Below are 141509 nucleotides of genomic sequence, written 5' to 3'. Positions count from 1 at the left end.
TTCCTATAGGGGATGTGCTGCTCCTGCGGAATTTCGGGAATTTTGGGAATTCCAGGGGGATCCCAAACCCCGGATCCACCCCCAAATCCCAAAGTTTGGCTTTCCCATTCCCACCCCACTTTTCCATCTCCTGCCCCATTTTCCCACCCCAATTCCCATTTTCATCCCATTTTTTATCCCATTTTTTCCCCATCCCAATCCTCATTTTTCCATTCTTGATCCCTTTTCCCCACCCCAATTCCTATTTTCCATCCTTTTTCTCCCACCCCCATTTTCCCTTTTTTCACCCCGATTTCCCACCTCCCATCCCATTTCCCCCACCCCAATTCCCGTTTCTCCATCCCCAAATCCCTTTTTTTCACCCCAAACCCCACAAATAATCCCCCAAATCCCACAAAAACCCAATAAACCCCCAAATTTGTCGCCACCAAACCTCGCTGCAGAGCGTGCAGAGGCCGGAGCGGACGGAATCTCCCATTTCCCCATTCCCAAATCCCAGAAATCCCCCAACTCCCATCAACAAACCCCACAGTGACCCCATAAATGTCCCCAATAATCCCAAATAATCCCAAATTTCCCTTTTTTCACCCCAAACCTCGTTGCAGAGGGCGCCGGTGCCCAGCCCCAGGGCTGGAGCTGACGGATTCCCATTTCCCGTTTTCCCGATCGCAATCCTCACAAATCCCACAACGACCCCATAAATGTCCCCAAAAATCCCAAATTTCCCTTTTTTCACCCCACACGTGATTCCGGGAGCCCCAAATTTCCCTTTTTTCACCCCAAACCTTGTTGCAGAGGGCGCTGATGACCAGCCCCGGGGCTGGAGCTGACGGATTCCCATTTCCCGTTTTCCCGATCGCAATCCCCACAAATCCCACACAAACCCCACCGTGACCCCATAAATGTCCCAAATAATCCCAAATAATCCCAAATTTCCCTTTTTTCACCCCAAACCTCGTTGCAGAGGGCGCCGGTGCCCAGCCCCAGGGCTGGAGCTGACGGATTCCGATTTCCCGTTTTCCCGATCGCAATCCTCACAAATCCCACAACGACCCATAAATGTCCCCAAAAATCCCAAATTTCCCTTTTTTCACCCCACACGTGATTCCAGGAGCCCCAAATTTCCCTTTTTTCACCCCAAATCTGGATGCAGAGGGCGCTGATGACCAACCCCAGGACTGGAGCTGACGGATTCCGATTTCCCGTTTTCCCGATCGCAATCCCCACGAATCCCACACAAACCCCACCGTGACCCCATAAATGTCCCAAATTTCCCAAATTTCCCTTTTTTCACCCCAAACCTTGTTGCAGAGGGCGCTGATGACCAGCCCCAGGGCTGGAGCTGACGGATTCCCATTTCCCGTTTTCCCGATCGCAATCCCCACGAATCCCACACAAACCCCACAGTGACCCCACAAATGTCCCCAATAATCCCAAATTTCCCTTTTTTCCCTTTTTTCAGCCCAAACCTTGTTGCAGAGGGCGCTGATGACCAGCCCCAGGGCTGGAGCTGACGGATTCCGAATTTCCCATTTCCCGATCGCAATCCCACACAAACCCCACCGTGACCCCATAAATGTCCCCAATAATCCCAAATTTCCCTTTTTTCCCTTTTTTCAGCCCAAACCTTGTTGCAGAGGGCGCTGATGACCAGCCCCAGGGCGCTCAGGCTGGAGTTAATGCTTTGGGTCTCCCGAAGCCGAGTCCCCACGGATCCCGACTTCTCCAGGCGCTCCGAACCCGCCAGGTCCACCAGGGTCAGGGAGGCTGCGGGGAAATAATGGGGAAAAACGGGGAAAAAAGGGGGGAAAAATGGGGGGAAATGGGGGAATAACAGGGGAATAATGGGGGGAAAATGGGGAGATAGAGTGAGAAATAATGGGGGAATAATGGGGGAATAATGGGGGGAAAATGGGGAGATAGAATGAGAAATAATGGGGAATAATGGGGGGAAAATGGGGGGATAATGGGGGGAAAATGGGGGGATAATGGGGAAATAGAATGAGAAATAATGGGGGGAAATGGGGGAATAACGGGGGAATAATGGGGGGAAAATGGGGAGATAGAATGAGAAATAATGGGGGAATAATGGGGGAAAATGGGGGAAAATGGGGGGAAAATGGGGAAATATAATGAGAAATAATGGGGAGAAATGAGGGAATAACAGGGGAATAATAGGGAAAAAATGGGGAAATAGAATGAGAAATAATGGGGGAATAATGGGGGAAAATGGGGAAATAAAAGGGGAATAATAGGGAAAAAATGGGGAGATAATGGGGGAAAATGGGGAGATAGAATGAGAAATAATGGGGGAATAATGGGGGAATAATGGGGGGAAATGGGGAGATAATGGGGGGAAAATGGGGAAATAGAATGGGAAATAATGGGGGAATAATGGGGGGAAATGGGGAGATAGAATGAGAAATAATGGGGAGAAATGAGGGAATAACAGGGGAATAATAGGGAAAAAATGGGGAAATAGAATGAGAAATAATGGGGGATAATGGGGGAATAATGGGGGAATAATGGGGGGAAAATGGGGGGAAAAAATGGGGGGAAATGAGGGAATAACAGGGGAATAATGGGGGGAAAATGGGGAAATAGAATGGGAAATAATGGGGGAATAATGGGGGGAAATGGGGGAAAAAGTGGGGAAATAATGGGGGGAAATGAGGGAATAACAGGGGAATAATGGGGGGAAAATGGGGAAATAGAATGAGAAATAATGGGGGAATAATGGGGAATAATGGGGGAAATGGGGGAAAATGGGGGGAAAAAATGGGGGAAATGAGGGAATAACAGGGGAATAATGGGGGGAAAATGGGAAATAGAATGAGAAATAATGGGGAAATAATGGGGGAAATGGGGGGATAATGGGGGGAAAATGGGGAAATATAACGAGAAATAATGGGGAGAAATGAGGGAATAACAGGGGAATAATAGGGAAAAAATGGGGAAATAGAATGAGAAATAATGGGGAATAATGGGGGATAATGGGGGAAATGGGGGGAAAATGGGGGGAAAAATGGGGGGAAATGAGGAAATAACAGGGGAATAATGGGGGGAAAATGGGGAGATAGAATGAGAAATAATGGGGGAATAATGGGGGGAAATGGGGGAAAATGGGGGAAAATGGGGAAATATAACGAGAAATAATGGGGAGAAATGAGGGAATAACAGGGGAATAATAGGGAAAAAATGGGGAGATATGGGGGAAAATGGGGAAATAGAATGAGAAATAATGGGGAATAATGGGGGAAATGGGGAAACAATAGGAGGAAAGGGGGAAATAATGGGGAAAATGGGTAAATATATGAAATTGGGGAAAATGGGGAAACAGAATGAGAAATAATGGGGAAATAATGGGGGAAAATGGGGGGAAAATGGGGATATAACGAGAAAAAATGGGGAAATAATGGGGGAATAATGAGGGGAAAATGGGAATAATGGGGAAATAATAGGGGGAAATGGGGGAAAATCAGAAAATGGAATTGGAAAAAATATGGGAAAATGAGGAGAAAATGGGGAGATAATACAGGGAAAATAGGGGAATAATGGGAAATAATGGGGAGATAATGGAGGGAAAAGAATGGGAAATAATGGAGGAAATGGGGAAATACAATGAGAAAAAATGGGGAAAATAATGGAAAAATGGGGAATAATCGGGGAAATGGGGAAAATGGGAATATAATGAGAAATAAGAGGGAAATAATGGGGAAAATGGGGGAAAATGGGGAAATATAATGAGAAATAACGAGGGAAAATTGGGAAATAATGGGGGAATTATGGGGGAAACAGGACATTGGGAATAATGGGGAAACTGGGTGAAACCCAGGAAAAAATGGGAAATGTAACGGAATGAGGGTGGCAGAATGGGGGAATTATGGGGAAAATGGGAAATAATGGGGGAAAACCAGGAGGAAAATGGGAAAAATGGAGATGGAATAACCGGGAAGAGTGGGGAAATAATGAGGGGAAAGAGGAAAAGATAGGAAGTGTAACTGGGAATAATGGGGGAAAGCTGGGGAAAAGCAGGGTGGAACGTGGGAATTTTGGGAAATTTGGGAAATTTGGGAATTGTGGGAATGTCTCACGGGCACCGTGCAGGTGCCAGGCTGGGAAAAAGGATGGGAAATGGAAAAAATGGGGAAATATGGGAATGCTGGGGGGAAAATTGGGAAATTTGGGAATTGTGGAATGAGCTCTCACAGGGACTGTGCCAGGCTGGGAAAAATGGGGGGGAAAGGGATGGGAAATGGAAAAAATGGGGAAATATGGGAAATATGGGGGGAAATTTGGGAATTGTGGGAATGTCTCACAGGCACCGTGCAGGTGCCAGGCTGGCAAAGGGGAAAAATGGGGGAAAAGGGATGGGAGATGGAAAAATCAGGGAATTATGGGAAATATGGGAATGCTGGGGGGAAATTTGGGAATTGTGGGAACGTCTCACAGGCACCGTGCAGGTGCCAGGTTGGCAAAGGGGAAAAATGGGGGAAAAGAGATGGGAGATGGAAAAATCGGGGAAATATGGGAAATATGGGAATGCTGGGGGGAAATTTGGGAAATTTGGGAATTGTGGGAACATCTCACAGGCACCGTGCCAGGCTGGGAAAAATGGGGGGAAAAGGGATGGGAAATGGAAAAAATGGGGAAATATGGGAATGCTGGGGGGAAATTTGGGAAATTTGGGAATTGTGGGAACATCTCACAGGCACAGTGCCAGGCTGGGAAAAATGGGGGGGAAAAAGGGATGGGAGATGGAAAAAATGGGGAAATATGGGAAATATGGGGGGAAATTTGGGAAATTTGGGAATTGTGGGAATGTCTCACCGGCACAGTGCCAGGCTGGGAAAAATGGGGGGAAAAGGGATGGGAAATGGAAAAAATGGGGAAATATGGGAAATATGGGAATGCTGGGGGGAAAATTGGGAAATTTGGGAATTGTGGGAATGTCTCACAGGCACCGTGCAGGTGCTAGGCTGGGAAAAAGGATGGGAAATGGAGAAAATGGGGAAATATGGGAAATATGGGGGGAAATTTGGGAAATTTGGGAATTGTGGGAACGTCTCACAGGCACAGTGCAGGTGCCAGGCTGGAAAAAATGGGGGGAAAGGGATGGGAGATGGAAAAATCGGGGAAATATGGGAAATATGGGAATGCTGGGGGGAAATTTGGGAATTGTGGAATGAGCTCTCACAGGCACCGTGCAGGTGCCAGGCTGGAAAAAATGGGGGGAAATGGAAAAAATGGGGAAATATGGGAAATATGGGAATGCTGGGGGGAAAATTGGGAAATTTGGGAATTGTGGGAATGTCTCACAGGGACTGTGCAGGTGCTAGGCTGGGAAAAAGGATGGGAAATGGAGAAAATGGGGAAATATGGGAAATATGGGAATGCTGGGGGGAAATTTGGGAATTGTGGGAACGTCTCACAGGCACCGTGCAGGTGCCAGGTTGGCAAAGGGGAAAAATGGGGGAAAAGAGATGGGAGATGGAAAAATCGGGGAAATATGGGAAATATGGGAATGCTGGGGGGAAATTTGGGAAATTTGGGAATTGTGGAATGAGCTCTCACAGGGACTGTGCCAGGCTGGGAAAAATGGGGGGAAAGGGATGGGAGATGGAAAAATCGGGGAAATATGGGAAATATGGGAATGCTGGGAGGAAATTTGGGAATTGTGGAATGAGCTCTCACAGGCACTGTGCAGGTGCCAGGTTGGCAAAGGGGAAAAATGGGGGGAAAATGAGATCAGAGGTGGAAAAAAAGCTGGAAAAGCGGGGGGAAGGGGGGCGCGGTGGGAATTTCGGGAATTCCGGGAATTGCGGGAATTTCCGGGGCGCCTCACAGGAGCAGCGCAGGTCGCGGGCGGCGTGCAGCCCCTGGATGCGCAGCTGGAAGACGGAGTGGGAGCGCGAGGAGCGCTCGTTGAGCGCCGTGCGCGCCACCGAGCGCTGCGAGCCCGCCCGCTGCAGCAGCTGCAGCACCTGCGGCGGGAATGGCGCGGGATAACGGCGGGAATGACGCGGGATAACGGCGGGAATGACGCGGGATAATGGCGGGAATGACGCGGGATAACGGCGGGAATGATGAGGGAATAACGGGAATGACGCGGGATAACGGCGGGAATGACGCGGGATAACAGCGGGAATGACGCGGGATAACAGCGGGAATGACGGGAATGACGGCGGGAATGACGCGGGATAACGGCGGGAATGACGCGGGATAACGGCGGGAATGACGCGGGATAACGGCGGGAATGACACGGGAATGATGAGGGAATGATGCGGGAATGACGGCGGGAATGACGGCGGGAATGACGCGGGATAACGGCGGGAATGACGCGGGATAACGGCGGGAATGACGCGGGATAACGGCGGGAATGACGCGGGATAACGGCGGGAATGACGCGGGATAACGGCGGGAATGACGCGGGATAACGGCGGGAATGACGCGGGATAATGGCGGGAATGACGCGGGATAACGGCGGGAATGGCGCGGGATAACGGCGGGAATGACGCGGGATAACGGCGGGAATGACGCGGGATAACGGCGGGAATGACGCGGGATAACGGCGGGAATGACGCGGGATAACGGCGGGAATGACGCGGGATAACGGCGGGAATGACGCGGGATAACGGCGGGAATGACGCGGGATAACGGCGGGAATGACACGGGAATGATGAGGGAATGATGCGGGAATGACGGCGGGAATGACGGCGGGAATGACGCGGGATAACGGCGGGAATGACGCGGGATAACGGCGGGAATGACACGGGATAACGGCGGGAATGACGCGGGATAACGGCGGGAATGACGCGGGAATGATGAGGGAATGGCGGCGGGATAACGGCGGGAATGACAGCGGGATAACGGCGGGAATGACAGCGGGATAACGGCGGGAATGATGAGGGAATAACGGGAATGACGCGGGATAACGGCGGGAATGACGCGGGATAACGGCGGGAATGATGAGGGAATAACGGCGGGAATGACAGCGGGATAACGGCGGGAATGGCGCGGGATAACGGCGGGAATGACGCGGGATAACGGCGGGAATGACGCGGGATAACGGCGGGAATGACACGGGATAACGGCGGGAATGACGCGGGATAACGGCGGGAATGACGCGGGATAACGGCGGGAATGACGCGGGATAACGGCGGGAATGACGCGGGATAACGGCGGGAATGACGCGGGATAACAGCGGGAATGGCAGCGGGAATGATGAGGGAATGATGAGGGAATGACGGGAATGATGAGGGAATGATGAGGGAATGATGGGAATGATGAGGGAATGATGAGGGAATGATGGGAATGATGAGGGAATGATGGGAATGATGAGGGAATGATGCGGGAATGACGGGAATGATGGCGGGAATGACAGCGGGAGTGACAGCGGGAATAACGGGAATGACAGTGGGAATGACGGGAATGGCGGCGGGAATGACGGCGGGAATGATGAGGGAATAACGGGAATGACGGCGGGAATGATGCGGGATAACGGCGGGAATGATGGGAATGATGAGGGAATAATGAGGGAATGACGGCGGGAATTATGCGGGAAGGACAGCGGGAATGACAGGAATGATGAGGGAATGACAGCGGGAACGACGGCGGGAATGACGGGAATGACGGCGGGAATAACAGGAATGATGAGGGAATGACGGGAATGGCGGCGGGAACGACGGGAATGACAGGAATGATGAGGGAATGACGGGAATGACAGCGGGAATGACGGCGGGAGTGACAGCAGGAATGATGAGGGAATGACGGGAATGATGGGAATGACAGCGGGAGTGACAGCGGGAATGACAGCGGGAATGATGTGGGAATAACGGGAATGACAGCGGGAACGATGGCGGGAATGACGGGAATGATGCGGGAATGACAGTGGGAATGATGCGGGATAACAGCGGGAATGACAGGAATGACAGCGGGAGTGACAGCGGGAATGATGCGGGAAGGACAGCGGGAATGACAGCGGGAATGACAGTGGGAACGACGGCGGGAATGATGGGAATGACGGCGGGAATGATGAGGGATAACAGCGGGAATGATGCGGGATTGACAGCGGGAACGACAGCGGGAATAATAGCAGGAATAACAGCGGGAATGACAGCGGGAGTGACAGCGGGAATGACGGGAATGATGCGGGAAGGACAGCGGGAATGATACAGGAATGACAGCGGGAATGACGGCGGGAATGATGCGGGAACGACAGCGGGAATAACGGGAATAATGCAGGAATGACAGTGGGAGTGATGCGGGAATGACGGGAATAATGCAGGAATAATGCAGGAATGACAGTGGGAGTGATGCGGGAATAACGGGAATAATGCGGGAATAACAGCGGGAATGATGCGGGAACGACGGCGGGAATGACAGCGGGATTAACGGGAATAATGCAGGAATGACAGCGGGAGTAACAACGGGAATAACAGTGGGAATGATGCGGGAATAACGGGAATAACAGCGGGAACGACAGCAGGAGTGACAGCGGGAATGACAGTGGGAATAACGGGAATAATGTGGGAATAACAGCGGGAACAACAGCGGGAACAACAGCAGGAATAACAGGAATAATGTGGGAATAACAGCGGGAACAACAGCGGGAACAACAGCGGGAACAACAGCGGAAATAACAGTGGGAATAATGGGAATAGCGACAGGGAATAACGGGAATAATGTGGGAATAGCAATGGGGAATAACGGGAATGACACAGGCATAACAATGCAGTATAACAATGGGAATAACAACAGGGAATGTCAGTGGGGAATAACGGTGAACAACAGGGAAAAACAACGGGAACAACAGGGAAAAACAACGGGAACAACAGGGAAAAACAACGGGAACAACAGGGAAAAACAACAGGAACAACAGGGAAAAACAACGGGAACAACAGGGAAAAACAACGGGAACAACCGGGAAAAACAACAGGAACAACAGGGAAAAACAACAGGAACAACAGGGAAAAACAACGGGAACAACAGGGAAAAACAACGGGAACAACAGGGAAAAACAACGGGAACAACAGGGAAAAACAACGGGAACAACAGGGAAAAACAACGGGAACAACAGGGAAAAACAACGGGAACAACAGGGAAAAACGGAGAAATAACGGGAGAACGAGGGGGAACAACGGGAAAATGGGAAAAACAATGGGGGAAAATGGGAAAAACAGGGTAAAATAGGACAAAACCAGGAAAAACGGGGGGAAATGGGGAAAAAACAGGAATGGGGACACAACGAGGGGGAAATGGAGAAATATGGAGGAAAAAGGGGAAAAAATGGTGGAAAAATGGGGGGAAAGGGGGAAAATTTGGGGTAAAATGGGGGGAATGGAAAAATTGGGGGGGAAAGGGAAAAATAGGTGGGAAAGGGGAAAAATCAGAGGGAAAATGGGAAAAACAGGAGTGGGGGACATGGGGAGGGGAAAAGGGAACAGTCATGGGGAAACCAGGGGAAAAAGGGAAAAATTGGGGAGAAAAACATGAGGAAAAATAGAAAAATTGGGGGAAAATCGGGGAGAAACAGGAAAAATCAGGGGGGAATGGGAAAAATTGGGGGGAAAAGGGAAAAATTGGAATGGGGACATGGGGAGGGGAAAGGGGAACAATTGTGGGGCAAACAGAGAGAAATGAAGGAAAAAATGGATTAAAAACTGAAATTATCCCCCTGGAATTGTAAATAAAGCAACAAAAGTGTAAAAATTCTGGGAAAGTGAATTCAGAACTGACCCAGTCTGCTCCCAAATTCTTGCGTTTCCCCCGAAATCCCCAAATTTTCCCATAAAACCCCCAAATATCCCCCAAAGTCCTCAAAATTCCAAATAAATCCTCAAATTTCCCTCTAGATCCTCAAATTTTCACCTAAAATCCCCAAATTTCCACCTAAAACCCCAAAATTTCAACAAAAAACTCCCAGATTTCCAACTAAAATGACCAAATTTCCACAAAATTCCCCAAATTTCCCCAAATCCCAGGTGCCCACCTGCTCCTCGCTCTCCACGGGCACCCAGGTGAGGTTGGGCACCTGCAGCTCCACGTTCCCCACTCAGAACCCCAAATTCTCCCCAGATTTCCCCAAATCCCAGGTGCCCACCTGCTCCACGGGCACCCAGGTGAGCTTGGGGACCTGCAGCTCCACATTCCCCACTCAGAACCCCCAAATTTCCACCTAAAACCTTCCTGAAATCCCCAAATTTCCCCCAAATCCCAGGTGCCCACCTGCTCCTCGCTCTCCACGGGCACCCAGGTGAGCTTGGGGACGTGCAGCTCCACATTCCCCACTCAGAACCCCCAAATTCTCCCCAAATTCCCCCCAAATCCCAGGTGCCCACCTGCTCCTCGCTCTCCACGGGCACCCAGGTGAGGTTGGGCACGTGCAGCTCGTCGCTGCCGGGCGCCAGGCGCCGGATCTCCAGCTCGGAGCCGCGCTGCCCGGGCGCCAGCAGCAGGTCGCGCAGGTTCTCGTTGTAGATCTCCAGGAAGCTGGCGGAGAAGCCGTACTGAGGCCGCGGCGGCCGTGCCCGCCGTGCCCCGCCCGGCGCCGTGCCCGCGCCGTGCCCGCGGGGCCGGGCTCACCTGCCAGCCCTTGGCCGCCAGGTCGCGGGCGCCGCGGAAGAGGTGGCGCACGGCGCGCGGGATCATCCCGCGCGAGGCCGGCGCGCCCGCCGGCGCCGGGCCCTCCATGGTGAAGGTCTTGCCGCTGCCCGTCTGCCCGTAGGCGAAGATGCACACCGGGTACCCGTCCAGAGCCGACTGGCAGAGGGATTTTGGGAATGCTCAGGGGGGTTGGGATGGGCACAGGGGGTTGGGATGGGCACAGGGAACAGTGACCCGTCCAGAGCCGACTGGCAAAGGGATTTTGGGAATGCTCAGGGGGTTTGGGAATGGGCACAGGGGTTTGGGAATGGGCACAGGGGGTTGGGAATGGGCACAGGGGTTGGGAATGGGCACAGGAGGTTGGGAATGGGCACAGGGATTTGGGATGGGCACAGGGATTTGGGATGGGCACAGGGGGCACAGGGGTTGGGAATGGGCACAGGGAGCACTGACTCGTCCAGGGCTGACTGGCAAAGGGATTTTGGGAATGCTCAGGGGGGTTGGGATGGGCACAGGGGGTTTGGGATGGGCACAGGAGGTTGGGATGGGCACAGGGATTTGGGATGGGCACAGGGATTTGGGAATGGGCACAGGGATTTGGGATGGGCACAGGGATTTGGGATGGGCACAGGGATTTGGGATGGGCACAGGGGGCACAGGGGTTTGGGATGGGCACAGGGAGCACTGACCCGTCCAGAGCCGACTGGCAAAGGGATTTTGGGAATGCTCAGGGGGGTTGGGATGGGCACAGGGGGTTGGGAATGGGCACAGGGGGTTGGGAATGGGCACAGGGGGTTGGAATGGGCACAGGGGTTGGGAATGGGCACAGGGGGTTGGGATGGGCACAGGGGTTGGGAATGGGCACAGGGAGCACTGACCCGTCCAGAGCCGACTGGCAAAGGAATTTTGGGAATGCTCAGGGGGGTTTGGGATGGGCACAGGGGGCACAGGGATTTGGGATGGGCACAGGGGGGTTAGGATGGGCACAGGGATTTGGTATGGGCACAGGGGTTTGGGATGGGCACAGGGGTTTGGGAATGGGCACAGGGGGTTGGGAATGGGCACACGGGGTTGGGAATGGGCACAGGGGTTTGGGAATGGGCACAGGGGTTTGGGATGGGCACAGGGGGCACTGACCCGTCCAGAGCCGACTGGCAATGGGATTTTGGGAATGCTCAGGGGGGTTGGGATGGGCACAGGGGTTGGGAATGGGCACAGGAGGTTGGGAATGGGCACAGGGGGTTGGGAATGGGCACAGGGGGGTTAGGATGGGCACAGGAGGTTGGGATGGGCACAGGGAGCACTGACCCGTCCAGAGCCAACTGGCAAAGGGATTTGGGATGGGCACAGGGGGTTGGGAATGGGCACAGGGGTTTGGGATGGGCACAGGGGGTTGGGAATGGGCACAGGGGTTGGGAATGGGCACAGGGGTTGGGAATGGGCACAGGGGTTTGGGAATGGGCACAGGGGTTTGGGATGGGCACAGGGGTTTGGGATGGGCACAGGGTTTGGGAATGGGCACAGGGGTTGGGATGGGCACAGGGAACACTGACCCGTCCAGTGCCAACTGGCAATTCCAGGAGTTGGGAATGGTCAGAGGGGTTTGGGAATGGTCAAAGGGAATGTTCAGAGGGATTCAGGAATGTTCCAAGTGATTTGGGAATGGTCAGGGGCATTTGGGAATTCCAGGGAATATGGGGGATTTGGGAATGGTCAGGGGGATTTGGGAATGGTCAGAGGGGATTTGGGAATGGTCAGGGGCATTTGGGAATTCCAGGGAATATGGGGGATTTGGGAATGGTCAGGGGGATTTGGGATTCTCAGATTTGGGATTCCCAGGGGGATTTGGGAATGGTCAGGGGGATTTGGGAATGTTCAGGCAGATTTGGGAATGCTCAGGGGGATTTGGGATTCCCAGAGAGATTTGGGAATGGTCAGAGGGGATTTGGGATTCTCAGATTTGGGATTCCCAGGGGGATTTGGGAATGGTCAGAGGGGATTTGGGATTTCCAGATTTGGGATTCCCAGGGGGATTTGGGAATGGTCAGGGGGATTTGGGAATGCTCAGGGGGATTTGGGATTCCCAGAGAGATTTGGGAATGCTCAGGGGGATTTGGGAATGTTCAGGCAGATTTGGGAATGCTCAGGGGGATTTGGGATTCTCAGATTTGGGATTCCCAGGGGGATTTGGGAACGCTCAGGGGGATTTGGGATTCCCAGGGGGATTTGGGAACGCTCAGGGGGATTTGGGATTCCGGGAGGGGACCTGGGATGAGGACTGGGGGGGATTTGGGGGATTCCAAGGGAATTTAGAGAGGGATGGTGGAATTCTGGGAGAGATTTGGGAGGAATTTGGGAATTCTGAGAGAATTTGGGAAGAATTTCAAAATTCTGAGGAGATTTGGGGGAAATTTCTGGTGTTTTGGGAGGGATTTGGGAGATTCATGAAGGGGTATCCGGGAATTCCAAGGGAATTTAGAGAGGGATTATGGAATTCTGAGAGGGGTTGGGAAGGAATTTGGGAATTCTGAGGGGATTCGGAAGTTCTGAGGGGGGACTTGAGGGTTCAGAGGGGATTTAGGAGCTCTGGGGGCAAAATTTGGGAGGGATTTGGGAATTCTGAAGGGATTTGGGAGGAATTTGGGAATTGTGAGGGAATTTGGGGGGAATTTCGGAACTCTGAGGGGGAATTTGGGAATTCTGAGGGGGAATTTAAGTGAGATTTGAGGGTCTGAGGGGGAAATTGGGAGGAATTTGGGAATTCCAAGGGAATTTAGGGGGGAATTTTGATGTTTTGGGAGGAATTTGGGACCAGGAGCTGGATCTCCTGGAAGATCTCCTGCTGGGATTTGGGGTTGGATTTTGGGAAAATGGAGCTGGATTTTGGGGAATTCCAGGAGGATATTTGGGGTTTTTGGGATCCAGGTGGGATATCTGGGATCTGGGGGGGTTTTTGGGATCCAGGGCAGGAATTTTGGGATGCACACCTGGACCAGGAGCTGGATCTCCTGGAAGATCTCCTGCTGGGATTTGGGGTTGGATTTTGGGAAAATGGAGCTGGATTTTGGGGAATTCCAGGAGGATATTTGGGGTTTTTGGGATCCAGGTGGGATATCTGGGATCTGGGGGGTTTTTTGGGATCCAGGGGTGGAATTTTGGGATGCACACCTGGACCAGGAGCTGGATCTCCTGGAAGATCTCCTCCTGGGAAGCCGCCGGCGGGAAGACGCGGTCGAAGGTGAAGTCGTAGCGCAGCTCCGCGCGCCGCTCCCGGCCCAGCTGGGACTGAGGGGCAGAAAAACAGGATTTTGGGAAAAAAACGGGAATTCAGAGAGGGAAAAAGGAGATTGGGGGCAAAAAAATGGAGTTTGGGAGGAGAAAAGGGAGTTTTGGGGAAGAAAAAGCCTGTTTTTTTGGGGTTTTTTTTAGGAGAAAGATTGTTTTTATGAGGGTTAAAAGCCCGTTTTGGGGGGAAATCATTAATTTTTCAGCCAAAAAAACACGTCAAATTTTTGGGGGAGAAAAGGTCAGGTTTGGGAGAAAAATAGTAATTTTTGGAGGAAGCAGTTTGGGGGGAAAAAAGCATTTTAATAGCAAAAATATTGTGAGGAAGGGCAAAAAAAGGGGGGTTTTGGTTTGGAAAGGGGTTTGTTTGAGAAAAAGGGAGATTTGGGGGAAAAAAATAGGATTTGGAGGGGGGGGAAAGAGATTTGGGGGAAAAAAAGACTTTTTTTGAAGGAAAAAAACCGCCCCCGGCAAATCCGGCTGCCAGCAGAATCACACGGGGATCTGTGGGAACGAGTATTCCTGAGGGAGAAAAAAGGACATTTTGGGGCAGAAATAAAGATATTTTGGAAAAAAGCGGTTTTTCAGGGGATTTCGAGGAAAAAATGGTGTTTTGGGGGGGAGAAGGGATTTTTTTTTGGTGGGAAAAGGGTATTTTTGAGGGAAAACAAGATGTTTTTGAGAGGAAAATGACAGTTCTGAGGGGAAATGGAGAGTTTTGGGAGAAACAGACACTTGTGAGGAGAAAAAGGCTATTTTTGGGAAATAAAGGCTTTTTGAGGATGTCTTTGAGGCACAAAAAAGACATTTTTGAGAAAAAAGAATATTTTCAGGGGGAAAAATACTTAATAGAAAAGAAGAGATGTTTGAAGAAAAAAGTGCATTTCTGAGGGGAAGTAAAGGACGCTTTGGAGGAAATAAAGACTTTTTGGGTAATAAGAGATTTTTGAGAAAAAAAGGACATTTGAGGGGTAAAAAAAAATATTTTTTCAGTAAAAAAAGACATTTTTGTGAGAAAACTGACATTTTTTGGGGAAAAAAGGACATTTTTGGGGGTGAAAAGGACATTTTTGAGGAGTAAAAAGCCTATCTTGGGGAGAAAAAGAAGAACTTGATTCAGAGGAAGAAAAGGTCAATTTTTGAGGTGAAAAGACATTTCTGATGGAGAATAAACCATTTTTGAGGGAAAAAATAGACATTTTGGAAAAAAACCCATTGTTTTCTAAGAAGAAAAAAGGACATTTTTTGGAAATAGGTATTTTTGAGGGGAAAATGCCATTTTTGAGGGAATTAAGGCAGTTTTTAGGGGGGAAAAAGGACTTCTAGGGAAAAAGGCCTTTTTTGAGAGGGGGAAAAAAGGCATTTTTGGAAAATCAAGGATTTTCGAGGGAAAAACGCCAATTTTGAGAGGAAAAAGCCAATTCCTGAGAGGGAAAAAAAGCGTTTTTGTAAATAGGAATTTTTGAGGGGAAAAGGCCGTTTTGGAGGGAGGCGAAAGGAATTCTTGGGAAATTAGGGATTTTAAAGGGAAAAAGGCCATTTCTAAAGGCAGAAAAAAGGAATTTATGGGAAATCTGGACTTTTTGAAGGAAAAAGCCCATTTTTGAGAGGAGGAAAAGAGGCATTTTTGGGAAATAAGGGATTTTTGAGGGAAAAAGGCCATTTCTGAGAGGGGAAAAAAAAGCATTTTTGGGAAATGAGGGAATTTTGAGGGAAAAATGCCATTTCTGAGAGGGGGAAAAAAAGCATTTTTGGGAAACGAGGGAATTTTGAGGGAAAAATGCCATTTCTGAGAGGGAAAAAAAAAGCATTTTTGGGAAGCGAGGGATTTTTGAGGGAAAAATGCCATTTCTGAGAGGGGGAAAAAAAAGCATTTTTGGGAAATGAGGGAATTTTGAGGGAAAAATGCCATTTCTGAGGGGGGAAAAAAAGCATTTTTGGGAAATGAGGGATTTTTGAGGGAAAAAGGCCATTTCTGAGAGGGGGGAAAAAAAGCATTTTTGGGAAATGAGGGATTTTTGAGGGAAAAATGCCATTTCTGAGAGGGGAAAAAAAAGCATTTTTGGGAAATGAGGGATTTTTGAGGGAAAAATGCCATTTCTGAGAGGGGAAAAAAAAGTATTTTTGGGAAATGAGGGAATTTTGAGGGAAAAAGGCCATTTCTGAGAGGGGAAAAAAAAGCATTTTTGGGAAATGAGGGAATTTTGAGGGAAAAATGCCATTTCTGAGAGGGGAAAAAAAAGCATTTTTGGGAAATGAGGGATTTTTGAGGGAAAAAGGCCATTTCTGAGAGGGGGAAAAAAAAGCATTTTTGGGAAATGAGGGATTTTTGAGGGAAAAATGCCATTTCTGAGAGGGGAAAAAAAGGCATTTTTGGGAAATGAGGGATTTTTGAGGGAAAAATGCCATTTCTGAGAGGGGGAAAAAAAGCATTTTTGGGAAATGAGGGAATTTTGAGGGAAAAATGCCATTTCTGAGAGGGGAAAAAAAAGCATTTTTGGGAAATGAGGGAGTTTTGAGGGAAAAATGCCATTTCTGAGAGGGGAAAAAAAGCATTTTTGGGAAATGAGGGATTTTTGAGGGAAAAAGGCCATTTCTGAGAGGGGAAAAAAAAGCATTTTTGGGAAACGAGGGATTTTTGAGGGAAAAATGCCATTTTTGAACAAAAGAACGGCCATTTTTGAGAGGGAAAAGCAGAAATTTGTGGGAAATCAGGCATTTTTGAGGGGAAAAAGCCATTTTTGACGGGGGAGAAAAGGAATTTTTGGGAACTCGGGGATGTTTGTGTGACAAAGGCCAGTTTTGAGGGTGGATTTGAGGAGAAAAGTGAGGATTTGGAGCACTCACGTCGTCGGGCCGGGTGAGCACGAGGCTGCGGGTGTCCTGAGGGGGAAAGTGCAGGTGGGGCAAACCCCGCTGGCGCTCCCGCTCCTCGGGCAGCAGCGGCCGCACGCGGCAGAACACACGGATGTTCCCCTGGAAAAGCAAAAAAAATGGGATTGAGGCGTGGAATTCATGGGTGATCCCCTGGAAAAGCAAAAAAAATGGGATTGAGGCGTGGAATTCATGGGTGTTCCACTGGGAAAGCAAAAAAAAATGGGATTGAGGCGTGGAATTCATGGGTGATACCCTGGGAAAGCAAAAAAAATGGGATTGAGGCGTGGAATTCATGGGTGATCCCACAGGAAAACCAAAAAATGGGATTGAGGCATGGAACTCATGGGTGTTCCCCTGGAAAAGCAAAAAAAATGGGATTGAGGCGTGGAACTCATGGGGGCTCCCCTGGGAAAACCAAAAAAAAATGGGATTCAGGCGTGGAACTCATGGGTGGTCCCCTGGGAAAACAAAAAAATTTTAAGATTTAGGCAATAAATTCATGGATGTTCCCCTGGGAAAGCAAAAAAATGGGATTGAGGCATGGAACTCATGGGTGATCCCACAGGAAAACCAAAAAAAAATGAGATTGAGGCATGGAACTCATGGGTGTTCCCCTGGGAAAACAAAAAAATGGGATTGAGGCGTGGAACTCATGGGTGTTCCCCTGGGAAAACTAAAAAATTTTGGGATTTAGGCAATAAATTCTTGGATGTTCCCCTGGGAAAACAAAGAAATGGGATTGAGGCATGTAACTCATGGGTGTTCCCCTGGGAAAACAAAAAAATTTTGGGATTGAGGCATGGAACTCATGGGTGATCCCACAGGAAAACCAAAAAAAATGGGATTGAGGCATGGAACTCATGGGTGTTCCCCTGGGAAAACAAAAAAATTTTGGGATTGAGGCATGGAACTCATGGGGGTTCCCCTGGGAAAACAAAAAAAATGGGATTGAGGCATGGAACTCATGGGTGATCCCACAGGAAAACCAAAAAAAATGGGATTGAGGCATGGAACTCATGGGTGTTCCCCTGGGAAAACAAAAAAATTTTGGGATTGAGGCATGGAACTCATGGGTGTTCCCCTGGGAAAACCAAAAAAAATGGGATTGAGGCGTGGAACTCATGGGTGATCCCACAGGAAAACCAAAAAATGGGATTGAGGCGTGGAATTCATGGGTGATACCCTGGGAAAACAAAAAAAAATGGGATTGAGGCGTGGAACTCATGGGTGTTCCCCTGGGAAAGCAAAAAAAATGGGATTGAGGCGTGGAACTCATGGGTGTTCCCCTGGGAAAGCAAAAAAAATGGGATTGAGGCATGGAACTCATGGGTGTTCCCCTGGGAAAGCAAAAAAAATGGGATAGGTTTAGAGTAAAAAAACAGTTTGTAATATAGGTAGTAAGGTTTTAGGGGAAAACTATAAACATGTAATACATAATATATCATATAAAAGATAACAGCAGCCCTGGGTGGGGGGAGAAGAAGAAGACAGCAGACAGAGAGGATGTCAGGGTGTGTGTGTGCCTCAACCTGAGCTGCTGATCAAACAGCCTCAGTCCAAGAAAATAATCTGTTAGATAATTGCCAATAAACTGCCTCGAGACCGAACAGCAAAAGCCTGAAGAGTTTTTCTTTGGAAGCGCGAGTTAAAATAAAAATTTCACCACACGCACCCGGAGCTCCAGGATGTCGTTGTGCAGGCGGCGCCGCTCCATCTCCAGCAGGTGGATATGCTGCTCCCGCTGGGCCAGCAGGATCCGCTGCGACTCCTCCAGCTCCCGCAGCGCCTGCAGCTCCTGCAGCTGCGCCTGCAGCTCCTGCAGCTGCGCCTGCAGCGGGAAAGCACAGCCCTCAGAACCCCTCGTTCCCCTCGCGCTCGGGAGAGAAACCGGCCAAAACATAAAATAAACCCCATTCCTCCTCATGTCTTGCAGGTTTTCTGGGTGTTCCCCCAGGGATTTGAGGGTAAAATGAGCAAATCCCCATCTTTTGAGGTGTTTTCTAAGGGATTGCGCTGGAATTGATGCAAAGCCCTCGTTCCCCTCGCGCTCGGGAGAGAAACCGGCCAAAACATAAAATAAACCCCCATTCCTCCTCATGCCTCGCAGGTTTTCTGGGTGTTCCCCCAGGGATTTGAGGTTAAAATGAGCAAATCCCCACCTTTTCAGGTGTTTTCTGAGGGATTGCGCTGGAATTGATGCAAAGTCCTCATTCCCCTCGTGCTCGGGAGAGAAACCGGCCAAAAAATAAAACAAAACCCCATTCCTCCTCATGCCTTGCAGGTTTTCTGGGTGTTCCCCAAGGGATTTGAGGTTAAAATGAGCAAATCCCCACCTTTTGAGGTGTTTTCTAAGGGATTGCACCAGAATTGATGCAAAGCCCTCATTCCCCTCATGCTCGGGAGAGAAACCGGCCAAAAAAAGAAAAAACCCCATTCCTCCTCATGTCTTGCAGGTTTTCTGGGTGTCCCCCCAGGGATTTGAGGTTAAAATGAGCAAATCCCCATCTTTTGAGGTGTTTGCTGAGGGATTGCGCCGGAATTGATGCAAAGCCCTCGTTCCCCTCATGCTCAGGAGAGAAACTAGCCAAAAAATAAAAAAAAAAAACCCATTCCTCCTCATACCTTGCAGGTTTTCTGGGTGTTCCCCCAGGGATTTGAGGTTAAAATGAGCAAATCCCCATCTTTTGAGGTGTTTGCTGAGGGATTGCGCCGGAATTGATGCAAAGCCCTCGTTCCCCTCATGCTGGGGAGAGAAACCGGCCAAAATATAAAATAAACACATTCCTCCTCATGCCTCGCAGGTTTTCTGGGTGTTCCCCCAAGGGATTTGAGGTTAAAATGAGCAAATCCCCATCTTTTGAGGTGTTTGCTGAGGGATTGCGTCGGAATTGATGAAAAGCCCTCGTTCCCCTCGCGCTCCGGAGAGAAACCGGCCAAAACATAAAATAAACCCATTCCTCCTCATGCCTTGCAGGTTTTCTGGGTGTTCCCCCAAGGATTTGAGGTTAAAATGAGCAAATCCCCATCTTTTGAGGTGTTTTCTAAGGGATTGCGGCGGAATTGATGCAAAGCCCTCGTTCCCCTCACGCTCGGGAGAGAAACCAGCCAAAAAAAGAAAAAACCCCATTCCTCCTCATGCCTTGCAGGTTTTCTGGGTGTTCCCCCAGGGATTTGAGGTTAAAATGAGCAAATCCCCATCTTTTGAGGTGTTTGCTGAGGGATTGCGCCGGAATTGATGCAAAGCCCTCGTTCCCCTCACGCTCAGGAGAGAAACCGGACAAAAAATAAAAAAAAACCCCATTCCTCCTCATGCCTTGCAGGTTTTCTGGGTGTTCCCCCAGGGATTTGAGGTTAAAATGAGCAAATCCCCATCTTTTGAGATGTTTTCTAAGGGATTGCACCAGAATTGATGCAAAGCCCTCATTCCCGTCGCGCTCGGGAGAGAAACCGGCCAAAACATAAAATAAACCCCATTCCTCCTCATGCCTTGCAGGTTTTCTGAGTGTTCCCCCAAGGATTTGAGGTTAAAATGAGCAAATCTCCACCTTTTGAGGTGTTTGCTGAGGGATTGCGCCGGAATTGATGCAAAGCCCTCATTCCCCTCACGCTCGAGAGAGAAACCGGCCAAAAAATAAAAAAAAAAACCATTCCTCCTCATACCTTGCAGGTTTTCTGGGTGTTCCCCCAGGGATTTGAGGTTAAAATGAGCAAATCCCCACCTTTTGAGGTGTTTGCTGAGGGATTGCGCCGGAATAGATGCAAAGCCCTCGTTCCCCTCACGCTCGGGAGAGAAACCGGCCAAAAAATAAAATAAACCCCATTCCTCCTCATACCTTGCAGGTTTTCTGGGTGTTCCCCCAGGGATTTGAGGTTAAAATGAGCAAATCCCCAACTTTTGAGGTGTTTGCTGAGGGATTGCGCCGGAATTGATGCAAAGCCCTCATTCCCCTTCCCCTCATGCTCGGGAGAGAAACTAGCCAAAAAATAAAATAAACCCATTCCTCCTCATGCCTTGCAGGTTTTCTGGGTGTTCCCCCAAGGGATTTGAGGTTAAAATGAGCAAATCCCCATCTTTTGAGGTGTTTGCTGAGGGATTGCGCCGGAATTGATGCAAAGCCCTCATTCCCCTCGCGCTCGGGAGAGAAACCGGCCAAAAAATAAAAAAAAAAACGATTCTTCCTCATGCCTTGCAGGTTTTCTGGGTGTTCCCCCAGGGATTTGAGGTTAAAATGAGCAAATCCCCAACTTTTGAGGTGTTTGCTGAGGGATTGCACCAGAATTGATGCAAAGCCCTCGTTCCCCTCACGCTCGGGAGAGAAACCGGCCAAAACATAAAATAAACCCCATTCCTCCTCATGCCTTGCAGGTTTTCTGGGTGTTCCCCCAAGGGATTTGAGGTTAAAATGAGCAAATCCCCAACTTTTGTGGTGTTTGCTGAGGGATTGCGCTGGAATTGATGCAAAGCCCTCGTTCCCCTCACGCTCGGGAGAGAAAAGGGCCAAAAAATAAAAAAAACCCCATTCCTCCTCATGCCTTGCAGGTTTTCTGGGTGTTCCCCCAGGGATTTGAGGTTAAAATGAGCAAATCCCCATCTTTTGAGGTGTTTGCTGAGGGATTGCGCCGGAATTGATGCAAAGCCCTCATTCCCCTCGCGCTCGGGAGAGAAACCGGCCAAAAAATAAAAAAAAAAACGATTCTTCCTCATGCCTTGCAGGTTTTCTGGGTGTTCCCCCAAGGATTTGAGGTTAAAATGAGCAAATCCCCACCTTTTGAGGTGTTTGCTGAGGGATTGCGCCGGAATTGATGCAAAGCCCTCGTTCCCCTCGCGCTCGGGAGAGAAACCGGCCAAAAAATAAAATAAACCCCATTCCTCCTCATGCCTCGCAGGTTTTCTGGGTGTTCCCCCAGGGATTTGAGGTTAAAATGAGCAAATCCCCACCTTTTGAGGTGTTTGCTGAGGGATTGCGCCAGAATTGATGCAATGCCTTGTTTTTTTTGCACCCTCCCCCCCAGCAGATTTTCGAGTTGGAACCCAGTAAAAATTATTCAAATTGCCATTTTTTGTTCCACGTTTGGAATAGCCTGAGGGGTTTTGGGTGCAAAATCAGTTGAATTGGTGAAAATTCCCATTTCTCGCTATTTTCCCTGTAATTTGAGGCACTCCCTTGAGGAATTTTGGCACCAAAAACTCCGGAATTGGCACAAACCCCTCAGTTTTCCACCTTTTTCTGGCACCCCTGCTGGGCTTCAGCTTGCAGAGCAACTGAGTACTCTAAAATCCCAATTTGTCATGAATTTTGAAGTACCCTGAGGGTACTTCAAAGCAGCTGAATTGGTGAAAATTCTCATTTTTCCCACATTGTGAAGGATTCTCTGAAGAATTTTTGACACCAAAAAGCCGGAATTGCTGCAAACCCTCAATTTCCTGCTGTTTTCTGGGGCCTGTGGGGAAACAAAACATCTCCAAATTCCTGGTTTTTTGTGGATTTTGAAGAATCCCCTGAGGGATTTTGGCAGTAAAAGCAGCTGATGTATTGAAAATCCCAATCTTTCCCAAGTTTTGAGGTTCCTCCTGAGGGATTTCGACACCAAGAATGCCAGAATTGGCACAAACCCCACATTTCCTGCATTTTTTGGGGCAGATTTTAGGTCAGAGAGCAACAAAACAGCTGATGTATTGAAAATCCCACTCTTTCCCAAGTTTTGAGGTTCCTCCTGAGGGATTTCGACACCAAGAATGCCAGAATTGGCACAAACCCCACATTTCCTGCATTTTTTTTGGGCAGATTTTAGGTCAGAGAGCAACAAAACAGCTGATGTATTGAAAATCCCAATCTTTCCCAAGTTTTGAGGTTCCTCCTGAGGGATTTCGACACCAAGAATGCCAGAATTGGCACAAACCCCACATTTCCTGCATTTTTTTGGGCAGATTTTAGGTCAGAGAGCAACAAAACAGCTGATGTATTGAAAATCCCAATCTTTCCCAAGTTTTGAGGTTCCTCTTGAGGGATTTCGACACCAAGAATGCCAGAATTGGCACAAACCCCACATTTCCTGCATTTTTTTGGGCAGATTTTAGGTCAGAGAGCAACAAAACAGCTGATGTATTGAAAATCCCAATCTTTCCCAAGTTTTGAGGTTCCTCCTGAGGGATTTCGACACCAAGAATGCCAGAATTGGCACAAACCCCACATTTCCTGCATTTTTTTGGGCAGATTTTAGGTCAGAGAGCAACAAAACAGCTGATGTATTGAAAATCCCAATCTTTCCCAAGTTTTGAGGTTCCTCCTGAGGGATTTCGACACCAAGAATGCCAGAATTGGCACAAACCCCACATTTCCTGCATTTTTTTGGGCAGATTTTAGGTCAGAGAGCAACAAAACAGCTGATGTATTGAAAATCCCAATCTTTCCCAAGTTTTGAGGTTCCTCCTGAGGGATTTCGACACCAAGAATGCCAGAATTGGCACAAACCCCACATTTCCTGCATTTTTTGGGGCAGATTTTAGGTCAGAGAGCAACAAAACAGCTGATGTATTGAAAATCCCAATCTTTCCCAAGTTTTGAGGTTCCTCCTGAGGGATTTCGACACCAAGAATGCCAGAATTGGCACAAACCCCACATTTCCTGCATTTTTTGGGGCAGATTTTAGGTCAGAGAGCAACAAAACAGCTGATGTATTGAAAATCCCAATCTTTCCCAAGTTTTGAGGTTCCTCCTGAGGGATTTCGACACCAAGAATGCCAGAATTCACACAAACCCCACATTTCCTGCATTTTTTTGGGCAGATTTTAGGTCAGAGAGCAACAAAACAGCTGATGTATTGAAAATCCCAATCTTTCCCAAGTTTTGAGGTTCCTCCTGAGGGATTTTGACACCAAGAATGTCAGAATTGGCACAAACCCCACATTTCCTGCATTTTTTTGGGCAGATTTTAGGTCAGAGAGCAACAAAACAGCTGCAAAATCCCAGTTTTTTTGCACACTTTCAGGAACCCTTGGGGAATTTTGAAGGAGAGGCAGCTAAATTGGTGAAAATTCTTATTTTCCTCGTATTTCAGAGCGCTTTTGGTGCCAAAAAGTCCGAATTGGCGCCGAGGTGCGTTTTCCCGCCCTTTGCGGCGCTCCGTTTCCCCCTCACGGCTTCCCGCCATTTCCCAACCGCCCCCAAAATGGATCCCAGATCAGAGAGCAACTAAAGGGCTCCAAAGTCCCGTTTTCCAGGGATTCCTCAGGAATTGTGGGTCGCACCTGAGCATTCTCCAGCTGCTGCAGCAGAGCCTGCGCCCTGTCCCTGGCCTCGTCGCGCTCCTGCCGCCGCTGCTCCTCCTGCGCCTTCAGCCGCTCCTCCTCCGCCTCCAGAGATTTCGCCTTCTTCTGGCTCTGCTCCAGCTTCTCCCTCACCTGCGACAGCTCTTCCTCCAGGGAGCTGCCCAAAGGAACGGGAAAATCCCGTGGGAATGGGGGACAGGCGCTGAGGGGAGCGCCGGCGCTCCGGGAATTCCGCGGAACGCTCGGGAGGGTTCTGAGGGAGATCGGGAGAGCGTGAGGGGATTCGGGGTTCACTTCGGGCATCTCTGGAGGGTTCTGAGGGAATTTTGGGGATCTGGAGGGGAAATTTCAGGGATTTTCAAAACGCTTGAGGGAATTTTGGGGATATTCGGGGAAATTTCAGCAAGTTTTTGAAGGATTCTAGGGGAATCCTGAGGGGTTTGTGGGTCTAAGGGGAAATTGCAGGGATTTTCAGAAGCGTTCTGAGGGAATTTTGCGGATCTGGAGGGGTTTTAGGAAAATTTCAGGGATTTTCAAAATGTTGAGGGAATTTTGGGGATATTCGGGGAAATTTCAGCAAGTTTTTGAAGGATTCTAGGGGAATCCTGAGGGGTTTGTGGCTCTAAGGGGAAATTGCAGGGATTTTCAGAAGGATTCTGAGGGAATTTTGGGCATCTGGAGGGGTTTTGGGGAAATTTCAGGCATTTTCAAAACAGTTGAGGGAATTTTGGGGATCTGGAGGGGGTTTTAGGGAAATTTCAGGCATTTTCAAAACGCTTGAGGGAATTTTGGGGCTATTCGGGGAAATTTCAGCAAGTTTTTGAAGGATTCTAGGGGAATCCTGAGGGGTTTGTGGGTCTAAGGGGAAATTGCAGGGATTTTCAGAAGGGTTCTGAGGGAATTTTGGGCATCTGGAGCGGGTTTTGGGGAAATTTCAGGCATTTTCAAAATGTTGAGGGAATTTTGGGGATATTTGGGGAAATTACAGCAAGTTTTAGAAGGATTCTAGGAAAATATTGAGGGGTTTGTGGCTCTAAGGGGAAATTGCAGGGATTTGAAGGGTTCTGAGGGAATTTTAGGGATCTGGAGTGGGTTTTAGGGAAATTTCAGGCGTTTTCAAAACAGTTGAGGGAATTTTGGGGATATTCGGGGAAATTTCAGCAAGTTTTAGAAGGATTCTAGGGGAATCCTGAGGGGTTTGTGGGTCTAAGGGGAAATTGCAGGGATTTTATGAAGGGTTCTGAGGGAATTTTGGGCATCTGGAGCGGGTTTTGGGGAAATTTCAGGCATTTTCAAAATGCTTGAGGGAATTTCGGGGATCTGGAGGGGTTTTAGGGAAATTTCAGGCATTTTCAAAACGCTTGAGGGAATTTTGGGGATATTCGGGGAAATTTCAGCAAGTTTTAGAAGGATTCTAGGGGAATCCTGAGGGGTTTGTGCCTCTAAGGGGAAATTGCAGGGATTTTCAGAAGGGTTCTGAGGGAATTTTGGGCATCTGGAGGGGTTTTAGGGAAATTTCAGGCGTTTTCAAAATGGTTGAGGGAATTTTGGGGCTATTCGGGGAAATTTCAGCAAGTTTTAGAAGGATTCTAGGGGAATCCTGAGGGGTTTGTGGGTCTAAGGGGAAATTGCAGGGATTTTCAGAAGGGTTCTGAGGGAATTTTGAGATCTGGAGGGGTTTTGGGGAAATTTCAGGGATTTTCAAAATGGTTGAGGGAATTTTGGGGATATTCGGGGAAATTTCAGCAAGTTTTTGAAGGATTCTAGGGGAATCTTGAGGGGTTTGTGGGTCTAAGGGGAAATTGCAGGGATTTTCAGAAGGGTTCTGAGGGAATTTTGGGGATCTGGAGGGGTTTTGGGGAAATTTCAGGGATTTTCAAAACGGTTGAGGGAATTTTAGGGATCTGGAGGGGTTTTTAGGGAAATTTCAGGGATTTTCAAAATGCTTGAGGGAATTTTGGGGATCTCAAGGGGTTTTGGGGAAATTTCAGGCATTTTCAAAATGTTGAGGGAATTTTGGGGCTATTCGGGGAAATTTCAGCAAGTTTTAGAAGGATTCTAGGGGAATCTTGAGGGGTTTGTGGCTCTAAGGGGAAATTGCAGGGATTTTCAGAAGGGTTCTGAGGGAATTTTGGGCATCTGGAGGGGTTTTAGGGAAATTTCAGGGATTTTCAAAACGGTTGAGGGAATTTTGGGGATCTGGAGTGGGTTTTTAGGGAAATTTCAGGCATTTTCAAAATGGTTGAGGGAATTTTGGGGCTATTCGGGGAAATTTCAGCAAGTTTTAGAAGGATTCTAGGGGAATCCTGAGGGGTTTGTGCCTCTAAGGGGAAATTGCAGGGATTTTCAGAAGGATTCTGAGGGAATTTTGGGCATCTGGAGGGGTTTTTAGGGAAATTTCAGGCGTTTTCAAAATGGTTGAGGGAATTTTGGGCATCTGGAGGGGTTTTGGGGAAATTTCAGGCATTTTCAAAACGCTTGAGGGAATTTTGGGGCTATTCGGGGAAATTTCAGCAAGTTTTAGAAGGATTCTAGGGGAATCCTGAGGGGTTTGTGCCTCTAAGGGGAAATTGCAGGGATTTTCAGAAGGGTTCTGAGGGAATTTTGGGGATCTGGAGGGGTTTTAGGGAAATTTCAGGGATTTTCAAAATGGTTGAGGGAATTTTGGGGATATTCAGGGAAATTTCAGCAAGTTTTAGAAGGATTCTAGGGGAATCTTGAGGGGTTTGTGGGTCTAAGGGGAAATTGCAGGGATTTTCAGAAGGGTTCTGAGGGAATTTTGGGGATCTGGAGGGGGTTTTGGGGAAATTTCAGAGATTTTCAAAATGGTTGAGGGAATTTTGGGGATATTCGGGGAAATTTCAGCAAGTTTTAGAAGGATTCTGAAGGAATCCTGAGGGGTTTGTGGGTCTAAGGGGAAATTGCAGGGATTTTCAGAAGGGTTCTGAGGGAATTTTGGGGATCTGGAGGGGGTTTTAGGGAAATTTCAGGGATTTTCAAAACGGTTGAGGGAATTTTGGGGCTATTCGGGGAAATTTCAGCAAGTTTTTGAAGGATTCTAGGGGAATCCTGAGGGGTTTGTGGCTCTAAGGGGAAATTGCAGGGATTTTATGAAGGGTTCTGAGGGAATTTTGGGGATCTGGAGGGGTTTTAAGGAAATTTCAGGCATTTTCAAAACAGTTGAGGGAATTTTGGGGATATTTGGGGAAATTACAGCAAGTTTTAGAAGGATTCTAGGAAAATATTGAGGGGTTTGTGGGTCTAAGGGGAAATTGCAGGGATTTTCAGAAGGGTTCTGAGGGAATTTTGGGCATCTGGAGGGGTTTTAGGGGAAATTTCAGGCATTTTCAAAACGCTTGAGGGAATTTTGGGGCTATTCGGGGAAATTTCAGCAAGTTTTTGAAGGATTCTAGGGGAATCTTGAGGGGTTTGTGGGTCTAAGGGGAAATTGCAGGGATTTTCAGAAGAGTTCTGAGGGAATTTTGGGCATCTTGAATTTCAAAGGCAAATCTGGGGGAATTTGGCATAGGCTGGGGGACTTTGAGGGAATCCCAGGAGGCTTTTACAGAAATTTTAATGGGATATTCAGATGGTCTAGGAAAACACATTTTGAGGATTTGGGGCGAATTGGGAATTTTTTAGGAAGGTTTTAAGAAAGGTCAGAGGGGATCTTTAGTGGGATTTTAAACAGATTATGGTTTTTTTTTTCTCAGCATTCCCGCTCCCTCCAGAGAAGGACTTTAAGGGATTTGGGGCAGTTTTTATGGATTTTGGGGACGTTTTAGTGGATTTTGGGGCAGTTTGGATGGATTTTGGTCAGCTTTTGGTGGACTTTGAGGCAGTTTGGAGGGATTTTGGTGCCATTTTTTCACGATTTTGGTGCATTTCTAACCCAACCCTGGTGCAGAGGCTGCTCTCCCTCTCGCCCAGCTCCCTCAGCAGCAGGATGTGAATGGATTTGGGGGAAGTTTAAGTGGATTTTAAGGCAGTTTTTCAGGATTTTGGTACATTGTGGCTCATTCCTCACCCAACCCTGGTGCACAGGCTGCTCTCCCTCTCGCCCAGCTCCCTCAGCAGGGGGATGTGGATGCATTTTGGTGCAGATTTTCAGGATTTTGGTACATTTTGCTCCTTTTCTCACCCAACCCTGGTGCACAGGCTGCTCTCCCTCTCACCCAGTCCCCTCAGCAGGAGGATGTGGATACATTTTGGTGCAGATTTTCAGGATTTTGGTACATTTTGCTCCTTTTCTAACCCAACCCTGGTGCACAGGCTGCTCTCCCTCTCGCCCAGCTCCCTCAGCAGGGGGATGTGGATGCATTTTGGTGCAGATTTTCAGGATTTTGGTACATTTTGCTCCTTTTCTCACCCAACCCTGGTGCACAGGCTGCTCTCCCTCTCGCCCAACCCCCTCAGCAGGGGGATGTGGATACATTTTGGTGCAGATTTTCAGGATTTTGGCACATTTTGGCACACTCCTCACCTGACCCTGGTGCACAGGCTGCTCTCCCTCTCGCCCAGCCTCCTCAGCGGGGGGATGTGGATACATTTTGGTGCAGATTTTCAGGATTTTGGTACATTTTGCTCCTTTTCTCACCCAACCCTGGTGCACAGGCTGCTCTCCCTCTCGCCCAGCCTCCTCAGCAGGAGGATGTGGATACATTTTGGTGCAGATTTTCAGGATTTTGGCACATTTTAGCACGCTCCTCACCTGACCCTGGAGCAGAGGCTGCACTCCCTCTCACCCAGCTCCCTCAGCAGGGGGATGTGGATGCATTTTGGTGCAGATTTTCAGGATTTTGGTACATTTTGCTCCTTTTCTAACCCAACCCTGGTGCACAGGCTGCTCTCCCTCTCGCCCAGCTCCCTCAGCGGGGGGATGTGGATGCATTTTGGTGCAGATTTTCAGGATTTTGGCACATTTTAGCACGCTCCTCACCTGACCCTGGAGCAGAGGCTGCTCTCCTGGCTCTTCCTCTGGCCCAGCTCCCTCTGCAGCTGCTCCAGGTGTTGGCTCTGCTCCTGTTTCTCTCTCTCCAGCAGCTGCAGGCGCTCCCGGCCCTGCTCCAGAGCCTCCTGCAGGTCCCTGATCTGGCCCCGCAGGTCCCACGGAGGCCGCTTGGAGGGACCCTTGGCGCCCGCCGTGCTGGTGGCAGAGCCTGGGGGACACGGCAGGGTGGTTGGGGACATCGGGGAGGGCTTGGGGATATTGTGGGGGGACCTCTGGGGACATCGGGAAGGGAGGAAGGACATCATGGGGAGCCTTGGGGCCGTGGGGTGCTGGCCCTTGGAGACAGCAGGAGGGGCTTGGGGACATGGGGAAAGCTTTGGGGACATTAGGAGGGGTTTGGGGACACCGAGGGGAACTTGGCGGCGTCAAAGGGGAGCCTGGAGCACGGGAGATGGACTTGGGGACACTGGGGGAGGCTTGGGGACACTGGGGAGGGGTCCTGGGGACACCGCGGGGGGCTCGGGTCTCACCGGCTTGAGGAGCAGCTGGTACTGATGCTGCCTTCCGACGGTCATCTGGGGGGACAGGGACATTGGGGGGACACTGGGGGAGGTTTAAACCCCTGGAGATCCCCCAGGTCACGCTGAGCCCCCGAAACCTCCTTTAAAAGCTCCCAAACGTCCCCAAAGCTCCGAGGACCCCAAATCCCCTTTAAACACCCCCAAAGGCCTCAAGCGTCCCTTAAAATCCCCCACCTCCCCTTTCACTCCCCCAAAGGCCACTAGATCCCCTTCAAATTCCCCAAAAGGCCTTTAGCTGCCCCCAGTTCCCTCCAACCCCCTGCAAATCCCTGAAAAGCCCTTTCACTGCCCCCAATCTGCCAAATCCCCCTTAAATCCCCTTTAGCTGCCCCCAATCTGCAAATCCCCCTTAAATCCCCATTAAATCCCCTTTAGCTGCCCCAATCTGCCAAATCCCCCTTAAATCCCCCTCAAATCCCCCTTAAATCCCCTTTAGCTGCCCCCAATCTGCCAAATCCCCCTTAAATCCCCTTTAGCTGCCCCCAATCTGCCAAATCCCCCTTAAATCCCCCTTAAATCCCCCTTAAATCCCCCTTAAATCCCCTTTAGCTGCCCCCCATCTGCCAAACCCCCTCAAATCCCCTTTAGCTGCCCCCAATCTGCCAAATCCCCCTTAAATCCCCATTAAATCCCCTTTAGCTGCCCCCAATCTGCCAAATCCCTCTTAAATCCCCTTTAGCTGCCCCCAATCTGCCAAATCCCCCTCAAATCCCCTTTAGCTGCCCCAAATCCCCACTAAGTGCCCCCGCCGCCGCCCCAATGGCCCGGTACCGTTCTTCCCCGCCGCCGCGGGGCCGCCGGTGCGGAGCGGGGCCTTGGGCGCGGCCCGGGCGCCTCCGGGCCCGAGCCCGGTCCGCGATCGTTTCTGTCAGGGGACAAACGGCGTCAGGCGGCGGCGGCGCCGGGCCGAGGCGGCGAGAACCGCCCGGGGAGGGCTCCGCACCTGCTGGGGAGGCCCCGCGGGCGGGCCCGCGGACAGGGCCCGCTTCTGGCGGGCCTGGGCCGCCGGCAGCCGCGGGAGCCGCGAGCTCGGCCCCGGGAGCTCCGCGGCGTCGGCCTCAGGACGGGACGCCATCTTCCCCCGCGCTCTCGAAACCGCCGCGCGCCCACTCGGCCCCGCGCCGCGGCCAATGGCGGGGCGAGTTGGGAGGGTGGTCCCGCCCCCCGCGAGGTTTGGCCAATGGGAGCGCGGCGCGGGAGCGGGGGGAGCCAATGGGAGCGCGGGGCGGGGTCAGGGTGGGAGGGGGTGCGCCCGCCAAGCGGTAACGGCTGAGGAGGGGCGGGGAGGGAGGCGGGGCTTGTGCTGTGGGAGAGGGCGGGGATTGGCTGAGAAGGGAAAGGGGCGGGGCTTGGTTGATGGGCGTGGCCACGCGGGTGGGGGCGTGGTCTGAAGCCAAGCCACGCCCACAGCGCCAGAACTGCCCCGAGCCCGCCCAAAATATTCCTAAATTCACCCGAACCTCCCTAAATCCACCCCAAACATCCCCGAACCCGCCCAAAACTCCCTGAACCTGCCCAAAATACCCCCAAATCTGCCCCAAACCCTCCTAAATCCACCCAAAACATCCAGTCAAAACAATGCGCCCAAACCTCCCGAAACCCACCCAAAATAGCCCCAAATGTGCCCCAAACCTCCCTAAATCCTCCCAAACCATCCCCAAATCCCACAAACCGCCCACAACCGTCCCAGACAACACCAATCCTCCCCGAACCCACCCCAAATCGCCCCAAAACCCCCAAAATCCCCAAATCTGCCCCAGACTCCCCTGACACCCTCAGCCCCCCAAATCCCCCCAGACCCCACAGGATCCCCCGGGCCCCCCCAAATCCCCGAAATTTCCCCCCAAATCCCCAAAATTCCCCCAAAATCTCCAAAATTTCCCCCCAAATCCCAAAATTTCCCCCCAAATCCCGAAATTTCCCCCAGATCCCCGAAATTTCCCCCCAAATCCCCAAAATTTCCCCCCAAATCCCGAAATTTCCCCCAAATCCCCAAAATTTCCCCGAAATTTCCCCCCAAATCCCCAAAATTTCTCCGAAATTTCCCCCCAGATCCCGAAATTTCCCCCAAATCCCTGAATTTTCCCCCAAAATTCCCGCGGGGCGCGGCGGAGGGGGCGTGGCCTGGCCGAGTGGGCGTGGTCTCAGTCTGGTGGGGCGTGGCCTCTGCGGCCGCGCGCGTGCGCAATCGCGCTGTGGGCGTGGCCTGTCCGCTGTGGGCGTGGCCCCGCCCCTGCGGCAGCCGCTGCGGGCGCGCCGAGGGGGCGTGGCCAACACGGAAATGGGGCGTGGCCAGCCTGGAAATGGGCGTGGTCACCCCGCAGTGGGCGTGGCCAGCCCGCAGTGGGCGTGGCCTGAGGCCGGCGGGGCGCCCCGTTCGCACCGGGGGCGGGGGGGGGGACCCCAGAAATGGGACAGTCCCCCAAAAATGGGACCCCTGAAATGGGACAGCCCCCCAAAAATGGGACCCCTGAAATGGGACAGCCCCCCCAAAAATGGGATCACTGAAATGGGACAGCCCCCCAAAAATGGGATCAGTGAAATGGGACAGTCCCCCCAAAAATGGGATCAGTGAAATGGGACAGCCCCCCAAAAATGGGATCAGTGAAATGGGACAGCCCCCCCAAAAAATGGGACCCCAGAAATGGGACAGCCCCCCAAAAATGGGACCCCAGAAATGGGACAGCCCCCCAAAAATGGGACCCCAGAAATGGGACAGCCCCCCAAAAATGGGATCAGTGAAATGGGACAGCCCCCCAAAAATGGGATCAGTGAAATGGGACAGTCCCCCCAAAAATGGGATCAGTGAAATGGGACAGCCCCCCAAAAATGGGACCCCAGAAATGGGACAGCCCCCCAAAAATGGGATCAGTGAAATGGGACAGCCCCCCAAAAATGGGATCACTGAAATGGGACAGCCCCCCAAAAATGGGATCACTGAGATGGGACAGCCCCCCAAAAATGGGATCAGTGAAATGGGACAGTCCCCCCAAAAAATGGGATCAGTGAAATGGGACAGCCCCCCAAAAATGGGATCAGTGAAATGGGACAGCCCCCCCAAAAATGGGAACCCAGAAATGGGACAGCCCCCCAAAAATGGGAACCCAGGAATGGGACAGCCCCCCCAAAAATGGGAACCCAGAAATGGGACAGCCCCCCAAAAATGGGACCCCAGAAATGGGACAGCCCCCCAAAAATGGGACCCCAGAAATGGGACAGGCCCCCCAAAAATGGGATCAGTGAAATGGGATAGCCCCCCAAAAATGGGATCAGTGAAATGGGACAGTCCCCCAAAAATGGGATCAGTGAAATGGGACAGCCCCCCAAAAATGGGATCACTGAAATGGGACAGTCCCCCCAAAAATGGGATCTCTGAAATGGGACAGCCCCCCCAAAAATGGGATCACTGAAATGGGACAGCCCCCCCAAAAATGGGACCCCAGAAATGGGACAGCCCCCCCAAAAATGGGACCCCAGAAATGGGACAGTCCCCCCAAAAATGGGACCTTCCCCCACATTGGATCCCCTGAAACTGGGAATCTCCAAACTGGGAATGCCCAAACTGGGACCCCCCAAACTGGGAATCCCCAAACTGGGAATGCCCAAACTGGGACCCCTCCCCAAACTGGGACCCCCCCCAAACTGGGAATCCCCAAACTGGGAATCCCCAAACTGGGACCCCCCAAACTGGGACCCCCCAACCCCATTTTTGGGGGGTCAGCGCAGTTTTGGCCCCGCAGCCCCCCGGGTGTGATGGAGGCCGGGGGGGGGGGGGACCCCCAGAGCCCCCCGAAGCCCCCCCAGATCGGGGAGGGGCAGGACGGGCTGCTCGACCTGGGCAGGAAGGTGGGAGCAAAACAGCCCCGAACACCCCAAAAATGGCCCCAAAGCACCCCAAAAATGGCCCCGAAACAGCCCCAAAAATGGCCCTGAAACAGCCCCAAAAATGGCCCCGAAACAGCCCCAAAAATGGCCCCGAAACAGCCCCAAAAATGGCTCTAAACCAGCCCAAAACTGGCCCTGAAACACCCCAAAATCCAGCCTTAAACTCGCCCTGAACCAGCTCTGAAACATCCCCAAACCAGCCAGAAAACAGCTCCCGAAATAGCCAAAAACCAGCCCAAAAACAGCCCAAAAACAGCCCAAAAACCAGCCCAAAAACAGCCCAAAACCGGCCCAAAAACAGCCCAAAACCAGCCCAAAACCAGCCCAAAACCGGCCCAAAAACAGCCCCAAAAACACCCAAAACCGGCCCAAAACCGGCCCCAAAAACACCCAAAACCCGCCCAAAAACACCCAAAACCGGCCCCAAAAACACCCAAAACCAGCCCAAAAACCAGCCCAAAAACAGCCCAAAAACAGCCCAAAACCGGCCCAAAACCGGCCCCAAGAACACTCAAAACCAGCCCAAAACCGGCCCCAAAAACACCCAAAACCAGCCCCAAAAACACCCAAAACCAGCCCAAAACCGGCCCCAAAAACACCCAAAACCAGCCCAAAACCGGCCCCAAAAACACCCAAAACCAGCCCAAAAACCAGCCCAAAAACCAGCCCAAAACCGGCCCCAAAAACACCCAAAACCAGCCCAAAACCAGCCCAAAAACCAGCCCAAAACCGGCCCCAAAAACACCCAAAACCAGCCCAAAAACCAGCCCAAAAAACCAGCCCAAAACCGGCCCCAAAACCGGCCCCAAAACCAGCCCAAAAACCAGCCCAAAACCGGCCCCAAAACCAGCCCAAAACCAGCCCAAAACTGGCCCCAAAAACCAGCCCAAAACCGGCCCCAAAACCGGCCCCAAAAACCAGCCCAAAACCAGCCCAAAAACACCCAAAACCCGCCTCAAAAACACCCAAAACCAGCCCAAAACCCGCCTCAAAAACACCCAAAACCAGCCCAAAACCGGCCCCAAAAACACCCAAAAACAGCCCAAAAACCAGCCCAAAAACCAGCCCAAAACCAGCCCAAAACCGGCCCAAAAACCAGCCCAAAACCAGCCCAAAAACCAGCCCAAAACTGGCCCCAAAACCAGCCCAAAAACCAGCCCAAAAACCAGCCCAAAACCGGCCCCAAAACCGGCCCCAAAACTGGCCCCAAAACCAGCCCAAAAACCAGCCCAAAAACCAGCCCAAAACCGGCCCCAAAACTGGCCCCAAAACCGGCCCAAAAACCAGCCCAAAACCGGCCCCAAAACCAGCCCAAAACCGGCCCCAAAAACACCCAAAACCCGCCCAAAAACCAACCCAAAACCGGCCCCAAAAACACCCAAAACCAGCCCAAAACCGGCCCCAAAAACACCCAAAACCAGCCCAAAAACCAGCCCAAAAAACACCCAAAACCAGCCCAAAAACCAGCCCAAAAAACACCCAAAACCAGCCCAAAACTGGCCCCAAAAACACCCAAAACCGGCCCCAAAAACACCCAAAACCAACCCAAAAACCGGCCCCAAAAACACCCAAAACCAGCCCAAAACCGGCCCCAAAACCGCCAAACTCTGCCCCAAAATCAGAGCAAACCCCGTTCCAAAATGAGATGAAACCCAGTCCAAAAAAAAACCCCGAAACCGGCCTGAAACAGCCTCAAACCCCCCAAACCTGCCCCAAAAATCGACTTTAGAGCCCCAAAATAGCCCAAAACCAGAAGCAGCCCCAAAATGGGTCTCAAAGAGCCCCAAAATAACCCAAAACCAGCCCCAAAAATCAGCCTAAAAAAATAACCCAAAACCAGCCCCAAAATAGCCCAAAACCAGCCCCAAAATGGGCCTCAAAGAGTCCCAAAATAACCCAAAACCAGCCCCAAAATGGGTCTCAAAGAGCCCCAAAATAGCCCAAAACCAGCCCCAAAAATCAGCCTAAAACCAGCCCCAAAATAGCCCAAAACCAGCCCCAAAAATCAGCCTAAAAAAAAAGCTGAAAGTGAGACCAAATCCAGCCCCAAAAACGCCAAGAAAAATCAGCCCGAAACCATCCCAAAAATCCGAGCCGAGCCAAGCCCAAAACTGCCGAAAATCAGCCCAAAATGGGTGCAAAGGCAGTCCCAAAACACCCCAAAACACCCCAAAACACCCCAAAACACCCCAAAACACCCCAAAACACCCCAAAACACCCCAAAACACCCTAAAACACCCCAAAACACCCCAAAACTCCCCAAAACACCCCAAAACACCCCAAATCCCCAAAATTCCCCCCAAATCCCCAAATCCCCAAATCCCCCAAATCCCCAAATCCCCAAATCCCCAAATCCCAAAATCCCAAAATTCCCCCAAATCCCCAAATCCCCAAATCCCCAAATCCTCAAAATTCCCAAATCCCCAAATCCCCAAATCCCAAAATTCCCCCAAATCCCCCAAATCCTCAAATCCCCAAATCCCCAAATCCCCCAAATCCCCCCAAAATTCCCCAAATCCCCAAATCCCCAAAATTCCCAAAATCCCCAAATCCCAAATCCCAAATCCCAAAATCCCAAAATTCCCCCAAATCCCCAAATCCCAAAATTCCCCCAAATCCCAAAATTCTCCCAAATCCCCAAATCCCCAAATCCCCAAATCCCAAAATTCCCCCAAATCCCCAAATCCCCAAATCCCCAAATCCCCAAATCCCCAAATCCCCAAATCCCCAAATCCCCCAATCCTTGTTTTTTGGACTGCAAATTTTGGGATCCAAATCCCAGATTTTGGGGCTTTCAATCCCAATTTCTCCCAATTTTCGGGACGGGATTCCAAATTGTTGCGGCCTCCATCCCTTTCCTTGCTGTCCTGATCCCATTTTTGGGATCCAAACTCCCAAATTTTGGGGTGGAAATCCCAATTTTTGGGATACCAATCCTGATTTGTTCATTCCCATCGGAATTCCCGGTTTTCCCCGTTCATTCCCACCGGAATTCCCGGTTTTCCCCGTTCATTCCCGTTGGAATTCCCGGTTTTCCCCGTTCATTCCCACCGGAATTCCCGGTTTTCCCCGTTCATTCCCACCGGAATTCCCGGTTTTCCCGGTGTTTCCCAGCGGGGCAGGGCGATGCTGCAGGTGGAATTCCCAGGGTTAATTCCCGCTGGAATTCCCGGTTTTTCCTGCTGGAATTCCCACTGGAATTCCCGGGTTTTTCACTGTGTTTTCCCCAGTCATTCCCGGTTTTTGCCATTCATTCCCAGTGGAATTCCCGGTGTTTTCCCACTGGAATTCCCCATCCATTCCGTGTTTTCCCGGTGTGAATTCCCATGTTTTTCCTGGTGTAATTCCCAGATTATTTTGGTTTGTTCTCAGCGGGGCGGGCTCTGACAATTCCCGACCATTCCCGTTTTTTCCCCGGGGTTTTCTCCATCCATTCCCAGGGATTATTCCCGGTTGTTCCCGGTGTTTGTTCCCAGTTCTTCCCAGTGTAATTCCCGGTTGTTCCTGGTGTTTATTCCAGGTGTAATTCCCGTTCATTCCTGGTGTAATTCCCGGTTATTCCCGGTGTTTATTCCCATTTATTCCCATTGTAATTCAAGTTATTCCCGTTGTAATTCCCAGTTATTCCTGGTGTAATTCCTGGTTATTCCCAGTGTAATTCCCGGTGTTTATTCCCGTTTTAATTCCCGTTTATTCCCGGTGTAATTCCTGGTTATTCCCAGTGTTTATTCCCGGATATTCCCAGTGTTTATTCCCGTTATTCCCAGTGTAATTCCTGTTATTCCCGGTATTCCCGGTGTAATTCCCGGTATTCCCGTTGTAATTCCTGGTATTCCCGGTGTAATTCCCGGTTATTCCCAGTATTTATTCCCATTATTCCCGGTGTAATTCCTGTTATTCCCAGTGTAATTCCCAGTGTAATTCCCGGTGTAATTCCCGGTGTAATTCCTGGTGTAATTCCCATTATTCCTGGTGTAATTCCTGGTGTAATTCCCGTTATTCCCGGTGTAATTCCCGTTATTCCCGGTGTAATTCCCGGTGTAATTCCTGGTGTAATTCCCATTATTCCTGGTGTAATTCCTGGTGTAATTCCCGGTGTAATTCCCGTTATTCCCGGTGTAATTCCCGGTGTAATTCCCGGTGTAATTCCCGTTATTCCCGGTGTAATTCCCGTTCTTCCCGGTGTAATTCCCGGTGTAATTCCTGGTGTAATTCCCATTATTCCTGGTGTAATTCCTGGTGTAATTCCCGTTCTTCCCGGTGTAATTCCCGGTGTAATTCCCGGTGTAATTCCCGTTATTCCCGGTGTAATTCACGGTGTAATTCCCGTTATTCCCGGTGTAATTCCCGGTATTCCCGGTGTAATTCCCGGTATTCCCGGTGTAATTCCCGGTGTAATTCCCGGTGTAATTCCCGTTAGTCCCGGTGTAATTCCCGGTGTAATTCCCGTTATTCCCAGTGTAATTCCAGGTATTCCCGGTGTAATTCCCGGTGTAATTCCCGGTGTAATTCCCGGTGTAATTCCCGGTATTCCTGATGTAATTCCCGTTATTCCCGGTGTAATTCCTGGTGTAATTCCCGGTGTAATTCCTGGTGTAATTCCCGGTGTAATTCCTGGTGTAATTCCCGGTGTAATTCCCGTTATTCCCGGTGTAATTCCCGTTATTCCTGGTGTAATTCCCGGTGTAATTCCCATTATTCCCAGTGTAATTCCTGTTATTCCCAGTGTAATTCCTGTTATTCCCAGTGTAATTCCCAGTGTAATTCCCGTTATTCCCGGTGTAATTCCCGTTATTCCCAGTGTAATTCCCGGTGTAATTCCCGTTATTCCCAGTGTTTATTCCCGTTATTCCCGGTATTCCCGGTGTAATTCCCGGTGTAATTCCCGGTTTTTCCCGGCAGCGGGGCTGCGACGGGCCCGGCCAGTGAGTCGCCATCCCGAAATCCCAGAAATCCCGGAATTCCCAAAAATCTCGGGCAAAATCCGCTCGGAAACGGCCCCAAAACGGCCCAAAATGGCCCAAAACGGTCCAAAATGGCCCAAAATGGCCCAAAATGGCCCAAAATGGCCCCAAAATGGCCCAAAACGGCCCAAAATGGCCCAAAATGGCCCAAAATGGCCCAAAACAGCCCCAAAATGCCCAAATGACCCAAAACGGCCCAAAACGGCCCAAAATGGCCCAAAATGGCTCAAAACGGCCCCAAAATGCCCCAAATGACCCAAAATGGCCCCAAAACGGCCCAAAATGGCCCAAAATGGCCCAAAACGGCCCAAAATGGCCCAAAATGCCCCAAAATGGCCCCAAATGGCCCAAAACGGCCCCAAAATGGCTCAAAATGGCCCAAAATGGCCCAAAATGCCCCAAATGACCCAAAATGGCCCAAAACGGCCCAAAATGGCCCAAAATGGCCCCAAAACGGCCCAAAATGGCCCAAAATGGCCCAAAATGCCCCAAATGACCCAAAATGGCCCAAAACGGCCCAAAATGGCCCAAAATGGCCCCAAAACGGCCCAAAACGGCCCAAAATGGCCCAAAATGGCCCCAAAACAGCCCAAAATGGCCCAAAATGCCCCAAATGGCCCAAAACGGCCCAAAATGGCCCAAAATGGCCCCAAAACGGCCCAAAACGGCCCAAAACGGCCCAAAATGTCCCAAAATGCCCCAAATTCCCACCACAAACGCCCCAAAGCCGCCGGCACCGCGGGCGGGGAGCCGCGCTCCCGAAAATTCCCAAAAATTCCTGAGTGGTCAAAAAGAAATCCAGGAATTCCTGGAATTCCCAAAATTCCCAAAATTCCCCAGCCGGGCCCGGGAGGTGCTGGCGGCGCTTCCCCAAAATCTCCCGAAATCGGCCCAAATTCCCCCAAAATCCATGGAATTCCCAAATCCATGGAATTCCCCAAATCCTTGGAATTCCCAAATCCATGGAATTCCCCAAATCCATGGAATTCCCCAAATCCATGGAATTCCCAAATCCCTCCCCCCAAAATCTCCCGAAATCGGCCCAAATTCCCCCAAAATCCATGGAATTCCCAAATCCTTGGAATTCCCCAAATCCCTCCTCCCAAAATCTGCCCAAAATTTATCCAAATTCTCCCAAAATCCATGGAATTCCCAAATCCATGGAATTCCCCAAATCCATGGAATTCCCAAATCCATGGAATTCCCCAAATCCATGGAATTCCCAAATCCATGGAATTCCCCAAATCCATGGAATTCCCAAATCCATGGAATTCCCAAATCCCTCCCCCCAAAATCTGCCCAAAATTTATCCAAATTCCCCCAAAATCCATGGAATTCCCAAATCCATGGAATTCCCCAAATCCTTGGAATTCCCAAATCCCTCCCCCCAAAATCTCCCAAATTCTCCCCAAAAATCCATGGAATTCCCCAATCCCTCCCCCCAAAATCTCCCGAAATCGGCCCAAATTCCCCCAAAATTCATGGAATTCCCAAATCCATGGAATTCCCCAAATCCTTGGAATTCCCCAAATCCCTCCCCCCAAAATCTCCCCAAATTCCCCCAAAATTCATGGAATTCCCAAATCCTTGGAATTCCCAAATCCATGGAATTCCCAAATCCCTCCCCCCAAAATCTCCCAAATTCTTCCCAAATTCTCCCCAAAAATCCATGGAATTCCCTAAATCCCTACTCCCAAACCTCCCAAAATCTGCTTTTTGGGGATTTTTGGGGATTTTTGGGGATTTTTGGGGCTTTTTGGGGATTTTTGGGGATTTTTGGGGCTTTTTGGGGCTTTTTTGGGATTTCGGGGGATTTTTGGGGATTTTCGGAGATTTTTGGGGATTTTTGGGGCTTTTTGGGGATTTTTGGAGATTTTTGGGGATTTTTGGGGCTTTTGGGGCATTTTTGGGGCTTTTTGGGGATTTTTGGGAATTTTTGGGGATTTTTGGGGATTTTTGGGGCTTTTTGGGGATTTTTGCGGCTTTTTGGGGCTTTTTGGGGATTTTTGGGGATTTTTGGGGGATTTTTGGGGCTTTTTGGGGATTTTTGGGGGATTTTTGGGGATTTTTGGGGGATTTTTGGGGCTTTTTGGGGATTTTTGGGGCTTTTTGGGGCTTTTTGGGGATTTTTGGGGATTTTTGGGCCTTTTTGGGGATTTTTGGGGCTTTTTGGGGCTTTTTGGGGCTTTTTGGGGGATTTTTGGGGCTTTTGGGGGATTTTTGGGGATTTTTGGGGCTTTTTGGGGATTTTTGGGGATTTTTGGGGATTTCGGGGGATTTTGGGGGATTTTGAGGATTTTTGGGGATTTTTGGGGCTTTTTGGGGATTTTTGGAGATTTTTGGGGATTTTTGGGGATTTTTGGGGATTTTTGGGGGATTTTTGGGGCTTTTTGGGGATTTTTGGAGATTTTTGGGGCTTTTTGGGGCTTTTTGGGGATTTTTGGAGATTTTTGGGGATTTTTGGGGCTTTTTGGGGATTTTTGGAGATTTTTGGGGATTTTTGGGGCTTTTTGGGGATTTTTGGGGGCTCTCCCAGGTATTTCGGGAATTTGGAGGGATTTCTCCCGGTGTTTCCAGGGGTTGGGGGGATGATCCCGCTTTTTGGGGGTTTTTTTTGGGTGTTTTGAGGGTTTTTAGTATTTTTGGGGATGGATTTTGGGGTGGATTTTGGGTGAATTTGGGGGAATTTGGGGGTGGATTTTGGGTGAATTTGGGGTGAATTTTGGGTGAATTTGGGGTGAATTTGGGGATGGATTTTGTGTGAATTTCGGGGTGAATTTCGGGGTGAATTTGGGGGAATTTGGGGATGGATTTCGGGTGAATTTGGGTGAATTTGGGTGAATTTGGGGATGGATTTCGGGTGAATTTGGGGATGGATTTTGGGTGAATTTGGGTGATTTTGGGTGAATTTGGGGATGGATTTTGGGTGAATTTGGGTGAATTTGGGGATGGATTTTGGGTGAATTTGGGGGAATTTGGGGATGGATTTTGGGTGAATTTGGGGGAATTTGGGGATGGATTTTGGGTGAATTTGGGGATGGATTTGGGGTGGTTTAAGGGGGATTTTTTGGGGGGATTTTGGGGGAAATTCGGGGGATTTTGGGGGTTTGGGGGATCTGGGGGGGATTTGGGGGATTTGGGGGATTTTGGGGATTTTGGGGATATTTGGGGGGCAGTTTTTGGATCTCGAGGGATTTTGGGGGATTTTGGGTGGATTTGGGTGGATTTGGGCAGTTTTGGGTGGATTTGGCGTTTTGGGGGTTTTTTGGGTGGATTTGGGGTTTTTGGGGCAGTTTTTGGGGTTTTTGGGGCAGTTTTGGGGTTTTGGGGGCAGTTTTGGGGTTTTTTGGGTGGATTTGGGGTTTTTTGGGTGGATTTGGGGGTTTTGGGGCAGTTTTTGGGGTTTTTGGGGCAGTTTTTGGGGGTTTTGGGGCAGTTTTTGGGGTTTTTTGGGTGGATTTGGGGTTTTTGGGGCAGTTTTGGGGGTTTTGGGGCAGTTTTGGGGGGTTTTGGGGCAGTTTTTGGGGTTTTTGGGTGGATTTGGGGTTTTTGGGGCAGTTTTTGGGGTTTTTTGGGGCAGTTTTTGGGGTTTTTGGGGCAGTTTTTGGGGTTTTTGGGTGGATTTGGGGTTTTTGGGGCAGTTTTTGGGGTTTTTTTGGGGCAGTTTTGGGGTTTTTGGGGCAGGTTTTGGGGGGTTTTGGGGCAGTTTTGGGGTTTTTGGGGCAGTTTTTGGGGTTTTTGGGGCAGTTTTGGGGTTTTTTGGGGCAGTTTTGGGGTTTTTGGGGCAGTTTTTGGGGTTTTTGGGGCAGTTTTGGGGTTTTTTGGGGCAGTTTTGGGGGTTTTGGGGGCAGTTTTGGAGGTTTTTGGGTGGATTTGGGGCAGTTTTTGGGGTTTTTGGGGCAGTTTTTGTGGTTTTTGGGGCAGTTTTGGGGTTTTTGGGGCAGTTTTGGGGTTTTTGGGGCAGTTTTTGGGGTTTTTGGGGCAGTTTTGGGGGTTTTTGGGTGGATTTGGGGTTTTTTGGGTGGATTTGGGGTTTTTGGGGCAGTTTTTGGGGTTTTTGGGGCAGTTTTTGGGGGTTTTTGGGGCAGTTTTGGGGTTTTTGGGTCTCTCCCCAGCGCCCCCATCCGGACGTTCTCCTCCTGCCACCCCTTGAACAAACCCAGGCGGGACCGGGGGGACGAACTGGTTTAGACCGGTCCAAACTGGTTTATACTGGGCTGGACTAGTTTATACCGGTCCAAACTGGTTTAGACGGGTCCAAACCGGTTTAGACTGCTCCAAACTGGCTTATACCAGTCCATACTGGTTTATACCAGCTTATACCGGTCCATACTGGTTTATACTGGTCCAAACTGGTTTATACCAGTCCATACTGGTTTATACCGGTCCATACTGGTTTATACCGGTCCATATTGGTTTATACCGGTCCATACTGGTTTCTACCAGTTTATACCGGTCCATACTGGTTTATACCGGTCCATACTGGTTTCTAATTGTTTATACTGGTTTCTACCGGTTTCTACCGGTCCATACCAGTTTCTACCAGTTTCTACTGGTCCATATTGGTTTATACCGGTTTATACTGGTCCAGACTGGTTTCTACTGGTTTCTTCCCCCCAGCTCTCCCCCGCCGGACGTGGAGCCCGACCCTGACCCCTCTCGCCGCCGGCCCTGGCCCCGGGTCCGGCCAGTCCGGCCAGTCCGGCCAGTCCGGTCACTGCGGTCACTGCGGCCAGTCCGGTCACTCCATCACTCCATCACTCCATCACTCCATCACTCCATCACTCCATCCCTCCATCACTCCATCACTCCATCACTCCATCACTCCATCACTCCATCACTCCATCACTCCATCACTCATCACTCCACCACTCCGGTCACTCCATCACTCCATCACTCCATCACTCCATCACTCCATCACTCCATCACTCCATCACTCCATCCCTCCATCACTCCATCACTCCATCACTCCATCACTCCATCACTCCATCACTCCATCACTCCGTCACTCCGTCACTCCGTCACTCCGTCACTCCATCACTCCATCACTCATCACTCCATCACTCCATCACTCCATCACTCCATCACTCCATCACTCCATCACTCATCACTCCATCACTCCATCACTCCATCACTCCATCACTCCATCACTCCATCACTCATCACTCCATCACTCCATCACTCCATCACTCCATCACTCCGTCACTCCGTCACTCCATCACTCCATCACTCATCACTCCATCACTCCATCACTCCATCACTCCATCACTCCGTCACTCCATCACTCCATCACTCCATCACTCATCACTCCATCACTCCATCACTCCATCACTCCATCACTCATCACTCCATCACTCCGTCACTCCATCACTCCATCACTCCGGTCACTCCATCACTCCATCACTCCGTCACTCCATCACTCCATCACTCCATCACTCCGTCACTCCATCACTCATCACTCCATCACTCCATCACTCCATCCCTCCATCACTCCATCACTCCATCACTCATCACTCCATCACTCCGTCACTCCATCACTCCATCACTCCGGTCACTCCATCACTCCATCACTCCATCACTCCGGTCACTCCATCACTCCATCACTCCATCACTCCATCACTCCATCCCTCCATCACTCCATCACTCATCACTCCATCACTCCATCACTCCATCACTCCATCACTCCGGTCACTCCATCACTCCATCACTCCATCACTCCGTCACTCCATCACTCCATCACTCCATCACTCCGTCACTCCATCACTCCATCACTCCATCACTCCATCACTCATCACTCCATCACTCCATCACTCATCACTCCATCACTCCGTCACTCATCACTCCATCACTCCATCACTCATCACTCCATCACTCCATCACTCCATCACTCATCACTCCATCACTCCATCACTCCATCACTCATCACTCCATCACTCCATCACTCCATCACTCCATCACTCATCACTCCGTCACTCCATCACTCCATCACTCCATCACTCCATCACTCCATCACTCCATCACTCCATCACTCCATCACTCATCACTCCATCACTCCATCACTCCATCACTCCATCACTCCATCACTCATCACTCCATCACTCCATCACTCCATCACTCCATCACTCCATCACTCCATCACTCCATCACCCCCTGAAATTTTGGGATAGAAATCTTTATTTTTGGCACTTTAGAAATTCTTTATGGGGAAACAGAAGAGGGGCGTGGCCTGCAGGGGGCGTGGCCACACCCGACCACGCCCCCAAAGTTCTGGGGACCCCCTCTCCGAAAATTTCGGGTTCCCAGCCCCAAAAATCCCCAAATTTTGGGACAAAAATCTTTATTTTTGGCAATTTTTAAAAGAGTTTAAGGGGAAGCGGGAGGGGCGTGGCCTGGAGGGGGCGTGGCCACACCCGACCACGCCCCCCGTTTTTTTGGGGGGGGGGATCTCCCCCAATCCAAAACCAGAAAAAAAAAATATTTTGGGGTGAAAAATCTTCATTTTCCCAATTCTGGGCAGATTTGGGGCGACCTCGACCCAAGAAACGGCTCCAAGGCAGCGGCTCCGGGCGGTTTTTGGGGTTTTCCCCCCAAATTTTGGGGTCACGACCCCTTAAATGTTGGTAGCCTCCCCAAATTTTGGGGTTCCCCCCCCCAGATTTTGGGATTTCTCCTTTTGCTCCCCAATTTCGGTTCCAAATTCCCAAATTTTGGGGTTTCCCCCCTAAATTCCCCCCCAAATTTTGGGGTTTCCCCCTTAATTTCCCCCCCAGATTTCGGGATTTCTCCTTTTGCTCCCCAATTTTGGTTCCAAATTCCCAAATTTTGGGGATTCCCCCCTAAATTCCTCCCCAAATTTTGGGGTTCCCCCCCCTCCAGATTTTGGGATTTCTCCTTTTGCTCCCCAATTTCGGTTCCAAATTCCCAAATTTTGGGGTTTCTCCCCCTCCAGATTTTGGGATTTCTCCTTTTGCTCCCCAATTTCGGTTCCAAATTCCCAAATTTTGGGGATTCCCCCCTAAATTCCCCCCAAATTTTGGGGTTTCCCCCCTAAATTTCCCCCCCAGATTTCGGGATTTCTCCTTTTGCTCCCCAATTTCTGTTCCAAATTCCCAAATTTTGGGGTTTCTCCCCCTCCAGATTTTGGGATTTCTCCTTTTGCTCCCCAATTTCGGTTCCAAATTCCCAAATTTTGGGGTTTCCCCCCTAAATTCCCCCCCAAATTTTGGGGATTCCCCCCTTAATTCCCCCCCAAATTTTGGGGTTTCCCCCCTAAATTCCCCCAAAAATTTTGGAGTTTCCCCCCTAAATTCCCCCCCAAATTTTGGGGATTTCCCCCTAAATTCCCCCCCAAATTTTGGGGTTTCCCCCCTAAATTCCCCCAAAAATTTTGGAGTTTCCCCCCTAAATTCCCCCCCAAATTTTGGGGATTCCCCCCTAAATTCCCCCAAAATGTTGGGGTTTCCCCCCTAAATTCCCCCAAAATTTTGGGGTTTCCCCCCTAAATTTCCCCCCCCAAATTTTGGGATTTCTCCTTTTGCTCCCCAATTTCGGTTCCAAATTCCCAAATTTTGGGGATTCCCCCCTAAATTCCCCCCAAATTTTGGGGATTCCCCCCTAAATTCCCCCCAAATTTTGGGGTTTCCCCCCTAAATTCCCCCCAAATTTTGGGGATTCCCCCCTAAATTCCCCCCCAAATTTTGGGGATTCCCCCCTAAATTCCCCCCCAAATTTTGGGGATTCCCCCCTAAATTCCCCCTCAAATTTTGGAGTTTCCCCCCTAAATTCCCCCCCAGATTTTGGGATTTCTCCTTTTGCTCCCCAATTTTGGTTCCAAATTCCCAAATTTTGGGGTTTCTCCCCCCCCAGATTTTGGGATTTCTCCTTTTGCTCCCAAATTTCGGTTCCAAATTTCCAAATTTTGGGGTTCCCCCCCCCCAGATTTTGGGATTTCTCCTTTTGCTCCCCAATTTCGGTTCCAAATTCCCAAATTTTGGGGTTCCCCCCCTAAATTCCCCCCAAATTTTGGGGATTCCCCCCTAAATTCCCCCCAAAATTTTGGGGTTTTTCCCCTTAATTTCCCCCCCAGATTTTGGGATTTCTCCTTTTGCTCCCCAGTTTCGGTTCCAAATTCCCAAATTTTGGGGATTCCCCCCTAAATTTCCCCCCAAATTTTGGGGTTCCCCCCATTCAAGCTCCTCCAATTTTGGGGTCCCCGTTCATTCCACATTTTGGGGTTTCCCCAGAATCCTCAGCAAATTTTGGGGTTCCCCTCCTTAAGTGACACAAAATTTGGGGGATCCCCTGTCCTCGGTTTCGGGGGATTTTTGGGGGGATTTTGGGGAGTTTCGGGGGGATTTTTGGGGGATTTGGGGGGATTTTGGGGTGGATTTTGGGGGATTTTTGGGGGGATTTTGGGGGAGTTTTGGGGGGATTTTGGGGTGCATTTTTTGGGAGTTTTGGGGGGATTTTGGGGGATTTTTGGGGGAGTTTTGGGGAGTTTCGGGGTGATTTTTGGGGTGCATTTTTTGGGATTTTTGGGGTGGATTTTGGGGTGGAATTTGGGGGGGGTTTTGGGAGTTTTGGGGGGATTTTTGGGGTGGATTTGGAGGGATTTTTGGGGGGATTTTGGGGTGGATTTTGGGGTGGATTTTGGGGTGGATTTTGGGGGATTTTTGGGGGCAGTTTTGGGGGAGTTTGGGGGGATTTTGGGGGATTTTTGAGGGGATTTTGGGGGGGATTTTGGGGTGGATTTTGAGGGATTTTTGGGGGGGATTTTTGGGGGGATTTTGGGGGATTTTGGGGTGGATTTTGGGGTGCATTTTTTGGGAGTTTTGGGGGGATTTTGGGGTGGATTTTGAGGGATTTTTGAGGGGATTTTTGGGGAGTTTTGGGGGGATTTTGGGGTGGATTTGGGGTGATTTTTGGGGAGTTTCAGGGGGATTTTGGGGGTGCATTTTTTGGGAGTTTTGGGGGGATTTTTGGGGTGGATTTAGGGGGGATTTTTGGGGAGTTTCAGGGGGATTTTGGGGGATTTTTTGGAGGATTTTTGGGGAGTTTTGGGGGGATTTTGGGGTGGATTTGGAGGGGTTTTTGAGAGGATTTTTGCGGAGTTTCAGGGGGATTTTGGGGGTATTTTTGGGGGGATTTTGGGGTGGATTTGGGGGTATTTTTGGGGGGATTTTTTGGAGGATTTTTGGGGATTTCGGGGTGGATTTGGGGGTATTTTTGGGGGGATTTTTTGGATAATTTTTGGGGCGTTTTAGGAGATTTTGGGGTGGATTTTGGGGTAGATTTGGGGGATTTTTTGGAGGATTTTTGGGGGAATTTCGGGGGGATTTTGGGCTGGATTTGGGGGGATTTTGGGGGGGATTTTTTGGAGGATTTTTGGGAGTTTTGGGGGGATTTTGGGGTGGATTTGGGGGTATTTTTGGGGGGATTTTTTGGAGGATGTTTGGGGATTTCAGGGGATTTTGGGGGTACTTTCGGGGGGAATTTTTTGGAGGATTTTTGGGGATTTCGGGGTGGATTTGGGGGTATTTTTGGGGGGATTTTGGGGTGGATTGGGGGGTATTTTTGGGGGAATTTTTTGGAGGATTTTTGGGAGTTTCGGGGGGATTTCGGGGTGGATTTGGGGGTATTTTGGGGGGGATTTTTTGGAGGATTTTTGGGAGTTTCGGGGGGATTTTGGGGTGGATTTGGGGGTACTTTCGGGGGGATTTTTTGGAGGATTTTTGGGAGTTTCGGGGTGGATTTGGGGCTATTTTTGGGGGGAATTTTTTGGAGGATTTTTGGGGCTTTCGGGGTGGATTTGGGGGTATTTTTGGGGGGATTTTTTGGAGGATTTTAGGGGATTTTGGGGTGGATTTGGGGGTACTTCCGGGGGTATTTTGGGGGGGATTTTTTGGAGGATTTTTGGGAGTTTCGGGGGAATTTTTTGGAGGATTTTAGGGGATTTCGGGGGGATTTTGGGGGTACTTCCGGGGGTATTTTGGGGTTGGGGGGTTTGGCTGGGCGGGCGCTCAGGGCGGCACGCTGTGGCGCACCCAGCGCAGGTACGGCGGGTTCCCCTGCGCCACCGGCAGCGCCAGCACCTCGGGCACCTCGTACGGGTGGCGGCTCCTGGGGAGCAGAGCCCAGCTCGGGAACCCAAAAACCCCAAAAACTGCCCCAAAAACTGCCCCTGAATCCCAAAAATCCCAAAAACTGCCCCAAAAACTGCCCCGGAACCCCAAAACCACAGCGGGAACCCCAAAACCCCAAAAACTGCCCCAAAAACTGACCCGGGACCCCAAAATCCCAAAAACTGCCCCAAAAACTGACCCGGAACCCCAAAACCACAGCGGGAACCCCAAAACCCCAAAAACTGCCCCAAAAACTGACCCGGGACCCCAAAATCCCAAAAACTGCCCCAAAAACTGACCCGGAACCCCAAAACCACAGCGGGAACCCCAAAAATCCCAAAAACTGCCCCAAAAACTGCCCCGGGACCCAAAAATCCCAAAATCAGCCCCAGAAACTGCCCCGGAACACCAAAATCCCAAAAACTGCCCCAAAAACTGCCCCGGGACCCAAAAACCCCAAAAACTGCCCCAAAAACTGCCCCGGGACCCAAAAACCCCAAAAACTGCCCCAAAAACTGCCCCGGAACCCAAAAACCACAGCGGGAACCCCAAAACCCCAAAAACTGCCCCAAAAACTGCCCCGGGACCCCAAAAATCCCAAAAACTGCCCCAAAAACTGCCCCGGGACCCCAAAACCACCTCGGGAACCCGAAAATCCCAAAATTACACCCAAAAACTGACCCAGAACCCCAAAAATCCCAAAAACTGCCCCAAAAACTGCCCCGGAACCCCAAAATCCCAAAATCAGCCCCAAAAACTGACCCGGGAACCCCAAAATCCCAAAATTACACCCAAAAACTGCCCCGGAACCCCAAAATCCCAAAATCAGCCCCAAAAACTGCCCCGGAACCCCAAAATCCCAAAATTATACCCCAAAAACTGCCCCGAAACCCCAAAACCACAGCGGGAACCCCAAACCCAGCTCGGGAACCCCAAAATCCCAAAATCACACGCAAAAACTGCCCCGGAACCCCAAAATCCCAAAATTACACCCCAAAAACTGCCCCAGAACCCAAAAATCCCAAAATCAGCCCCAAAAACTGCCCCTGAACCCCAAAATCCCAAAATCAGCCCCAAAAACTGCCCCGGAACCCCAAGACCACAGCGGGAACCCCAAAATCCCAAAATCACACCCAAAAACTGCCACGGAACCCCAAAACCCCAAAAACTGCCCCAAAAACTGCCCCGGAACCCAAAAATCCCAAAATCAGCCCCAAAAACTGCCCCGGGAACCCCAAAATCCCAAAATCAGCCCCAAAAACTGCCCCGGAACCCCAAAATCCCAAAATCAGCCCCAAAAACTGCCCCGGAACCCAAAAATCCCAAAATCACACCCAAAAACTGCCCCGGAACCCCAAACCAGCTCAGGAACCCAAAAATCCCAAAATTACACCCAAAAACTGCCCCGGAACCCCAAAATCCCAAAATTACACCCCAAAAACTGCCCCGGAACCCCAAAATCCCAAAATTACACCTCAAAAACTGCCCCGGAACCCCAAAATCCCAAAATTACACCCAAAAACTGCCCCGGAACCCCAAAATCCCAAAATTACACCCCAAAACTGCCCCGGGAACCCCAAAAATCCCAAAATTACACCCCAAAACTGCCCCGGAACCCCAAAATCCCAAAATCAGCCCCAAAAACTGCCCCGGGAACCCCAAATGCAGCTCGGGAACCCCAAAATCCCAAAAACTGCCCCAAAAACTGCCCCGGAACCCCAAAATCCCAAAATTACACCCAAAAACTGCCCCGGAACCCCAAAATCCCAAAATTACACCCCAAAACTGCCCCGGGAACCCCAAAAATCCCAAAATTACACCCCAAAACTGCCCCGGAACCCCAAAATCCCAAAATCAGCCCCAAAAACTGCCCCGGGAACCCCAAATGCAGCTCAGGAACCCCAAAATCCCAAAATCAGCCCCAAAACTGCCCTGGAACCCCAAAACCACAGCGGGAACCCCAAAACCCCAAAAACTGCCCCAAAAACTGCCCCAGGAACACCAAAAATCCCAAAATTAAACCCCAAACCCAGCTCAGGAACCCCAAAATCCCAAAATTACACCCAAAAACTGCCCCGGAACCCCAAACCAGCTCAGGAACCCCAAAATCCCCCTGGGACCCCCAAATCCCCCCTGGGACCCCCCAAAATCCCCCCCAGAACCCGCAAAATTCCACCCGGGAACCCCAAAATTCCAACCGGGACCCCCAAAAATCCCCCCAAACGCCCCCAAGACCCCCAAAAGCCACCCTGGGACCCCCCAAAGTCCCCCCAGAACCCCCAAAATCTCCCCCAGGCCCCCCAAAATCTCCCCCAGACCTCCAAAATTCCACCCGGGACCCCCAAATCCCCCCTGGGATCCCCAAAATCCCCCCAGACCCCCAAAATTCCACCCGGGAACCCCAAATCCCCCCCAGGTCCCCCAAAATCTCCCCCAGACCCCCCAAATCCCCACTGGGACCCCCCAAAATCCCCCCCCAGAACCCCCAAATCCCCCCAAACGCCCCCAGGACCCCCAAAAGCCCCCCTGGGACCCCCCAAAATCCCCCCCAGGCCCCCCAAAATTCCACCCGGGACCCCCAAATCCCCCTGGGACCCCCTAAAATCCCCCCAGAACCCCCAAAATTCCACCCAGAACCCCCAAATCCCCCCCAACGCCCCCAGGACCCCCCAAAATCCCCCCTGGGACCCCCCAAAATCCCACCCAGGACCCCCAAATCCCCTCTGGGACCCCCCCAAAATCCCCCCAGAACCCCCAAAATTCCACCCAGGACCCCCAAATCCCCCTGGGACCCCCCAAAATTCCACCCAGGCCCCCCAAATCCCCTCAGGGACCCCCAAAATTCCACCCGGGACCCCCAAATCCCCCAACCCCCCCCAGTCCTCACCGGACGAAGTCGCTCAGCGCCGGCACCCGGGAACTGCGGGTCTTGATCATCTGGGGACAGGGGACAGGGGACACTGGGGACACTGGGGACACTGGGGACACTGGGGACACTGGGGACACTGGGGACATTGGGGACACTGGGGACATTGGGGACACTGGGGACACTGGGACACTGGGGACATGGGGACACTGGGGACACTGGGACACTGGGGACATGGGGACACTGGGGACACTGGGACACTGGGGACATTGGGGACATGGGGACACTGGGACACTGGGGACATGGGGACACTGGGGACATTGGGGACATTGGGGACACTGGGGACACTGGGGACATGGGGACACTGGGGACATTGGGGACATTGGGGATACTGGGGACACTGGGGACACTGGGGACATGGGGACATGGGGACACTGGGGACACTGGGGACATTGGGGGGACACTGGGGACATTGGGGACATTGGGGATACTGGGGACACTGGGGACACTGGGGACATTGGGGACATTGGGGATACTGGGGACACTGGGGACATGGGGACACTGGGGACACTGGGGACACTGGGGACATTGGGGATACTGGGGACACTGGGGACATGGGGACACTGGGGACATTGGGGACATTGGGGACACTGGGGACATTGGGGGGACATTGGGGACACTGGGGGGACATTGGGGACACTGGGGACACTGGGGGGACACTGGGGACACTGGGGACATTGGGAACACTGAGGGGACATCGGGGACACTGAGAGCACCCTGGGGACACCTTGGGGACACCTTGGGGACATTGGGAACACTGGAGGGACACTGGGGACCTTGGGGACATTGAGGGGACATTGGGGACACGGAGGGGACACTGGGGACACTGAGGGCACCCTGGGGACCTTGGGGACACCTTGGGGGGACCTTGGGGACACCTTGGGGACACCTTGGGGACACTGGGGGGACACTGGGGACACTGGGGGGACACTGGGGGGACACTGGGGACACTGGGGACATGGGGACACTGGGGGGACACTGGGGACACACTGGGGACACACTGGGGGGACATTGGGGACACTGGGGACACTGGGGACACTGGGGGGACACTGGGGACACTGGGGGGACACTGGGGACACTGGGGACACTGGGGACATGGGGACACTGGGGGGACACTGGGGACACTGTTGACATGGGGACACCTTGGGGACACTGGGGGGACATTGGGGACATGGGGGACACTGGGGACACTGGGGACATGGGGACACTGGGGGGACACTGGGGACACTGGGGACACTGGGGACACTGGGGGGACACTGGGGGGACACTGGGGACACTGGGGACATGGGGACACTGGGGGGACACTGGGGACATGGGGCCATCACTCACCAGCAGGACCTCGCTGTCCTCCTCCAGCTTCCCCTGCCACGTGTACCTGGGGGACATCGGGGACACTGGGGGTGGCACCTCCTGTCCCCATGTCCCCAGTGTCCCCCCAGTGTCCCCAGTGTCCCCAGTGTCCCCAATGTCCCCCCAGTGTCCCCAATGTCCCCAGTGTCCCCAGTGTCCCAGTGTCACCCCAGTATCCCCAGTATCCCCAGTGTCCCCAGTGTGTCCCCAGTGTCCCCAGTGTCCCCCCAATGTCCCCCAGTGTCCCCAGTGTCCCCAGTGTCCCCAGTGTCCCCAGTGTCCCCAATGTCCCCCAGTGTCCCCAATGTCCCCACTGTCCCCAGTGTCCCACTGTCCCCAGTGTCCCCAGTGTCCCCAGTGTCCCCAGTGTCCCCCAGTGTCCCCCCAGTGTCCCAGTGTCCCCAGTGTCCCCAGTGTCCCCAATGTCCCCCAGTGTCCCCAATGTCCCCACTGTCCCCAGTGTCCCACTGTCCCCAGTGTCCCCAGTGTCCCCAGTGTCCCCAGTGTCCCCCAGTGTCCCCCCAGTGTCCCAGTGTCCCCAGTGTCCCCAGTGTCCCCAGTGTCCCCCATGTCCCCAGTGTCCCAATGTCCCCCCAGTGTCCCCCCAGTGTCCCCAGTGTCCCCGTGTTCCCTCCATGTCCCCAGTGTCCCCCATGTCCCCAGTGTCCCCAGTGTCCCCAGAGTGTCCCCAGTGTCCCCAGTGTCCCCAGTGTCCCAGTGTCCCCAGTGTCCCCAGTGTCCCCAATGTCCCCCCAGTGTCCCCAGTGTCCCCAGTGTCCCCAATGTCCCCCCAGTGTCCCCAGTGTCCCCATGTCCCCACTCACACCGAGGTCACCCCGGGTATGATGTTGACACAGGCGGCCAAACGCTGCTGGACCAGAGCCCTGGAAGGGACAGGACAGTGTCACCTGCTGTGTCACCTGCTGTGTCACCTGCTGTGTCACCTGCTGTGTCACCCCCTGGGACAGGGACAGGACAGTGTCACCACCTGTGTCACCTGCTGTGTCACCTGCTGTGTCACCTGCTGTGTCACCTGCTGTGTCACCCCGTGGGACGGGGACAGGACAGTGTCACCTGCTGTGTCACCCCCTGTGTCACCTCCTGTGTCACCTGCTGTGTCACCGTCACAGCCCGGTGTCACCCTCTGGGACAGGACAGGGACAGGACAGTGTCACCTGCTGTGTCACCTCCTGTGTCACCTGCTGTGTCACCCCCTGGGACAGGGACAGGACAGTGTCACCTGCTGTGTCACCTCCTGTGTCACCTGCTGTGTCACCCCCTGGGACAGGGACAGGACAGTGTCACCTGCTGTGTCACCTCCTGTGTCACCCCGTGGGACAGGGACAGGACAGTGTCACCTGCTGTGTCACCTGCTGTGTCACCTGCTGTGTCACCTGCTGTGTCACCTGTCACAGCCCGGTGTCACCCTCTGGGACAGGGACAGGACAGTGTCACCTGCTGTGTCACCATCACAGCCCAGTGTCACCCCCTGGGACAGGACAGGACAGGGACAGGACAGTGTCACCTGCTGTGTCACCTCCTGTGTCACCTCCTGTGTCACCGTCACAGCCCAGTGTCACCCATCACCCCTGGGACGGGGACAGGACAGTGTCACCTCCTGTGTCACCTCCTGGTACAGGGATGGAGACAGGGACAGTGTCACCTCCCCCTGCCACCCCTGGTTACGGTGTCCCCGCGGCGTCACCCCTGGTTACGGTGTCCCTGCGGCGTCACCCCTGGTTACGGTGTCCCCCCGCTGTCCCCAGTGTCACCTGGCCAGCTCAGTGGCCACGCTGACGTTGGGGCAGGTGACGAAGGCGGCCGAGATCTCGGCGCTGTCCCCGGATCCGTCCCCGGCGCTGTCCCCGGCGCTGTCCCCGGCGGTGGCCCTGCCGGTGGTCGCGGTGGCCGTGCCGGTGGTTGCAGTGGTTGTGGTGGCCATGCCGGTGGTCGCGGTGGTCGCGGTGGCCGCGGGCGTCACTCGCCGGCCCAGCGCCGGCAGCAGCAGCAGCGACAGCGCCTGTGAGAGAGAGAGAGAGCGGCTGTTGTGATACCAGCCTGTTGCGATGGGGTGTATCGCAACACCGTGTGACGATATCGGCCTGTCGCGATGGGGTGTATCACAACACCGTGTCACGGTGTCGGCCTGTTGTGATGGGGTGTATCATGACACCGTGTCACGGTATTGGCCTGTAGTGATGGGGTGTAACGTGACACCGTGTCACGATATCGGCCTGTCACGATGGGGTGTAACATGACACCGTATCACCATATCAGCCTGTTGCGATGGGGTGTATCGCGATAGCGCTGTGTATCAGTCAGTATCAGCCTGTTGCAGTAGCAGTGACGTCTGCCTGTCGCGATACCGGCACGTCACAACAGTTATCATGCCATCAGCCTGTCACCCATCAGCCTGTCACACCGTCAGCCTGTCACCCGTCAGCCTGTCACCCATCAGCCTGTCACCCGTCAGCCTGTCACCCATCAGCCTGTCACCCGTCAGCCTGTCACACAATCAGCCTGTCACCCGTCAGCCTGTCACACAATCAGCCTGTCGCACCGTCAGCCTGTCACCCGTCAGCCTGTCACACAATCAGCCTGTCACCTGTCAGCCTGTCACCCATCAGCCTGTCACACAAACAGCCTGTCACCCATCAGCCTGTCACCCATCAGCCTGTCACCCATCAGCCTGTCACCCATCAGCCTGTCACACTGTCAGCCTGTCACCCATCAGCCTGTCACCCATCAGTCTGTCACACAATCAGCCTGTCACCCATCAGCCTGTCACCCATCAGCCTGTCACACAATCAGCCTGTCACCCATCAGCCTGTCACCCATCAGTCTGTCACACAATCAGCCTGTCACCCATCAGCCTGTCACCCATCAGCCTGTCACACAATCAGCCTGTCACCCATCAGCCTGTCGCACAATCAGCCTGTCACCCATCAGCCTGTCACACAATCAGCCTGTCACCCATCAGCCTGTCACACAATCAGCCTGTCACCCATCAGCCTGTCACACAATCAGCCTGTCACACTGTCAGCCTGTCACCCATCAGCCTGTCACACAAACAGCCTGTCACCCCGTCAGCCTGTCACACCATCAGCCTGTCACCCATCAGCCTGTCACCCATCAGCCTGTCACACAAACAGCCTGTCGCACAATCAGCCTGTCACCCATCAGCCTGTCACCCGTCAGCCTGTCACCCGTCAGCCTGTCACCCATCAGCCTGTCACCCGTCAGCCTGTCACACTATCAGCCTGTCACCCATCAGCCTGTCACCCATCAGCCTGTCACTCATCAGCCTGTCACCCATCAGCCTGTCACCCATCAGCCTGTCACCCATCAGCCTGTCACTCATCAGCCTGTCACCCATCAGCCTGTCACCCATCAGCCTGTCACACAATCAGCCTGTCACCCATCAGCCTGTCACCCATCAGCCTGTCACCCATCAGCCTGTCACACTGTCAGCCTGTCACCCATCAGCCTGTCACCCATCAGCCTGTCACCCATCAGCCTGTCACCCATCAGCCTGTCACACTGTCAGCCTGTCACACAATCAGCCTGTCACCCATCAGCCTGTCACCCATCAGCCTGTCACCCATCAGCCTGTCACACTGTCAGCCTGTCACCCGTCAGCCTGTCACCCATCAGCCTGTCACACAATCAGCCTGTCACCCATCAGCCTGTCACCCATCAGCCTGTCACCCCTCAGCCTGTCACCCATCAGCCTGTCACACCGTCAGCCTGTCACCCATCAGCCTGTCACACAATCAGCCTGTCACACCGTCAGCCTGTCACCCATCAGCCTGTCACACAATCAGCCTGTCACCCATCAGCCTGTCACCCATCAGCCTGTCACCCATCAGCCTGTCACACAATCAGCCTGTCACCCATCAGCCTGTCACCCATCAGCCTGTCACCCATCAGTCTGTCACCCATCAGTCTGTCACCCATCAGCCTGTCACCCCTCAGCCTGTCACCCATCAGCCTGTCACCCATCAGCCTGTCACACCGTCAGCCTGTCACCCATCAGCCTGTCACCCATCAGCCTGTCACCCGTCAGCCTGTCGCACAATCAGCCTGTCAGTCGCGATATCGCACAGCCGCCCGCCTGGAGGAGACCCCCGAGGCCACGGAGCCCCGAGAGCCCCGAGGGGAAACAGGAAACAGGAAACAGGAAACAGGAAACAGGAAACGGGAAATGGAAATGGGAAATGGGAAATGGAAACGGGAAATGGGAAATGGGAAATGGGAAATGGGAAATGGAAATGGAAATGGGAAATGGAAATGGGAAATGGGAAATGGAAATGGGAAATGGGAAATGGAAATGGAAATGGGAAATGGAAATGGGAAATGGGAAATGGGAAATGGGAAATGGGAAATGGAAATGGAAACGGGAAATGGGAAATGGGAAATGGAAATGGGAAAGGGGAAATGGGAAATGGGAAATGGGAAATGGAAATGGAAATGGGAAATGGGAAATGGAAATGGAAACGGGAAATGGGAAATGGGAAATGGGAAATGGGAAATGGGAAATGGAAATGGAAACGGGAAATGGGAAATGGGAAATGGAAATGGGAAAGGGGAAATGGGAAATGGGAAATGGGAAATGGAAATGGAAATGGGAAATGGGAAATGGAAATGGAAATGGGAAATGGGAAATGGGAAATGGGAAATGGAAATGGGAAATGGGAAATGGAAATGGAAATGGGAAATGGGAAATGGAAACGGGAAACAGGAAACAGGAAACAGGAAACGGGAAACAGGAAACAGGAAATGGAAACGGGAAATGGAAATGGGAAATGGGAAATGGAAATGGGAAATGGGAAATGGGAAATGGAAATGGAAATGGAAATGGGGAATGGGAAATGGGAAATGGGAAATGGAAATGGAAATGGAAATGGGAAATAGAAATGGGAAAAGAGAAATGGAAATGGGAAAAGGGAAATGGAAATGGGAAATGGAAATGGGAAATGGAAATGGAAATGGGAAATGGGAAATGGAAATGGGAAATGGAAATGGGAAATGGAATTAATTAATTAATCCCAGAGCGCCCCAGGGGCACAGAGCCCCGGGACACCGGGAATTCCCGGGATTAATTAATTAATTAATTAATTAATTAATCCCAGAGCGCCCCAGGTGCACAGAGCCCCGGGACACCGGGAATTCCCGGGATTAATTAATTAATTAATTAATTAATTAATCCCGGAGCGCCCCAGGTGCACAGAGCCCCGGGACACCGGGAATTCCCGGGATTAATTAATTAATTAATTAATCCCGGAGCGCCCCAGGTGAACAGAGCCCCGGGACGCTGGGAATTCCCGGGATTAATTAATTAATTAATTAATCCCAGAACGCCCCAGGTGCACAGAGCCCCGCGACACCGGGAATTCCCAGGATTAATTAATTAATTAATTAATTAATTAATCCCAGAGCGCCCCAGGTGCACAGAGCCCCGGGAAACCGGGAATTCCCGGGATTAATTAATTAATTAATTAATTAATCCCAGAGCGCCCCAGGTGCACAGGGCCCCGGGACACCGGGAATTCCTGGGATTAATGAATTAATTAATTAATCCCTGAGCGCCCCAGGGGCACAGAGCCCCGGGACACCGGGAATTCCTGGGATTAATTAATTAATTAATTATTAATTAATCCCAGAGCGCCCCAGGGGCACAGGGCCCCGCGACATCGGCACTCACAGCCCAGGCCGCTCTCATCGGCCGCCGGATCCTCCTGGGCTGGGGGGAAGGGTCAGAGCTAAAAGGGACCCCAAAAATCCTAAAAATCCCAAAAAACCGCCCCGAAACCACCCACAGCCCCAAACCTGACCCCAAAAACCCCAAAAATCCCAAAAAACGCCCCAAACCACCCCAAATCTGACCCCAAAAATCCCAAAAACCCCAAAAAACCGCCCCAAAACCACCCACAGCACCAAACCTGACCCCAAAAAACCCCAAAAATCCCAAAAAACGCCCCAAAACCGCCCCAGCCTCAAACCTGACCCCAAAAATCCCAAAATCCCAAAAAACGCCCCAAAAGCACCCCAGCCTCAAATCTGACCCCCAAAAATTCCAAAAATCCCAAAAAAACGCCCCAAAACCACCCACAGCCTCAAATCTGACCCCAAAAACCCCAAAAATCCCAAAAAAAGTCCCAAAAGCACCCCAGCCTCAAATCTGACCCCCACATCCCCCAAAAATCCCAAAAAACGCCCCAAAACCACCCACAGCCCCAAACCTGACCCCAAAAACCCCAAAAATCCCAAAAAACCCCAAAAACCCCCAAAACCCACCCCAAAATCGCCCCAAAAACCCCAAAACCCAGCCAAAAATCACCCCAAAGCCCCCCCAGACCGCAGCCCCCAAACCCGACCCCAAAATCACCCCAAAATCACCCCAAAATTACCCCAAAATTGCCCCAAAATCGCCCCAAAATCACCCCAAAATCACCCCAAAATTACCCCCAAAATCGCCCCAAAATTACCCCAAAATTACCCCCAAAATCGCCCCAAAATTACCCCAAAATCCCCCCAAAATTACCCCAAAATTATCCCAAAATTACCCCAAAATTACCCCAAGATTACCCCAAAATTACCCCAAAATTACCCCAAAATTATCCCAAAATTACCCCAAAATTATCCCAAAATCGCCCCAAAATCACCCCAAAATTACCCCAAAATTACCCCCAAAATCACCCCAAAATCCCCCCAAAATCGCCCCAAAATTACCCCAAAATCACCCCCAAATCCCCCAAACCCCCAAACCGCCCCTCCCCCAGAAATCTCGGCCCGGGCCCCGCCCCCTCCCCAAAATCCCCCCGGGCTGCCCCAGAGTCGCCCCCTCCCCAAATTCACCCCAAAATCTCCCTGCGGCTGTTCCCAGGCCCCGCCCCCTCCCCAAATTCCCGCCAAATCCCCTCGGATTTCCCGCGGGATCTGCCCAGGCCCCTCCCCAAATTCCCGCCAAACCCCCTCCCAGAATTTCCCGCGGGATCCGCCCAGGCCCCGCCCCCTCCCCAAATCCCCGCCAATCCCGCCCCCTCCCCCTCCCCAAATTCCCGCCAAACCCCCTCCCAGATTTCCCGCGGGATCTGCCCCGCCCCCGCCCCCTCCCCAAATTCCCGCCAAACCCTCTCCCAGATTTCCCGCGGGATCTGCCCAGGCCCCGCCCCCTCCCCCTCCCCAAATTCCCGCCAAATCCCCCCCGGATTTCCCGCGGGATCTGCCCAGGCCCCTCCCCAAATTCCCGCCAAACCCCCTCCCAGATTTCCCGCGGGATCTGCCCAGGCCCCGCCCCCTCCCCCTCCCCAAATTCCCGCCAAAGCCCCCCGGATTTCCCGCGGGATCTGCCCCGCCCACTCCCCCTCCCCAAATTCCCGCCAAACCCCCTCCCAGAATTTCCCGCGGGATCTGCCCAGGCCCCGCCCTCGCCCCCTCCCCAAATTCCCGCCAAACCCGCCCCCTCCCCCTCCCCAAATTCCCGCCAAACCCCCCCGCCCCCTCCCCAAATTCCCGCCAAACACCCCCCCCACCCCGGATTTCCCGCGGGATCTGCCCCGCCCCCTCCCCAAATTCCCGCCAAACCCCCCCAGATTTCCCGCGGGATCTGCCCCGCCCCCGCCCCCGCCCCAAATTCCCGCCAAACCCGCCCCCGCCCCCTCCCCAAATTCCCGCCAAACCCCCCCCGGAATTTCCCGCGGGATCCGCCCGGGCCCCTCCCCCTCCCCAAATCCCCCCGCCCCTCCCCCCCCTCACCGCTCCCGCGCGCCGCTCGCGCCGCCGCCCCCACGTGACCCCGGAGCCCCGCCCCCTTCCCCGTGACGTCACCGGAAGCGGCCGGGGGCGGAGGGAGGGGGGGGGAGGGGGAGCCCCCGCCCCTCCCTGCCCCTCCCCCACCCCCGATCCGCCGCCCCTCCCCCACCCCGGGGCCTCCCTCGCCTCGCCCCTCCCCCACCTCGGCCCCGCCCCCTTTGGCCCCTCCCCCCGCTTTGGCCCCGCCCCTCCCCGCGGCCCCTCCCCCCACTCCCGGTCCTCCCCTCCCCTCCCCTCCCCCCCCCCGGTTCCCGCTGCCGCCCCTCCCCCACCCCCTGCCCCGCCCCCTTTTGCCCCTCCCTCCATTTCCGGCCCCTCCCCCTCCCCTCCCCCCCCTCCCGGCCCCTCTCCCCTCCCCCTCCCCCCTCCCCCCCCCCGCTCCGGGTCCTCCCCCCTCCCCCTCCCCGCCCCTCCCCCCGCCCCTCCCCCCGCCGGGGGTGTCGCGCGCCGGTGGCACCATGTCCTATGTCCCCTTCCGAGGTACGGGGGGGCAAACTGGGAGCACTGGGAGCACTGGGAGCGCGCGGGGCCGCCCGCGGGGCGGGACTGGGCGAACTGGGAGCGGGGGAGGCTCTTACTGGGGATACTGGGAGCGGGGGAGGATCTTACTGGGCGAACTGGGAGCGGGGGAGGCTCTTACTGGGGATACTGGGAGCGGGGGAGGCTGTTACTGGGGATACTGGGAGCGGGGGAGGCTGTTACTGGGGATACTGGGAGCGGGGGAGGCTGTTACTGGGGATACTGGGAGCGGGGGAGGCTGTTACTGGGCGAACTGGGAGCGGGGGAGGCCGGGACTGGGGATACTGGGAGCGGGGGAGGCCGGGACTGGGGATACTGGGACTGGGGGCGGCTGTTACTGGGGATACTGGGAGCGGGGGATGCTGTTACTGGGGATACTGGGAGCGGGGGATGCTGTTACTGGGGATACTGGGAGCGGGGGAGGATCTTACTGGGGATACTGGGAGCGGGGGAGGCCGGGACTGGGGATACTGGGAGCGGGGGAGGCCGGGACTGGGGATACTGGGACTGGGGAGGCTGTTACTGGTGATACTGGGACTGGGGGCGGCTGTTACTGGGGATACTGGGAGCGGGGGAGGATCTTACTGGGGATACTGGGAGCGGGGGAGGCCGGGACTGGGGATACTGGGAGCGGGGGAGGCTGTTACTGGTGATACTGGGACTGGGGGCGGCTGTTACTGGGGATACTGGGAGCGGGGGAGGATCTTACTGGGGATACTGGGAGCGGGGGAGGCCGGGACTGGGGATACTGGGAGCGGGGGAGGATCTTACTGGGCGAACTGGGAGCGGGGGAGGCCCTTACTGGGGATACTGGGAGCGGGGCTGGCTCTTACTGGGCGAATTGGGAGCGGGGGAGGCCGGGACTGGGAGTACTGGGAGCGGGGGAGGATCTTACTGGGGATACTGGGAGCGGGGGCGGCTGTTACTGGTCATACTGGGAGCGGGGGTGGCTGTTACTGGGGATACTGGGACTGGGGGCGGCCGGGACTGGGGATACTGGGACTGGGGGCGGCTGTTACTGGTCATACTGGGATTGGGGGCGGCTGTTACTGGGGATACTGGGAGCGGGGGTGGCCCTTACTGGGAGTACTGGGAGCGGGGGAGGCTGTTACTGGGCGAACTGGGACTGGGGGTGGCTGTTACTGGGCGAACTGGGAGCGGGGGAGGCTCTTACTGGTCATACTGGGAGCTGGGGTGGCCCTTACTGGGGATACTGGGAGCGGGGGAGGCTGTTACTGGGGATACTGGGAGCGGGGGAGGATCTTACTGGGGATACTGGGAGCGGGGGTGGCTGTTACTGGGGATACTGGGATTGGGGGTGGCTGTTACTGGGGATACTGGGATTGGGGGTGGCTGTTACTGGTCGTACTGGGATTGGGGGCAGCTGTTACTGGGAGTTACTGGGACTGGGGGCGGCTGTTACTGGTCATACTGGGATTGGGGGTGGCTGTTACTGGTCATACTGGGATTGGGAGCGGCTGTTACTGGTCATACTGGGACTGGGGGCGGCTGTTACTGGGAGTTACTGGGACTGGGGGCGGCTGTTACTGGTCATACTGGGACTGGGGGAGGATCTTACTGGTCATACTGGGACTGGGGGCGGCTGTTACTGGGAGTTACTGGGACTGGGGGCGGCTGTTACTGGGAGTTACTGGGACTGGGGGTGGCTGTTACTGGTCATACTGGGATTGGGGGCGGCTGTTACTGGGAGTTACTGGGACTGGGGGCGGCTGTTACTGGGAGTTACTGGTTTCCAGTGATGCTGTAACTGGGAGTTACTGGGACTGGGGGTGGCTGTTACTGGGAGTTACTGGTTTCCAGTGATGCTGTAACTGGGAGTTACTGGGACTGGGGGCGGCTGTTACTGGGAGTTACTGGTTTCCAGTGATGCTGTTACTGGGAGTTACTGGGACTGGGGGTGGCTGTTACTGGGAGTTACTGGGACTGGGGGTGGCTGTTACTGGTTATACTGGGACTGGGGGCGGCTGTTACTGGGGATACTGGGACTGGGGGTGGCTGTTACTGGGAGTTACTGGGACTGGGAGCGGCTGTTACTGGTCATACTGGGATTGGGGGTGGCTGTTACTGGGAGTTACTGGTTTCCAGTGATGCTGTTACTGGGAGTTACTGGGAGATGGGGACGCTCTTACTGGTGATACTGGGACTGGCGGTGGCTCTTACTGGTGCATACTGGTACCAGTGCATGCTGGAACTGGGAGTTACTGGGACATGAGACCGGGGTTAACTGGGGGTTACTGGTGTTAACTGGGGGTTACTGGTGTTAACTGGGGGTTACTGGTGTTAACTGGGGGTTACTGGTGTTAACTGGGGGTTACTGGGGGTTACTGGTGTTAACTAACTGGGGGTTACTGGTGTTAACTGGGGGTTACTGGGGGTTACTGGTGTTAACTAACTGGGGGTTACTGGTGTTAACTGGGGGTTACTGGTGTTAACTGGGGGTTACTGGTGTTTACTGGTGTTAACTGGGGGTTACTGGTGGCTACTGGTGTTAACCGGTGGCTACTGGTGTTAACTGGGGGTTACTGGTGTTTACTGGTGTTAACTGGGGGTTACTGGTGTTAACTGGGGGTTACTGGTGTTAACTGGGGGTTACTGGTGGCTACTGGGGGTTACTGGTGTTAACTGGGGGTTACTGGTGGTTACTGGGAGATGAGGATGGTGTAACCGGTTCTTACTGGTTCTTACTGGTTCTTGCTGGTGGTTACTGGTGCTTATTGGTTCTTACTGGTTCTTACTGGTGGTTACTGGTGGTTACTGGTGGTTACTGGTGGTTACTGGTGGTTACTGCTGGTTACTGATTATTACTGGTGGTTACTGGGGGTTACTGGTTGTTACTGGTGGTTACTGGTTGTTACTGATTGTTACTGGTGGTTACTGGTTGTTACTGGCTGTTACTGGCGGTTACTGACAGTTACTGGTTGTTACTGATTGTTACTGGTTGTTACTGGTGGTTACTGGGGGTTACTGGTTGTTACTGGCTGTTACTGGTGGTTACTGGTGGTTACTGGTTGTTACTGATTATTACTGGTTGTTACTGGCTGTTACTGGCTGTTACTGGCTGTTACTGGTGGTTACTGGCGGTCACTGGTTGTTACTGATTGTTACTGGCTGTTACTGGTGGTTACTGGTTGTTACTAGTTGTTAATGGTGGTTACTGGTGGTTACTGATGGTTACTGGTGGTTACTGGTGGTTACTGGTTGTTACTGATTGTTACTGGTTGTTACTGGTGGTTACTGGCGGTCACTGGTTCTTACTGGCTGTTACTGGCTGTTACTGGTGGTTACTGGTGGTTACTGGTTGTTACTGGTTGTTACTGATTATTACTGGCTGTTACTGGTGGTTACTGATTGTTACTGGTTGTTACTGGTTGTTAGCGATTGTTACCGGCGGTTACTGGTGGTCACTGGCTGTTACTGGTGGTTACTGGTTGTTACTGATTGTTACTGGTGGTTACTGGGGGTTATCGGGGGTTACTGGGAGATGGGGACGGTGTAACTGGTTCTTACTGGTTCTTACTGGTGGTTACTGTTGGTTACTGGTTCTTACTGGTTCTTACTGGTGGTTACTGGTTCTTACTGGTTCTTACTGGTTCTTACTGGTTCTTACTGGTGGTTACTGGTGGTTACTGTTGGTTACTGGTGGTTACTGGTTCTTACTGGTGCGCGCGGCTGGGGGGTGCCAGCCCAGCCTGTCCCGTGGGTCTGGGGGCCTTGGGGTCCCCCCGTGGCTTTTTGGGTCCTGGGGGGCTGAGGGACCCCGGAATTCCCAGGGGGAATTTGGGGACCCCTCCTCAAACCCCCAAACTTCCAAAATCCCCAAAATCCCCCAAAATCTCCCAAAATCCCAAAATCCCCAAATCCCCAAATCCCAAAATCCCCAAAATCCCCCAAAGTCCCAAAATCCCAAAATCCCCAAAATCCCCAAATCCCCCAAAAACCCCAAAATCCCCAAAATCCCCAAAATCCCCCAAAATCCCCAAAAACCGCAAAATCCCCAAATCCCCAAAATCCCCAAAATCCCCAAATCCCCCAAAAACCCCAAAATCCCCAAATCCCCCAAAAACCCCAAAACCCCAAACTCCCAAAACCCCCAAAATCCCCAAAATCCCCCAAAATCCCCAAAAATCCCCCAAAAACCCCAAAATCCCCAAAAACCCCAAAACCCCAAAATCCCCAAATCCCCAAAAACCCCAAAATCCCAAAATCCCAAAATCCCCAAATCCCCAAAACCCCCAATCCCCCAAAAACCCCAAAATCCCCCAAAAACCCCAAAATCCTGGGAATTTGGGACAGAGGTCAGTCCTGGGGGTTCCCGGGGGGGATTTTGGGGTTCCCAGTGGGAATTTTGGGGTTCCCAGTGGGGATTTGGGGGTTCCCAGTGGGGATTTTGGGGTCCCCAGTGGGAATTTTGGGTTCCCAGTGGGGATTTTGGGTTCCCAGTGGGAATTTTGGGGTCCCAGTGGGGATTTTGGGGTTCCCAGGGGGATTTTGGGGTTCCCAGTGGGAATTTTGGGGTCACTGGGGGGATTTTGGGGTCCCGGGGTGGATTTTGGGGGTTCCCAGGGGGATTTTGGGGTTCCCAAGGGATTTTGGGTTCCCAGTGGGAATTTTGGGGTTCCCAGTGGGGATTTTGGGTTCCCAGTGGGAATTTTGGGCTCCCAGTGGGAATTTTGGGGTTCCCAGTGGGAATTTTGGGGTTCCCGGGGTGGATTTTGGGGTTCCCGGGGTGGATTTAGGGTCTCAGGGGGGATTTTGGGGTTCCCGGGGTGGATTTTGGGGTCCCAGTGGGGATTTTGGGGTTCCCGGGGTGGATTTTAGGCTCTCAGTGGGGATTTTGGGGGGGGGTCTCGACACCAGTTCTTCCCCATCTGCGCCTCTTGGGGGGCACCCAGGGATTGGGGGGGGGGTCCCAAAGGTGCTCTGTGACCCCCCCCCCCCAAAAAAAAAAATTTTGGGGTCCCCCCAATCCCCCAGGATCTCCCCCAGCTTGGGGGGTCACCGTGACCACCCCGATACCGGGTTGGGGTTGTGGGGGTGCCATGGGTGGTCCCGCAGCACCCTGGGGTGAGGATCGGGAGAATTTGGGACCCCCCCCAAAATTTTGGGGTCCCCCAGAATCCTGCCCAGCTCGGGGGGTCACCGCGACCACCCCGGTACCGGGTTGTGGTTGTGGGGGGTTGCCATGGGTGGTCCCGCAGCACCCTGGGGTGAGGATCGGGAGATTCCCAGGTGAGGATCGGGAGAATTTTGGGACCCCCCCCAAAATTTTGGGGTCCCCCAGGATCTCCCCCAGCTCGGGGGTCACCGCGACCACCCCGGTACCGGGTTGTGGTTGTGGGGGGGTTGCCATGGGTGGTCCCGCAGCACCCTGGGGTGAGGATCGGGAGAATTTTAGGACCCCCCAAAGAAATTTGGGGACCCCCCCCAAAAAACAAGGCCCGGTGGGCGCCGCGGTTGCCGGAGCAACGGGAGGAGATGCTGGTGGTGGGTGGGGGAGGGGGCGGCCAGATGTGACCCCCCCACGCCCCCCCAGATGTGCGCGGAGCCCCCTGGGCCGCGGGCCCTACGCCCCCTCCCCTTACGAGCGCCAGCCTGGAACCCGCGCTTCTGCATCATCTCCGGCAACCAGCTGCTGATGCTCGACGAGGAGGAGGTGAGCACCGGGAGGATGGCTGGGGGGGTCCCCCAAAAATCATTGAGACCCCCCCCACAAAATCGGGGACCCCCCCCCACCCACCCACCGCAGATCCACCCGCTGCTCATCCGGGACCGGCGGGGGGAACCGTGCCGGAGCAAGCTGCTGCGGAGAACCGTCAGCGTGCCGGTGGAGGGGCGCCCGCACGCCGAGCACGGTAACGGGGGGCTCGGGGGTACCGGGGAACCGGGGGGGAACCGGGGGTCCCGACCCCCGCCTCGGTTTGGGGTGGGGGCGGGTTTGACACCCCCCGTCCCTTTTTCGGGAGCCATGGTGACATCCCATAATGGTCGCAGAGGCGCTGCGCTGCCTGGCGACGGTTGTCGTGGAAACGGGGGCTGCCCCCCCCTCCCCCTCCCCAAAATTCCTTCCTCCCCTCCGCGGCGGTGCCGCCCCCGGCCGCGGGTTTGGGGTAAAACGGGGCGAATTTGGGGCTCCGGAAATGGGGGTGGGGAGGGGCAGCACGGGCAGGGGCAGGGGACGGTGCTGTCACCTCCCCGGTGACACCGGGAAAAGGGACAGGGACACCGGGACAGGGACACCGGGGACAGGGACAGGGCCACCGGGGACAGGGACAGGGACACCGCTGTCACCTCCCCGGTGACACCGGAAAAGGGACAGGGACACCGGGACAGGGACAGGGATACCAGGACAGGGACAGGGACACCAGGACAGGGACAGGGACACCAGGACAGGGACAGGGACACCGGGGACAGGGACAGGGACACCGGGAAAAGGGACAGGGACACCGGGACAGGGACAGGGACACCGGTGTCACCTCCCTGGTGCCACCGGAAAGGGACAGGGACACCGGGACAGGGACAGGGACACCGGGGACAGGGACAGGGACACCGGGGACAGGGACAGGGACACCGGTGTCACCAGCAGTGCCAGGGGGACACCGGTGCCACCACTGTCACCTCCCCGGTGCCACCAGGGAAAGGGACAGGGCCACCAGGGACAGGGACAGGGCCACCGGTGCCACCACTGTCACCAGGAGCAGGGTCAGCAGTGCCACCCTCGCGGCTGGGGACAGGGACAGGGCACTGGTGTCACCAGCGGTGCCAGGGGGACACCAGTGCCACCGCTGTCACCTCCCCGGTGCCACCCTCGCAGCTGGGGACAGGGACAGGGACAGGGCCACCGGTGCCACCCCCAGTGCTGGGACAGGGACAGCAGTGCCAGCTCGTCAGTGCCACCGCTGTCACCCCGCTGCCACCTTCCCAGGGCCGCCAGTGCCACCCCTGCTGTCACCACTGTCACCATCCAGTGCCACCACCGCTGCCATCCTCCGCTGCTGTCACCGCTGCCACCATCCACTGCCACCGGTGTCACCGGTGCCAGCGGTGCCACTGTCACTGCTGTCACCATCCGCTGCCATAAATGTCACCGCTGCCACCATCACCAGTGTCACCAGTGCTGTCATTGTCACCAGTGCCACCAGTGGCGCCACCGCTGTCACCCCCAGTGTCCCCCCTGCTGATACCATCCCCAGTGGCAGCACTGCCACCTGTCACCCAGCGTGTCCCAGTGCCACCATCCCAGTGCCACCGGTGTCCCCAGTGCCACCGGTGTCCCCAGTGCCACCATCCCCAGTGCCACCAGTGTCCCCAGTGTCCCCAGTGCCACCATCCCCAGTGCCACCATCCCCAGTGCCACCATCCCCAGTGCCACCAGTGTCCCCAGTGTCTCCAGTGCCACTGGTGCCACCATCCCTACTGTCCCCACTTCCCCAGTGCCACCATGTCTGGTGTCACTGGTCACCCCCAGTGTGTGCCACAGTCTGTCCTGGAGCCACCATCCCCAGTGCCACCAGTGCCACCGTCCCCAGTGCCACCGTCCCCAGTGCCACCAGTGCCACCATCCCCAGGTCTGTCCCAGTGCCACCGTCCCCAATCTGTCCCAGTGTCCCCAGTCTGTCCCAGTGTCCCCAGCCTGTCCCAGTGTCCCCAGTGCCACCAGTGCCACGATCCCCAGTGTGTCCCAGTGTCCCAGTGCCACCATCCCCAGTGCCACCAGTGCCACCATCCCCAGTGCCACCAGTGTCCCAGTGCCACCATCCCCAGTGCCACCAGTGCCACCGTCCCCAGTGCCACCGTCCCCAGTGCCACCAGTGCCACCATCCCCAGTCTGTCCCAGTGCCACCGTCCCCAGTCTGTCCCAGTGTCCCCAGTCTGTCCCAGTGTCCCCAGCCTGTCCCAGTGTCCCCAGTGCCACCAGTGCCACGATCCCCAGTGTGTCCCAGTGTCCCAGTGCCACCATCCCCAGTGCCACCGGTGCCACCAGCCCCAGCCTGTCCCAGTGTCCCAGTGCCACCAGTGCCACCATCCCCAGTGGGTCGCAGTGCCACCATCCCAGCCTGTCCCAGTGTCCCAGTGCCACCAGTGCCACCATCCCCAGTGTGTCGCAGTGCCACCATCCCCAGCCTGTCCCAGTGTCCCCAGTGCCACCAGTGCCACCATCCCCAGTGTGTCCCAGTCTGTCCCCATGCCACCGTCCCCAGTGCCACCAGTGCCACCATCCCCATTCTGTCCCCGTGCCACCATCCCCAGTGCCACCCATGCCACCATCCCCAGTCTGTCCCAGTGTCCCCAGCCTGTCCCAGTGTCCCAGTGCCACCATCCCCAGCCTGTCCAGTGTCCCCAGTCTGTCCCAGTGTCCCCAGCTTGTCCCAGTGTCCCCAGTGCCACCATCCCCAGTCTGTCCCAGTGTCCCCAGTCTGTCCCAGTGTCACCATCCCAGTCTGTCCCAGTGTCCCCAGCTTGTCCCAGTGTCCCCAGTGCCACCATCCCCAGTCTGTCCCAGTGTCCCCAGTCTGTCCCAGTGTCACCATCCCCAGTCTGTCCCAGTGTCCCCAGCTTGTCCCAGTGTCCCCAGTGTCACCATCCCCAGTCTGTCCCAGTGTCCCCAGTCTGTCCCAGTGTCCCCAGCCTGTCCCAGTGTCCCCAGCCTGTCCCAGTGTCACCATCCCCAGTCTGTCCCAGTGTCCCCAGCTTGTCCCAGTGTCCCCAGTGTCACCATCCCCAGCCTGTCCCAGTGTCACCATCCCCAGTCTGTCCCAGTGTCCCCAGCCTGTCCCAGTGTCACCATCCCCAGTCTGTCCCAGTGTCCCCAGCCTGTCCCAGTGTCACCCCTCACCTCCCAGTCCCCCCCAGTTCCCCTCCCCCCCCTTTTTTTCCCACGGCCCTCTGGCCCCGCCCCTTTCCCACGCCCCGCCGTGGGCGTGGCCTGCGCACTGTGGGCGTGGCCAGGGGACGCTGTGGGCGTGGCCTGTGCGCTGTGGGCGTGGCCTGTGTGCTGTGGGCGTGGCCAGGGGACGCTGTGGGCGTGGCCTGTGCGCTGTGTGCGTGGTTTCCATGCGCTGTGGGCGTGGCCAGGGACGCGGTGGGCGTGGCCTGTGCGCTGTGTGCGTGTTTTCCATGCGCTGTGGGCGTGGCCAGGGGACGCTGTGGGCGTGGCCTGGGGACGCTGTGGGCGTGGCCTGCGCGCGGTGGGCGGGGCCTCCCCAGCGCGGGGCGGCGGCGGCGGCGCCGGGTGAGTGCGGGGGGGGGCGAGTGTGAGTGCGGGGGGGCGAGTGTGCAAGGGGGGGGCGAGTGTGCAAGGGGGGGGGAGAGGAGAGTGTGCAAGGGGGGGGGAGGGGCCGGGGCGGGCCCCCGGAGCGCGGGGAGGGGGAGGGGGGGTGGGGGAGGGGCAGCGGGGGCGGCGCGCGGAGCGGCGAGCGGGGGGAGGGGAGGGGAGGGGGAGTGAGTGTGCAAAAAGGGGGGGGGAAGGGAGGGAGGGAGGGGTGAGTGTGCAACGGAGGGGGGGAGAGGGACGGGTGAGTGTGAGGGGGGGCGCAGGTGAGCGTGAGGGAGCAGGGGAGGGCGCGGGGCCGGGGGGTCAGGGGAGTGTGCAAGGCCCAGGTGTGTGTGTGTGTGTGTGTGTGTCTGTGTGTGTGCGTGTGTGTGTCTGTGTGTGTGTGACCCCCCCCAGGTGTGTGTGTGTGCCCCCCCCAGGTGTGTGTGTGCCCCCCCCAGGTGTGCCCGTGCCCCCCAGGTGTGCCCGTGCCCCCCCAGGTGTGTGTGTGTGCCCCCCCAGGTGTGTCTGACCCCCCCAGGTGTGCCCGTGCCCCCCCAGGTGTGTGTGTGTGCCCCCCCAGGTGTGTCTGACCCCCCCAGGTGTGTGTGTGTGCCCCCCCAGGTGTGTCTGACTCCCCAGGTGCCCCCAGGTGTGCCCGTGCCCCCCCAGGTGTGTCTGACCCCCCCAGGTGTGTCTGACCCCCCCAGGTGTGTGTGTGTGCCCCCCCAGGTGTGTCTGACCCCCCAGGTGCCCCCCAGGTGTGTCTGACCCCCCCCAGGTGTGTCTGACCCCCCAGGTGCCCCCAGGTGTGCCCGTGCCCCCCCAGGTGTGTGTGTGTGCCCCCCAGGTGTGTCTGACCCCCCCCAGGTGTGCCCGTGCCCCCCCCAGGTGTGTCTGACCCCCCAGGTGTGTCTGACCCCCCCAGGTGCCCCCCAGGTGTGTGTGTGTGTGCCCCCCCAGGTGTGTCTGACCCCCCAGGTGCCCCCCAGGTGTGTGTGCCCCCCCCAGGTGCCCCCCAGGTGCCCCCAGGTGTGTGTGTGTGTGCCCCCCAGGTGTGCCCGTGCCCCCCAGGTGTGTCTGACCCCCCAGGTGCCCCCCAGGTGCCCCCAGGTGTGTCTGACCCCCCCAGGTGTGTCTGACCCCCCCAGGTGTGTCTGACCCCCCCAGGTGTGTGTGTGTGTGCCCCCCCCAGGTGTGTCTGACCCCCCAGGTGCCCCCCAGGTGTGTCTGACCCCCCAGGTGCCCCCAGGTGTGCCCGTGCCCCCCCAGGTGTGTCTGACCCCCCAGGTGTGCCCGTGCCCCCCCAGGTGTGTGTGTGTGCCCCCCCAGGTGTGTCTGACCCCCCAGGTACCCCCAGGTGTGCCCGTGCCCCCCCAGGTGTGTCTGACCCCCCCCAGGTGTGTCTGACCCCCCAGGTGCCCCCCAGGTGTGTGTGTGTGTGCCCCCCCCCAGGTGTGTCTGACCCCCCAGGTGCCCCCAGGTGTGCCCGTGCCCCCCAGGTGTGCCCGTGCCCCCCAGGTGTGTCTGACCCCCCCCAGGTGCCCCCAGGTGTGTCTGACCCCCCAGGTGCCCCCAGGTGTGTGTCTGACCCCCCCAGGTGTGCCCGTGCCCCCCAGGTGTGTGTGCCCCCCCCAGGTGTGTCTGACCCCCCCCAGGTGCCCCCAGGTGTGTCTGACCCCCCAGGTGCCCCCAGGTGTGTCTGACCCCCCAGGTGCCCCCAGGTGTGTGTCTGACCCCCCCAGGTGTGCCCGTGCCCCCCAGGTGTGTCTGACCCCCCCAGGTGCCCCCAGGTGTGTCTGACCCCCCAGGTGCCCCCAGGTGTGTGTCTGACCCCCCCAGGTGTGCCCGTGCCCCCCAGGTGTGTGTGCCCCCCCCAGGTGTGTCTGACCCCCCCCAGGTGCCCCCAGGTGTGCCCGTGCCCCCCAGGTGTGCCCGTGCCCCCCCCAGGTGTGTCTGACCCCCCAGGTGCCCCCAGGTGTGCCCGTGCCCCCCCCGCCGCCCCCCATGCCCGCGGGGGTCTCTCCGGCCCCGCCGGGGGGGCTCGGGGGGGCCCCGGGGCGGCTCTAGGACCATGTGGGGCCCCCCCGCCGCGCCCCCCCCCCAAATCCCGGGGTCCCCCTGGACCCTGCGGGGACCCCCCGGCCCCCCCCGGCTCGGCCCCGAGGGCGGCAGCAGCACCGTGGCCGGTAGGAGAGAATTGGGGAGGGGGCTTCGAACTGGGGAGGGGGCTTCGAAGTGGGGAGGGGGCTCCGAAGTGGGGAGGGGGTTACAAAATGGGGAGGGGGCTCCAAAATGGGGAGGGGGTTACAAAATGGGGAGGGGGCTTCGAAGTGGGGAGGGGGCTTCAAAATGGGGAGGGGGTTACAAAATGGGGAGGGGGCTTCGAATTGGGGAGGGGGCTTGGAATTGGGGAGGGGGCTTTGAATTGGGGAGGGGGCTTCGAAATAGGGAGGGGGTTACAAAATGGGGAGGGGGTTACAAAATGGGGAGGGGGCTTCGAATTGGGGAGGGGGCTTTGAATTGGGGAGTGGGCTTCGAAGTGGGGAGGGGGCTAAGAATTGGGGAGGGGGTTATGAAATAGGGAGGGGGCTCTGAATTGGGGAGGGGGCTTCAAATTGGGGAGGGGGTTACAGAATGGGGAGGGGGCTTCGAATTGGGGAGGGGGCTCTGAACTGGGGAGGGGGTTTCGAAGTGGGGAGGGGGCTTTGAATTGGGGAGGGGGCTCTGAATTGGGGAGGGGGCTTCGAATTGGGGAGGGGGCTGCGAGCTGGGGAAGGGGCTTCGAATTGGGGAGGGGGTTACGAAATAGGGAGGGGGCTCTGAATTGGGGAGGGGGCTCCAAAATGGGGAGGGGGGTCCAAATTGGGGAGGGGGCTCCGAATTGGGGAGGGGGCTCTGAATTGGGGAGGGGGCTCTGAATTGGGGAGGGGGCTCTGAATTGGGGAGGGGGCTGCGAGCTGGGGAAGGGGCTTCGAATTGGGGAGGGGGTTTCGAAATGGGGAAGGGGCTTCGAATTGGGGAGGGGGCTCTGAATTGGGGAGGGGGTTCGGAATTGGGGAGGGGGCTCCGAATTGGGGAGGGGGTTTTGAATTGGGGAGGGGGTTTCGAACTGGGGAGGGGGCTCCGAATTGGGGAGGGGGCTCAGGGTTAAAGGGGATTTGGGGGAGCGGGAAGATTTTGGGGGCGTTTTTTGGGGATTTTGGGCAATTTTAGGGACGTGTGGGAGGTCGCAATTGAAGGGACCCCAAAATTTTGGGGAGGGGGCTGAAAACTGGGGGAGGGGCAGTTTTTTGGGGAGGGTTAAAGGCATTTGGAGGTGCAGAGCGAAGGGGACCCCAAAATTGGGGTGGGGGTCCCGAAATTTGGGGGTGGGGGGAGCCCCTGAGACCCTCCCCCAAAATTTCTCCCGATTTCCCCCAAATTTCCTTTTTCCGCCCCTCGGCCTGGATTTTGTGACCCCCCAGAGAATTTTGGGGTGATATTTTGGGCTCCTCACGGGTTGAGAGTGGAATTTTGGGGACCCCCCCCCATTATCCTCATTTTTTGGGGTCCCCTCACCCCCCGTGACCCCCCCAAAATCCCCCAGACCCCAAATCCCCCCTTGAACCCCCCTGGGGCAGATTTTGGGGTCCCCCAGATGAGTTTTCTGGGGGATTTTGGGGTCTCAGAGGCCGAGGGGGAATTTTGGGGACCCCCCCCCCATGATCTCCATATTTTGGGGTCCCCTCACCCCCTTTGACCCCCCTAAAAGCCCCCTGAGACCCCAAAATCCCCCCAGAGCCCCGAATCCCCCACAGAGCAGATTTTGGGTCCCCCAGAGGGGTTGGGGGTGGGATTTTGGGGTCCCCCCAGATTTTGGGGCGGGATTTGGGGTCTCCCAAGATTTTGGGGCGGGATTTGGGGTCCCCCCAGATTTTGGGGTGGAATTTGGGGTCTCCCTGGTTTTTGGGGTGGGATTTGGGGTCTCCCTGGTTTTTGGGGTGGGATTTTGTGTCTCCCAAGGTTTTGGGGTGGGATTTGGGGTCCCCCCAGATTTTGGGGTGGCATTTTGTGTCTCCCTGGTTTTTGGAGTGGTATTTGGGGTCTCCCTGGTTTTTGGGGTGGGATTTGGGGTCTCCCTGGTTTTTGGGGTGGGATTTGGTGTCTCCCTGGTTTTTGGGGCGGGATTTTGTGTCTCCCTGGTTTTTGGGGCGGGATTTGGGGTCCCCCCAGATTTTGGGGTGGGATTTTGTGTCCCCCCAGATTTTGGGGTGGGATTTTGTGTCTCCCTGGTTTTTGGAGTGGTATTTGGGGTCTCCCTGGTTTTTGGGGTGGGATTTGGGGTCTCCCTGGTTTTTGGGGCGGGATTTGGGGTCTCCCTGGTTTTTGGGGTGGGATTTGGGGTCTCCCTGTTTTTTGGGGTGGGATTTGGGGTCTCCCTGGTTTTTGGGGCGGGATTTGGGGTCCCCCAGATTTTGGGGCGGGATTTGGGGTCTCCCAAGATTTTGGGGCGGGATTTGGGGTCTCCCAAGGTTTTGGGGTGGGATTTTGTGTCTCCCTGGTTTTTGGGGCGAGATTTCGGGTCTCCCTGGTTTTTGGGGTGGGATTTTGTGTCTCCCTGGTTTTTGGGGTGGGATTTGGAGTCTCCCTGGTTTTTGGGGTGGGATTTTGTGTCTCCCAAGGTTTTTGGGGTGGGATTTGGGGTCTCCCTGGTTTTTGGGGCGAGATTTTGTGTCTCCCTGGTTTTTGGGGTGGGATTTTGTGTCTCCCAAGGTTTTTGGGGTGGGATTTGGGGTCTCCCTGGTTTTTGGGGTGGGATTTGGGGTCTCCCTGGTTTTTGGGGTGGGATTTTGTGTCTCCCAAGTTTTTGGGGCGGGATTTTGTGTCTCCCTGGTTTTTGGGGTGGGATTTGGGGTCTCCCTGGTTTTTGGGGCGGGATTTGGGGTCCCCCCAGATTTTGGGGCGGGATTTGTGTCTCCCTGGTTTTTGGGGTGGGATTTGGGGTCTCCCTGGTTTTTGGGGCGGGATTTGGGGTCCCCCCAGATTTTGGGGCGGGATTTGGGGTCTCCCTGGTTTTTGGGGTGGGATTTTGTGTCTCCCAAGGTTTTGGGGTGGGATTTGGGGTCCCCCCAGATTTTGGGGTGGGATTTTGGGGTCTCCCAAGATTTTGGGGCGGGATTTTGTGTCTCCTTGTTTTTTGGGGCGAAATTTGGGGTCTCCCTGGTTTTTGGGGTGGGATTTGGGGTCTCCCTGGTTTTTGGGGCGAGATTTTGTGTCCCCCTGGTTTTTGGGGTGGGATTTTGTGTCTCCCTGATTTTTGGGGTGGGATTTGGGGGTCCCCCAGATTTTGGGGCGGGATTTGGGGTCTCCCTGGTTTTTGGGGTGGGATTTGGGGTCTCCCAATGTTTTGGGGCAGGATTTTGTGTCTCCCTGGTTTTTGGGGCGAGATTTCGGGTCTCCCTGGTTTTTGGGGTGGGATTTTGTGTCTCCCTGGTTTTTGGGGTGGGATTTGGGGGTCCCCCAGATTTTGGGGCGGGATTTTGTGTCTCCCTGGTTTTTGGGGCGGGATTTGGGGTCTCCCTGGTTTTTGGGGTGGGATTTTGTGTCCCCCTGGTTTTTGGGGCGGGATTTTGTGTCTCCCTGGTTTTTGGGGTGGGATTTTGTGTCTCCCTGGTTTTTGGGGTGGGATTTTGTGTCTCCCAAGGTTTTGGGGTGGGATTTGGGGTCCCCCAGATTTTGGGGCGGGATTTGGGGTCTCCCAAGATTTTGGGGCGGGATTTGGGGTCTCCCAAGGTTTTGGGGTGGGATTTTGTGTCTCCCAAGGTTTTGGGGTGGGATTTGGGGGTCTCCCTGGTTTTTGGGGTGGGATTTGGCATCTCCCTGGTTTTTGGGGCGGGATTTTGTGTCTCCCTGGTTTTTGGGGTGGGATTTTGTGTCCCCCTGGTTTTTGGGGTAGGATTTGGCTTCTCTGTGGGTTTTGAGCTGGAATTTGGGAATCCCCTCGAGTTTTGGGGTGGGTTTTGGTCGCCCCGGGTTTCGGGGTGCGTTTCGGGTTCCTGCCGGGTTTCGGGGTGGGTTTTGGGGTGCCCTGACCCCCGTGCCCCCCCCCCAATTCCCAGATTACCACGGCGGCCGCTCCCGCAGGAAGAGCGTTCCCGGGGGGAAGCAGTTCAGCATCAACATGGACGCGCCGCCCGCGCCCCCCTTCCGGCCCTCGGTGAGCGCCCGGCGCCGCGGCGACCCCGGACCCCCGTCATCCGTCGCCATGGTTACTGTGATCCTCCCATTGTTGCCGTGGTCGCCGTTGTCACCCAACAGCCGTTGCCATGGTTACTGTGAACCTCGCATCCTTGCCGTGGTCGCCGTTGTCACCCAACAGCCGTTGCCATGGTTACCATTGTCACCCATCACCTGCTGCCATGGTTACAGTGGTCCCAGCATGCCTGCTGCCGTGGTTACCGTTCTCACCCATCACCTGCTGCCGTGGTTACCGTTGTCACCCATCACCTGTTGTCATGGTTACCGTTGTCATCCATTTCCATGGTTACTGTGGTCCCCCCATTGCCGGTTGTCGTGGTTACCATTGTCACCCATCACCTGTTGCCGTGGTTACCATTGTCACCTATCACCTGTTGTCATAGTTACCATTGTCATCCATTGCCATGGTTACTGTGGTCCCCCCATTGTTGGTTGCCATGGTTACCATTGTCACCCATCACCTGTTGCCATGGTTACCATTGTCCTCCATTTCCATGGTTACTGTGGTCCCCAATCACCGGTTGCCATGGTTCTCGTTGACACCCATCACCTGTTGCCATGGTTACAATTGTCACCCATCACCTGTTGTCATGGTTACCATTGTCCTCCATTTCCATGGTTACTGTGGTCCCCCCATTGTTGGTTGCCATGGTTACCGTTGTCACCCATCACCTGTTGTCATGGTTACCATTGTCCTCCATTTCCATGGTTACTGTGGTCCCCCCCATTGTTGGTTGCCATGGTTACCGTTGTCACCCATCACCTGTTGCCATGGTTACCGTTGTCATCCATTTCCATGGTTACTGTGGTCCCCCATCGCCGGTTGCCATGGTTACCATTGTCACCCATCACCTGTTGCCATGGTTACCATTGTCACCCATTGCCGGTTGCCATGGTTACCGTTGTCACCCATCACCTGTTGCCATGGTTACCGTTGTAATCCATTTCCATGGTTACTAAGGTCCCCCCATTGTCGGTTGCCGTGGTTACCATTGTCACCCATCACTTGTTGCCATGGCTACCATTGTCATCCATTTTCATGGTTACTGTGGTCCCCCCATCACCTGTTGCCATGGTTACCATTGTCATCCATTTCCATGGTTACTGAGGTCCCCCCAATGCCGATTGCCATGGTTACTGTTGTCACCCATCGCCAGTTGCCATGGTTACCACTGTCACCCATCACCTGTTGCCATGGTTACCACTGTCACCCATCACCTGTTGCCATGGTTACCGTTGTCACCCATCACATGTTGCCACGGTAACCACGCTCCCCCCCCATTCCCCCAGACATTGTCTAGGTTATTTGGGCTGTCCGTTGCCATGGTTACTGCGGTGGTTCCCCCCCCCCATCACCCGTTGCCGTGGGCCCTGTGAGCTGTCAGCTGTTGCCATGGTTACCCCGTTGCGCGCCTGTTGCGATGGTTACCGCATCACACACCCGTTGCCACGGTTACCCTGGTCCCCGTTCCCACATTGCCGGGGTTACTGTGGTACACCCCAACACCGTACACCTGTTGCCCATGGTTGCTGTTGTCCCCTGTCAACCGTGGTTGCCATGGTTACTGCGGCCATTATTTCCACGTTGCCATGGTTACCACGGTCCAATGCACCCACTGCCGTGGTTGCCCCATCATACACCCGTTGCCATGGTTACCGTGGTACCCAGACAGCCGTTGCCGCGGTTACCGCGGTTGTGCCTGTTGCCATGGTTACTGTGACCCATTGCACACCCCCCGTTGCCATGGTGACAATGATTCCTGTGGTCCCCACTCTCCTGTTGCTATGGAAACTCCTCCTGCATCTGTCACCGTGGGAACCGTGATGCTTCGCTGCCCGTCACCGCGGTAACCCTGCGGTACCTGTTGCCATGGTAACCAGGTAACCCAGATCTGGGCTAACCTGTTGCCATGGTAACCAGGTAACCCAAGTCTGGGCTAACCTGTTGCCATGGTAACCGGGTAACCCGGATCCAGACTAACCCGTTGCCATGGTAACCAGGTAACCCGGATCCGGAATAACCCGTTGCCATGGTAACCAGGTAACCCAAGTCTGGGCTAACCTGTTGCCATGGTAACCAGGTACCGCCCCCCGATCCAGAATAACCTGTTGCCATGGTAACCAGGTAACCCGGATCTGGAATAACCTGTTGCCATGGTAACCAGGTAACCCGGATCCAGACTAACCCGTTGCCATGGTAACCAGGTAACCCGGATCTGGAATAACCTGTTGCCATGGTAACCAGGTAACCCGGATCCAGACTAACCCGTTGCCATGGTAACCAGGTAACCCGGATCTGGAATAACCTGTTGCCATGGTAACCAGGTAACCCGGATCCAGACTAACCTGTTGCCATGGTAACCAGGTAACCCAAGTCTGGGCTAACCTGTTGCCATGGTAACCAGGTAACCCCGGATCCAGACTAACCCGTTGCCATGGTAACCAGGTAACCCGGATCTGGAATAACCTGTTGCCATGGTAACCAGGTACCGCCCCCCGATCCAGAATAACCTGTTACCATGGTAACCAGGTACCCCGGATCTGGAATAACCTGTTACCATGGTAACCAGGTACCTCCCCCCGATCCAGAATAACCTGTTGCCATGGTAACCAGGTACCTCCCCCCGGTCCAGAATAGCCTGTTGCCATGGTAACCAGGTAACCCGGATCCAGACTAACCCGTTGCCATGGTAACCGGGTCACCCGGATCCAGAATAACCCGTTGCCATGGTAACCAGGTAACCCAAGTCTGGTCTAACCTGTTGCCATGGTAACCGGGTCACCCGGATCCAGAATAACCCGTTGCCATGGTAACCAGGTAACGCATGTCCTGGATGCTCCGTTGCCATGGTAACCGGGTAACCCGGATCCAGAATAACCCGTTGCCATGGTAACCAGGTAACATGTCCTGGATGCTCTGTTGCCATGGTAACCGGGTAACCCGGATGCAGAATAACCCGTTGCCATGGTAACCAGGTAACCCGGATCCAGAATAACCCGTTGCCATGGTAACCAGGTAACCCGGATCCAGAATAACCCGTTGCCATGGTAACCAGGTAACCGGATCCAGAATAACCCGTTGCCATGGTAACCAGCTCGTCCCCAGTGACCCGTTGCCATGGTAACTGTGGTGCTGTTCTGCCTCTGGCTGTGGTTGTGGCCCGTGGCCTGTTGCCACGGCAACGTCCGCCTGTCGCCATGGACACCATGACCCCTGTGGGGACCCCTCAATGATCCCCCCATGACCCCTGAGTGACCCCTCACTGACCCCAGTGACCCTGTGACCCCTCAGTGACCCCAATGACCACCCCTGACCCTGTGACCCCTCAGTGACCCTGTGACCCCTCAGTGACCCCAGTGACCCCTCAGTGACCCTGTGACCCCTCAGTGACCCCAATGGCCTCAGTGACCCCAATGACCACCCCTGACCCTGTGACCCCTCAGTGACCCCTCAGTGACCCCAATGACCTCAGTGGCCCCAATGACCACCCCTGACCCTGTGACCCCTCAGTGACCCCAGTGACCCCTCAGTGACCCTGTGACCCCTCAGTGACCCCAATGACCACCCCTGACCCTGTGACCCCTCAGTGACCCCAGTGACTCCTCAGTGACCCCAATGACCACCCCTGACCCTGTGACCCCTCAGTGACCCTGTGACCCCTCAGTGACCCCAGTGACCCCTCAGTGACCCTGTGACCCCTCAGTGACCCCAATGACCACCCCTGACCCTGTGACCCCTCAGTGACCCCAGTGACTCCTCAGTGACCCCAATGACCACCCCTGACCCTGTGACCCCTCAGTGACCCTGTGACCCCTCAGTGACCCCAGTGACCCCTCAGTGACCCTGTGACCCCTCAGTGACCCCAATGACCACCCCTGACCCTGTGACCCCTCAGTGACCCCAGTGACTCCTCAGTGACCCCAATGACCACCCCTGACCCTGTGACCCCTCAGTGACCCTGTGACCCCTCAGTGACCCCAGTGACCCCTCAGTGACCCCAATGGCCTCAGTGACCCCAATGACCACCCCTGACCCTGTGACCCCTCAGTGACCCTGTGACCCCTCACTGACCCCAGTGACTCCTCAGTGACCCTGTGACCCCTCAGTGACCCCAATGACCACCCCTGACCCTGTGACCCCAATGACTGCTGACCCAAAGTGACCCCTTGACCCCCAACGCTTCTGTGACCCCTGGGTGACCTCCCAGACCCCACGGACCCCCATGACCTTTCGGTGACCCCAGTGACCCCTGTGTGACCCCTGTGTGACCCCTGTGTGACCCCTGTCCCCAGCAAGGCTTCCTGAGCCGCCGCCTCAAGAGCTCCATCAAGCGCACCAAGAGCCAGCCCAAGCTGGACCGGACCAGCAGCTTCCGGCAGATCCTGCCGCGCTTCCGCAGCGCCGACCACGACAGGTACCGCACCTGGAGCACCTCATGCACCTGGGCACACCTGGGATACACCCGGGGCCACCTGGGATACACCTGGGATACACCCGGGGCACTGGGGGATACACCTGGGTACACCTGAGATACACCTGGGGGCACCTGGGATACACCCGGGGCACCTGGGATACACCTGGGTACAGCTGGGTACACCTGGGCACACCTGGGATACACCCGGGGCACCTGGGATACACCTGGGTACAGCTGGGTACACCTGGGCACACCTGGGATACACCCGGGGGCACCTGGGATACACCTGGGTACAGCTGGGTACACCTGGGCACACCTGGGATACACCCGGGGCACAGGGGGATACACCTGGGTACAGCTGGGTACACCTGGGCACACCTGGGATACACCCGGGGCACAGGGGGATACACCTGGGTACAGCTGGGTACACCTGGGGCACCTGGGATACACCTGGGCACACCTGGGATACACCTGGGTACAGCTGGGTACACCTGGGGCACCTGGGATACACCTGGGGGCACCTGGGATACACCCGGGGCATTGGGGGATACACCTGGGGGCACCTGGGATACACCTGGGGCACCTGGTATACACCTGGGGGCACCTGGGATACACCTGGGATACACCTGGGGGCACCTGGGATACACCTGGGCACACCTGGGATACACCTGGGGGCACCTGGGATACACCTGGGGGCACCTGAGATACACCTGGGGCACCTGGGCACACCTGGGATACACCCGGGGCACTGGGGGATACACCTGGGTACAGCTGGGTACACCTGGGATACAACCGGGGCACTGGGGGATACACCTGGGTACACCTGAGATACACCTGGGCACACCTGGGATACACCTGGGGGCACCTGAGATACACCTGGGGCACTGGGGGATACACCTGGGTACACCTGAGATACACCTGGGGGCACCTGAGATACACCCGGGGCACTGGGATACACCTGGGTACACCTGAGATACACCTGGGGCACTGGGGGATACACCTGGGTACACCTGGGATACACCTGGGGGCACCTGGGATACACCCGGGGCACCTGGGATACACCTGGGGCACCTGGGATACACCTGGGTACAGCTGGGTACACCTGGGGCACTGGGGGATACACCTGGGTACACCTCATGCACCTGGGCACACCTGGGATACACCCGGGGCACTGGGGGATACACCTGGGTACAGCTGGGTACACCTGGGGCACCTGGGATACACCTGGGGGCACCTGGTATACACCCGGGGCATTGGGGATACACCTGGGCACAGCTGGGTACACCTGAGATACACCTGGGCACACCTGAGATACACCTGGGGGCACCTGGGATACACCTGGGGCACTGGGGGATACACCTGGGCACAGCTGGGTACACCTGAGATACACCTGGGATACACCTGGGGGCACCTGGGATACACCTGGAGCATCGGGGATAGACCTGGGCGCAGCTGGGTACACCTGAGATACACCCGGGGCACTGGGGGATACACCTGGGTACACCTGGGCACAGCTGGGTACACCTGAGATACACCTGGGTACACCTGAGATACACCTGGGGGCACCTGGGATACACCTGGCACATACCTGGGCACACCTGGGGACACCTGGGACATACCTGGGCACACCTGGGACATACCTGGGCACACCTGGGCACACCTGGCACATACCTGGGCACACCTGGCACATACCTGGGCACACCTGGGCACACCTGGGACATACCTGGGGACACCTGGGACATACCTGGGCACACCTGGGGACACCTGGCACATACCTGGGCACACCTGGGACATACCTGGGCACACCTGGGGACACCTGGGACATACCTGGGCACACCTGGCACATACCTGGGGACACCTGGGACATACCTGGGGACACCTGGGGACACCTGGCACATACCTGGGCACACCTGGCACATACCTGGGCACACCTGGGTACACCTGGGACATACCTGGGCACACCTGGGACATACCTGGGCACACCTGGGCACACCACAGGGACTCCTGGAGGCACTTGGGGTCACCTGGGGACACACCTGAGGGAGTTTGGGGGCACCTGGGGACACCTGGAAACACACCTGGGACACACCTAGGAGACCTGGACACACCTGGGGACATCAGGGCACACCTGGGGACACCACGGGGGCATTTGGGGACATTTGGGGGCACTGGACCAGCAGCTCCCACAGCGCCGAGCGTGACAGGTACCGGCAACACCTGGGGAACACCTGGGGGCACCCCGGGGCCCTTTGGGGTCCCACCAGGTGGGAGCCCTGAGGTCCACCAGGAACTCCCGAAAGGCCCCCAAAAATCTCCTGAAAATCCTATCAAATCCCCCCAAAATCCAAAAAATAAATCCCCGCAATTTCTCCAAAAATCCCGTCAAATTTACCCAAATCCTCTTAAATCTCCCAAGATCTCCCCAAAATCCCCTCAAATCCCCCTAAAATTTCATCACATCCCCCCCAAATTCCCTCAAATCCCCCCAAAATCCATTCAAATTCCCCCCAAATTCCCTCAAATTCCCCCAAATCCCCGCTGAATTCCCGTAATTCCCAAAATTCTCCCCCAGGGCCTGGCTGATGCAGAGCTTTAAGGAGTCCCACTCGCACAAACCTCCCCAAAATTCCCCCAAATTCCCCCAAAATGTCCCCAAATCCCCCCAAAATGTCCCCAAATCGCCCCAAATCCCCCCAAAATGTCCCCAAATCCCCCCAAATGTCCCCAAATCCCCCCAAAATGTCCCCAAATTGCCCCAAATCCCCCCCAGGGCCTGGCTGATGCAGAGCTTTAAGGAGTCCCACTCGCACAAACCTCCCCAAAATGTCCCCAAAATCCCCCCAAATCGCCCCAAATCGCCCCAGATCCCCCCAAAATGCCCCCAAATCCCCCCCCCCCAAAACTTCCCGGAATTCCCGAGATTCCGGACCCCCCCAGGGCGCGGCTGATGCAGAGCTTTAAGGAGTCCCACTCGCACAAACCTCCCCAAGATGTCCCCAAATCGCCCCAAATTCCCCCAAAATGTCCCCAAATCCCCCCCAAATGCCCCCAAATCCCCCTCCCAAAAACTTCCCGGAATTCCCGAGATTCCGGACCCCCCCAGGGCGCGGCTGATGCAGAGCTTTAAGGAGTCCCACTCGCACAAACCTCCCCCAGATTCCCCCAAATCGCCCCAAATTCCTCCAAATTGTCCCCAAATCGCCCCAGATCCCCCCAAAATGTCCCCAAATTCCCCCAAATCCCCCCAAATTCCCCAAATCCACCCCCACAAAATTGCCCCGAATTCCCAAAATTCCAGAACCCCCCCCAGGGCGCGGCTGATGCAGAGCTTTAAGGAGTCCCACTCCCAAACCTCCCCCAAATTCCCCCAAATTCCCCCAAAATGTCCCCAAATCCCCCCCAAATGTCCCCAAATCCCCCCCCCCAAAACTTCCCGGAATTCCCGAGATTCCGGACCCCCCCAGGGCGCGGCTGATGCAGAGCTTTAAGGAGTCCCACTCGCACGAGTCGCTGCTGAGCCCCTCGAGCGCGGCCGAGGCGCTGGAGCTGAACCTGGACGAGGATTCCATCATCAAGGCCGTGCACAGCAGCATCCTGGGCCAGGAGTTCTGCTTCGAGGTGCGCCTTCCGGAACTTTCCGGAGCTTTCCGCGCATTCCGGGGGTTTCTCCACCCCCTGCCGGGGTGGCGCTCACCTGGGCGGTGGCCGCAGGTGACGACGGCGTCGGGCACCAAGTGTTTCGCCTGTCGGTCGGCGGCCGAGAGGGACAAATGGATCGAGAACCTGCAGCGCGCCGTGAAGCCCAACAAGGTGGGGAGGGGGGTGGGGAGGGGCTTGGGGGGTGGGCAACTGGGAGTGGGGGTGGGTAACTGGGAGTGGGGGTGGGAAACTGGGAGTGGGGGTGGGCAACTGGGAGTGGGGGTGGGCAACTGGTCATTGGGGTGGGCAACTGGTCATTGGGGTGGACAACTGGTCATTGGGGGTGGGCAACTGGGAGTGGGGTGGGCAACTGGGAGTGGGGTGGGCAACTGGTCATGGGGGTGGGCAACTGGTCATGGGGGTGGGTAACTGGTCATGGGGTGGGCAACTGGTCATTGGGGTGGGCAACTGGTCATTGGGGTGGGCAACTGGGAGTGGGGGTGGGCAACTGGTCATGGGGGTGGGCAACTGGTCATGAGGATGGGCAACTGGTCATGGGGGTGGGCAACTGGTCATGGGGGTGGGCAACTGGGAGTTTGGATGGGCAACTGGGAGTGGGGGTGAACAACTGGGAGTGGGGGTGGGCAACTGGTCATGGGGTTGGGCAACTGGTCATTGGGGTGGGCAACTGGTCATTGGGGTGGGCAACTGGTCATTGGGGTGGGCAACTGGTCATTGGGGTGGGCAACTGGGAGTGGGGGTGGGCAACTGGTCATGGGGGTGGGCAACTGGTCATTGGGGTGGGCAACTGGGAGTGGGGGTGGGTAACTGGTCATGAAGATGGGTAACTGGGAGTGGGGGTGGGTAACTGGGAGTGGGGGTGGGCAACTGGTCATTGGGGTGGGCAACTGGGAGTGGGGGTGGGCAACTGGTCATGAAGATGGGCCACTGGTCATTGGGGTGGGCAACTGGTCATGGGAGAGGGCAACTGGGAGTGGGGGTGGGTAACTGGTCATGGGGGTGGGCAACTGGTCATTGGGGTGGGCAACTGGTCATTGGGGTGGGCAACTGGTCATTGGGGTGGGCAACTGGGAGTGGGGGTGGGCAACTGGTCATTGGGGTGGGCAACTGGTCATGGGGGTGGGCAACTGGTCTTGGTGGGCAACTGGTCATTGGGGTGGGCAACTGGGAGTGGGGGTGGGCAACTGGTCATTGGGGTGGGCAACTGGTCATTGGGGTGGGCAACTGGTCTTGGGGGTGGACAACTGGGAGTTTGGATGGGCAACTGGTCATTGGGGTGGGCAACTGGTCATTGGGGTGGGCAACTGGGAGTGGGGGTGGGCAACTGGTCATTGGGGTGGGCAACTGGTCATGGGGGTGGGCAACTGGTCATTGGGGTGGGCAACTGGTCATTGGGGTGGGCAACTGGTCATTGGGGTGGGCAACTGGTCATGAAGATGGGCAACTGGGAGTGGGGGTGGGCAACTGGTCATTGGGGTGGGCAACTGGGAGTGGGGGTGGGCAACTGGGAGTGGGGGTGGGCAACTGGTCATGGGGGTGGGCAACTGGTCGTGGGGGTGGGCAACTGGTCGTGGGGGTGGGCAACTGGTCATGGGGTGGGGAACTGGGAGTGGGGGTGGGCAACTGGTCATGAAGATGGGCAACTGGTCATTGGGGTGGGCAACTGGTCATTGGGGAGGGTAACTGGTCATTGGGGTGGGTAACTGGTCATTGGGGTGGGCAACTGGTCATGGGGGTGGGCAACTGGTCATTGGGGTGGGCAACTGGGAGTGGGGGTGGGTAACTGGTCATTGGGGTGGGTAACTGGGAGTGGGGGTGGACAACTGGTCATGGGGGTGGGCAACTGGTCATGAAGATGGGCAACTGGTCATTGGGGTGGGCAACTGGTCATTGGGGTGGGCAACTGGTCGTGGGGGTGGGCAACTGGGAGTGGGGGTGGGTAACTGGGAGTGGGGGTGGGCAACTGGTCTTGGGGTGGGCAACTGGTCATGGGGGTGGGCAACTGGTCATTGGGGTGGGCAACTGGTCATTGGGGTGGGTAACTGGTCATGGGGGTGGGCAACTGGTCATTGGGGTGGGCAACTGGTCATTGGGGTGGGTAACTGGGAGTGGGGGTGGGCAACTGGGAGTGGGGGTGGGCAACTGGGAGTGGGGGTGGGCAACTGGTCATTGGGGTGGGAAACTGGGAGTGGGGGTGGGCAACTGGTCATGGGGGTGGGCAACTGGGAGTGGGGGTGGGTAACTGGTCATGGGGTGGGCAACTGGTCATTGGGGTGGGCAACTGGTCATGGGGGTGGGCAACTGGGAGTGGGGGTGGGTAACTGGGAGTGGGGGTGGGCAACTGGTCATTGGGGTGGGCAACTGGTCATGGGAGAGGGCAACTGGTGGGGATGGGGGATCATTAACTGGTGCTTGATGGTCAGCTGGTCATGGGGATGGTCAGTGGATCTTGGGAATGGTCAGCTGGTGATGGTGAGCTGGTCATGTGGGGGTGAACTGGTCGCCAAGTGGTGGGAACGGAAACGGTCAACTGGTGTTGACGATTAGCTGGTCATGGGAATGGTCAACACGTGGGGGTGATCATGGTGTTGATGGCGAGCTGATGTTTGATGGTCAGCTGGTGGAGATGGTCAGATGGTGGGGTTGGCCATCTGGTGCCAATGGTTAACAGGTGTTTCATGGTAAACTGGTGGTAATGGAGATGGTCAATGGCTATTGATGGTCAACCGGTGTTTGATGGTCAGCTGGCATCGATGGTCATCTGGTGGTGGGGGTGGTTATGGTGTTTATGGTCAAGTGGGTTGATGGTCAGCTGGTGTTGGCGGTTAACTGGTGGGGATGAAGGTGGTCACCTGGTGTTGATATCAGCTGGGATAAGGATGGTCAAGCAGTGGTAATGATCCTGGTCAACTGGTGTTGACAGTCACCTGTGCTTGATGGTCATCTGGTGGGAACGGGGATGGTCCATTGGTGTTGATGTCAGCCAGGCTAGGGACAGTCAAGCAACAGTGATGAGCCTGGTCAGCAGGTGTTGATGGTCAGCTGATATTGATGGTCAGTTGGTGATGGGGGTGGTCATGATGTTGATGGTCATCTGGTGTCAATCGTCAGCTGGTGTTGACATCACCTGGGCTAAGGATGGTCAAGCAGTGGTAATGATCCTGGTCAACTGGTGTCGATGGTCAGCTGGTGAGTATGGGGATAGTCAGCCAGTGTAGATGGTCAGCTGGTGTCCATGGTCAGCTGGTGTAGATGGTCAGCTGGTGTTAATGATCAACTGGTGAGTATGGGGATAGTCAGCCAGTGTGGATGGTCAGCTGGTGCCGATGGTCAGCTGGTGTCAATGGTCAGCTGGTGTCAATGGTCAGCTGGTGTAGATGGTCAGCTGGTGTCAATGGTCAGCTGGTGTCGATGGTCAGCTGGTGTTAATGGTCAGCTTGTGTAGATGGTCAGCTGGTGTAGATGGTCAGCTGGTGTAGATGTTCAGCTGGTGTCAATGGTCAGCTGGTGTAGATGGTCAGCTGGTGTGGATGGTCAGCTGGTGTAGATGGTCAACTGGTGTTAATGGTCAGCTTGTGTAGATGGTCAACTGGTGTCGATGGTCAGCTGGTGTCCATGGTCAGCTGGTGTTGATGGTCAACTGGTGCTAATGGTCAACTGGTGTCAATGGTCAGCTGGCGTTCATGGTCAGCTGGTGTCCATGGTCAGCTGGTGTCGATGGTCAACTGGTGCTAATGGTCAGCCGGTGTCGATGGTCAGCTGGTGTCGATGGTCAGCTGGTGTGGATGGTAAGCTGGTGTTAATGATCGCCTGGTGGCAATGACCTCCTGGTGTTAATGACCGCCTGGTGTTAATGACCACCTGGTGTTAATGACCTCCTGGTGTTAATGACCACCTGGTGGCAATGACCACCTGGTGTTACTGATTGCCTGGTGGCAATGACCACCTGGTGTTAATGATTGCCTGGTGTTAATGATCACCTGGTGTTAATGACCACCTGGTGGCAATGACCACCTGGTGTTAATGACCACCTGGTGTTAATGACCACCTGGTGGCAATGATCACCTGGTGGCAATGATCACCTGGTGTTAATGACCACCTGGTGTTAATGATCGCCTGGTGGCAATGACCACCTGGTGGCAATGACCACCTGGTGATAATGATCGCCTGGTGTTAATGACCACCTGGTGGCAATGACCACCTGGTGGCAATGACCGCCTGGTGGCAATGATCACCTGGTGTTAATGATCACCTGGTGTTAATGATCGCCTGGTGATAATGACTGCCTGGTGTTAATGACCACCTGGTGTTACTGATTGCCTGGTGTTACTGACCACCTGGTGGCAATGACCACCTGGTGGCAATGACCACCTGGTGGCAATGACCACCTGGTGTTAATGATCACCTGGTGTTAATGACCACCTGGTGTTACTGATCACCTGGTGTTACTGACCACCTGGTGTTAATGATCACCTGGTGTTAATGACCACCTGGTGTTAATGATCACCTGGTGGCAATGATCACCTGGTGATAATGACTGCCTGGTGTTAATGACCACCTGGTGGCAATGACCACCTGGTGTTAATGATCGCCTGGTGGCAATGATCACCTGGTGGCAATGATCACCTGGTGGCAATGACCACCTGGTGGCAATGACCACCTGGTGTTAATGATCACCTGGTGGCAATGATCACCTGGTGGCAATGACCACCTGGTGGCAATGATCACCTGGTGGCAATGATCACCTCGTGTTAATGATCGCCTGGTGTTAATGACCACCTGGTGTTAATGACCGCCTGGTGGCAATGACCACCTGGTGTTAATGACCTCCTGGTGTTACTGATCACCTGGTGTTACTGACCACCTGGTGTTAATGACCTCCTGGTGTTACTGATCACCTGGTGTTACTGACCACCTGGTGTTAATGATCACCTGGTGTTAATGACCACCTGGTGTTAATGACCGCCTGGTGGCAATGACCACCTGGTGTTAATGACCACCTGGTGTTAATGACCACCTGGTGGCAATGACCACCTGGTGGCAATGACCACCTGGTGGCAAGGGGGATGGCCACCTGGCATTGATCCAGCCGGGCTAGGGCCAGCCCAGCTGCGGTCCCGAGCTGCTCCACGGGCATTGCCGCTCCGCCGCTGTCCTGACCACGAGATGTCCATGGGCGCTGACCCCCGGCCCCCCGCCCCGCAGGACAACAGCCGTCGCGTGGACAACGTGCTGAAGCTGTGGGTGATCGAGGCGCGCGACCTGCCGCCCAAGAAGCGCTACTACTGCGAGCTGTGCCTGGACGACATGCTGTACGCCCGCACCACCAGCAAGGCCCGCACCGACAACGTCTTCTGGGGCGAGCACTTCGAGTTCAACAACCTGCCGGCGGTGCGCACCATCCGCCTGCACCTCTACAAGGACACCGACAAGAAGAGGAAGAAGGACAAGAGCAACTACGTGGGCATGGTGAGCATCCCCATCGCCAGCGTCACCGGGCGTCACTTCGCCGAGCAGTGGTACCCCCTGAGCCAACCCAGCGGCAGCAAGAGCAAGGCCGGCTGTCCGGCGCTGCGGGTCAAGAGCCGCTTCCAGACCATGAGCATCCTGCCCATGGAGCTCTACAAGGAGTTCGCCGAGTACGTCACCAACAACTACCGCATGCTGTGCGCCGTGCTGGAGCCGGTGCTCAGCGTCAAGAGCAAGGAGGAGGTGGCCTGCGCGCTGGTGCACATCCTGCAGAGCACCGGCAAGGCCAAGGTGGGACCGGCGGGTGGAACGGTGGGGTTTGGGGAGGGTGGGGTGGTGGGGTGGATGGTGGATGGATGATGGATGATGGATGGATGGATGATGGATGGATGGATGGATGATGGATGGATGGATGGATGGATGGATGGATGGATGATGGATGGATGATGGATGGATGGATGGATGGATGGATGGGTGGATGATGGATGGATGGATGGATGATGGATGGACAGATGGATGATGGATTGATGATGGATGGTGAATGGATGGGGGATTGATGGGGGATTGATGGATGGATGATGGATGGATGGATGGATGGATGATGAGTGGATGGATGGATGGATGATGGATGGATGGATGGATGGATGGATGGATGGATGGATGGATGATGGATGGATGGATGATGGATGGATGGATGGATGGATGATGGATGATGGATGGATGATGGATGGATGGATGATGGATGGATGGATGATGGATGGATGGAGGATGATGGATGGATGGAGGATGATGGATGATGGATGATGGATGGATGGATGATGGATGGATGGATGGATGGATGGATGATGGATGGATGGATGGATGGATGGATGATGGATGGATGATGGATGGATGGATGGATGGATGTGGATGGATGATGGATGATGGATGGATGATGGATGGATGATGGATGATGGATGGATGATGGATGGATGGATGGATGATGGATGGATGGATGATGGGTGGATGATGGATGGATGGATGATGGATGATGGATGGATGGATGGATGGATGGATGGATGATGGATGGATGGATGGATGGATGGATGGATGATGGATGATGGATGGATGGTGAATGGATGGATGGATGGATGGATGATGGATGGATGGATGATGGATGATGGATGGATGATGGATGATGGATGGATGGATGATGGATGATGGATGGATGGATGGATGGATGGATGGATGGATGGATGGATGATGGATGATGGATGGATGGATGATGGATGATGAATGGATGGATGGATGGATGGATGATGGATGGATGGATGGATGGATGGATGGATGATGGATGGATGGTGGATGGTGGATGGAATGAAGGATGGAGATGGAGGAAGATTTATGGATGGATGATGGAGATGGGACAGAGGGACGTCTGGCACCGGGCCATGCTGATGGTCATGGGCAGGACTTTCTGTCGGACATGGCCATGACGGAGGTGGATCGTTTCATGGACCGGGAGCACCTGATCTTCCGGGAGAACACCTTGGCCACCAAAGCCATCGAGGAGTACCTGAAGCTCATCGGCCAGAAATACCTCAAGGACGCCATTGGTGAGCTCCAGCAGCACCAGGGGGTGCCGGTGGGGGCGTGGTCTCATTGGCAGGGTGGGTGGTCCCACTCACAGCCATGAGATGGTTGGGTGGTTCCTTCTCATGGCCACGTGATCTTTGGGTGGTCCCCATTTATGGCCATGATATGGTTGGGTGGCTCCTTCCTGTGGTCATGACATCCTTGAGTGGTCCCCACTCATGGCTATGATGTCATTGGATGGTGCCCACTCACAGTCAGGTTCCATCACCACCATCATGGGATTGTTGGAGTGTCTCTGCTCATGGCCATTACATGGTTGGGTGGTCCCTACTCATGGCCATGACATTGTTTGGGGAGGTCCCACACATGACCAGATTCCATCACCACCCTCGTGAGATGTTTGGGTGGTCCCTTCTCACATCCATGAGATATTTGGGTGGTCTCTACTCATGGCCATGACATGGTTGGGCAGGCCCTTGTTATGGTCACGAGATGGTTGGGAGGTCCCTGCACACAGTCAGGTTCCATCACCACCATGATGAGGTCATTGGGTGGTCCCACAGGTGGTCATGAGGTGGTTGGGTGGCCCCTTGTTGCGGTCATGAGATGTTTGGGAGGTCCCTCCTCACAGCCTGGTTCTATCACCATCACCATGAGATTGTCGGGTTGTCCCTTCTCATGGCCATGAGATCATTGGGCAGCTTCTTTTCATGGCCACGTCCCCGATCAGATGGTTCTGGGATGATTGGGTGGTTCCTACTCACAATCAAGTTCCATCACCTTCATCGATGAGATGGTTGGGTGGTCTCTTCTTGTGGCCATGAGACATTGTGGTCCCTCTCATGGTCCTGACATGGTTGTGTGGCCCCTTGTGGACGTGAGGGGTTGAGTCAACCCCACTCACAGCCAGGTTCCATCACCACCATTGTGAGATTGTTGGGTTGTTCCTTCTCATGGCCATGAGATGACTGGGTGGTCCCAGCTTCCACTTCCATTGTCATCATGAGATCTTGGGTGGTCCCCACTCATAGCCAGGTTGTATCACCACCATCATGAAATCATTGTGTGGTCACTTTTCATGGCCATGACAGGGTTGGGTCCCTTCTTGTGGTCATGACATGGTTGGGTGGTCTCCACTGATGACCAGGTTCCATCACCACCATCATGAGATCGTTTGGTGGCCCCCACTCATGCCCATTAAATCATTGGTTCCAGGTTCCATTTCCATCATCATCATCATCATGAGATCTTGGATTGTCTCCACTCATGGCCAGGTTCCATCACCACCATCATGAGATCTTTGGGTGGTCAGCTCTCATGGCCATTAGATCATCGGATGGTCCCCACTCATGGTCGTGTTCCATCACCACCATCATGAGATCTTTGGGTGGTCCATTCTCACATCCATGACACGGTCGGGTCCCTTCTCCTCCTGCTCCTCGGTGTCCCCACGGGTGTCCCCGCGCCACGCCGCAGGCGAGTTCATCCGGGCGCTCTACGAGTCGGAGGAAAACTGCGAGGTGGACCCCATGAAGTGCTCGGCCTCCACTCTGGCCGACCACCAGGCCAACCTGCGCATGTGCTGCGAGCTGGCGCTCTGCAAGGTGGTCAACTCGCACTGGTGAGCGCGGCGACGCGGCGGGACGGGCCGGGAAGGTCCGCGGGGTCCGTGTCCCACCGTGTCCCACGGTGTCCCGCCGGCAGCGTGTTCCCGCGGGAGCTGAAGGAGGTGTTCGCCTCGTGGCGGCTGCGCTGCGCCGAGCGCGGGCGCGAGGACATCGCCGACCGCCTGATCAGCGCCTCGCTCTTCCTGCGCTTCCTGTGCCCCGCCGTGATGTCCCCCAGCCTCTTCGGCCTCATGCAGGAGTACCCCGACGAGCAGACGGCGCGGACGTTGACGCTCATTGCCAAGGTCATCCAGAACTTCGTTGACGCTCATTGCCAAGGTCATCCAGAACTTGGCCAACTTCACCAAGTGAGGGCAGCGATGGCGGCAGGGACGGGGCTGGGGGCTTGGGGAGGGAAAGATGGATGGATGATGGATGGATGGATGGATGATGGATGGATGGATGGATGATGGATGGATGGATGATGGATGATGATGGATGGATGGATGATGGATGGATGGATGATGGATGGATGGATGGGATGGATGATGGATGATGGATGGATGGATGATGGATGGTGAATAGATGGATGGATGGATGGATGATGGATGGATGATGGATGATGGATGGATGATGGATGGATGGATGATGGATGATGGATGGATGGATGATGGATGATGGATGGATGATGGATGGATGTTGGCTGATGATGGATGGATGATGGATGGACGGATGATGGATGGATAATGGATGGATGATGAATGGATGATGGATGGATGATGGATGGATGGATGATGGATGGATGTGGATGGATGGATGAATGGATGGATGGATGATGGATGGATGATGGATGGATGGATGATGGACGATGGATGGATGATGGATGATGGATGGATGATGGATGGATGGTGGATGGATGGATGATGGATGGATGATGGATGGATGGATGGATGGATGATGGATGATGGATGATGGATGGATGATGGATGATGGATGATGGATGATGGATGGATGATGGATGGATGATGGATGGATGATGGATGGATGGATGGATGATGGATGGATGATGGATGGATGGATGATGGATGATGGATGGATGATGGATGATGGATGGATGGATGGATGGATGATGAATGGATGGATGATGGATGGATGGATGATGGATGATGGATGGATGGATGATGGATGATGGATGATGGATGGATGATGGATGGATGATGGATGATGGACGATGGATGGATGGATGGATGATGGATGGATGATGGATGGATGATGGATGGATGGATGGATGGATGATGGATGATGGATGATGGATGGATGATGGATGGATGATGGATGATGGATGATGGATGGATGATGGATGATGGATGATGGATGATGGATGGATGGATGGATGATGGATGATGGATGATGGATGGATGGATGATGGATGATGGATGATGGATGGATGATGGATGGATGATGGATGGATGGATGGATGGATGATGGATGATGGATGGATGATGGATGGATGGATGATGGATGGATGGATGATGGATGATGGATGGATGGATGATGGATGATGGATGGATGGATAATGGATGGATGGATGATGGATGATGGATGGATGGATGATGGATGGATGGATGATGGATGATGGATGGATGGATGATGGATGGTGGATGGATGGTGGATGGATGGATGATGGATGGATGATGGATGGATGGATGGATGGATGATGGATGGATGGATGGATGATGGATGGATGGTGGATGGATGGATGATGGATGATGGATGGATGGATGGATGATGGATGGATGGTGGATGGATGGATGATGGATGGATGGTGGATGGATGGATGATGGATGGATGATGGATGGTGGATGGATGGATGGATGATGGATGATGCATGGATGATGGATGATGGATGGATGATGGATGGATGGATGATGGATGGATGGTGGATGGATGGATGATGGATGGATGGTGGATGGATGGATGATGGATGGATGGATGATGGATGGATGATGGATGGATGATGGATGGATGGATGGATGGATGATGGATGATGGATGGATGGATGGATGATGGATGATGGATGATGGATGGATGGATGGATGGATGATGGATGATGGATGGATGATGGATGGATGGATGGATGATGGATGGATGTTGGCTGATGATGGATGGATGGATGATGGATGGATGATGGATGGATGATGGATGATGGATGGATGATGGATGGATGATGGATGATGGATGGATGATGGATGATGGATGGATGATGGATGATGGATGGATGATGGATGATGGATGGATGGATGTTGGCTGATGATGGATGGATGGATGATGGATGATGGATGATGGATGATGGATGATGGATGGATGATGGATGGATGGATGGATGGATGATGGATGGATGATGGATAATGGATGGATGGATAATGGATGATGGATGGATGTTGGCTGATGATGGATGGATGGATGATGGATGGATGGATGGATGATGGATGATGGATGGATGATGGATGGATGATGGATGGATGATGGATGGATGATGGATGGATGGATGGATGGATGATGGATGGATGATGGATGGATGGATGGATGATGGATGATGGATGGATGATGGATGATGGATGGATGATGGATGATGGATGGATGGATGGATGGATGATGGATGATGGATGATGGATGGATGGATGATGGATGATGGATGGATGGATGGATGGATGGATGGATGGATGATGGATGATGGATGGATGGATGGATGATGGATGGATGGATGATGGATGATGGATGGATGTTGGCTGATGATGGATGGATGATGGATGATGGATGGATGATGGATGGATGATGGATGGATGATGGATGATGGATGGATGATGGATGATGATGGATGGATGGATGATGGATGGATGGATGGATGTTGGCTGATGATGGAGGATGGATGTTGGCTGATGATGGATGGATGCTGGTGGACAATGCATGACAACAGGTGATGATGGATGTTGCACAAACCCCCTTCCCACCCTTCCCACCCCTCACCTGCTGATGCCCACCTGCTGGGCGTGTCCCCCCCACCGCCGGCCCCGCCCTCACCTGGTGCACCTGTGGCAGGTTCGGGAGCAAGGAGGAGTACATGGCGTTCATGAACGAGTTCCTGGAGCTGGAGTGGGCCAGCATGCAGCAGTTCCTCTACGAGATCTCCAACCTGGACACGCTGACCAACAGCACCAGCTTCGAGGGCTACATCGACCTGGGCCGCGAGCTGTCCACGCTGCACGCGCTGCTCTGGGAGGTCATGAGCCAGCTCAGCAAGGTACCACACCTGCGGCACACCTGGGGAGCCCACCGTGGCCTCACCTGTGCGGTGACAGGCTCACCTGTGCAGTGACAGGCTCACCTGGGGAGTGACAGGCTCACCTGTGCAGTGACAGGCTCACCTGTGCAGTGACAGGCTCACCTGTGCAGTGACAGGCTCACCTGGGGAGTGACAGGCTCACCTGGGCAGTGACAGGCTCACCTGTGCAGTGACAGGCTCACCTGGGGAGTGACAGGCTCACCTGGGCAGTGACAGGCTCACCTGTGCAGTGACAGCCGCACCTGTGCAGTGACAGGCTCACCTGTGCAGTGACAGGCTCACCTGGGGAGTGACAGGCTCACCTGTGCAGTGACAGGCTCACCTGGGCAGTGACAGGCTCACCTGTGCAGTGACAGCCTCACCTGTGCACCCACGGCCTCACCTGTGCAGTGACAGCCTCACCTGTGCAGTGACAGGCTCACCTGTGCACCCACAGCCTCACCTGTGCAGTGACAGGCTCACCTGTGCAGTGACAGCCTCACCTGTGCAGTGACAGCCTCACCTGTGCACCCACGGCCTCACCTGTGCAGTGACAGCCTCACCTGTGCAGTGACAGGCTCACCTGTGCACCCACGGCCTCACCTGTGCAGTGACAGCCTCACCTGTGCAGTGACAGCCTCACCTGTGCACCCACGGCCTCACCTGTGCAGTGACAGCCTCACCTGTGCAGTGACAGGCTCACCTGTGCAGTGACAGGCTCACCTGTGCAGCCCAGCCTCACCTGTGCAGTGACAGCCTCACCTGTGCAGTGACAGCCTCACCTGTGCAGTGACAGGCTCACCTGTGCACCCACAGCCTCACCTGTGCACCCACAGCCTCACCTGTGCAGTGACAGCCTCACCTGTGCAGTGACAGGCTCACCTGTGCAGCCCAGCCTCACCTGTGCAGTGGTCATGGGCAGGGTGACCCCCCCCCAACCTCCACAGGTGTCCCCCCACCAGCGTCCCACCACAGGAGCTTCCGGGGGTCCCCCCAGGTGAGGTCCCAGGGGTCCCACCTGCCCAGGTGAGCTCCCCAGGTGTGTCCAGGTGTGCTCAGGTGTGCCCAGGTACTCCCAGGTACTCCCAGGTGCTCTCAGGTGCTCTCAGGTGCACCCAGGTGCACCCAGGTGCTCTCAGGTGTTCCCAGGTGTGCCCAGGTGCTCCCAGGTGTGCCCAGGTGCTCCCAGGTGTGCCCAGGTGTGCTCAGGTGCCCTCACCTGTGCCCGCAGGAGGCGCTGCTGAAGCCGGGCCTTATTGCAGTCATTGGGGTACCTCTGGATGAGGTCCCAGGTGTGCCCAGGTGTGCCCAGGTGCACCCAGGTGTTCCCAGATGTTCCCAGGTGCGCTCAGGTGTGCTCACCTGTGCCCGCAGGAGGCGCTGCTGAAGCCGGGCCCCATTGCAGTCATTGGGATGAGGTCCCAGGTGCTCTCAGGTGTGCCCAGGTGCTCTCAGGTGCTCTCAGGTGCACCCAGGTGTTCCCAGGTGCTCTCAGGTGTTCCCAGGTGCTCTCAGGTGTTCCCAGGTGCTCTCAGGTGCTCTCAGGTGCACCCAGGTGTTCCCAGGTGTTCCCAGGTGTGCTCAGGTGCTCCCAGGTGTTCTCAGGTGCGCTCAGGTGCACCCAGGTGTGCCCAGGTGTTCCCAGGTGTGCTCAGGTGCGCTCACCTGTGCCCGCAGGAGGCGCTGCTGAAGCCGGGCCCCATTGCAGTCATTGGGATGAGGTCCCAGGTGCACCCAGGTGCTCTCAGGTGTGCTCAGGTGCTCTCAGGTGCTCCCAGGTGCTCCCAGGTGCTCTCAGGTGCACCCAGGTGTTCTCAGGTGCACCCAGGTGTTCTCAGGTGTTCCCAGGTGTTCTCAGGTGTGCTCACCTGTGCCCGCAGGAGGCGCTGCTGAAGCTGGGCCCCATTGCAGTCATTGGGATGAGGTCCCAGGTGCTCCCAGGTGCACCCAGGTGTTCCCAGGTGTTCCCAGGTGCTCTCAGGTGCACCCAGGTGTTCCCAGGTGCACCCAGGTGTTCTCAGGTGTTCCCAGGTGCGCTCAGGTGCGCTCACCTGTGCCCGCAGGAGGCGCTGCTGAAGCCGGGCCCCATTGCAGTCATTGGGATGAGGTCCCAGGTGCTCTCAGGTGCTCCCAGGTGCACCCAGGTGCACCCAGGTGCTCCCAGGTGCTCCCAGGTGCGCTCAGGTGCTCTCAGGTGTTCCCAGGTGTTCCCAGGTGTTCCCAGGTGTGCTCAGGTGCTCCCAGGTGTTCCCAGGTGTGCTCAGGTGTTCCCAGGTGCTCTCAGGTGTGCTCAGGTGCTCTCAGGTGCACCCAGGTGTTCCCAGGTGTTCCCAGGTGCTCTCAGGTGTTCCCAGGTGTTCCCAGGTGTTCCCAGGTGCTCTCAGGTGTTCCCAGGTGTTCTCAGGTGTTCCCAGGTGTGCTCAGGTGCGCTCACCTGTGCCCGCAGGAGGCGCTGCTGAAGCTGGGCCCCATTGCAGTCATTGGGATGAGGTCCCAGGTGCTCTCAGGTGTGCCCAGGTGTTCTCAGGTGTTCCCAGGTGCGCTCAGGTGCACCCAGGTGTGCCCAGGTGCGCTCAGGTGCGCCCACCTGTGCCCGCAGGAGGCGCTGCTGAAGCTGGGCCCCATTGCAGTCATTGGGATGAGGTCCCAGGTGCTCTCAGGTGTTCCCAGGTGCTCTCAGGTGCACCCAGGTGTTCTCAGGTGCGCTCACCTGTGCCCGCAGGAGGCGCTGCTGAAGCTGGGCCCCATTGCAGTCATTGGGATGAGGTCCCAGGTGCTCTCAGGTGTTCCCAGGTGCTCTCAGGTGCACCCAGGTGTTCTCAGGTGCGCTCACCTGTGCCCGCAGGAGGCGCTGCTGAAGCTGGGCCCGCTGCCGCGGCTGCTGACCGACATCAGCGTGGCGCTGCGCAACCCTCACCTGCAGCGGCAGCCGAGCCAGGGCGAGCGGCTGCCGCCCAAGGGGCTGGTGCTGCGCGGGCCCTCGGCCGACCTGCAGCCCTACCTGGTGCGCGACCTCAACAGGTGAGGCACCTGCGCGCCCCGCCCGCCCCGCGCGAGGTGTCCCCTGTCTCACCTGGGCTGCCCCCACCCACCCCCGTGTCACCGCCGTGGCCCCAGGTACCTGCGGGGCCTTCAGTGCGACCCCCAGTGTCACCTGGCGTTGCTGGGTCTCACCTGGGGGTGTCACCTGTCCCTTTTCCGGTGGGCCTCACCTGTCCCAGGTGTCCCTGGGGGTGTCACCTGTCCCTTTTCCGGTGCCCTCACCTGTCCCAGGTGTCCCTGGGGGTGTCACCTGTCCCTTTTCCGGTGGGCCTCACCTGTCCCAGGTATCCCTGGGGGTGTCACCTGTCCCTTTTCCGGTGCCCTCACCTGTCCCAGGTGTCCCTGGGGATGTCACCTGTCCCTTTTCCGGTGCTCTCACCTGTCCCAGGTGTCCCTGGGGATGTCACCTGTCCTTCCACGGTGTCCCCCAGGGGTGTCACCTGTCCCTTTTCTGGTGCCCTCACCTGTCCCAGGTATCCCTGGGGGTGTCACCTGTCCTTCCATGGTGTCCCCCAGGTCTCACCTGGGGGTGTCACCTGTCCCTTTTCCGGTGGCCTCACCTGTCCCAGGTCTCACCTGGGGGTGTCACCTGTCCCAGTGTCCCCTCACCTGTCCCAGGTGTCCCCCAGGTCTCACCTGGGGGTGTCTCCTGTCCTTCCACGGTGTCCCTCAGGTCTCACCTGGGGGTGTCACCTGTCCCAGTGTCCCCTCACCTGTCCCAGTGTCCCCTCACCTGTCCCAGGTGTCCCCAGGTCTCACCTGGGGGTGTCACCTGTCCTGGTGTCCCCTCACCTGTCCCAGTGTCCCCTCACCTGTCCCAGTGTCCCCTCACCTGTCCCAGGTGTCCCCAGGTCTCACCTGGGTCTCACCTGTCCCTGTGCCCACAGCTCCGTGGATCTCCAGTCCTACATGGTCCGGGGGCTCAACAGGTGAGGGGCGGGGCTTGGGGTTTGGGTTTGGGATTTGGGATTTGGGAATTGGGATTTGGGATTTGGGGTTTGGGGATTTGGGAATTGGGAATTGGGATTTGGGATTTGGGATTTGGGGATTTGGGATTTGGGAATTGGGATTTGGGATTTGGGAATTGGGATTTGGGGATTTGGGATTCGGGATTTGGGATTTGGGATTTGGGGTTTGAGATTTGGGGTTTGAGATTTGGGGATTTGGGATTTGGGATTTGGGAATTGGGATTTGGGATTTGGGGTTTGGGGTTTGAGATTTGGGATTTGGGGTTTGAGATTTGGGGTTTGAGATTTGGGGAATTGGGATTTGGGATTTGGGAATTGGGAATTGGGATTTGGGATTTGTGATTTGGGGTTTCAGATTTGGGATTTGGGGTTTGGGGTTTGGGATTTGGGGTTTGAGATTTGGTATTTGGGATTTGGGATTTGGGATTTGAGAATTGGGGTTTGGGATTTGGGAATTGGGAATTGGGATTTGGGGTTTGGGGTTTGGGATTTGGGGTTTGGGGATTTGGGGATTTGGTATTTGGGATTTGGGAATTGGGATTTGGGATTTGGGATTTGGGATTTGGGATTTGGGAATTGGGATTTGGGATTTGGGATTTGGGATTTGGGGTTTGGGGTTTGGGATTTGGGAATTGGGATTTGGGAACTGGGAATTGGGAATTGGGATTTGGGATTTGGGATTTGGGATTTGGGATTTGGGATTTGGGAATTGGGGTTTGGGATTTGGGATTTGGGATTTGGGATCAGGATGGGGATGGTGATTTGGATTGGGGCAGAGATTGAACTGGGATCAGGGATAGGGATGGGCACAGGGTTGGAGATGGGAATGTTTGGGATGGGGACAGGAACGTCTGGGATGGGGACAGGAACATTTCGGATGGGATGGGAATGTTTGGGATGGAATGGGAACGTTTGGGATGGGGACAGGAACATTTGGGAAGGGATGGGAATGTTTGGGATGGGGACAGGAACATTTGGGATGGGACGGGAACGTTTGGGATGGGACGGGAATGTTTGGGATGGGATGGGAATGTTTGCGATGGGATGGGAATGTTTGCGATGGGATGGGAATGTTTGGGATGGGGACAGGAACATTTGGGATGGGATGGGATGGGAATGTTTGGGATGGGATGGGAATGTTCGGGATGGGGACAGGAACATTTGGGATGGGATAGGAACGTTTGGGATGCGGATGGGAATGTTTGGGATGGGATGGGAATGTTTGCGATGGGATGGGAACGTCTGGGATGGGGACAGGAACATTTGGGATGGGATGGGAATGTTTGGGATGGAATGGGAACATTTGGGATGCGATGGGAATGTTTCCTATGGGGACAGGAACATTTGGGATGGGACGGGAACGTCTGGGATGGGGACAGGAACATTTGGGATGGGACGGGAATGTTTCCTATGGGGACAGGAACATTTGGGATGGGACGGGAATGTTTCCTATGGAGACAGGAACGTTTGGGATGGGAATGTTTGGGATGGGGACAGGAACATTTGGGATGGGACGGGAATGTTTCCTATGGGGACAGGAACATTTGGGATGCGACGGGAATGTTTCCAATGGGGACAGGAACATTTGGGATGGGAACAGGAACGTTTGGGATGGGAATGTTTGGGATGGGGACAGGAACATTTGGGATGGGAATGTTTGGGATGGGACGGGAATGTTTGGGATGGGAATGTTTGGGATGGGGACAGGAACATTTGGGATGGGATGGGAATGTTTGGGATGGGGACAGGAATGTCTGGGATGGGATGGGAATGTTTGGGATGGGACGGGAATGTTTGGGATGGGCACAGGAACATTTGGGATGGGGACAGGAACATTTGGGATGGGATGGGAATGTCTGGGATGAGGACAGGAACATTTGGGATGGGAACAGGAACGTTTGGGATGGGAATGTTTGGGATGGGGACAGGAACATTTGGGATGGGAATGTTTGGGATGGGACGGGAATGTTTGGGATGGGAATGTTTGGGATGGGGACAGGAACATTTGGGATGGGACGGGAATGTTTCCTATGGGGACAGGGTGGGACAGGCAGGGATGGGCTGGGACAGGGACAGCCAAGGGACGATGATTCCAGAGATGGATTTGGGATATGGGACGGTGTCCAACCGCCGGCACGCCGTGTGTGTTCCCCATCCCGGATCCTCCATCCCTCCATCCCCTATCCCTCATCCCATGTCCCCTCCATCCCTCACCATCTCCTCATCCCGTATTCCCATCCCGTATTCCCATCCCGTATTCCCATCCCGTATTCCCATCCCATATTCCCATCCCGTATTCCCATCCCGTATTCCCATCCCATATTCCCATCCCGTATTCCCATCCCGTATTCCCATCCCATATTCCCATCCCGTATTCCCATCCCATCTCCCCATCCCATCTCCCCATCCCGTATTCCCATCCCATCTCCCCATCCCATATTCCCATCCCGTATTCCCATCCCGTATTCCCATCCCATATTCCCATTCCATATTCCCATCCCATATTCCCATCCCGTATTCCCATCCCATCTCCCCATCCCATCTCCCCATCCCATATTCCCATCCCATCTCCCCATCCCATATTCCCATCCCATATTCCCATTCCATATTCCCATCCCATATTCCCATCCCGTATTCCCATCCCATATTCCCATCCCGTATTCCCATCCCATATTCCCATCCCGTATTCCCATCCCGTATTCCCATCCCATCTCCCCATCCCATATTCCCATCCCATCTCCCCATCCCATATTCCCATCCCATATTCCCATCCCATATTCCCATCCCATATTCCCATCCCGTATTCCCATCCCATATTCCCATCCCATCTCCCCATACCCCACATCTCCTTATCTCGCATCCCCACATCCCACACCCCGTACCCCACATCCCACCCCATATCCCTGTACCCCACACCCCATACCCACACCCCATACCCACACCCCTGTACCCCACACCCCCATACCCACACTCTGTACCCCACATCCCACCCCACATCCCCACATCCCACACCCCGTGCCCCACATCCCACCCCACATCCCACCCCACATACCTGTACCCCACAACCCCGTACCCCACATCCCACCCCACATCCCACCCCACACCCCATTCCCCACAACCCCATACCCCACATCCCACCCCATATCCCTGTACCCCACACCCCATACCCACACCCCATACCCACATCCCCGTTCCCCACATCCCATACCCACGCCCCATACCCACACCCCCATACCCACATCCCACCCCACACCCCTGTACCCACACCCCCGTTCCCACACCCCATACCCACACCCACGTACCCACACCCCGTTCCCCACATCCCACCCCACATCCCATCCCACACCCCCGTGCCCCACACCCACACACCCACACCCCCATACCCACATCCCACCCCACACCCCATTCCCCACATCCCTGTACCCCACAACCCCGTACCCCACATCCCACCCCACATCCCACCCCACATCCCACCCCACATCCCTGTACCCCATACCCCACACCCCCATATCCACACCCCGTTCCCACACCCCGTACCCACATCCCACCCCACATCCCACCCCATACCCACATCCCACCCCGCCCTCCCCGTGCCCCACCGCTCCCGCAGCTCCATGGACGTGCCCCGCCTGCCGTCCCCGCCGCAGGAGAAGGGCCCTCCGGAGGTGCTGGTCCTGAGCCGCCCGCCGCTCGCCCGCTCCTCGCCCGCCTACTGCACCAGCAGCTCGGACCTCACCGAGCCCGAGGGCGGCCGCGGGGGCGCGCTGGGGGTCGGCAAGAGCGTGTCCATGCTGGACCTGCAGGACGGACGCGTGGACAGCATCCCCAGCCTGCCGGCCGAGCTGCTGGCCGGGGGCGCGACCCCCGGGGCCGCCGGCCAGGGTGGGCTGCGACCCGGGCGCCTCTCGCAGGGCAGCGCGTCCAGCCTGGCACCGCCGCGCCTCGGGGTGCCCGAGCCCGGGGCTCCGCAGCTGCGGGTGCCGCTGTCCTTCCAGAACCCTCTCTTCCACCTGGCCGCCGACGGACCCCTGCGCGGCCCCGACGGCGGCGGAGGGAGCGGCGGGAGAGGCGAGGGGGGCGGCGGAGACGGGGGACACTTCGGGGCCGTCGCCCCGCCGCCGCTGCACGGTTACAGCAAGAGCGAGGAGCTGGCGAGCCCTCCCCAAAAACACATCACGCACAGCCACAGCTACAGCGACGAGTTCGGCCGGCCGGGCGGCGACTTCGGCCGCAGGCAGCTGTCGCTCCAGGACACGCTGGCCCCACCGCAGATCACCATCGGGGCTCCCCCGCCGCCCACCCCACGGGGGTCGCGGCCCGGGAAAGGGGCCGGGGGTCCCTCGGCGCTGGGGGTGCCCCAAAAGCCGCGTCCGGCCAGCGGGAACCTGCTGGCATCGCCCGAGCCCGCCTACGGGCCGGCGCGCTCCCGCCAGCCCTCGCTGGCCAAGGAGGCCTCGGTGGCCGGGATGAAGCCGCCCGTCACCAAGCAGGTGAGGGGACACGGGGGCGTGGGGGGACATGGGGGACTTGGGGACTTGGGGGACTTTGGGGACATTGAGGACGTTTGGGGTGTGGGGGACTTGGGGACACTGGGGACATTTGGGGACATCAGGGACATGGGGGGTTGGGGATGTGCAGGGTGTTGGGGGGGTGTGGGGACATGGGGACATGATGGGGACATTGGGGACTTGGGGGACTTTGGGGACACTGAGGACGTTTGGGGTGTGGGGGACTTGGGGACATTGAGGACATTTGGGGACATCAGGGACATGGGGGCTTGGGGATGTGTGGGGATATGGGGACACTGGGGACATGGGGAGATGTGAGGACCTTGGGGACATTTGGGGACACTGGGGACATGGGGAGATGTGAGGACCTTGGGGACACTGAGGACATTTGGGGACGCTGGGGGACATGGGGAGATGTGAGGACAATGGGGACATTTGGGGACATTTGGGGACTTTGGGGACACTGGGGACATTTCGGGTGTGGGGGACTTGGGGACATTTGGGGACATTTGGGGACATCGGGGACATGGGGGCTTGGGGATGTGCACAGTGTTGGGGGGGTGTGGGGATATGGGGACATGGGGACATGGGGAGATGTGAGGACCTTGGGGACATTTGGGGACATTTGGGGACACTGGGGGACATGGGGAGATGTGAGGACAATGGGGACATTTGGGGACATTTGGGGACACTGGAGGACATGGGGGGATGTGAGGACCTTGGGGACATTTGGGGACATTTGGGGACGCTGGGGGACATGGAGAGATGTGAGGACCTTGGGGACATTTGGGGACATGGGGGACATGGGGAGATGTGAGGACCTTGGGGACATTTGGGGACATTTGGGGACACTGGGGGACATCGGGGACATGGGGACATTGGGGATGTGCGGGATATGGGGACACTGGGACATGGTGGCATGTTGGGGACATGGGGACATTGGCATGTGGGACATGGGACACGCTGGGGACAAGGTGGTGGAGGGGGAACCAAACTCATCTTTGTGTCCCCAATGTCCCCCCGGTGTCCCCTGTGTCCCCCTTTATCCCTGTGTCCCCAATCTGTTCCATATTCCCCGGATGTCCCCGTGTCCCCCTGATGTCCCCACGTCCCCTCACTTCGTGTCCCCATGTCCCCCTGATGTCCCCTCACTGTCCCCATTGTCCCCATGTCCCCACACTGTCCCCACAACGTCCCCATGCTGTCACCTCACCGTCTCCGATGTCCCCACGTCCCCTCACTGTCCCCATGTCCCCCTGATGTCCCCCTGATGTCCCCACGTCCCCTCACTGTCCCCGTGTCCCCCTGATGTCCCCCTGATGTCCCCATGTCCCCTCACTGTCCCCGTGTCCCCCTGATGTCCCCCTGATGTCCCCATGTCCCCTCACTTTGTGTCCCCATGTCCCCTCACTGTCCCCTCACTGTCCCCATTGTCCCCATGTCTCCTCACTGTCCCCACAATGTCCCCATGCTGTCACCTCACCGTCTCCGATGTCCCCACGTCCCCTCACTGTCCCCATGTCCCCCTGATGTCCCCCTGATGTCCCCACGTCCCCTCACTTTGTGTCCCCATGTCCCCACGCTGTCCCTTCACTGACCCCACACTGTCCCCGTGTCCCCGTGTCCCCTCACTGTCCCCACAATGTCCCCATTGTCCTCATGTCCCACCTGTGTCCCCTTGGTGTCCCCGTTTCCTGTCACTGTCTCCTTCCTGTCGCTGTGTCCCCGTGTCCCCCATGTCCCTCCGTGTCCCTCCGTGTCCCCTCCATGTCCCCGTGTCCCCATGTCCCCGTGCCCCCATGTCCCCATGTCCCCCCGTGTCCCCCTGTCCCCTCCGTGTCCCCGTGTCCCCCTCATGTCCCCGTGTCCCTCCATGTCCCCGTGTCCCCATGTCCCCGTGTCCCCGTGTCCCCTCCATGTCCCCTCCATGTCCCCATGTCCCCTCCATGTCCCCATGTCCCCCCGTGTCCCCATGTCCCCATGTCCCCGTGTCCCCTCCGTGTCCCCATGTCCCCATGTCCCCCTCATGTCCCCGTGTCCCCCCGTGTCCCCGTGTCCCCCTGTGTCCCCGTGTCCCCTCCATGTCCCCGTGTCCCCATGTCCCTCCGTGTCCCCCATGTCCCCATGTCCCCATGTCCCCGTGTCCCCCCATGTCCCCTCCATGTCCCCATGTCCCCGTGTCCCCTCCATGTCCCCGTGTCCCCATGTCCCCTCCGTGTCCCTGTGTCCCCTCACTGTCCCCATGTCCCCGTGTCCCCGTGTCCCCTCATATCCCCGTGTCCCCTCCATGTCCCCGTGTCCCCCCATGTCCCCATGTCCCCGTGTCCCCTCCGTGTCCCTGTGTCCCCATGTCCCCGTGTCCCCATGTCCCGTGTCCCCCATGTCCCCTCCATGTCCCTGTGTCCCCTCACTGTCCTCGTGTCTCCATGTCCCCATGTCCCCCTCATGTCCCCGTGTCCCCCCATGTCTCCATGTCCCCGTGTCCCCCCATGTTCCCGTGTCCCCATGTCCCCCTCATGTCCCCATGTCCCCGTGTCCCCGTGTCCCCCCGTGTCCCCGTGTCCCCTCCATGTCCCCATGTCCCTCCATGTCCCCCCATGTCCCCGTGTCCCCCATGTCCCCATGTCCCTCCGTGTCCCCCGTGTCCCCTCCGTGTCCCCATGTCCCCTCATGTCCCCATGTCCCCGTGTCCCCTCATGTCCCCGTGTCCCCCCATGTCCCCGTGTCCCCGTGTCCCCCCATGTCCCCGTGTCCCCTCCGTGTCCCCGTGTCCCCATGTCCCCGTGTCCCCCCGTGTCCCGTGTCCCCTCCATGTCCCCGTGTCCCCCCATGTCCCCGTGTCCCCTCATGTCCCCGTGTCCCCTCCATGTCCCCGTGTCCCCCCGTGTCCCCGTGTCCCCCGTGTCCCGTGTCCCGCAGGCGTCGCAGACGCCGTCCACGCTGAACCCGGTGCTGCCGGCGTCGGAGCGCACGGTGGCCTGGGTGTCCAACATGCCGCACCTGTCGGCCGACATCGAGAGCTCGCACATCGAGCGCGAGGAGTACAAGCTCAAGGAGTACTCCAAGTCCATGGACGAGAGCCGGCTGGACCGGGTAGGGCAGGTGGGGGACAGGTGTGAGGGACAGGTGGGACTGGGACAGGTGTGAGGGACAGGTGTGAGGGACACAGGTGTGAGGGACTCAGGTGTGAGGGACACAGGTGTGAGGGACACAGGTGTGAGGGACACAGGTGTGAGGGACAGGTGTGAAGGACACAAGCTCAAGGAGTACTCCAAGTCCATGGACGAGAGCCGGCTGGACCGGGTAGGGCAGGTGGGGGACAGGTGGGACTGGGACAGGTGGGACTGGGACAGGTGTGAGGGACTCAGGTGTGAGGGACAGGTGGGACTGGGACAGGTGTGAGGGACAGGTGTGAGGGACACAGGTGTGAGGGACACAGGTGTGAGGGACAGGTGTGAGGGACACAGGTGGGACTGGGACAGGTGTGAGGGACACAGGTGTGAGGGACACAGGTGTGAGGGACTCAGGTGTGAGGGACTCAGGTGTGAGGGACACAGGTGTGAGGGACACAGGTGTGAGGGACACAGGTGTGAGGGACACAAGCTCAAGGAGTACTCCAAGTCCATGGACGAGAGCCGGCTGGACCGGGTAGGGCAGGTGGGGGACAGGTGGGACTGGGACAGGTGTGACAGGTACAGGTGTGAGGGACACAGGTGTGAGGGACACAGGTGTGAGGGACACAAGCTCAAGGAGTACTCCAAGTCCATGGATGAGAGCCGGCTGGACCGGGTAGGGCAGGTGGGGGACAGGTGTGAGGGACAGGTGGGACTGGGACAGGTGGGACTGGGACAGGTGTGAGGGACACAGGTGTGAGGGACAGGTGGGACTGGGACAGGTGTGAGGGACAGGTGTGAGGGACACAGGTGTGAGGGACACAGGTGTGAGGGACACAAGCTCAAGGAGTACTCCAAGTCCATGAACGAGAGCCGGCTGGACTGTGCAGGGCAGGTGTGAGGGACACTTCAGGTGTGCCCAGGTGTGCTCAAGTGTGCATGACACAGCTGTGAGTGACACAGGTGTGCTCAGGTGTGAGTGACACAGGTGTGCCCAGGTGTGAGTGACACAGCTGTGAGTGACACAGGTGTGCTCAGGTGTGAGTGACACAGGTGTGCTCAGGTGTGAGTGATACACCTGTGAGTGACACAGGTGTGCTCAGGTGTGCCCAGGTGTGAGTGACACAGGTGTGCCCAGGTGTGAGTTACACAGGTGTGCCCAGGTGTGAGTTACACAGGTGTGCCTAGGTGTGTCCAGGTGTGAGTGATACACCTGTGAGTGACACGGGTGTGTCCAGGTGTGAGTGATACACCTGTGAGTGACACGGGTGTGCCCAGGTGTGTGTGATACAGCTGTGAGTGACACAGGTGTGCTCAGGTGTGCTCAGGTGTGAGTGACACAGGTGTGCTCAGGTGTGCCCACGTGTGTGTGATACACCTGTGAGTGACACAGGTGTGCTCAGGTGTGCTCAGGTGTGAGTGACACAGGTGTGCTCAGCTGTGCTCAGGTGTGTATGACACAGCTGTGAGTGACACAGGTGTGCCCAGGTGTGCCCAGGTGTGAGTGACACAGGTGTGCTCAGGTGTGAGTGATACACCTGTGAGTGACACAGGTGTGCTCAGCTGTGCTCAGGTGTGTATGACACAGCTGTGAGTGACACAGGTGTGCCCAGGTGTGCTCAGGTGTGAGTGACACAGGTGTGCCCAGGTGTGCCCAGGTGTGAGTGATACACCTGTGAGTGACACAGGTGTGCTCATGTGTGCTCAGGTGTGCTCAGGTGTGAGTGACACAGGTGTGCCCAGGTGTGCCAGGTGTGCTCAGGTGTGCAGGGATCCAGCCGATTACGGGGGCGGAGCTCAGGTGTGCAGATGTTCAGGTGTGTTGATGTTCAGGCGTGCAGTGATCCAGGTGAGCAGACGTTCCGGCGTCCAGGTGTGTCCAGGTGTGTCCAGGTGTGCCCAGGTGTGAGTGATACACCTGTGAGTGACACAGGTGTGCCCAGGTGTGCCCAGGTGTGCTCAGGTGTGAGTGACACAGGTGTGCTTAGGTGTGCCCAGGTGTGAGTGACACAGGTGTGCTCAGGTGTGAGTGATACACCTGTGAGTGACACAGGTGTGCTCAGGTGTGCCCAGGTGTGAGTGACACAGGTGTGCTCAGGTGTGAGTGATACACCTGTGAGTGACACAGGTGTGCCCAGGTGTGAGTGATACAGCTGTGAGAGACACAGGTGTGCTCAGGTGTGAGTGACACAGGTGTGCCCAGGTGTGAGTGATACAGCTGTGAGTGACACAGGTGTGCTCAGCTGTGCTCAGGTGTGTATGACACAGCTGTGAGTGACACAGGTGTGCCCAGGTGTGCCCAGGTGTGCTCAGGTGTGCAGGGATCCAGCCGATTACGGGGGCGGAGCTCAGGTGTGCGGATGTTCAGGTGTGTTGATGTTCAGGCATGCAGTGATCCAGGTGAGCAGACGTTCCGGCGTCCAGGTGTGTCCAGGTGTGTCCAGGTGTGCCCAGGTGTTCAGGGATCCAGGCGATGGTCCTGGTGGATCTCAGGTGTGCCGGGATCCAGGTGTGCAGGTGACAGGAGATGATCCCACGTACCTCAGCAGGTGCTGCTGGTGGATCCCAGGTGTGTCAGGTGTCCCCAGGTGTGGCAGGTGTCCCCAGGTGTGTCAGGTGTGACAGGTGTGTCCATAGCTGGGTGTAGAGGGTTCCCAGGTGTGACAGGTGTGACAGGTGTGACAGGTGTGCCCATAGCTGGGTGTAGAGAGTTCCCAGGTGTGACAGGTGTGCCCGTAGCTGGGTGTAGGGGGTTCCCAGGTGTGACAGGTGTGACAGGTGTGCCCATAGCAGGGTGTAGGGGGTTCCCAGGTGTGACAGGTGTGCCAGGTGTGTCCATAGCTGGGTGTAGAGGGTTCCCAGGTGTGACAGGTGTGACAGGTGTGACAGGTGTGACAGGTGTGCCCATAGCTGGGTGTAGGGGGTTCCCAGGTGTGACAGGTGTGACAGGTGTGCCCATAGCTGGGTGTAGAGAGTTCCCAGGTTTGACAGGTGTGACAGGTGTGCCCATAGCTGGGTGACAGGTGTGCCAGGTGTGGCAGGTGTGCCCATAGCTGGGTGTAGGGGGTTCCCAGGTGTGACAGGTGTGCCCATAGCTGGGTGCCAGGTGTGACAGGTGTGACAGGTGTGCCCGTAGCTGGGTGTAGGGGGTTCCCAGGTGTGCCAGGTGTGCCCGTAGGTGTCCCCAGGTGCGCTGCAGTGTCCCTTTGGCAGGTGAAGGAGTACGAGGAGGAGATCCACTCGCTGAAGGAGCGGCTGCACAGGGACAGGGGGGTGACAGGTGTGACAGGTGTGCCCATAGCAGGGTGACAGGTGTGACAGGTGTGACAGGTGTGCCCGTAGCTGGGTGTAGGGGGTTCCCAGGTGTGACAGGTGTGACAGGTGTGCCCATAGCAGGGTGACAGGTGTGACAGGTGTGACAGGTGTGCCCATAGCGGGGTGTAGGGGGTTCCCAGGTGTGACAGGTGTGCCAGGTGTGTCCATAGCGGGGTGTAGGGGGTTCCCAGGTGTGACAGGTGTGCCAGGTGTGCCCGTAGCTGGGTGTAGGGGGTTCCCAGGTGTGACAGGTGTGACAGGTGTGCCCATAGCTGGGTGTAGAGAGTTCCCAGGTGTGACAGGTGTGACAGGTGTGACAGGTGTGACAGGTGTGACAGGTGTGCCCATAGCTGGGTGTAGGGGGTTCCCAGGTGTGACAGGTGTGACAGGTGTGACAGGTGTGCCCATAGCTGGGTGTAGGGGGTTCCCAGGTGTGACAGGTGTGACAGGTGTGCCCATAGCTGGGTGTAGAGAGTTCCCAGGTGTGCCAGGCGTGCCAGGTGTGCCCGTAGGTGTCCCCAGGTGCGCTGCAGTGTCCCTTTGGCAGGTGAAGGAGTACGAGGAGGAGATCCACTCGCTGAAGGAGCGGCTGCACAGGGACAGGGGGGTGACAGGTGTGACAGGTGTGCCAGGTGTGCCCGTAGCTGGGTGTAGAGAGTTCCCAGGTGTGCCAGGTGTGCCAGGTGTGCCCGTAGCTGGGTTCCCAGGTGTGCCAGGTGTGCCAGGTGTGCCCGTAGGTGTCCCCAGGTGCGCTGCAGTGTCCCTTTGGCAGGTGAAGGAGTACGAGGAGGAGATCCACTCGCTGAAGGAGCGGCTGCACAGGGACAGGGGGGTGACAGGTGTGACAGGTGTGCCAGGTGTGCCCGTAGCTGGGTGTAGGGGGTTCCCAGGTGTGACAGGTGTGACAGGTGTGCCCATAGCTGGGTGCAGAGAGTTCCCAGGTGTGACAGGTGTGGCAGGTGTGCCCGTAGGTGTCCCCAGGTGCGCTGCAGTGTCCCTTTGGCAGGTGAAGGAGTACGAGGAGGAGATCCACTCGCTGAAGGAGCGGCTGCACATGTCCAACCGCAAGCTGGAGGAGTACGAGCGGCGCCTGGTGACGCAGGAGGAGCAGACCAGCCGCATCCTCCTGCAGTACCAGCAGCGCCTGGAGCTCAGCGAGAAGCGGCTCCGGCAGCAGCAGCAGGAGAAGGACTCGCAGATCAAGAGCATCATCGGCAGGTGAGGGACACACGGGGACAGCGGGGACACGGGGACACTGGGGACACTGGGGGGACTGGGGACACTGGGGACATTGGGGACACACTGGGGACACTGGGGACACTGGGGACATGGGGACACTGGGGACATGGGGGGACTGGGGACATTGGGACATGGGGACACTGGGGACACTGGGGACACTGGGGACACTGGGGACATTGGGGACACTGGGGACACGGGGACACTGGGGACACGGGGACATGGAGGGAACATGCGGACACTGGGGACATGGGGACGTTGAGGGGACATGGGGACGCACAGGGACACGGGCACATGGGGACTCTCAGATCAAGAGTGTCATCGGCAGGTGAGGGACACACGGGGACACGGGGACACGGGGACACTGGGGACACTGGGGACACTGGGGACACTGGGGACACTGGAGACATTGGGGACACTGGGGACACTGGGGACACTGGGGACACTGGGGACACTGGGGGGACACTGGGGACATGGGGACATGGGGACACTGGGGACATGGGGACACTGGGGACACTGGGGACACTGGGGATACTGGGGATACTGGGGATACTGGGGACATTGGGACACTGGGACACTGGGGACACTGGGGACACTGGGGACACTGGGGACATTGGGGACATTGGGGATACTGGGGATACTGGGGACACTGGGGACATTGGGACACTGGGACACTGGGGACACTGGGGACACTGGGGACACTGGGGGGACTGGGGACATGGGGACACTGGGGACACTGGGGACATGGGGACACTGGGGACACTGGGGACACTGGGGACACTGGGGACATTGGGGACACTGGGGACACTGGGGACACTGGGGACATTGGGGACATGGGGACACTGGGGACACTGGGGACATTGGGGACACTGGGGGGACACTGGGGGGACACTGGGGACACTGGGACACTGGGGACACTGGGGACATGGGGACATGGGGACATGGGGACATTGGGACACTGGGGATACTGGGGACATTGGGGACATTGGGGACATTGGGGACATTGGGGACATTGGGGACATGGGGACACTGGGGACACGGGGACACACTGGGGACATGGGGACATTGGGGACACTGGGGACACTGGGGACACACTGGGGACATGGGGACACGGGGACACTGGGGACACTGGGGACATGGGGACACTGGGGACACGGGGACACACTGGGGACAGTGGGGACATTGGGGACACTGGAGACATTGGGGACACTGGGGACACTGGGGGGACATTGGGGACACTGGAGACTTGGGGACATTGGGGACACTGGGGACACTGGGACACTGGGGACACTGGGGACATGGGGACATGGGGACATGGGGACATTGGGACACTGGGGATACTGGGGACATTGGGGACATTGGGGACACTGGGGACACTGGGGACATTGGGGACATTGGGGACATTGGGGACACTGGGGACATTGGGGACATGGGGACACTGGGGACACTGGGGACACTGGGGACATTGGGGACACTGGGGACACTGGGGACACTGGGGACACTGGGGACATGGGGACATTGAGGGGACATTGAGGACAGCAGGGACCATGGGGACAGTGAGGGGACATTGGGGACAGCAGGGACAATGGGGACATGGGGACAGTGAGGGGACATTGGGGACAGTGAGGGGACATTGGGGACATTGGGGACACAAGGACATGGGGACATTTGGGACATTGGGGGCACAAGGACATGGGGACATTGAGGGGACATTGAGGGGACAGCAGGGACATTGGGGACACATAGAATGACACAAGGGACACACGGGACACAGGGGACAGAGGGACACGGGGTACAGAGGGACACAGGGGACACAGAAGGACATGTGGGTGACACAGGCACACGTAGGACGTGGGTGGTACAGAGGTGACAGGGGCCATGGGGACACCCAGGGACACGGGGACACAGCATGGGCCACGTGTGTCCCCAGGATTGTCCCCAAGTCCCCGGGGTGTCCTTGGCATGTCCCCAGCTGTCCCCAGGCTGTCCCTGGGCTGTCCCCAGGCTGTACCCAGGCTGTCCCCAGGCTGTCCCCGTGTCCCCGGGCTGTCCCCAGGCTGTCCCAGGCTGTCCCCGTGTCCCGGGGCTGTCCCCAGGCTGTCCCCAGGCTGTCCCCGGGCTGTCCCCACGCTGTCCCCGTGTCCCGGGGCTGTCCCCAGGCTGTCCCCAGGCTGTCCCCAGGCTGTCCCCGGGCTGTCCCCACGCTGTCCCCGTGTCCCGGGGCTGTCCCCAGGCTGTCCCCGGGCTGTCCCCAGGCTGTCCCCGTGTCCCGGGGCTGTCCCCGGGCTGTCCCCACGCTGTCCCCGTGTCCCGGGGCTGTCCCCACGCTGTCCCCACGCTGTCCCCAGGCTGTCCCCGGGCTGTCCCCGTGTCCCGGGGCTGTCCCCACGCTGTCCCCACGCTGTCCCCACGCTGTCCCCGGGCTGTCCCCGTGTCCCAGGGCTGTCCCCAGGCTGTCCCCAGGCTGTCCCCACGCTGTCCCCGTGTCCCGGGGCTGTCCCCACGCTGTCCCCGGGCTGTCCCCACGCTGTCCCCGTGTCCCGGGGCTGTCCCCACGCTGTCCCCACGCTGTCCCCACGCTGTCCCCGGGCTGTCCCCGTGTCCCGGGTCTGTCCCCGGGCTGTCCCCGTGTCCCGGGGCTGTCCCCGGGCTGTCCCCGTGTCCCGGGGCTGTCCCCGGGGGGGTGGCAGCATGACCCCGGTGAAGCCTGGCCCCGCAGGCTGATGCTGGTGGAGCAGGAGCTGCGCAGGGATCACTTGGGCGCCCACGACCCGTCCGAGGGCCGGCGGCGGCTGCTCGACGCTCAGGTGGAAATTACAATGTCATTGCTCTGCTCCGTGTGACATCGGCCATCCCACGCCGCGCTGGGGGCTGGGCCGGGGGGGTTTGGGGCGCTCCGGGGGTGCCCAGCAGCTTTCAGGGGGTTCTGGGTGTCCCTAGGGGGGTTTGGGGGGGGTCTGTGGAAGTTTTGGGGGGTTATGGGTGTCCCTGGAGGGGTTTGGGGGGGTCTGTGGAAGTTTTGGGGGGTTATGGGTGTCCCTGGGGGGGTTTGGGGGGGTTATGGGTGTCCCTGGGGGGGTTTGGGGGGTTCTGGGTGTCCCTAGGGGGGTTTTGGGGGGGTTATGGGTGTCCCTGGGGGGGTTTTGGGGGGGTCTGTGGAAGTTTTGGGGGGGTTATGGGTGTCCCTGGGGGGGTTTTGGGGGGGTTATGGGTGTCCCTGGGGGGGTTTGGGGGGGTCTGTGGAAGTTTTGGGGGGTTCTGGGTGTCCCTAGGGGGGGTTTGGGGGGGGTTTGTGGAAGTTTTGGGGGGTTATGGGTGTCCCTGGGGGGGTTTGGGGGGGGTATGGGTGTCCCTGGGAGGGTTTGGGGGGGTTATGGGTGTCCCTGGGGGGTTTTGGGGGGTTATGGGTGTCCCTGGGGGGTTTTGGGGGGGTCTGTGGAAGTTTTGGGGGGTTATGGGTGTCCCTGGGGGGGTTTGGGGGGGTCTGTGGAAGTTTTGGGGGGGTTATGGGTGTCCCTGGGGGGGTTGGGAGGTTCTGGGTGTTCCCCGGGGGGGTTTTGGGGGGGTTTGTGGAAGTTTTGGGGGGTTCTGGGTGTCCCTGGGGGGGTTTAGGGGGGGTCTGTGGAAGTTTTGGGGGGTTCTGGGTGTCCCTGGGGGGGTTTGGGGGGGTTATGGGTGTCCCTGGGAGGGTTTGGGGGGGGTCTGTGGAAGTTTTGGGGGGTTATGGGTGTCCCTGGGGGGGTTTGGGGGGGTTATGGGTGTCCCTGGGGGGTTTTGGGGGGTTATGGGTGTCACTGGGGGGGTTTGGGGGGGTCTGTGGAAGTTTTGGGGGGTTATGGGTGTCCCTGGGGGGGTTTTGGGGGGGTTTGTGGAAGTTTTGGGGGGTTATGGGTGTCCCTGTGGGGTCTTTGGGGGGGTCTGTGGAAGTTTTGGGGGGTTATGGGTGTCCCTAGGGGGGTTTTGGGGGGGTCTGTGGAAGTTTTGGGGGGTTTTGGGGGGGTCTGTGGAAGTTTTGGGGGGTTATGGGTGTCCCTGGGGGCTCTTTGGGGGGGTCTGTGGAAGTTTTGGGGGGGTTATGGGTGTTCCCTGGGGGGGTTTGGGGGGTCTGTGGAAGTTTTGGGGGGTTATGGGTGTCCCTGGGGGGGTTTGGGGGGGGTCTGTGGAAGTTTTGGGGGGTTATGGGTGTTCCCTGGAGGGGTTTGGGGGGGTCTGTGGAAGTTTTGGGGGGTTATGGGTGTTCCCTGGGGGGGTTTGGGGGGGTTATGGGTGTTCCTGGGGGGTTTTGGGGGGTTTTTGGGGGTCTCTGGGGGGGTCTGGAGGGGTTTTGGGGGGTTCTGGGTGTCTCTGGGGGGTTTTGGGGGGTTTTTGGGGGTCTCTCGGGGGTTTTGGGGGGTTTTTGGGGGTCTCTCGGGGGTTTTGGGGGGTTTTTGGGTGTCTCTCGGGGGTTTTGGGGGGTTTTTGGGGGTCTCTGGGGGGTACATCTCGGGTTATTTGGGGTGTGTGGTGGATATTTTGGGGGGTTCTGGCCATTCCCAGGGGTCTCTGGGAGGTTTTGGGGGGATCCCTCTGGGTATTTTGGGGGGCTCTGGGGGGGTATTGGTGGGTTATTGGGGTTTGGGGGGGTTGTGGGTGTTCCCAGGGGGGTTTTGGGGAGCCTCGGAGGGTTTTGGGGGTCTCCAAGTGTCCCTGGGAGGTTTCGGGGCATTCTGGGAGGATAATTTGGGGTTTTGGGGGATTTTTTGGGGGGTCTCTGGAAGGGTTTGGGGACCTGTCACCTCTGGGGGCTGTGGGGGGACAAGGCCGCCCCTGGGGGGGACGTGGTGGCACTTGGGGACCGGGCCACCCCCAGGGGGACAACGGGACCCCTGGAGGGGACCTGAGGGGGACAGGGCCACCCCCAGTGAGGACAGGGCCACCCCTGGGGGGACAAAGTGACCCCCAGAAGGACAGGGCCACCCCTGAGGGGACAAAGTGACCCCTGGAAGGGACAGGGCCACCCCTGAGGGGACAAAGTGACCCCTGGAAGGGACAGGGCCACCCCTGAGGGGACAAAGTGACCCCTGGAAGGGACAGGGCCACTCCCGGAGGGGACAAAGTGACCCCTGGAAGGGACAGGGCCACCCCTGGGGGGACAAAGTGACCCCTGGAAGGGACAGGGCCACCCCTGAGGGGACAAAGTGACCCCCAGAAGGACAGGGCCACCCCTGGGGGGACAAAGTGACCCCCGGAAGGGACAGGGCCACCCCTGGGGGGACAAAGTGACCCCCCAGAAGGACAGGGCCACCCCTGGGGGGACAAAGTGACCCCCAGAAGGACAGGGCCACCCCTGGGGGGACAAAGTGACCCCTGGAAGGGACAGGGCCACCCCTGGGGGGACAAAGTGACCCCCAGTGAGGACAGGGCCACCCCTGAGGGGACAAAGTGACCCCCAGAAGGACAGGGCCACCCCTGAGGGGACAAAGTGACCCCCAGAAGGACAGGGCCACCCCTGAGGGGACAAAGTGACCCCCAGAAGGACAGGGCCACCCCTGGGGGGACAAAGTGACCCCCAGAAGGACAGGGCCACCCCTGAGGGGACAAAGTGACCCCCCAGAAGGACAGGGCCACCCCTGGGGGGACAAAGTGACCCCCAGAAGGACAGGGCCACCCCTGGGGGGACAAAGTGACCCCTGGAAGGGACAGGGCCACTCCCGGAGGGACAGGGCCACCCTCGGTAGGGACAAGGCCACCCCCGAGGGGACCAAGTGGCCCCCAGAGGGGACAGGGCCACCTCTGGGGTGACACCAGAGGGACGTTTCAGTGCAGAGGTGACATCGCCCCGCCACCCCCACCCCAGGGACAGCGCCACCTCGGTGTCCCCAAGGCCACCCCCGTGTCCCCCCTCCACCAGCGACCAGTTCCTGTGCCCCCTCCTTGGGTCATGGTCACCTTGGGCCACCCCGGGGCCACCTTGGGCCACCTCAGGCCACCTCGGGCCACCTCGGGGCCACCTCGGGGCCACCTCAGGCCACCTCAGGACACCTTGGGCCACCTCGGGGCCACCTCAGGGCCACCTCAGGGCCACCTCAGGGCCACCTCGGGGCCACCCCGGGCCACCTCAGGGCCACCTCAGGCCACCTTGGGCCACCTCGGGGCCACCTTGGGCCACCTCGGGGCCACCTCGGGGCCACCCCGGGCCACCCCAGGCCACCTCAGGCCACCTCGGGCCACCTCGGGGCCACCTCGGGCCACCTCAGGGCCACCCCAGGCCACCTCAGGCCACCTCGGGCCACCTCGGGGCCACCCCGGGCCACCTCAGGGCCACCTCAGGGCCACCACAGGGCCACCCCAGGCCACCTCGGGCCACCTTGGGGCCACCCCAGGCCACCTCGGGGCCACCCTAGGGCCACCTCAGGGCCACCTCAGGGCCACCCCGGGCCACCTCGGGGCCACCCCAGGCCACCCCGGGCCACCTCGGGCCACCTCAGGGCCACCTCAGGGCCACCTCGGGCCACCTCAGGGCCACCCCAGGCCACCCTAGGGCCACCTCAGGGCCACCCCGGGCCACCTCAGGCCACCTCGGGCCACCTTGGGCGACCTCAGGGCCACCCCAGGCCACCTCGGGCCACCTCGGGCCACCTCAGGGCCACCCCAGGCCACCCCAGGACACCTCGGGCCACCTCAGGGCCACCTCGGGCCACCTTGGGCCACCTCAGGGCCATCTCGGGGCCACCTTGGGCCACCTCAGGGCCACCCTAGGACCACCTCGGGGCCACCCCAGGCCACCTCGGGGCCACCCCAGGCCACCTTGGGCCACCTCAGGGCCACCTCGGGCCACCCCGGGGTCAGGCCGGGCCAGCCCGGCCGGGCCGTGTCCCCGCGCGGCGCGGTGGCCGCGGTGGCCCTGATGTCCCCTCCCGTGTCTCTCTTGTCACAGCTGTCCGTCAGGTAGCGCGGCCCGGCCCCGCCAGTGGCACCGGACCCTCGGCCACCGGTGACACCCCAGGTGGGTCCTTGTCCCCTCCCTGCCACCCCCCGGGCCGCACAGGAGCACCCTTGGGGACACGGATCCCAGATGTCCCCAAGAGCCTCTCGTGTCCCCAGGGGACACTGGGAAGCCTTGGGGACATGGATCTGGAATGTCCCCAAGCGCTCTGCTGGCTCCGAGGGACACTGGGGACACTTCACGGCTGTCCCCATGTCCCTCCTGTGTCCCCATGTCCCTCCCACGTCCCTCAGGCACGTTGGGGACCTTTGGGGACACGGATCCAAGGTGTCCCCAAGACCCTCCTGTGTCCCTAAGGGACATTGGGGACCCTCGGGGACACGGATCTGGAGCGTCCCCACGTCCCTCCTTTGTCCCCACGTCCCTCGTGGGCACTGGGGGCTCCTTGGGGACACGGGTCCAGGTGTCCCCAAGGGACACTGGGGACAGAGATCTAGATGTCCCCATGTCCCTTCCCCGTCCCTCGGGAACACTGGGGACACGGATCCAGGTGTCCCCATGTCCCTCCTGTGTCCCCATGTCTGTCCCACGTTCCTCAAGGACACTGGGACCCCCTGGGGACACAGATCCAGATGTCCCCAAGGGACATTGGGACCCCTTGGGGACACAGATCCAGGTGTCCCCAAGGGACACTGGGACCCCCTGGGGACACAGATCCAGATGTCCCCAAGATGCTCGTTGTCCCCAAGTCCCTCCCATGTCCCTCAGGGGCACTGGTGACACTTGGGGACACTTGGGCACATGGATCCAAGATGTCCCCAAGACCCTCCTGTGTCCCCGCATTCTTCAGGGACACCTTGGGGACACAGACCGAGGTGTCCCCATGTCCCTCCTGTGTCCCCATGTCCCTTGGGGACATGGATTCAGGTGTCCCCACGTCCCTCCTGGTGTCCTCCTGTCCCTCCCGCGTCCCTGTGTCACCTGGGGACACGTATCCAAGTGTCCCCATGTCCTTTAGGGACATGGGGGACCCCCCTGGGGTCACGGATCAAGGTGTCCCCTTGTCCCTCCTGGTGTCACTGTGTCCTTCCTGGTGTCCCCATGTCTCTGGTGGACACTGGGGACCCCCCTGGGGACACCACCTCAGGTGTCCCCATGTCCCTCCTGGTGTCCCCATGTCCCTTAGGGACACTGAGGACCCTTTGGAGACATTGGGCACCCCCTGGGGACACCACCTCAGGTGTCCCCATGTCCCTCCTGGTGTCCCCATGTCCCTTAGGGACACTGAGGACCCTTTGGAGACATTGGGCACCCCCTGGGGACACCACCTCAGGTGTCCCCATGTCCCTCCTGCTGTCCCCATGTCCCTTAGGGACACTGAGGACCCTTTGGAGACATTGGGCACCCCCTGGGGACACCACCTCAGGTGTCCCCATGTCCCTCCTGCTGTCCCCATGTCTCTGGTGGACACTGGGGACCCTTCGGGGACACCACCCCAGGTGTCCCCATGTCCCCTCAGGTGCCACCACTGGCCCTGTCCCCACCCCCCGGAGGTGCCACCATTGTCCCCAACCCCACCCGGGGGGTGACCATGGTTGGGGGGGGGTTTGGGGGAGGTTGTCACCAAACGTCCCCCAGCGCTGGCGCCGCGTCACCGTCACCATCCTCGTGTCCTGTGTCTGTCCCCATCTCACCGGGGTGGTGGGGAGGTGACACCTGTGTCCGTGTGCCATGTCCTGTCACCGCGGGTGGGGCAGGGGACAGCTCAGGGGGGTTGGGGACAGCTGAGTGAGCACCGGGACAATTTTGGGGGGGCGGGGACGGTTTAGGGGAGGGCAGGGACAATTTTTGGGGGGGGGGTGGGGACAAATTTGGGGGTGAATTGCCTCGGTTTTGGGGGGGTGGGGACAAATCAAGGGCGTCCCACCTTCACGTTTTAGGGTTAGCGTGGAACTTTTAGGGTCGGGGTGAAATTTAGGGGGGTCAGGGTGAAGTTTTACGGGTTCGGGGTGAAGTTTTAGGGGGTCAGGGTGAACTTTAGGGGGTCAGGGTGAAGTTTTAGGGGGTCGGGGTGAAGTTTAGGGAGTCAGGGTGAAGTTTTAGGGGGTCGGAGTGAAGTTTTAAGGGGTCGGGGTGAACTTTAGGGGGTCGGGGTGAAGTTTTAGGGGGTTCGGGGTTAATTTGAGGGGGTCAGGATGAAGTTTTGGGGGGTCAGGGTGAACTTTAGGGGGTCAGGGTGAACTTTAGGGGGTCAGGGTGAAGTTTTAGGGGGTCAGGGTGAAGTTTTAGGGGGTCGGGGTGAACTTTAGGGGGTCGGGGTGAACTTTAGGGGGTCAGGGTGAAGTTTAGGGGGTCGGGGTGAAGTTTTAGGGGGTTCGGGGTTAATTTGAGGGGGTCAGAGTGAAGTTTAGGGGGTCGGGGTGAACTTTAGGGGGTCAGGGTGAAGTTTTAGGGGGTCAGGGTGAACTTTAGGGGGTCAGGGTGAACTTTAGGGGGGTCAGGGTTAATTTGAGGGGGTCAGGGTGAAGTTTTAGGGGGTCAGGGTGAACTTTAGGGGGTCAGGGTGAAGTTTTGGGGGGTCGGGGTGAACTTTAGGGGGTCAGGGTGAAGTTTTAGGGGGTCAGGGTGAAGTTTTAGGGGGTTCGGGGTTAATTTGAGGGGGTCAGGGTGAAGTTTAGGGGGTCGGAGTGAACTTTAGGGGATCAGGGTGAACTTTAGGGGGTCAGGGTGAACTTTAGGGGGTCAGGGTTAATTTGAGGGGGTCAGGGTGAACTTTAGGGGGGTCAGGGTGAACTTTAGGGGGTCAGGGTTAATTTGAGGGGGTCAGGGTGAACTTTAGGGGGGTCAGGGTGAACTTTAGGGGATCAGGGTTAATTTGAGGGGGTCAGGGTTAATTTTAGGGGGTCGGAGTGAACTTTAGGGGGTCAGGGTTAATTTGAGGGGGTCAGGGTTAATTTGAGAAGTTCGGGGTTAACTTGAGGAGTTCGGGGTGAGCCCCGGGCCAGGTCCAGGGATGGTTTTGGGCGCGTTCGCGCCGATTTTCGGGGCCACCCCGCACCGGCGCCCCGCAGGTGAGTGAGCCCTGCATGGGTGGGGGGGCGGCGGCCACCTTGGGGCCACCTTGGGGCCACCTTGGGGCCACCTTGGGGCCACCTTGGGGACACCTTGGGGCCACCTTGGGGACACCTTGGGGACACCTTGGGGACACCGCAGGGCGCTGGCCGGGGCGGGGGGGTGAATGAGCCCCCTCGGTGCCTTGCAGGAGAGGCAGCTTTCCGCCGTGGGTGCAGCAGACCAGGGTGTGATTTGGGGGGCCGGGGGGGTCCCCGGGCGGCCCCCGCCTCCGCCCCCGCCACCCCCGATCACGGCCAACGGCTGCGAGCGGCGCGGCCCCGCTGCTGAGCACTGACCCCCGCCCCGGGGGTCGCCGGGACCCCCCCCCAAAAAACAGCAGCCGCACCCCCCTTCGATCCCCCTGACCCCCCCAGCCCTGGGGGGAAAGGGGGAAAGGGGAGGGTGGGGGGGGGGGAGCACCCGGAGACCCCCGGGGTGAGCAGGAGGAGGAGGAGGAGGAGGAGGAGGCGAGGGGGGCTCGCCCTTGGGTGGGGGGTCTCACGCGAGTAATTCGGGGGGGTTTCGCGCGAGGGATTTTTGGGGGTCCTCGCGCAGCAGGTCCTTGTGCAAAGGGCTCCTCGTGTGGGGAAAATGGGGGGGGGGTCGGGATTTGGGGTCTCCGTGGGAGGATTTTTGGGGTCTCCTCGTGCCGCCATCTTCTCATGTCGCCAAGAGGAGTTTGGGGTCCTTGCGCTGGAGCCCCCTGGAGTGTCACCAGCTCCGCACCGAGGGCTCCTTGTGGCACCCAGAGGAAATTTGGGGGGCTCCGAGTGGCAGCGGGACCGGCGCAGCCCTCGCGAGGGTCCCGAGTGCCACCACGTCCTCGTGTCACCAAGAGGAACGGGGTGGGGGGCTTCGAGCAAGAGCCCCTCGGGTGCCACCAGCTCCTCGAGTGAGTGCCACCAGCTCCTGGAGTGCCACCAGCTCCTCGGATGCCACCATCTCCTTGAGTGCCACCATCTCCTTGAGCAAGGGCCACCATCTCCTTGAGCGAGTGCCACCATCTCCTGGAGTGCCACCATCTCCTGGAGTGCCACCATCTCCTCGGGTGCCACCATCTCCTCGGGTGTCACCATCTCCTCGGGGGCCACCATCTCCTCGGGGGCCACCATCTCCTTGAGTGCCACCAGCTCCTCGAGTGAGTGCCACCAGCTCCTGGAGTGCCACCAGCTCCTCGGATGCCACCATCTCCTTGAGTGCCACCATCTCCTCGGGTGCCACCATCTCCTCGGGTGCCACCAGCTCCTCGAGTGTCACCATCTCCTCGGGTGCCACCATCTCCTTGAGTGAGTGCCACTAGGCTCCTCGAGCGAGTGACACCAGCTCCTCGGGTGCCACCATCTCCTTGAGTGCCACCATCTCCTCGGGGGCCACCATCTCCTGGAGTGCCACCATCTCCTGGAGTGCCACCATCTCCTCGGGTGCCACCATCTCCTCGGGTGCCACCATCTCCTGGAGTGCCACCATCTCCTGGAGTGCCACCATCTCCTCAGGTGTCACCATCTCCGCGAGTGAGTGCCACCAGCTCCTGGAGTGCCACCATCTCCTCGAGTGTCACCATCTCCTCGGGTGCCACCAGGCTCCTCGGGTGCCACCATCTCCTTGAGTGAGTGCCACTAGGCTCCTCGAGCGAGTGACACCAGCTCCTCGGGTGCCACCATCTCCTGGAGTGCCACCATCTCCTTGAGTGAGTGCCACCATCTCCTGGAGTGCCACCATCTCCTGGAGTGCCACCATCTCCTCGGGGGCCACCATCTCCTGGAGTGCCACCATCTCCTCGGGTGTCACCATCTCCTCGTGTGCCACCATCTCCTCGGGTGCCACCAAGAGCCCCCCGAGTGTCACCAGGACCGGCTCAGCCCCCCTGTGCGGGTCCCTGGTGTCACCGGGGTCTCTCTCTGTGTCACACGCCGCCCTCGGGCGTCCACCGGGACCCCCCCCCGAGCACCGGGACCCCCGAATTCCACCGTCCTCGTGCACCGGGACCCCCCCTCAGGACCACCCCCCCCTCAGGCATCAGGACCCCCGAGTTTCCTCGCCCCCCTCCTCGGGCACCACCGGACCGCCCCGCGAGGAACCGGGACCACCGGAGACGCCCCCACCCCATCAGTCAGCGCCGTCACCGTGCACCGGGACCCCCCCCACGAGCATCGACCCCCCCCTCGAGCACCGGCACCACCGGACCTCCCCTCAAACATCGCCAGCCTCAGGCACAGGGACCACCGGAGACCCCCCCCACCAATCACCGAGAACCCCCCCTGGGACACCGGGACCACCGGAGACCCCCCCCCGAATCACCGAGCACCGGGACCCCCCCCCCCCCGTGCATCCCCCTCCCGTCGTGCACCAGCACCGAGACTGGACCCTCCTCGTGCACCGGGACCCCCGCCCCGTGCATTGACCCCCCACCCCTCACCGAGCACCGGGACTGGGACTGGACCCCCCCCTCGAATCCCGGGACCCCCCCCCGGACAGCGCCACCCCCCGAGCACCGGGCCCGGACCCCCTTTGTGCCCCCCACCCATCACGGGGTTCTGCCCCCTCCCCTTTGACCCCCCCCCCCCGGTGCCGCGGGACCCCCGGGAACAGCGCCGGGACCGGGGGGACCCCGAGCGCTGGGGGGGCACCGGGGGGTCCCTTGGGGCTCTGTCCTGTCCCCCCCCCCCCACCGTTATCAACAGGGACCCCTCGTTATCACCAGGGTCCCCCCCAATTTACCAGGACCCCCCCCCCATTCACTGCTTCCCCCCTTCACCGACCCCCCCAAAGCGCTGGGACCCCCCCCCCGAGCCATGAGCCCCCCCCCCCCAGCGCGCCAGGACCCCCCACTCACCTGCCAGCCCCCACCCATGGGAACCCCCCCTCACCACCCCCACGCTCACCAGGACCCCCCACCCATGGGACCCCCCAATCCATGGGACACCCCCACACTCACCACGACCCCCCCACACTCACCACGACCCCTCAATCCATGGGACCCCCCAATCCATGGGACCCCCCCACTCACCACGACCCCCCCCCAATCCATGGGACACCCCCAAACTCACCACGACCCCCCCACCCATGGGACCCCCACACTCACCTGGACCCCCCACACTCACCACGACCCCCCAATCCATGGGACACCCCCAAACTCACCACGACCCCCCACACTCACCAGGACCCCCCAATCCTTGGGACCCCCCAATCCATGGGACCCCCCCACTCACCACGACCCCCCCAAATCCATGGGACCCCCACACTCACCACGACCCCCCAATCCATGGGACCCCCACACACCGCGACCCCCCAATCCATGGGACCCCCACACACCGCGACACCCCAATCCATGGGACCCCCCAATCCATGGGACCCCCACACTCACCACGACCCCCCCACACTCACCACGACCCCCTCAATCCATGGGACCCCCCCCACACTCACCAGGACCCCCCCACCCATGGGACCCCCCCACTCACCACGACCCCCCAATCCATGGGACCCCCGAATCCATGGGACCCCCCCACTCACCACGACCCCCCCCCACTCACCAGGACCCCCCAATCCATGGCACCCCCCAATCCATGGGCACCCCCCCCACTCTCCACGCCCCCCCCTTGATCGAACCCCCCCGAAACGCCCCCGGCCCGTCCGCCCCGGCCCCCCGAGCCCCCGGCCCGCGTCGGGCCCCGCCGGGGCCGGGCTGGCTCCACCCCCCGGGGCCCCCCCGAGCCCCCCCGGACCCCCCGAGCCCCCCCGGTGGGGCCGGGCTGGCTCCACCCCCCGGGGCCGCCGCTGCGCGGAGCCTTTCAATAAACGCTGATCGGTCTTGTAGCCACGCCCACGGGGGGCGGGGCCGCGCGGGGCCGGCCAATGGGGAGCGGCGGAGCGGGGAGGGGGCGGGGACTAGGAAGGGGTTTTGAATGGGAGCGTGGGAAAATGGGCGTGGCCAGGGGAGCGGCGGCCAATGGGGAGGGGAGTGGGCGTGGCCAGGGGAGCGGCGGGCGGCCAATGGGGAGGGGAGTGGGCGTGGCCAGGGGAGCGGCGGCCAATGGGGAGCGGCGGAGCGGGGAGGGGGCGGGGACTAGGAAGGGGTTGTGAATGGGAGCGTGGGAAAATGGGCGTGGCCAGGGGAGCGGCGGCCAATGGGGAGCGGCAGAGCGGGGAGGGGGCGGGGAGTAAGGAGGGCTGTGAATGGGAGCGTGGGAAAATGGGCGTGGCCAGGGGAGCGGCGGCCAATGGGATGGGGAGTGGGCGGGGCCAGGGGAGCGGCGGCCAATGGGGAGGGGAGTGGGCGTGGCCAGGGAGCGACGGCCAATGGGGAGGGGAGTAGGCGTGGTCAGAGGAACGGCGGCCAATGGGGAGGGGAGTGGGCGTGGCCAGGGAGAGGCGGCCAATGGGGAGCGGCAGAGCGGGGAGGGGGCGGGGATTAGGAAGGGGTTGTGAATGGGAGCGTGGGAAAATGGGCGTGGCCAGGGGAGCGGCGGCCAATGGGGAGGGGGAGGGGGCGTGGCCAGGAAGCGGCGGCCAATGGGGAGGGGAGTGGGCGTGGCCAGGAAGCGGCGGCCAATGGGGAGGGGGAGTGGGCGTGGCCAGGGGAGCGGCGGCCAATGGGATGGGGAGTGGGCGTGGCCATGGAGCGGCGGCCAATGGGGAGGGGAGTAGGCGTGGTCAGAGGAGCGGCGGCCAATGGGGAGCGGCAGAGCGGGGAGGGGGCGGGGATTAGGAAGGGGTTGTGAATGGAAGCGTGGGAAAATGGGCGTGGCCAGGGGAGCGGCGGCCAATGGGGAGGGGAGAGGGCGTGGCCAGGGGAGCGGCGGCCAATGGGGAGGGGAGTGGGCGTGGCCGGGGAGCGGCGGCCAATGAGGAGGGGAGTGGGCGTGGCCAGGGAGCGGCGGCCAATGGGGAGCGGCAGAGCGGGGAGGGGCGGGAATTAGGAAGGGGTTGTGAATGGAAGCGTGGGAAAATGGGCGTGGCCATGGGAGCGGCGGCCAATGGGGAGCGGCAGAGTGGGGAGGGGGCGGGGAGTAAGGAGGGCTGTGAATGGGAGCGTGGGAAAATGGGCGTGGCCAGGGGAGCGGCGGCCAATGGGGAGCGGCGGAGCGGGGAGGGGGCGGGGAGTAAGGAGGGCTGTGAATGGGAGCGTGGGAAAATGGGCGTGGCCAGGGGAGCGGCGGCCAATGGGGAGCGGCAGAGCGGGAAGGGGGCGGGGACTAGGAAGGGGTTGTGAATGGGAGCGTGGTAAAATGGGCGGGGCCAGGGGAGCGGCGGCCAATGGGGAGGGGAGTGGGCGTGGCCAGGGAGCGGCGGCCAATGGGGAGGGGAGTGGGCGTGGCCAGGGGAGCAGCGGCCAATGGGGAGGGGGAGTGGGCGTGGCCAGGGGAGCGGCGGCCAATGGGGAGGGGAGTAGGCGTGGTCAGAGGAGCGGCGGCCAATGGGGAGGGGAGTGGGCGTGGCCAGGGAGAGGCGGCCAATGGGGAGCGGCAGAGCGGGGAGGGGGCGGGGAGTAAGGAGGGCTGTGAATGGGAGCGTGGGAAAATGGGCGGGGCCAGGGGAGCGGCGGCCAATGGGGAGGGGAGTGGGCGTGGCCAGGGAGCGGCGGCCAATGGGGAGGGGGAGTGGGCGTGGCCAGGGGAGCGGCGGCCAATGGGGAGGGGAGTGGGCGTGGCCAGGGGCAGGAAGGGGTGGGCGATGAAAGGGGCGGGGCCTGGTAAAGGGGCGGGCAGGGAACGGGAATTTCCCGGAATTTCTTGGAATTTCTCGGAATTTCCCGGAATTTCCCGGAATTTCCCGGAATTTCCCAGAATTTCCCGGAATTTCCCGGAATTTCCCGGAATTTCTCAGAATTTCCCAGAATTCCCCAGAATTTCCCGGAATTTCCCGGAATTTCCCGGAATTTCCCGGAATTTCCCGGAATTCCCCAGAATTTCCCGGAATTTCCCGGAATTTTCCGGAATTTCCCGGAATTTCCCGGAATTATTTCCTCTCCCGCCTCCAACACTCGCATCGCCGCGTTCCCCCGCACGACGCCGTCGTCGGTGCGCGGTCGCCGTGGGACGTGAAAGGAGCACAGAGACGCCTGGGAAGGTCAAAGAGAAAAAAAGGAAGTTTTATCCAAACATCTGATTTCTAGAATTCCAAAGGTGACCGTGGGTTGGAGGGTGGAATCACCACCTCTCCAACCGCGCTGGCCCACGGATCAGTCAATCATTTCTCTGCACCCACGTAGACATCTGTGAATTATTTTACTTTTTAACGAAGTTGCGTCACTCTCGGATATGCAAATGTCAACGCTTGACGCCGGCACGACACCAGCTTCCCAAATAAATGCCGTGAGGCGCAACAAGGAACGGAGCAGAGCAGGCCCAAGCTTAGGCATGAAGGAAAATGAACTTTATGAAGCTGTTACTATAATAAAATACGCACACTACGTCCAGAATTAAAACATTCCTCCTCCCCGCACCCAACAAAACTCGGACCCTCAATCAGGTTATCACCTTTCAGATAATCAATACTCAGTCCATCAAGGGAGAGAGGAATCTCTCCAGTGCCATCTACCCCTAGGAACCACAGCTGTGACCTCTGGTGTTTCCATGTCACACGTGGCACCGTCTGGTGAAAATCTGCCAGTGTGACACTCTCCTTTCCACGTCACAGTTCACTAACCACCGTGCATGGACAGACTGCTCATAGGGTTTCTTTTCAAGGGTGCTTTGCCAAGGACCAAAGAAAACAACAGTTCAGTTTCTCATTTTTGAGACCACACTCCCCCCCCATTTTCTTCCTCCTCTGGGGTCGAGGGTGAAAAGAGAAATCTTCATCTTCCTGAAGACAAGAGGACATCACCACACCCTCCTCAGCTTTCCTCTGTTCGCTCCATTGCTGTGCTGGAAGTTGCTGGAGGAGTCTCTTGGTTCACCATTGCATCCCCCTAAAAATGCATTTTTTTTGTTGCAGGAGAAATTGGTTCAGTCAATGGCTAACAAGAAAATCCAGCCAAAAGCCACTCCATCATCTCCTCCCAACCTTCTTTCCCTAACATCTCAGGGCCCAGAGTGTCTCTTTTCTCTTTCAAATCGAGGAGGAGTCATATTTCACAAAGCTTTCATTTCCCAGGAAAGGGTTAAAAGTCTCGGACTCCCCGGATGGTGAAATCTCAGCCCAGATTCCAACTCCCAGCGATGGGCATCTTCTCCTCCCTTCTTCTTCTTCTCTGTCGGCAAATTTCCAGGTGCCTTCAGGTGTCTGTTTCCCTCTGGTGGTGTGGGGAACAAAAACATCTCAACTTTCCTCCATCCTTCAAACAAAGACATCTCAACTTTCCTTCACCCTTCGAACAAAGATGTCTCAAGTTTCCTCCATCCTTCGAACAAAAACATCTCAACTTTCCTCCATCCTTCGAACAAAGACATCTCAAGTTTCCTTCATCCTTCAAACAAAGATGTCTCAAGTTTCCTTCACCCTTCGAACAAAAACATCTCAAGTTTCCTCCATCCTTCGAACAAAGACATCTCAACTTTCCTCCATCCTTCGAACAAAAACATCTCAACTTTCCTTCACCCTTCGAACAAAGACATCTCAACTTTCCTCCATCCTTCGAACAAAAACATCTCAAGTTTCCTTCACCCTTTGAGCAAAGACATCTCAAGTTTCCTTCACCCTTCGAACAAAGACGTCTCAAGTTTCCTCCACCCTTCGAACAAAAACATCTCAACTTTCCTCCATCCTTCGAACAAAAACATCTCAACTTTCCTCCATCCTTCGAACGAAGACGTCTCAAGTTTCCTTCATCCTTTGAGCAAAGACATCTCAAGTTTCCTCCATCCTTCGAACAAAGACGTCTCAACTTTCCTTCACCCTTCGAACAAAGACATCTCAAGTTTCCTCCACCCTTCGACCAAAGACGTCTCAAGCTTCCTTCACCCTTCGAACAAAGATGTCTCAAGCTTCCTTCACCCTTCGAACAAAGACATCTCAAGTTTCCTTCACCCTTTGAACAAAAACATCTCAACTTTCCTCCATCCTTCGAACAAAAACGTCTCAAGTTCCTCCATCCTTCGAACAAAGACGTCTCAAGTTTCCTTCACCCTTTGAACAAAAACATCTCAAGTTTCCTCCATCCTTTGAACAAAGACGTCTCAAGTTTCCTCCATCCTTCGAACAAAAACATCTCAAGTTCCTCCATCCTTCCATCCAAAGGAGCTGATCCAGCTCGGTTCCAGTCCCTTCACCGCCTGGCCTGCCTCTCCCAGGCCAGGGAGACAGTCTGCACTCTCCAGAGAGACAGTTCTCCTGGGAGTTCCTGCTTTTAACCCCTGTCTTCTCAGAGGTGTGTCCAAGCCTCCAGTTGCCAATATCCAAACCTGACCACTGATTGGTTTGACCCTCTTCTTCCCGAGAAAATTCACTTCCATGTCAAACCACGACAGCAAACATTACCAGAAGGCTAAAGAAGTTTTATGAGTTTACAACTTTCAAAAGATCTATAAAACACTTAAAAATCAGGGCAACATCTCAACCTTTTTCTGTCAAAAAAAAAAAAGATAAAAAAGAAAATGAACATTATTGAAAGGGAAAATTTAACAATGTCAAAAAGAAAAATGAACAACGCTCAGTGTCCACTCACGGAGGAATCATCGGAGCGATCGCTCACGTCGTCTGCACCTGAGTCATCACTCGGTGGTCCACCAACTTGATGACTTTCCGTTTGGTCACACGTCCCGAAGCGATAAGCTCATAGGGACCTTCCCATTGTCTGGTGACTAAATTCCACACCCGAACCTTCGCTCGAGGCTGATGTGCCTCGTCTGCAAGGAAAGGTGATGATTCAAAGCGACAGGGTTATTTGAGTTCTGCAGCACAGGAAGATGATGGATGACAATTCTTTCTCCAGCCGACTGTGCGGGGTCTCACCCTGCATTCCCCGTTTTTGGTTTGGAAGAACCCGCTTCCGAGTACCACGAGCGCGTTCTACAATAGCGTGGCCAGCTGGAGAATGGGAGATACCAAACTTGTGTGGACACACCTGCAGGACCACTGTCGGTTTTCACAGCAGAAGGTATGCCCAGAACGGCATTGCCAGTGGGCAATGACACTGTTATAAATGAGAATTTATTCAGCCAGATTAAAAATAAAAATCATTTTATTTGCGGTCAGATTCTATCTAGTCAGCCGCACGGAAAGGACAGAGCCGAGCCCGGGATCGACCCTGGGTGTGCAACAAGGAGTCACCTCAGCAGAGGTTTTCTTGGGCACCTCCATCCTGCACAGGCGGTTTTTATAGGGAAAATTCCACCTGAGGCCAAGATTTGAGCAGTTAGTCTTTTCTTCTATTCAGAGTCTATAGGTTAATAAGATTTTCTTTTTTTGGTGATGAGGAGAAATAATTCAATGTCCAGAGTAGTTGAATTCTTGATGAGAGTTACGGGAAGGCTGCATTCACACGGATCTGTCTGAGGATTTCCATGATATCCATCTTGGATGATCAGCACTGATGATCAACACCTGGAGCTCAGACATGGTCCATCTCCTGGCCAAGCCACATCCTTTTACTTGTAAATCAGTTTCTAATATAAATCCAGTCTCGCCTGTAATAGGGGGGGAACTAATATGACGGGCACGATTTAACAAATATCCAATATTACATATTTCATACGAGGAATGGCACGAATTATATTTATTACACATAACAACATGGTGGGCCTTTTCTCCAGCGTGAGCAGAAGCCCACGTCGCAGAGGAGAACGTGTCCACCGTGACATGCACGTACTTGAGCTGGCCAAACTCGGCAATCTGGGTGACATCGCCAAAGCTCCAGGGCCCCGAGGACTCTGGGGTTTACCTCTGCAGGTAAAGGTGCAGCAAGCGCGTGATGGTCACCACACGACTCGACGAGTTTCATTTGCCATCAGCTGAAACTTCTTCTGCAAGGTACGTGCACTCTGATGGAAAAACCCACGCTGAGAGACTCCAGGTCAGAATTACAATTTATTGGGAAAAGGGAAAAAGAGACAAAAATACGTGCAATGACACAAAAGGGAAATCACTGACAAAGTCAGAATACAACCTGACGCCCCTCTGGCCATTGTGCTGGTAGCAGTCCAAACTGGGGTGGCTGCAGTCCTCGTGGAGTGGCAGATGTGGTTCTGTTGGAGCAGCGGTCCTGTAGAAAAGGTGTAGTCGGTCGAGTGGAAACCCCGGCTGTTCCTCTTGGAAACCTGTGGGAAGGCTGCTCCTCTGTTCAGAAATCCCAGGAGAGATCCAGGTGGGAATGCTCAGCTCCTTCCCCCTGGGTGGAGCACCTCGCCGTGGGCCGGATTAGCCAACCTGTCAACCCTCGCGTTGCCTTCTTCTACAAACCTTGGCGAATTGGTGCGGCTCCTCACATGCAGAAGGTAAAACGGACGAACCCGGGCCTGAATCGCACACCGCGAGGTCTTCAGTGAATGAAACGAGGCAGGGTTACTGCCCTCCTTCAGAACCGAGCCACCCAACCGCTGTGCGATGTCGGCCGTGACCAAGTTGAAAGGTTCCTGGGAAAATCTCTCCAATGCCGTGAGAGCAGCCCTCAACTCAACCAATTGGGCTGATCCATCCTCGTGACCTTCCAGGACCTGCCGCTCGGATCCGTCCTTCCAGGTAACAATGGCCTTCCCTGTTTTCCCCGAACCGTCGCTGAACACGGTGGGTCCTTGCACGGGTTCCTGGCTATTTTCGGGCCACAAAGAGATTTGTGTGAATTTTGCCACCTGGCTAGGCGGGTGGTAAGTGATCCGCCCTGAGAAGTTTTCCAGAGCGCTTTGCAGGGGACACGCAGTGTGCGAAGCTCCAGTCCAGATCCTCCCGCTGTACCAGGAGCATGATCTTGACCCACACCCATCAAGTCCAAGAGCGTTGCCAGCGTTCGATTCGATTATCCAGCGAGCAAAGAGCTCCAGCAACGCAGTTGCCATCTTCTGCGGCTGACGGGGCAGGAAAACCCATTCCAGGATGTGCAAACAATCAGACCATTGGGAATTCCACTGGCCAATTGTGCGATGCGGATCTGGACATCAACGGAAGGATCAATGTGACAAACCTGGCGAGCAGAAACAGCCTCCATTCCGGGGACAAGGTGGCAAGGGTGAGGACTGTGATGTCCACACCACTGTCAAAAAGCCTGTGGAAACAAATCCCTGGTCGACGTGCGAGGTGATTTTGAATCAGGGTCTCCTTTTAACAAATCAAACAGAGGGTTTGTTGTGGGTTGGTGAGGCTCAGGTACAGACGTAACCAGGTGATGACACCCATCAGTTTTTGAACATCACTCAGTGTCTTCACCGATTGCACAAATTTCACCTCCCGGTGTCGGATTGTCCGTTCCAGAATTTTGACCCCCAAATACTTCCAAGGAGGTTGTTGCTGAACCTTTTTCTGGAGCCACCTGCAACCCGTGAGCATGCAAAGCATCGAGCAACCGAGGCTGAATCCTCAGCAGCTCCTCCTGGATGGACCCAGCCACCAAAATCTCGTCCATACAGTGATGAAGATGGACATCAGGAAACTGCAAACTCCAGATGGGGCACAGGCCACACAGGGCAGGAGAATTGCACGTGCCGTGGGGCAAAAATCTCCGTTGATATCGCTGAGCGCGGAACTGATAAGGAGAATTTCGGCGTGTCGTCGGGATGCGAAGGAACTGCAAAGAAACAATCCTTCCAATCCACGGCGAGGATTTATTAACTTATAGACTCTGAATAGAAGAAAAGACTCACTGCTGAAATCTTGGCCTCAGGTGGAATTTTCCCTATAAAAACCGCCTGTGCCAGGATGGAGGTGCCCAAGAAAACCTCTGCTGAGGTGACTCCTTGTTGCACACCCAGGGTCGACCCCGGGCTCGGCTCTGTCCTTTCCGTGTGGCTGACTAGATAGAATCTGACCGCAAATAAAATGATTTTTATTTTTAATCTGGCTGAATAAATTCTCATTTATAACCTCATTTATAACCTGCAACCCGTGAGCACGCAAAGCATCGAGCAACCGAGGCTGAATCCTCAGCAGCTCCTCCTGGATGGACCCAGCCACCAAAATCTCGTCCATATAGTGATGAAGATGGACATCAGGAAACCGCAAACTCCAGACGGGGCACAGGCCACACAGGGCAGGAGAATCGCACGTGCCGTGGGGCAAAAATCTCCGTTGATATTGCTGAGCGCGGAACTGATAAGGAGAATTCCGGCGTGTCGTCGGGATGCGAAGGAACTGCAAAGAAACAATCCTTCCAATCCACGGCGAGGATTTATTAACCTGTGGGAAGCGTGGAAGGTGACGGCGTGCCCACCTGCAATTTCTCCATGATTTCCATCACGGCACTGACCTTTCAGAGGTGTGTAACAACATCCATTTCCCGGATTTCTTCTTGATGCAGAAGACAGGCGTGCTCCAGGGACTGGCAGAAGGATGAAGATGACCCTGGTCCAACTGGTCGTGCACCAGGTTTCAAAGGGCAGATGATTTGTCTTGAGGGAGAGGCCAGTGGTTCTCTCAGACGGGTCTGTCCACCACCGTAGGGGTGTAGGACACTCGGCACCTTTCATCGCAGCGGTTCCCGTCAAAACCCGTCCGGATGTGCAGCCCCAGAGGACGGAACAGCCCTCGCCCAGAGGATGAAGCTCGCTGAAGTCAGGTGTGGCTCAGGTGTTGCTCAGGTGTCGCTCAGGTGTGCCAGGTGTCACCCAGGTGTCACTCAGGTATGCCAGGTGTCACTCAGGTGTCACTCAGGGGTCACTCAGGTGTCACTCAGGTGTCACTCAGGTGTCACTCAGGTGTGCCAGGTGTCACTCAGGTGTGCCAGGTATCACCCAGGTATCACCCAGGTATCACCCAGGTGTCACTCAGGTGTGCCAGGTGTCACTCAGGTGTGCCAGGTATCACCCAGGTATCACCCAGGTATCACCCAGGTGTCACTCAGGTGTGCCAGGTATCACCCAGGTATCACCCAGGTATCACCCAGGTATCACCCAGGTGTCACTCAGGTGTGCCAGGTGTCACTCAGGTGTCACTCAGGTGTGCCAGGTGTCACCCAGGTGTCACTCAGGTGTCACTCAGGTGTCACTCAGGTGTGCAATGTGTCGCTCAGGTGTCACTCAGGTGTCACTCAGGTGTCACTCAGGTGTGCCAGGTGTCACTCAGGTGTCACCCAGGTGTCACTCAGGTGTCGCTCAGGTGTGCCAGGTGTCACTCAGGTGTCACTCAGGTGTCACTCAGGTGTGTCATGTGTCACCCAGGTGTCACTCAGGTATGCCAGGTGTCACTCAGGTGTCACCCAGGTGTCACTCAGGTGTCGCTCAGGTGTGCCAGGTGTCACCCAGGTGTGCCAGGTGTCACTCAGGTGTGCCAGGTGTCACTCAGGTGTGCCAGGTGTCACTCAGGTGTCACTCAGGTGTCACTCAGGTATCACCCAGGTGTCACTCAGGTGTCACTCAGGTGTCACCCAGGTGTCACTCAGGTGTCATCCAGGTGTCACTCAGGTGTCACCCAGGTGTCACTCAGGTGTCACTCAGGTGTCACTCAGGTGTGCCAGGTGTCACTCAGGTATCACTCAGGTGTCAGGTGTGCCAGGTGTCACTCAGGTGTCATCCAGGTGTCATTCAGGTGTGCCAGGTGTCACTCAGGGGTCACTCAGGTGTCACCCAGGTGTCACTCAGGTGTGCCAGGTGTCACTCAGGTGTGCCAGGTATCACCCAGGTGTCACTCAGGTGTCACTCAGGTGTGCCAGGTGTCACTCAGGTGTCACCCAGGTGTCACTCAGGTGTGCCATGTGTCACTCAGGTGTCGCTCAGGTGTCACCCAGCTGTCACTCAGGTGTGCCAGGTGTCACTCAGGTGTGCCAGGTATCACCCAGGTGTCACCCAGGTGTCACCCAGGTGTCACTCAGGTGTCGCTCAGGTGTGTCAGGTATCACCCAGGTGTCACCCAGGTGTCACCCAGGTGTCACCCAGGTGTCACTCAGGTGTCACTCAGGTGTGCCAGGTGTCACTCAGGTGTCACCCGGGTGTCACTCAGGTGTCACTCAGGTGTGCCAGGTGTCACTCAGGTGTGCAATGTGTCACCCAGGTGTCACTCAGGTGTCACTCAGGTGTGCCAGGTGTCACTCAGGTGCCACCCAGGTGTCACTCAGGTATCACTCAGGTGTGCCAGGTGTCACTCAGGTGTCACCCAGGTGTCACCCAGGTGTCACTCAGGTGTCACCCAGGTGTCACTCAGGTGTCACTCAGGTGTGCCATGTGTCACTCAGGTGTCACTCAGGTGTCACTCAGGTGTCACTCAGCTGTGCCAGGTGTCACTCAGGTGTGCAATGTGTCACCCATGTGTCACTCAGGTGTCGTTCAGGTGTGCCAGGTGTCACCCAGGTGTCACTCAGGTGTCACTCAGGTGTCACTCAGGTGTGCCAGGTATCACCCAGGTATCACCCAGGTATCACCCAGGTGTCACTCAGGTGTGCCAGGTGTCACTCAGGTGTGCCAGGTATCACCCAGGTATCACCCAGGTATCACCCAGGTGTCACTCAGGTGTGCCAGGTATCACCCAGGTATCACCCAGGTGTCACTCAGGTGTGCCAGGTATCACCCAGGTATCACCCAGGTATCACCCAGGTATCACCCAGGTGTCACTCAGGTGTCACTCAGGTGTCACTCAGGTGTGCCAGGTGTCACTCAGGTGTGCCAGGTATCACCCAGGTGTCACTCAGGTGTCACTCAGGTGTGCCAGGTGTCACCCAGGTGTCACTCAGGTGTGCCAGGTGTCACCCAGGTGTCACTCAGGTGTCACCCAGGTGTCACTCAGGTGTCACTCAGGTGTCACTCAGGTGTCACTCAGGTGTGCCATGTGTCACTCAGGTGTCACCCAGGTGTCACTCAGGTGTCACTCAGGTGTGCCAGGTGTCACTCAGGTGTGCCAGGTGTCACCCAGGTATCACCCAGGTGTCACTCAGGTGTCACTCAGGTGTCACCCAGGTGTCACTCAGGTGTGCCAGGTGTCACTCAGGTGTGCCAGGTATCACCCAGGTATCACCCAGGTATCACCCAGGTGTCACTCAGGGGTCACTCAGGTGTGCCAGGTGTCACTCAGGTGTCACTCAGGTGTGCCATGTGTCACTCAGGTGTGCCAGGTATCACCCAGGTATCACCCAGGTATCACCCAGGTGTCACTCAGGTGTCACTCAGGTGTGCCATGTGTCACTCAGGTGTCACTCAGGTGTCACTCAGGTGTCACTCAGGTGTGCCATGTGTCACTCAGGTGTCACCCAGGTGTCACTCAGGTGTGCCATGTGTCACTCAGGTGTGCCAGGTATCACCCAGGTGTCACTCAGGTGTGCCATGTGTCACTCAGGTGTCACTCAGGTGTCACTCAGGTGTCACTCAGGTGTCACTCAGGTGTGCCATGTGTCACTCAGGTGTCACCCAGGTGTCACTCAGGTGTCACTCAGGTGTGCCAGGTGTCACTCAGGTGTGCCAGGTGTCACTCAGGTGTGCCATGTGTCACTCAGGTGTCACTCAGGTGTCACTCAGGTGTCACTCAGGTGTCACTCAGGTGTGCCAGGTGTCACTCAGGTGTGCAATGTGTCACCCAGGTGTCACTCAGGGGTCACTCAGGTGTGCCAGGTGTCACTCAGGTGTGCCAGGTGTCACTCAGGTGTGCCAGGTGTCACCCAGGTGTCGGCTCCGAGATTCGCCATCCGGGCGGGTCTGCGCGAAATTCCCGAATTTTTGTGTGTGATTCCGGCGGTTCTGTGCAAAATGCCCAGCTCTTTGGTGAAATTCTGCCAGTTCTGGTGGAAATTTTCATTTGTATATTCGGACTTTCTTTCTGCTGCCATCTGTGGTTTTGCAATCTTTCCCCGGCTGCAGCTTGTGGTCTTTTATAACTTTGAGAATATTTTTATACAAGCACAACTTATTACCTGTACACTTTACGTAAGCACGAATTATTCCATAACATATATTACAGTAGGGCTGCAGAAATCCTCCTGCAGATCCATGGGATGCAGAGATCCAGTGGAGATCCATGGGATGCAGAAATCCAGTGCGGATCCATGGGGATGCAGAGATCCCCTGCAGATCCATGGGGATGCAGGGATCCAGTGAGGATCCATGGGATGCAGAAATCCTCCTGCAGATCCATGGGGCTGCAGAGATCCCCTGCGGATCCATGGGGATGCAGAGATCCAGTGCAGATCCATGGGGATGCAGAGATCCCCTGCGGATCCATGGAAATACAGAGATTCCCTGCGGATCCATGGGGATGCAGAGATCCAGTGCAGATCCATGGGATGCAGAGATCCCCTGTGGATCCATGGGGATGCAGAAATCCAGTGGAGATCCATGGGATGCAGAGATCCAGTGCAGATCCATGGGATGCAGAAATCCTCCTGCAGGTCCATGGGGATGCAGAGATCCCCTGCAGATCCATGGGGATGCAGAGATCCCTTGTTGCAATCTGTGGTATTGATGATTCCGAGATTGTAGAAAGTTTCTGTCAGCCCGGTTGACAAATCAAAGCCAGAATTGATCTGTGCTGGTTTCCAGGTTGTTTATTCTGTTTATCTCTCACATGTTCTGCTGCCCTGCCCAGCTCTGTCCTGCAGGGCAGCGTGTGGGGCTCTGCCCTCAGTGGGATGTGACAAACATTAAATACCAGAAACTCCCTGGGCTGCATTTACAAGAACGTGCCAATATCTGTCACCTACGTTGGACAGTGTGTCCCCAGCCTGAACCAACAGAAAAATGCCAACACCACAGTGAGACATGGAGGGCATGAAGGAGGAGAAAAAGGACAAGACACACCCAATTTCCTCCAGCTTGTCCCCTTTGGACCCCTCACCTAGAATCCTAAAATTTGACTTTTGGACACGTGCCACACTTTGTTATTACTTATATCAAACACTCAGAGCTTGTAATTCATCCTGTAAGATTGAAAACTCTTCCATGGACAGAGATCAGAGACAGTGTCTATGGGGGGTCTGTACAGGGGGGTTCCTGACCCTGCCAGGGACCCAGGACTTCAGGGCAGCCAAAGCGACGCCCTGGACTGCCACAATCCCCCTGCAGGTCCATGGGGGTGCAGAGATCCCCTGCAGATCCATGGGATGCAGAGATCCAGTGGAGATCCATGGGATGCAGAAATCCAGTGGAGATCCAGGGATGCAGAGATCCCCTGCAGATCCATGGGATGCAGAGATCCAGTGCAGATCCATGGGATGCAGAGATCTAGTGGAGATCCATGGGGATGCAGAGATCCAGTGCAGGTCCATGGGGATGCAGAGATTCCATGGGGATGTAGAGATCCAGTGGAGATCCATGGGATGCAGAGATTCCATGGGGATGCAGAAATCCTCCTGCAGATCCATGGGATGCAGAAATCCAGTGGAGATCCATGGGATGCAGAGACCCCCTGCAGATCCATGGGGATGCAGAAATCCCCTGCGGATCCATGGGATGCAGAGATCCAGTGCGGATCCATGGGATGCAGAGATCCAGTGGAGATCTATGGGGATGCAGAGATCCAGTGCAGATCCATGGGATGCAGAGATCCACTGCGGATCCATGGGATGCAGAGATCCAGTGCAGATCCATAGGGATGCAGAGATCCCCTGCAGATCCATGGGGATGCAGAGATCCAGTGGAGATCCATGGGATGCAGAGATCCAGTGGAGATCCATGGGATGCAGAGATTCCATGGGGATGCAGAAATCCCCTGCAGATCCATGGGGATGCAGAAATCCAGTGGAGATCCATGGGGATGCAGAGATCCAGTATGGATCCATGGAAATACAGAGATTCCCTGCGGATCCATGGGATGCAGAGATTCCATAGGGATGCAGAGATCCCCTGCAGATCCATGGGGATGCAGAGATCCAGTGGAGATCCATGGGATGCAGAGATCCAGTGCAGATCCATGGGATGCAGAGATCCAGTGCAGATCCATGGGGATGCAGAGATTCCATGGGGATGCAGAAATCCTCCTGCAGATCCATGGGGATGCAGAGATCCAGTGCGGATCCATGGGATGCAGAGATCCCCTGCAGATCCATGGGATGCAGAGATCCAGTGGAGATCCATGGGATGCAGAGATCCCCTGCAGATCCATGGGGGTGCAGAGATCCAGTGGAGATCCATGAGATGCAGAGATCCCCTGCAGATCCATGGGATGCAGAGATCCAGTGGAGATCCATGGGATGCAGAGATCCAGTGGAGATCCATGGGATGCAGAAATCCGCTGCAGATCCATGGAAATACAGAGATCCCGCAGCTGGGAGCGGGGAGGCGTGGGGAAAGCTGCATTTAAGGCTCTGCACTGACTTCTCCTTCTCCTGCTCCGAGTCTTTGGAGTTTTCCGACAGAAATCTCTCCCCTGCCCCACCCACCCACAAGGCTTGGGGCAGGTTTCCCTTTTCGGGGGAAATCAAAGCGAATCTTTATGTTTTGGAGGAGGTTTTTTGCTGAGCTGTGATGTTTGGGGAGGTTTTGTTCTGCGTCTTAAAGTTTGTGGGATTTTTGGGCTGAATCTTGGTGTTTTGGATGTTCTTACAGACACAAGATTCCCAATGACTTCCTGAGATGAA

General features: G+C 56.5%; 3 protein-coding genes and 1 long non-coding RNA gene across 22 annotated transcripts in view; 2 read left to right on the top strand and 2 right to left on the bottom strand.

Annotated features, from left to right (window-relative positions):
- The window catches only part of KIFC1 (kinesin family member C1), a 35292-nt gene extending 4648 nt beyond the window's left edge, over positions 1-30644 (bottom strand). The window contains exons 1-13 of the mRNA XM_077788921.1: positions 30513-30644; positions 30341-30434; positions 29519-29563; positions 28977-29196; positions 24017-24194; positions 18440-18595; positions 16738-16866; positions 13774-13890; positions 10585-10761; positions 10341-10508; positions 5846-5984; positions 1628-1767; positions 1-23 (exon numbers count right to left, since the gene is read on the bottom strand). The exon at positions 1-23 is cut by the window's left edge and continues 51 nt beyond it. Coding sequence (XP_077645047.1) covers positions 1-23; positions 1628-1767; positions 5846-5984; positions 10341-10508; positions 10585-10761; positions 13774-13890; positions 16738-16866; positions 18440-18595; positions 24017-24194; positions 28977-29196; positions 29519-29563; positions 30341-30434; positions 30513-30644 — 1718 coding nt within the window. The remainder of the gene's footprint in view (positions 24-1627; positions 1768-5845; positions 5985-10340; positions 10509-10584; positions 10762-13773; positions 13891-16737; positions 16867-18439; positions 18596-24016; positions 24195-28976; positions 29197-29518; positions 29564-30340; positions 30435-30512) is intronic.
- Positions 30645-47664: 17020 nt separating this feature from the next.
- CUTA (cutA divalent cation tolerance homolog) lies at positions 47665-60651 on the bottom strand. Its single transcript, XM_077788998.1, has 7 exons — positions 60574-60651; positions 58520-58558; positions 54588-54835; positions 53640-53699; positions 52795-52840; positions 51427-51476; positions 47665-48537 (listed from the first exon to the last, which is right to left on the bottom strand). The coding sequence occupies exons 2-7, from the start codon at positions 58535-58537 to the stop codon at positions 48438-48440; spliced, it is 522 nt and encodes a 173-aa protein (XP_077645124.1). The 5' UTR covers positions 58538-58558; positions 60574-60651; the 3' UTR covers positions 47665-48437.
- Positions 60652-61046: 395 nt separating this feature from the next.
- On the top strand, positions 61047-120471 carry SYNGAP1 (synaptic Ras GTPase activating protein 1). Of its 19 annotated transcripts, XM_077788995.1 has the most exons (25): positions 61047-61110; positions 66704-66823; positions 66917-67022; positions 76522-76619; positions 80954-81075; positions 83169-83279; positions 84540-84693; positions 84787-84885; positions 89941-90495; positions 91655-91799; positions 93256-93400; positions 93484-93691; positions 93726-93754; positions 96486-96687; positions 99554-99729; positions 100638-100679; positions 104329-105208; positions 108146-108319; positions 111553-111628; positions 111661-111720; positions 111753-111965; positions 112053-112094; positions 112338-112872; positions 115610-115697; positions 119807-120470. In XM_077788995.1, the coding sequence occupies exons 1-25, from the start codon at positions 61096-61098 to the stop codon at positions 119819-119821; spliced, it is 4410 nt and encodes a 1469-aa protein (XP_077645121.1). In that variant the 5' UTR covers positions 61047-61095; the 3' UTR covers positions 119822-120470. The 19 variants fall into 19 exon arrangements, with proteins under 19 accessions (XP_077645121.1, XP_077645119.1, XP_077645116.1 ...); XM_077788993.1 differs by lacking the exon at positions 112053-112094 and having other exon boundaries at positions 111753-111905; positions 112155-112872; positions 119807-120471; XM_077788990.1 differs by having other exon boundaries at positions 111753-111905; positions 112053-112872; positions 119807-120471.
- Positions 120472-123465: 2994 nt separating this feature from the next.
- LOC144247662 (uncharacterized) lies at positions 123466-125181 on the top strand. Its single transcript, XR_013341253.1, has 2 exons — positions 123466-123812; positions 124509-125181. It is a non-coding gene; the product is annotated as an uncharacterized LOC144247662 (long non-coding RNA).
- Positions 125182-141509: the final 16328 nt, after the last annotated feature.

This window comes from Lonchura striata, chromosome 29 (assembly GCF_046129695.1).
Source record: "Lonchura striata isolate bLonStr1 chromosome 29, bLonStr1.mat, whole genome shotgun sequence".
Classification (NCBI taxonomy): domain Eukaryota; kingdom Metazoa; phylum Chordata; class Aves; order Passeriformes; family Estrildidae; genus Lonchura; species Lonchura striata.
The sequence above is the reverse complement of the archived record's forward strand: the minus strand, read 5'-3'. Positions and strand labels throughout refer to the sequence as shown.

Bases quoted from the DNA above. Each gene is read 5' to 3' on its own strand.
- CUTA (XM_077788998.1), bottom strand. The intron at 52,841-53,639 runs GTGAGTGGGGAC...GATGTCCCCCAG, and splicing joins ATACCCGGGGTGACCTCGGT to GTACACGTGGCAGGGGAAGC. The intron at 48,538-51,426 runs GTGAGGACTGGG...TCTGCTCCCCAG, and splicing joins GCGCTGAGCGACTTCGTCCG to GAGCCGCCACCCGTACGAGG.
- SYNGAP1 (XM_077788979.1), top strand. The intron at 76,620-80,953 runs GTGAGCGCCCGG...CCCTGTCCCCAG, and splicing joins CGCCCCCCTTCCGGCCCTCG to CAAGGCTTCCTGAGCCGCCG. The intron at 100,680-104,328 runs GTGAGGGGCGGG...CCGCTCCCGCAG, and splicing joins ATGGTCCGGGGGCTCAACAG to CTCCATGGACGTGCCCCGCC.